Below are 144,179 nucleotides of genomic sequence, written 5' to 3' on the forward strand. Positions count from 1 at the left end.
ACATAAAGTGAAAATAGACTACCAAATATAAAGTGTAAAGAATATAAACAGATAGTTCAGAGAAAAGGCAAAAAATATATGACAAGATGCTCTTTCTCCAATAATAAGAGAAATACAAATTGAAATGATACTGAGATTCCATTCCCTTGCTCATCAAATTATTAAAAATTCTGAAGCTTGCTATCGCACACTGTTGGTAAGGAAAACAGAGTCTCAACTGCCTGGCGGTGCTGTAAGTGAAACAACTGCTTAGAGCAGTGGCTCTTAGCTGGGGTGACTTTGCTCTCCCAGGGAACACCTGGCAACATCTGGAGACAGTTTTGGTTATCACACATAGAGCAGAGTGCAGTAGAGGGGAGGGGAAAGCAGAGGGAGCAGGGGAGGCGCTACTGGCATCTAATGTGGCCAGAGATGTTGCTCAGCATCTTATAATGTACATGATTGTCTTCCACAACAAAGAATTCTCTAGCCCCATAGGTCAATAGAGTCGATGTTGAAAAACCTTGCCCTAGGCTGCAATTTTATAACATTGCTTAAATATTACATAGTGTAGCCTTCATACCCAGAAATTCATCCTGCATTTGCAGACAAATGCAATAAAAGAATAAACACACAGGATTATTCAGTAAAGCATGGTGTGGAATAGAAAAAAAAAGTGAACAACCATAATGTTCATTGATAAGAAACAGTTAAACTGTAATGCATACATATGTGGCTGTAAATGAATGGAGATGCTTTCTATGTTTCATTCAAGAATTATCTCCAAGGTATATCACTAAGCAAAAAAGGTAAAATGCTGATCAGTGATTTATAATATGTTAACCTGGATATTGAGAAAAAGGAAAGAAGCATATATATTCATTTTATTTATGATTTTCTGACATCATGAAGCTCTGGAAAGATTCAGATCATTGAAACTAGGATGTTTGATTTCAGTTTCATCCCATGTTTAGAACTGAAAACCAGTGTAAGCTCTTTATGAATGAGAGCGATGACCAATTATTTGCTATAAAGTATCCCTTAAGGGCAAAATATGGAAAAGACAAATATTTCTAAGGAATTACTAATAAATAGAACAAAAACAATAAAGAAGAACAAATAATAACTAAAGGAACACATCAGATTTTTGACTATGTTGTCAACCTAAGCAAACCAAACTTTAGGTTTTGTTTTTGTTTTACGTGCACTGCTGCAGTGCCCAATGACTGTTTCATGCATCTTACTAGGGAACTGATTTTGTCTGGACAGCTTAGTGGGAAAACTTGAAACACTACTCTGAGTAATTCTAAAACATCCAAATAAAAGGGGCCACTACAAAAAATACTAGAAGATCGGAATGGAGTTTTAAATCACTAGGTCTGTGAAAATTGTCAAAATACAGGCAAGCCTTGTAATAGTAATTATTTTTAACATTAGCCACAATCAGTGAGAGACTAACAGAGAGTGATTTTTCTTCACAGTTCCAACTTCCAAGATATACTGCTGTGTGGTGTTTCTTCCAAGCTTTAATAAGCAATATGATGATAAATGGCCCCTGCTAATGTTTTTAAGACAGCCAAGATTAGAAGATAGAGTTCTTGTTAATAATTGTATATTATACAGAAAGAATCTGAGCATGCAGAAAATGACAAAAGAGCTACTGTTAGTTTTGAAAGGTACTGCCCAAGCTGCACTTATTTTTTTTTAACCCTTGGCTTCAATGTTGTCCTGAAATACAAAAGTTAATTTCCTCTATCTTATTTCCAGTCCCCCCAAAGTAAGCTGCCATATACCTGTATTTTCAGTTACCTGAAGAATCAAATAATTTACTGCTTTTTTTAGAATTTGCCTTTGGAGACACCATGTACTTAACTGCAATAATTAAAATTTGGGCATAATAAAGTTAAAATAATAACACATATTAATTGTCCTGCTACTAAGTGATAGTGTGATAAATTTTTTTAGTTTCATCACCGGCTATGCTGATATCTAGCAGTTACTCTGAAGGTAATGTCATCTTCGCAATTACACCATGATCTCATGAGAAGAGTAAATACAGATTCACGTGCTGTATTTTTTAAAGGCGGTTTTGGGGTTTTGGAAAAGCTGAAAGAGCATGTGAATTAATGATTGTTTAAATGCTGCCAACATCCTCTCACTAATCTGTGGCTATGATCTGCTGTTGTCTGTCTGACTGAAACTAACAAGTCTGAAAACAAACATTTTATTGCTTTAGATTTACCTGTAATTAATACTGCCTTGGTGTTGTTTAGATTGAGTCTGCTGACACATTTATCTCAGAGGCTGTCTTTGAAACCAGAGAGAAGATGGTATCTTCAAAGTGGACAGCCTACAGCACATGCAGAGAGCTATTTGAACAACAAATCCCCATTATGTCTTTTACAAATTAACAATAATAGCTACTTCTGAATTACCATTTTAGTAGAAATGGAAAGGGAAGAGTGTTAACAGTATTTTAAAAACTGAGAAGATTTTCTTCTCAGCAGGAATTAGGTTACAATTCATTTAGTACGTTAAAAGTGTTATTTATTTCTTTTTGGTATATTTACTGATGCCAGAGTTGTCCCACACCCAGGGTCTTCCTCAGTAGAAGGCTTCCTCTGCTGCTTAGGCAGGCTGCCTGAGCCAGAAGTGGCTTTTTAAATGTGGTTAGACAGCCTTGGTTCCCTCTGTGAAGTCTATAGACTAACACCAAGGAGATGACATTTCACTAACAAATTTTCACTAAGATGAATGATTTGAGTCAAGTGGCATAAAATGACTTCAAAGTGTTCAGAAATTGAATCCAAGAATCAGACTATGCTGAACAGCAGCCTTCTGGGCCTGCTTTATATCCATGTCAAAAGTTCAACTTTTCTTTAGCTCAAGGACTTGAGACTAATGCCTTGTGTGATAATTTCTGTAGTCTTAATTATTCTATCAAGTCCAATTACAAACTAAAGTTTCCAAGGACCAGAAAGCTCTAACATTAGAACAAATTAAGAGAACAACTAAATGTGTGAACTATATACATGCTAGACACCATGCTGTACAGAATCCTGAATTAGGTACCCATAATGCCTGGATTGCCTGGTGATAGGAAAATTACAAAGTTAATAAATTGATTATGCTCTCTCTTTTTTTTTTAATTTTTAAATTTTTATTTGAGATCATTGTAAATTCACATGAAGTTAAGAAATACAGAGTTTTATTCACTCAGTTCTCCCCAGTGATAAAATCTTGAACTAGAGTACAGGATATTGACATAATCCCTTGTGCTTATTCAGATATATCACTAGTTTACATGCACTCACTTGTGTAATCACCATCATAGTCATGACAAAGAACAGTTTCATTGTCACAAGAATCTCTTGTGCTACCCCTTTATAACTACATCTACCTCCTTCAGCCAATTTTGTCCCTAACACCTGTGAGCCACTAATTTGTTCTCCGTTTGTATCATTTTGTCAAATGTTATGTGAATGGAATCATGTAATGTAGCCATTTGGAATTGGCTTTTCTTACTCTGCATAATTTTCTGAAGATTCTTCCAAGATGTTGCAAGTTTTAATAGCTTGTTCCTTTTTATTGCTGAGTAGTATTCCATGGTATGGGTGAACCAATTTGTTTAACAATTTACACACTAAAGGACATTTGGGTTGTTTCCAGTTTTAGGCTATTACAAGTAAAGTTTCTGTGAACATTCACATACAGGTTACTATGTAAACATAAGTTTCATTTGTCTGGGATAAATATTTAAGACTGCAATTGCTGGGTCATATGATGATTGCATGTTTAGTTTTACAAGAATTTGCCAAACTATTTTCCAGAGTGGTTGTATCATCTTACATTCCTAATAGCAGTATGTGAAAGATTTCGCTTCTCCACATTTTCTCCAGCATTTGTTGTTATCATTAAAAAAAAAAATCAGGTGTTTCAATTGGCATGCAGTGATATCTCATTGAAGTTAACATTTGCATTTCCGTAACAGCTAATGGTGTCAAACATCTCTTTATGTCCTTATCTGCCATCTGTATATATTCTTCCATGAAATGTCAGTTCATGTCTTTTTTTTCCATTTTCTAATTGGATTGTCTATTTTTTTTTGTTAGATTTTAGACTTGTAGATTCTAGTTCTAGATACTAGTCCTTTATCAGACATGTGGTTTGCAAATATTTTCTCTCAGTCTGTAGCTTATCTTTTCATCTCTGAACAGAGGAAATGTTTCTATTTTATTTCACAGAGCAAGTCTTTAATTTTGTTGAGATCCAATATATCAATTTATGGATTATACTTTTGGTGTCAAGTCTAAAAATTTTCTACCTTACCCAAGATGTTTTTTCTTTCTTTTTTTTTTTTCTTGAAAGTTTAATGGTTTTACATTTAAGGCTATGAGACTTTTAAGTTAACTTTTTTTTTTAATTTGTGAGATTTAGGTCAAAGTTTACTTTTTATAGCTATGGATGTCCAATTGTTCCAGCACCATTTATTGAAAGGGCTTACATTTCCTCTATTGACTTGCTTTTGTAACTTTGTCAAAAATCAGTTGAGCATATGATGAGGGTTTATTTCTGGCTTCTCTGTTCTATTCTATTAATCTGTGTGTCTCAGTCTCCGCCAATATTACACATCTTGTTGGCTGTGTCTGTGTGTAAGCCTTAATAAGAGGTAGACTGATTCCTGCCACTTTATTCTCCTTTTTCTGGATTGTTTTAGCTATTCTAGAGTCTGTGACTTTCCATATAAATTTTAGAATAAGTTTTTCTGTGTCTATAGCCAACCTTAAAAAAAAAAAAGACATAAAAACCTGAAATAAAAATCTCAGTGAAAACAAAATGTGTTCAGCTAATTTTATAAAACCTGTTAGAGAGTAAGTAGATGGTATCTTAGTCTGCTCACGCTGCTATACACAATGCCCTAGACAGGGTGCTTTAAACCACAGGTATTTATTTTCTCACAATTTTGGAGACTGGAAGTGCAAGATCAAGGAGCCAGCAGGATTGCTGTCTTGTGAGAGCTCTCCTTGTGGGGCAAAAGGATGGCATTTTGCTGTGTGCTTATGTGGTCTCTCCTTGGTAGTACATGGAGGGGGAAAGCAAGCTCTCTGGTGTCTTTTTATAAGGATGTTAATCTTACGTGATCAGAGCCCCACCCTTAGGACCTCTTTTAATCTTAATTACTTCCTTCTAAACCCTATTTCCAAAAATAGCCACCCTGGGTCGTGGGGAAATGGGGTATGAATAGGCCTTCATTGTGTGAATTTGGGGAGGACACAGTCAGTCTGTAACAGACAGAATAATCAAAGATCTCTAGAAGATTTGTAATAATTGCTATCATTTTTATGTGGGCTAGGGACTCTCCTAACTGCTTTATAAGTAGTAACTCCTCTAATCCTTTTGATTCCACTAGGAAATTGGGCTAATATTATTACTTCCCTTTGTAAGTAAGGAAACTGAGGCTTGAGGACTCTAACTTGCTTAAGGTCACTGAGATGAAAATAGATAAAAAATAACTTTCTTCTGTATAGCACAGAGAACTGTATTCAATATCTTGTAGTAACCTATAGTGAAAAAGAATATGAAAAGGAATACATGTATGTATGTGTATGACTGAAACATTATTTTGTACACCAGAAACTGACACATTGTAAACTGACTATACTTCAATTAAAAAAAAGTTTTTTAAAAGGTCACTGAGATGAAAGGAGTTGTAAGCTTTAAGCTTTTAAACTCTCATACTGCCTCTCTGTAGCAAACGATTGGAAAGAGGAAGAGAGAAAATTTGGCTTCTATATTTATTTCAAATAATTTCTAAAATAGCCTAGGTTACTTTAAATGCAAATGCAAAACATGAAATATGGTGTGAAAATTGGACTTTTTTTTTTTAAGCCCACAACAATCCTACTTTTTAGTATTATGAGTAAAAATGCAAAATGACAAGGGAAACCTGGAGATTTGATGGGAGGCCATTTCTATAGGAGATCAACTAAGCAGGCTCATTTTTCTTTTACAGAGCCCAGAATAAACCAATAAGATTTCAGCACAACAAACTGAATTGAACAAGAGATGAAAGCTTGCCAAGGGCAACAAATAGATTTTTAATTTTTGTGTGTACAGCTTTCCTCTCCTTAGTGTCTCTCTGTGATGAATGAGGTGAACAACAGACCTTCTGTAAATTACAGACTCTGGATAAATTATGAGCACAGTAACAATGCATAAACCACAACATTCTTCTTTAGCGACAACTGCTTTGCTTTTATCCTGGGGGGGAATCTGGGCCATTTAGAGGCACATAGAGGCGCTGGAAATTGTAGCGTACATGAATTGGTGAGAAATTGAATTTAGAAGTTATTTATGTGTGTGAAATTTTCCTCCCTTTCCTTCATCTCTTGCAATTAACTTCTGTGTGGGAAGAATTAGCGATAGACTGAAAGTTTCTTGTGAATTTTTTTAAATAGTGGTTTTTCATTAAAAAAGCGACATGTTTGAATAACATGAAATTTGTCTTCCTGTCTAACTTGCATTTGATTATTTCTTACATTTTATTAATTATTTAGATTTTCTAATAACCAAATCATAAAAATAATTGTATTATAAAACATTTTTACAGATAATTCTTTTATTATAACTGATAATCACATTTTATGGGCTTGTTCTTTTTCCCTTCCTTATCTACATTGTTAAAAAAAAAAAAAGTGACTTAAACTGTAAGACCTCTACATTTGGTAGAGCACCTGACAAATACAATAGAAATGCATTCATAAAATGACATAATTTAGGACCGAAAATAACTGTGTAGATGCTATTCCAAATTTCTCATTATACATAGTTTTATTTTTTTAAAAAAGGAAAAGAGAAAGAAAACGTGGAAATCTTTTCGCAGCTCCCGCACTGGAGGCACACTGTATACATAATGCTTTATCCATGCCGTGAAAATCTATGCAGGGAAAAAAAAAGAACAAAAATTGTACTGAGTTAGAAAGCTGTTCATGCCATGCTAATAAATGACAACTGCTGTAACTTACAGGAAAAAAAATAGCAGAATGCCTTTACTACAAAATTTAAAAAGAAAATAACTCTAAATGTTAGTACTTACTTTTCTCACATATTTATATGTTCATATTTAAAATAACTATTAAATGTGTACACTTACACAGCAACCTGTTAGCAGCTTGTATTCCTGGGGAAGAAGAATGGAAGGAAGAGAGGAAGAGAAAGTGTAACTCCTTCTTTGAAAATTTTCTAGATTTATTACTAGTATAAGTGATTCAAAGAACAAAGATAGGGCAGATGGAGATAAGGTGGAGGGAAGGGAATTAAAGTTGGGCTCCTAAGGCAGCTTTGCCACATGGCAGGAGAGCCAGAAATGGGTGTGTCCTGGTTTCCTTGAATGAACTGCAGGTGCCTGTCCTGCGGATACTGCTCAGGTGGTCGCCATGGGAAGCTGTGGGATAAATTTAGCCTGAGCTAGTGTTCAGCTCCTAGAAACATCCCGTTTTATTTCCCACAGAAAACAGTGAGGCTGTCAAGTGAAAGTGTGTACTTCTTTGCCCTTTCACGAAATAAGCAGGAAAGTAAATGTCACCAGTTTGCCTTTCCTTAACATTTTCCTGGGTAATTGGGTACCCCTCATAGCGCTTCGAAGTCCCTGTCCTGTGCCCCTAAATTAGACTGATCCTTAAAGTCCTGCAGTTGAACAGGCTTCTGCCTCTGACCTTTTCTGCTTCTGTTGTAAATCCATTAGCATTAAAGTCTGCATGAAGGTACAATGAAATGTTGGTTTGCCAGTAATCACAATGCTTAATTAACATCTTTTTTCCTTTTGTAGATTTTTAAAACCCTCATAGATACTAGTTTTTGCAAATCTTTGATGGTAGTTGAGGAGGAACTTAAACTTAGAAATTAAGCTGCAGAAATTATACAGTAGACAAATGCTAACTATCAGTACTTTTTTCTAGGTTTAGTCAAGGTAGGGGACTGATTATATTGAATTAAAATTTCAGTGAGCTCTAATGTTTATTTCAAGGGTTGGCAAACAGTGGTCCACAGACCAAATCTGGCCAGTATATGATCTGGGAGCTGAGAATGTTTTAAAAAAAAATCAAAAGAAGACTAGTATTTTAAGGCATAAATACATAAAATGTGTAGGACATTCAGATATCAGTGTCCATAAATAAAGTTTTATTGGAGCACAATAATGCTCACTTATGCACAACTGTCTATGTTTGCTTTCATACCATCACTGAAAGCAGAGTTAAGTAGTTGGGACAGACACTGTATGACCCACAGAGCCTAAAATAATTACTGTCAGGCACTTTACAGGAAAAGTTTGTCACCCCTGATTTATAAGACTGTTTTACCCCAACGGTACTTGAAACTTACTCAAAAGTTATTTATTCCTCCTTTTCCCTGTTTTATCTGAGTAATGTCTCTGGACCATTAAATAAATGATTAGAAAATTTTCACACAATTCCAAAGTGAGAAAACATTCAGGAGTGTGTTTCATTTTTTGGTGGCTTGTTAGAGCCTTTTACTTCTTTAAGTAGGTATTGTCAGTGCGTGAGTTGTGGAGACCTATTCTTTCTTACCTATCTGTAGGATTTCCCCCACTTTCACATATGTTTTCTGCTTACTATTAATTATTTTTCCCTAAGAACTGTTTCATTTCCACCTTATTCTAAACATTAATGGCAAATATTTTGCCTATCCTCATCAAAGACGATTAATAGGATTGAGCAGAATAATTCCATGTTAGGCAGGAATGCTAACTTTTCACTCCTTCGTCCTACATTTTCCTCTATTCCTTGTTAAAGAAAAGCTTTGGAGCAAGCTTCAGCTTCTCTCTCAGTCTTCCCATTTCCCCTCCTTGACCCCTCTGTGCCTCGAGAGGAGTAATTGGTTGGTGAGTTTAGCGAACTTGAATGTGCTTGACTCCGCTGATTGGATCACCAGTGCCAGTCTTGTCTGCTCTCCTGTTACGTAATTCTCTTGGGTGGTATCTTTTGTTTTTGTAAAGAATACATAGAGTTGTCTGGGGATGAAATGTTAGGAAACTGGATTTAACCATGGTATCTCAGCCACATTCTCCCATCACATTTGTGTTTAGTAAAATTGATATTTTGATCTCCATCAGTCTGCCTTGGGTATCTCATTTTCAGTTTGATTCAGTCCTGGGAAGGGAAGAGGTAAGTATTGGTCATTGGTTTACCAGCCTCCAATAAAACATAAATGAATATTTGTCTTAATATCTTACATTTTCACAGTCAGAGATCCACACTATCAAGTATCATTTTGTATAGAAATTCTGAATTGCAAAGAATTTCATTACAAAATGTCAAAGGTAGAAGAGTTTCTAATGTGCCAAGGGTCCCCTCCTCCAATTTCCTCTGTCTCAGAAGGGGATTAAACTTCAAGAAAAGTCAATTCAACAAATTCTCATTGAGGATTCATTAGATGCAAGGCATCATGCTAAGGGATGCAGTAAATTAAAAGCAAAATAAACATTGTCATAAGCTACTCGCAATCTAATTGGAAAAGAGAGTAGTTTAAAAATTGCATTATAGTTATTATATAAGACACTATGATAAGTGCCACAGGAAAGAATAAAACAGAATTTGATAGCATATCAAAGGAAAGTGAGACCACATAGAATTAGCTGAATCAGGAAGGGTTTTATGGATGGGGTGTTCAGGTAAACAGAATTCAAGGTTTCGATGAGAAGAGAATGAAAGTTAGCGGATTTTGAAAAAAGAGCTGTATTACAGAAAGAAGAACATGTGTAAACATCTCTTTCCATATCAATTCTTTTCTAATTGACAATCACAAATATTTCAGCTGTAAACTCTAGTCTTTTGGCTGGAGTAACACTGTGCTTTTTCATTCTGTGCCCCCCTCCACTGTGCAGCTGTCTGTGCAGTGGGAAGTGATGTAGGCTCATTTCTCTATTCCATCTGTCCTTCAGGATGGCCAAAGTTCATGATAATTAAGTGACTGTGACTGTGTCTGTCCCAGGGATAGGGCATGACTATGGTCATAGACAAGGTTACATTTGGGGGAAAACATTAGGCTCCTAAACAGGATAATTAAAAGGAGCTGTTGATACATTATCCTGTAAATTTCAGCACATTGTACAGTGGACTTGGCTTCATTAAAATGGAGACTAGACTGAAATGAATTTTTTTTTTAATTGAAGTATAGTCAGTTATAATGTGTGAATCTCTGGTATACAGCAAAATGAATGATTCTTAAAGCCTCCCTACAGTCAATTTGAAGTGTAACTGAAAGCCAGGGTTTGCTCCACTGTGGGCTAAGGAATATTAACTTCCCTGGTTCTTGTTTTGTGTAAAGTTGCACTTTTCCACATCACCAGGAGGGTCAACCCTATTTTCTGAAGTGAGAAGTAGCTCAGTTAATCTCCCTCACGGTGTACTCTGGGACAGGCAAAGTGCTTTGTGAACACACATTTGATGCTACGTAACTGACAATCCCTCAATACTCCTTTGGGGCTCCTGCTATTCAGAGGAGCAGCCCACTAAATGCAAGCAAGTGTCAGATATTAACGTTGAATTAAAACTGCAGGTAAAAATGGGGACCCTGGCATATTCCTGTCCATGGGCTTGACAGGAAATTTATTTTGCTGTAGCTGAAAAGTAATTAACCTCCACTGTGAGAGAATTCTATTACTAGCAGCTATTCTGCCATGCAAAGTGCACTACATGGAAATGTTACAGGCTATCAAGCAGAAACAGCAGATTTGTCTGCATTTTAAACTGAATTTCCATTACCCTATTCTCTTTTCTTCTGTATCTCTCCTTCCCCACCACCTTCTCTCTTATTTTAACTGAAGCTGGAAATTGAGACACATGTGGAACTTGAAAAAAAGATTCAGAGGGAAAGAGTGCTTATAAGGATTTTCTAAGACTGATTTTTCTCTTCTGGTGTTTGGATTTTCTTTTAAAACAAATACTGTTCTTTGGCATGGTGGGAAAATGCAGCCCTGTGCAAAACATTCAACATGGATCATTTTACTCAGACATGTGCAAGGAAATTCTCATTTTCTACTCTTTGATATTATATATACGTACACAGGTACACACATAACCTCCATAAGGATAGATTTGAGGAGAAATACTGCCTGGAATCTATATATAGTCATTTCTGTTAAAACACTTGTTATGAAAATGCAAATTTATTCCAAAGCAATTGATATATTAGGGAATAATTTGAGCATAATGCAGATCTCGTGTTTGCTTACATCTGATTTTATCAGTGAAAAACACTAAGAAGACAGGCTGCCCTCAGCTGGACGAAGTCCCCTAGGAATACACCAAATGCAGGCATGCACCCACCTCAACTATCTGCCTGCTCCCTCAGCCCGTCACACGTGCTATGAGCCACACCCAGACACACCTTCTAGTGTACAACTCTCCTTCTGATTCTAGAATTCTCTCCTTTACCAACTCCACGCTAATTCACAAGCTCCAGCTCTTCCAACTGCAACCTCTTGTCATTTTCAAGGTAAAATGTCGTATTTGTTATAGTATTAATTTGTTTCTCAGTTATTTAACTGTTACTGTTCTTATGAGATCACTACTTTTCATGTGTCCCTGGTGAAGTTCTTTATGTGTTGTCCTCCTAAACTCATTTTCCTCTAAGCCCCGTGGTATTTGTGTTTTAACGCACGCTTTTGCATAGCAGTTTTAGGAACACATGCTGTGTTATAGCAGAACTGACTATACTTCCCTTTTTATTTTATTATTATGATTCATGTGTGTAACTCTTGTTTTGTCAATAATGAATGTTTCTGAGTTTGCTATGCATTTGTCAAATAGGTACAGCTGTGCAGTAAGCAGTTGTACTTTAAGCTAATTACAGCAGGATAAGGGGAATCTCTTCTCCTAGAAAGCAAGTGCTAGGGTGGTAAAAGCAAAACATGTTTTTAAGCCCATTACTGATTTTCAGAAGTAATACCAACAGTCATCATTCACGGAGGTCTTACCAGGTACTTGGCAGACTGCTGCACGCACCCTTTTGCACGGAGTCCCATGCCAACATGGGCAGGTGAACAAAGGTATCCCCTGTGTTTGACAAATGAGGATCAGACTTCATGAACCCAAGTAGCTTGTGGTGGTTTAGAATAGAACAGAGAACATGGAAGAAAAATGTAAAGTAAAAACTGGAGTTGTGCCGTCTGCAGTGTGTTTCTTGTTGATTTCAAATGTGTCAAAGGCTATTAGGATTTACACTTAGAGATTGTTAAGTCCAACTTTCTCATTTTAAAAATGAGGCAATTTAGATTCTGGGGATCTGTGCAACTTATTATAGGTCCCCCTGTCAGAGCTAGAATTTAGACCCAGGTTACCTGACTCAGTTCATTTCTCCAGGCCTTTACTGATGTGTTTTTAAATGTCAGGATGAAGGGAGGATTAGTTCCTGAGAAGCTGTGCGGTCTCATGACTGCCGTATTATAATTTAGCCAATGCTTTGTTTTCTTCCATTTCTTAAGTAAAATAACACACATAGTTATGAACTCCCTGCAGTAAAGAATAGAGTGAGGAGCAACTACATCCCATTTGTGTATTTCCAGAAAGAAGATGGGAAAAAAATCAGTCCCAAAATATCAGGTGTTTTTTCTTAGAACAACATCTAAATGTGGGGTATTGTATGGAAATTACCATTCATAACCTGCTATTCTGGAAATTGAGCTCTACAAACACGAAAGCCAACTTGTACACTTTTCCTTATGGAGGATAACACTGAGCTGCAGAGAGCAGAGAGTGTTGTATGTTCTCTCTGGGATCTGTCACTGTTCATAATTATTAAAGATGACAGATGGGATAAAAACATTTCTATGATTTAACCACTACAGGGAAGTCAAGATGGAAAACAAAATTGTCTCCCCCCCTTTTTTTGGTCTTGAAATAGCTAACTGGGCTGTGTACCTTCACTCTAGGAGAATGCCATGAACTGGTGGCAGTAGTTGTGGTTCCGTCTAATTTAGATGCCAAAAAAGTGAAGCATTCACTGAAAATTCCCTTCTTCACCTCCATTGCCTAACAGCCATGTGTGAGTGACAGCTGTGCATTAACAGTGTGCTGCCCTCCTCAGGAAGAGGTGGCTGATGGCCTGCTTCACATATTTAGTGACTTCGGCTTAATGCTGGGCTATAAGGAATCGGGGGTTTGTTTGTTTGTTTCTTTCTTTCTCTCTCTCTCTCTTTCTCTCTTTTCTTTCTCTCTTTCTTTCTTTTTTTTTTTTTTTTTTACAATTTGGCATCTTAAAGGGACAAACTTTAGGATTCCAGATGACTATTACTAATGAAAAATGTTTAAATACCTTTACAGTAATGTTATTTAATTAGAATATATTTGGGAGTTTTGCTTCTCTTTCTCTTAAAAAAAGTTTTTGAGAAGAAACAGTTGAAGTTTACAATCTACTAATGCAGAACTATTCAGAGCCTTTTATTCTCCTTTTACTAATCCTCTGTGCTGAGTGAGAAAGAGAAAAATTGATCTGTGTATTGGACCATATTGATCAATTTAATGGTTTCTGATTCAACACTCAAGCTTCTCTCCCACCCGGGTTGCAATCAGTAAGTTCTTTGTCAAAAGTTTACTTCAGGGGCATATGGAACAAGTTGGATTCAAAGTAATCTTATCAAAATTAGAGTTTGTACGTATAGGATGAACTAATGACAGTGTATTTGAAATAAATGGATCCTCAGCAGATTTTTTTTTCAAATGTTGACTTTTAATGATTTTAGTCCTGTAACATGGAGGAGCAATGTGGATACACTTCATCTTACACTGCACAACTTCACAGAGGAGATTAGCAACAGGGAGGGCAGGCCAGAGATCCAACTGTTTATGGATTTCTGGATCCAAAAACAGTGCTTTTGCTCTTGAAGAAGTAGGAGAAAGTTTATAGTGTCTCTCCCCAGTGCTGATGCGATAACAGTGAATAAGGCGGACCTGATCCCTGCCCTCCACATAGCTTCAATTTAGTGTTTCCTTTTCTAACAGGCTGACCAGGGGCACAAAGGTTGCAGTATCTTGCATACCTCTTAGTCATTGAGCTTGAGGCTGGTTTCACACACACACGCGTGCGCGCACACACACACACTCTCTCTCTCTCTCTCTCACGTACCTTCCTCCTTGATCTTTTCATCTTTCCACTGTTTAGCTTTTTTCTTAGAAACCCCTTATCTTTAAAAAAGTGAATTTCAGAAGTAGAAAACTTTAAGAGCACTTTTAATTGATTAAACTTGCAGGCAGAAGTCATTGCTGACGAGTGACAGAAAGTAAGGATGGGAGAATATGACATTTAAACGTTAAATCACACCAACAGGAGTTTGGAGAGGGATGTGAGAAGTTAATTCTCTTTAAGTTTGACTCATGACCACTGGCTTAGGCCTGGATAAAAATTGGAATTAATATATATATATAGATTGTGTTGACAAGTGCTGTGTAAAATTTCTAGTTATAAAATACTAAAATGCAAATATTCTAATTTTCAGGAGAAATTTTTCCATAAGAGTAGATAAACAAATCAGGAAGCATATCTGTTTTCAGCCAAGGTCTATATCAGGAGGAATGGGTGGGGACAGATTACACAGGAAGGTATCTAAGGAACAGTTTTTTATAGGGTACTCAGGATGAGTCCTTTTTTTTTTTACTCACCCCACCCCACCCCCTGGAATAAACGACAAATAGCAAGTCTTTTGTGAAAAATATGTCAGGAGAAAGAAGAAAGATGGGAACTCACATAAGAACATCTGTTCTGCAAAGCCATTTGAAAAATAACTGCGTATTAACGTGAAAGAAAATGTGCTCAGCATGAAACTAACCACAAGTAATGTGGTAGCGGGGAGGCAGGGAGAGTGACATAAGGAACTTGCACCCCACTGAGAGATAACTTCTGAGTGTCCGAATCCAAGTCATCCCTCAGCTAATATGAGAGGAAGTGGTAGCAGGCAGTATCCAGGCAAATTGCCCGTGAAGTGGCACAAGTTGCAATTGAATCAAGATCTAGAGATGCAAGAGCCATATTAAAACAAATGAGATTGCAAATAAAATCTTAGCTTTTTTTTGTTTTTAACTTTGGACGCCAGATATATTTAAAACATTGAGAAGGATCTTTTTTAAAAAATGGTTCACCTTTTTAAAGGTAGAGGTAGATATTCTGAATTATGAATATTCAATTGTGAATGTGCAGTTTTAAAGTTTATATTTTTAGACATCCCCTTTATTTCAGTTTCACATACTTCAGAGACAGCTTTGAACAATTAAAGAGTATAATCAAATGCTTTAAATTTTTTAAGATTCTGAAAATGCTTGATTTTTATATTTGGGATTATAAGAATATAACCAAATTTGCTACTGTTGCCAAAAGAGACATATTCAGAAAGTACCTTTCACCATCTCTTTTTAATTCATGATAGTTTTAAAATATCTTTAGCATACAATATACTTGGCGCATTGAAGGAAGTGAGAGAAGAGAAATACTAACTTAAGATGTTTTCACAAATATAGTCTCTTTAAAAACTGAGGGGAAAACAACAAAAAACAACCTATCTGAAGTTGACTGTTATTGCCTGGGGCTATTAATCTGTGCCACTCCCTCTCCCCTCAGAGAAAAGTCCTCAGAGAGAATGGCTTCCTCTTAAAGTTGGACACATAGAATGGGGCTACCAGGAGATTCCATGGTGTTGTATTCATGCTTAAATGTGTCTTCCTGGTTAAGTGTGTCATCTGCATAAGAATCCATTCAGGATTTCGTGGTTTCTGTTCTATTTCTTAAGCTGAGTGGTGGGTTAAAGTGTTTGCCTTTCTTATGCTTTAGTTTGTACGCATATGTTATATAAGCACTATGATGATACATGATTTGTGTAAGGACAAGCTATTTTTTAAATGTCTTCAGTCTTTAACATTCACTTATAAATATTGTTCTTTCTTCTTTCTCTGTATCCCCTGTCTCCTACATTCATTAATAAAGAGCTTTAAAGAAAAATAATTTAGAATGTGAAAATAGGCAGTATACAATCCTCACCCATGCTAACTTACATTCAGACTAATCTTTTCTTAATGTGCTTGTATTGATTGCATCTAAAGGCAAGAAAAATAAAATCTTCATTGCAGTTTACTTCATGAGTAAACCGTCAGAACCAGTGTAACGATTTTTGTAAGTCAGATGAATCTTACACATGACTAAACAAGACTATGAATTTCATGGCAATGAAAGAAAGAGAACATTTAAAGAACTGCAAGGCTTTGTTCATGGAAGTTATAAAAACAGGAACCTTTATTGTTAAGAGATTTTTATTGGTGGCTGGAACTCTGACTGTCTTCAGTGTGCCATTTTAGCAGATGGTGCTGACAGAACCGCCACTGTAGCTTGGGTCCCCTAGAAAACAACCTGAAGCCAAGGCATGTGTGACCTCATTACTGGAGAGGGAGGTGGAGGGAGGGAAACAGGGGAGGAGCAAGGCCAAATCAGTGATGAAGTATAGAGCAGACCATCATCACTACAGGCCACATTTTCCCAAGGTCACCTTCCCAGTAATTAGCATAGTCAAAAACAGACCCTGACATTCTGATTCCTGAAACCTTAGCCAAGTAAGAGCTTAACAAAGACTGCCTCTTACCATCCTTCTATCCCACCTCCTCTTCCTGCTTCTCCTCCTCCTCATTGTTATTTTATTTAAAATTAGAAAATGTAGTGTGTCACATAACGAGGTGGGTTAAATATATGGTAGTAAGTCCAACTCTTCTAGATTAGAAGACATGCTATTTCCTGTAGGTCAAAAAGTAAAGAGCATGGGTTTTAAAGTCAATTTCTCACACTTTTCAGCTTCCTAACCACCTGAACTTAAAGTCTAACCTTAATCCAGTAATTACAGCTTTCTGAGCCTCAGTTTCCTCACCTGAGCATAGTAGAGTTTGTCTGAGATTAGTTGGATGGATTAATGCCTACCTAGAGACCTTATGCTCAGTTAATTCTCTTCTCCTTCCTCCTCAGATCTATTTAGAAATAATCCAGAAGAACTGAGTAGGGATGTTTTGACTAGAGTGATCAAGCGTGATGAAATTCTTTTGTGGATAGTATTTGACCAGTATCCTGCTAAAGTGGATGATTCATCAAAATTATTCCTGCCAGTATATTCAGATACGCCAGAGTTAAAGCATTATATACTGGTTTTGAAAAATCTCAACAGTTACAAAAAATACATAAAATGATTTGGAATAATTTGTCCATTCAGAAACACTATAAATCAATATGGAAAGTGTGGGATACAAAAAAGAAAAAAATGTGATACTTGCTTTCAAACAACATTTAGGATAAAACAGAAATGGTGGATATCACATAAATTTTGCTGATTTTTCAATGTCCTGTAATATGGTATGCTATTTAATGTTTTAAGTCCTAGGCATACGGTGACAGTTAAGTCAAAATATTAACTGGTAAAAATCAATTTTATTGAAACAATAGAAAGACTTAAAAGTCTCTACTGTTATGCCTAAACATTGTTGCCATTTAACTGATATCCTTGGGGCCCTGGTGCAAGGTAAAGTTTATTTAAAATTTTCTATCATAGAGATTATTCTGGAGAGGGTCAAAGTTTAAGATACGCATCTATTGTATAAAAAGCAGTAAAGGGAACCATGCTATCAATACTAAAATAAACGTCACTTGAGTAATACCAGTTTTATTCTGAAATCTAGCTCTCAGTAAGAATTTAGTTTTCTGGTAATAGAACTGTTATTTAAAATAATATAAATTATAAGCCACAGTGCTTCCATACTAAAATACCCATGGAATATAATGTTTTATTATTGCAACTCAGGATTTTATTTGAAGCATTATGGAGAAAAATGAAAGGTGTTTGAACAAAGTTAGGAAGTTCAGAAGTATGTATTTATTCAACTTGATCCTTAGATTTCCCAGAGCATGAGAATGTATTTGTATTAACAGAAACTTGAAATTCACTTCAGGATTTTCACCATAGGGATATTCTTCATTTAAATTGAGGCAGTTCTCTCCTCTATGAGAGTGATCTGATGTCTACATTTTAAAACTTTTAATCTTTTTCTGCTTTTTTTTTTTAATTGAGGTATAGTCAGTTTACAGTGTTATGTCAGTTTCTGGTGTACAGCATCATGTTTCAGTCATACATATACATACATATATTCATTTTGATGTTTTTGACTCCATAAGAATTGTAAGTATTGCATTCTTAGTAATTTCATGTATGTCAATCTACTTTCTTTGCAGAGACACAAATCTGTCCTTAAGAATTTCCAAATTCCTTGGAACATAGGAGTTATTTCCCAGTCTCCTTTTTGAGCTTGTATTTTCTGCTCTGAAGAAAAGGGAAGAAATATAAAAACACTTTGAAAATATTTTGTGGGTGTAATGATGAAAAGTGATAATTTTCTTTGAAGGAATTTTAAAACGTAGTTCATCACCTTTATCGCTTCCTTCTTCTGTCACACATTCTTATTTCCCCCTTAGCTGCTATCCTGTTAGCTCTAAAGTGTTTGTTTGCAGGTAAATTTATTTCCCACTTTGTCTCAGAGGATATTTGGTTACTTGGTCATCTCTCCTTTAAGAAAGTTTTCTTTGCCGTTTTCTTCTTTTACTCTGTAGCACATCATATATTATTCCAAAGATATACTGAGGTAGCCCGGGTGAGATTTCTGGCCATCATACTGTAGAGATTTTTTAAATAACTAGAATCACTCTCTTTTAATTAAAAAATTTTAAAAATCTAATATTTATATGTTTTTAATGACATTTTTCCTATAGAAATTCAACATCCCAGCCCAGTAAGATCACAGGTGGCCTCTTTTTCGAAAAGGATTGTGCTGTGTTACCTCAACACTTACATGAAGAATGAAACTAATTTTGTTAACCTAATGCTTTCTACACAGAAGACCAAAAGTCAGGAATGGCTGAATATTTCCCTTTTCATTAAGATACTTTGGTGTTGAATACTAATAGTCAAAATCTTTTACCATTTGAAGTGTCATTTCAACACCAGCAGGAGTGCATTTTCGTAGATTGTTCTCTTAAAATTGCTAAAATAGTCTACTGGTTAAAAGAAGCTCAGCATCAAGTCATGGGTGACTCACTAATGCCCCTCCTCTGATTTGCATCACTAGTCAATTACCATATTCACCCTTCTGCCCAAGTGGGTGGGAGTCCAGCTTTTAACTAGAATTAAAGATGCAGTTCCTGCACCATAAGGCTCATTATCTGAGTCTGAAACACCTGCTGCAAGAGAATAAAAGGCGATCTTGTAACGGATCATTTAATAATTGAGTTAGACAGGAAAAAGCAAATGGTCTTTTGTTGGTACTTGATATCATCACTCATCTTCTCAAAGTGGCAGTGAACAAATAGGAGAATTTCTTGTTGAATGGAGAAGTATTTTATTAGTTTTGTTTTGATCCCAAGTACTTAGACCAGGTCTTCTTGGTTATATTCAGACAAGGGTTTCATGATTTATTTTCTTAAATGTTACTGTTGGGCTGACTTATCAACACTTGACACAGGGTTAGGCTGAGGTGAAGGAGATAAAGTGAATCCTGATTCAGACTCATCAGTAGCATTCGGAGGCATAGGCCCAAGTTCACATCTTCTTAGGGAACCCTGAGGCTTCATTAACCACAGTTAGTAGGTTACTTTGAAACTCTCAGATCAAAAGGGTAATTAGATATCCCCATGGTCCAATTGTAATATAATTGTTACACAGCTCTCCCTTTGAGCTGTAATCTGTATCTAAAATACTAGCTGATGACAGGCTCTGGCAGTAAGCAGAAGGGACACCTTTGGCATGCCAGAATTGAGAATCAGGCTTCAGGATGAATGGGGCTCAAATGGCTTCTACAGTTAAGTTGCTCTGAACATAGTGCAATTACATCAGTGCCCAACTGTGGTTCAGTCCTCAGCTAAAAATCCTCTTGTATTGACACAACTCAGCTTTAAAAGGGAAACTGGAAATAGTATGTAGGTTTGAGTGCTGCAGTAGATTAATCTGAAATAATTAAGAAAAATGTGGAGACTGGAAGAATAAGTGATCTTATTAAATGAAAATGAGTGAAAGAACAAGACTTAACAGAAACAAAAATAAAATAAAAATTTGGACTGTATTAGAGAAAGCATAGTATTTCTTCCGATGGTGGGATAACTCGAGTGTTGAGTTGGTAAAAACTTACGGGAAGTAGCTTATTCAGCTTCAGAAACTATATTATTGTTGTTGATTCTTAATTAGGTCAGGGTTTTTTTTTTAATTTTTTTGCAAATATTTTCTTTCTGTCTAAAATGCAATACTTAATAGCTCTAAACAGACGTATATAAAAAGTGGACTGATACTGGCATATCTCAAGGAAGATTTCAAATAAGTATGTTTATGAGTGTTCGTTGAGGATGGTTCATTAGTAAGGAAAAATAAGGGCAAAAAAGGCAGGAAAATTGTTTTAGTTACATCTTTTCTTCTAAGCAATGGCATTGGAAGAAGATGTTTAGTCAAAGCCTTGAACCCTGAAAGTCTCAGCTACATCCTCTTAGTGAGTGGGAGGCACCAGGCTCTGAGCCAGTTACACTGTGGTCATTACATACTTGAATCAGAGAACTACTCTCTTCATTCTGTTGGTTGTTTCAAGCTCACCAAGCCACCTCATAATAAATAGGATTCCTACTTCACTTGTCCTCAATGAGAGAATTTACATCAGACTAACACAAATGTTCAGTCCATCTGGCACCTTTTTTTTTTTTTAATTTAAGTATAGTCACAATGTGTCAATCTCTGGTGTACAGCATAATGCCCCAGTCATATATATATACATGTATATACATGCAAATATTCTTTTTCATTAAAGGTTATTATAAGATACTGAATATAGTTTTCTGTGCTATACAAAAGAAATTTGTTTTTTATCTATTTTTATGTATAGTAGTTAATATTTGCAAGTCTCAATCTCCCAAATTTATCCGTTACCACTTCCTTTCCCCCTGGTAACCATAAGACTGTTTACTATGTCTGTGAGTCTGTTTTTGTTTTGTAGATGAGTTTGTCAGTGTCTTCTTTTTTTTAGATTCCACATATGAGTGATATCATGTTATTTTTCTTTCTCTTTCTGGCTTACTTCACTTGGACTGATGATTTTCAGGTCTATCCATGTTGCTGCAAGTGGCATTATTTTATTCTTTTTATGGCTGAGTAGTATTCCATTGTATAAATATACCACAATTTCTTTATCCAGTCATCTGTCTATGGACATTTGGGTTGTTTCCATGTCTTGATTATTATATATAGTGCTGCTGTGGACATTGGGGTGCATGTATCTTTTCAAATTAGAGTTCCCTCTGGATATATGCCCAGGAGTGAGGATTGTTGGATCATATGTCACCTTTACTTCTCTTGAAATGAATTTATTGACAGTGGTTTTAAACAATTGGTTTCTTAGGAACTTTGTGAACACGAGTTAGCATCCACTCAAAAACACTAGCAAAATCGAGTGTTAAGCTTAGTAAGCTAAGAGCAAGACTTTTGGTAATGCTGAATTTACCCGTTGCTAGTTAGCCTCTTCCAGGACAGCATTGATATATACACAATTTTTTCTCATCAGAAATTGTGCAAACCAATAAAAAAATAAAGGATAATTTCCTATAGAATTAGAGGAGGTTTTGAGGGATATTTTTCATGGAGTTAATAGTTAAGGCATTCATAAATATAAATTTTTCGCTTTTGTGCATTTATTAGCAAACTTGAAAGTCGTGACTTTTGAAAATTGATAGTTTAGCTGAGGCATGCATTTAAATAGTGCCCTTTTGAAGCCATTTGTGCAGAATTTAGAAATTTTGAAAATGAACTGACTAAATGTCTGAAGTTTACATCTCAGTTCCTCTTTGTTATCCTCTATGGTGATATAATTCATCTTCTAAAGAATTTTATACATTTGAGAAAGATAACTGGGTACCATAGTGGTGAGGCTAACTGCTAGGGCTGATGATGAAATTGGAAACGTCTAAGATATTGCATAATATTCCATTTAGAATTTCTTTTATGAATATTTTCCCATGTCATTAAAATTGTTTTAGACAGATTTTTGTAGACCGTGTAATTTTTTTAGTATATGGATGTACCATATTTAATTCAACAATTCTCCTACATTAGGTTATCTTTACCTCATTTCTCACATTTATTATTTTAATAAGGCCCTATTTAAATGTAAAAAATATTTAGGTTACAAACAATTTTCTTAAAATATGTGAATCTTCTCCCTTGGGGAAGGGAGATGTTTTCAGGTTTCTGAAGATGTTTGCCAGATTACAGGTGGTGATGTATATTACAGTACATGAAGTTGAATTTGACTTGGCATACAGCCATGTCAGAAGTAAATTCTAAGAGACTCCACTGCGTATCATAATTCCCTTTTCCCATCTGGTATATGAACTAGAGCTCACTCAAACAAGCAAGATAATTATTAACTCTTTGAGATTCACTCAGAAACCCATAATATTCAGGAGGATTTAAAAGTGTTACTAACAATTACATGGCTTTCTTTTCAAGATTTTAGACAAGGGCTACTGTTCTATTTCTCTCTACTGATGAAGAGAGCATCTGGGATTGTTCAGACATTCTTTGATGCTGAGTATGAACAACATAAGGTTCTGTCACTGGAGCCTGATGAATACAGTTCCATTTCTAGTTCCTGAGATCTTTTTTCACCTTTCTTTTAAGATAAAGTATCCCGGTTGCAGATTATTTTGCCTTTTTCGTAAAGTAATAATAGTGCCTTTGATCTTGGCTTTGTATCTCAGGCTACTTTCCCAAGGTGCATTTTATCTCATTTTGTAAACATCTAGTGATAGTTATTGTCTTTCTTTTTCAGAGACTATCTCTGATGGACCAAAATCCTTTGTGTATGATAATACGGGAATTTGAAAAACATCATAATACTAGTACATAATTCTTATTTAGGGTATGGATTATCTTTGCTATCCAGAAAAATATATATACTTTTAAACATTTGGTTACCTTCTTGAAATAAGTGTTTTAATATAATACCTTTCACATTTTATATGTTGCTTTTTCACGAGGAATTAAAAGCAACTCTCAACATCATTTAATTAATTTTCATTATTATCTAGATCAGATCACTTTGACATAATTTTTAAAATATAGAGAATTAATTTTTAATTATGTAAAAAACATTTACTAGTTGACCTGTAACACACAAGGTTGACTTTTTTCCATCAAATGGAGAGTTTTTTTTCTGGTCATGATCATTTTTCTCACTTTTGCATTGCATTTGAAAGCACAGATTCTGACATTAGGCAGCCTCGGTTCTTCAAAGGACCAGTTGTTACGATCCTGAAGAAATTATACTTTTTGTATTGCTGTTTTCTCATCTGTAAAATGTGCATGATTATAATAACTACCCATGCAGTTGTTAAGATGATCAAAAGGACATGTAAATTAATTAGCATGGTCCTAGTCAAACAGATAGATGAAGTACAATTAATATTGTATTTACCAGAATTAAATTTTATAAATAGTGAAAACAGAGTATTTTATTCTATTATCAGCTTTCATTAAATATAAATAACTATGATTAGAAGATTTAATGTAGTACATATGATTATTACAATAATTATTTTAAGCATGTGCAAATATTCTTTAGTTTTGTGTTATGGTGCCAGAATGAAATGTAAAGACATTTCAAATTATAATATGCTGCAGATTTTCTTAATTTATACTGGTATGTGAGAAATAAGTTCCTTAAAATCCTAGCCCTGATTCTCTTCTCTAAATGGAATTGCCACCTAACAGATTCACTTGAACCTTTAGTTATCATTTAGAAACATGATCTGAATTAAGATTCTCTGTGTCATTTACTGGCCTAACTCTTGCTTCTCATAGAATTATCTCAATCAATACTAATTGAGGGCTCACAGTGTATATGGTTCTGGATGAGCTATTTTAATTTAAAAGGTAGAAATGCATTAAATACCAGTGGCATTTAGCTTAACTTGAAGTAGTTTTTGATAGTTAGATTTAATCAGAACAATTTCAGCTCTCTTTTTATGCATTTGGTCAAACTTTGCTTGATGATTTATTCATTCATTCATTCCAAAAACTATGATTAGTGTCATTATGAGTCAAGCACTGTGCTAATACCAGGGAACACAGGGACAGTTTTATCACAGCTCCTACCTTTCAGAGTCTCAAAATCTCATCATGGAATCAGTCAAGAAAACATTTATTTATACTGATTTTAGAAGTGAGTAAACTGTCTTTGGAGGATAAAAGAAAGAACATTTAACTCTGCCTGAAAAACCATAAAAGATTTGTAGGATAGAGTAGCTTTAAGAAAAATTAAGGGGCTTTATCTGTTTTTATACCACCAATTAATCCTATTAGAGAAAATTTGGAAAATTAAATTAAGGTGACAAAGTGATTCAAACGTCTTTGACTCCACCACTCAGGGGTAATTATTGCCAAAATATTGTTGAATATACTTGTCAGTGGGGAAAATGTGTGTGTGTTTGTATATATGTATATACATAATACACACCCACATACATTGTACCATACACAAATGTGTAACGTGTATATGTGTTTATTTATATACACTTATACATACACAGACACCTCATATAACACAATCATGGAAACAGACAATTATGCTCTGCTTGGTATTTAATACTTTGCATTCTTGCTTAAGTTTTTCTTGGTCACAGTTGCATATAAACAGATACTCACTTGAAGTGATTTTCTAATGAATGATTAGAATCCCATGATACAAATGCACTGTAATTTATTTAATTACTATGGGGAAATGTGAGAATCTTTTAATCCAGACACAATATGCCTTAATGGAAATCTAATAGAAATAGCATGGAGTTAGGTTTGGTCAAATATGTGCTTGAACCAAAACCAAGTGTTCATTGGGAAAGAACATACATTTCTGGGTAAAGGATACAGGATCAGAGAAAATGGCAATGATGCAAGCCATGTTAGAAGGCTTTAGAAACAAAACCCACACTGGTTTATGGTGGAATTACCCAGAATCTCAAATTACAGGCAAGTGGTATGTGTCACATCTCACATCTCTTCCCTCAGGTAGTTTAGCAGAAAGAATCAACTGAATCTTAAGAATCCATTTGAGAAACCTAATTTATAAATGTTCTGGCATTAAACTATCTTAGTGGTTTGTAAATACGGTAAGGTAACTTATCTAATCAGAGGAGAGTCTAGGTCACTTTCACTAAATTGTAAACATTTTGTTAATCTGGATAAAGAACGAGGAGGCAGTGACCATCTTCAAGGGAAGCAGCTCAAACAGTATAGCAAAGCTGTCATATACAATTGCCAGGAGTGTATTCCATATAAGCAAACAGTTCCAAAATTGTCCAAATGTATATGAAAAGACACTTCTCAGATTGTGATTGTGATTGTGTGAGTTATGAGGAAAGTGTCCCTTCTCTCAGATAGCTTTGGTTAAGTAGCAGTCAGAATGTCTGAATCTTCATTGAATTTTCTCACTAGTAAGTGAACTTCGACATCTTGATTTTCACTTTCCAAGAACATGATACTGAAATTTGTCTGCAGCTAGAAAGCCAGACCTGGATTCTTCTGGAATATTTAATCCTAATATCCACTTAAATTTAATTCAGACAGTTCTGTGCAAGGGTAATCTGCTTGACTGCTAGATTTTATTGCAGGTGGGTTTGGAGGAGAACTAATTTGGGTCCAGGATTAGGAGGATGTGTTAGAAGGAACAATTCTCTAGATTGCTGATTCTGATGTTAATAACCCAGCTGTTAGTAAAAGCTGCCAGCTGGGAACACAATGACCAAATTCCCTGCATATGTACTCTAATGATGAGTGAGTCATTTGACCACAACTAGCGTTCTTGGCTTCACTGACTGTTAAGGCTTGTAACCTCACTGCCTCAGCTTAAGACAGTGTAGAAATTTAACAAAATGGTTGCTATTAAAAACTCCACTCTGTATTTGCTACTTTGGGACATCCAAAATATAATTTGCCTTTGTGTTTTGTTTCATAAGAAATATACCTAAATTACACACAAAAAGTTTAAGTTGATTTCACTTCTCCCGCTATAGAAAATAAGGAAACGGTATGGTGATTTATAGACACCAGCCCCCAACTGAACCCCTACCCTGCTCTAAACAGAGATGCTTCATGAAGTCATTTGTATCAGATATAAAAAGGCCAACCTTTGAAATGATTATACTTTGTCTTATAAACTGTACCCTCTTATCACATGGCTATAAGGAACTAGATAGATAAAGATGTGAAATAAAGCTTCATCAGCAAGTAAAAATGAAGTGAAACAAAGGTAGTATTAATTCCTATGTTAGCACTCTTTCCATTTGTGGACAGATGAATTGTATTAAAGGGAATTTGGCGCAGTATGCTCACCTTTACTACACAGCTGATTTAATTGTGTTATGTACAGTCTTAAACTGTGTCTGTCAGACCTGGGTATCTCTATTTTTCCCAGTCTGGGATGATGAGATCTGTAGCTATACTGCCCCCTATTTTCCTGCTAACATGTTTTTCTTCATGTAGATAATATATAATATATACTTCTATTGAGAAGATATTTGAAATTAAACCACTAAAATCTGTGTAGATTTCAAACTTTGAATTCAATAGTCAATTTGTTTGTTCTTTCCTTTTTGAGGGGTGGGGCAAAAGAGAGAGACAACCTAGGTAATTAGAATAATTTTTCAACTTAATCAATATTATGTGAATAGTTTTCTCAATAGCCTATCTAAATCCTTATGAGCAAGATGTGAGCTAAACACTAAGTAGATCGACTTCTCAAATCTATTGATTTACATACAGAAAAAAAATAGAGAAATTTTATAGTCAGGCGTATTCTGTAAATTATCATCTATGTGCACAGCATGAAAACATTTCAGAGTTTCTCAGATTGATGGTGAGAAATGCCTCATTAAATAACATAGAGCCCCATGAAGTATTACAAAAACAGCATGGACAGGGATATAAAAAGCTATTCCTTAGATCCAGCAAAGATAAATTTCTGTGTAGAAACCAGGGAATTTGTGCAAAAACTGAAAACAGAATAGAAAACCACTTATTAAAGAAGATTTTTTAAAGTTTCTTTATATACACACAGTATTTCATTGTGTAAACTAGTCATCAGTCAATGGGATGTATGTAGCACAGTATGGCTAGCATACATTTCCTCTTGACTTTAAGTATGATATTTAGTCTAGGTTTTGGTTAGATGCCAGTTATCTAGCTAAAGAAGTTCTGTGATATTTTTATTTTTTCCTATAAGATTTTATTATTAGTGATTGGTCTTTTCTGTATCCTTTAAAATAATTAAGTGTATTTTCTCATTTATTCTGTTAAAAGCATGAATTGTTAAATTTTCTAAGTTTAAATAATCTTTGCAGTTCAAGGATTAAATTTTACTTGGCCATAAAACCTTTAAGTGTACATCTTGGATTTGATTTGCTAATATTTATATGAGATTTCTGCGACTATGACACAAGTGAATTTGGGTTATATGTTTTATTTTTTGCATCCTTGCCATGTCCTATTTGACATTAAAATATGATAAGTTTAATGAGCAAAGTTTAGAAGTCCTCAGATTCTGCCTAGATTTTGGACAAGTTGTTGAAGTGTTGGTAATATTAACCTATAAATCTTCAAATTCTTGTATTTCCAGGGGGAGGACTTTTAAAAACTATTGGTTAAAATTATAAAGAAGTTATAGATAATTGTGTGTTTCATATTTATTATTTAGTCAGTTTTGGAAGCTTATTTTCCATAAATAGTCATGGAAATAATTTATTTACATACTGTTATTCATGATTCTATTGGGATTTGTCGGTCACTGCAGTCTCTGTATTTAGATGCCATTTGAAATTTTGCTAGTTTCTCTATTGGTTAATTGATTCATTGCTATTTGAAGACTGAAAAATAATCACAAATATGTAGCTTGAGGAAGGACACCAGAATTTGATGTGCCACTGAACCAGCATTGAGTTTACCGTGTTTTTCTTCCAGTGTCCCCTGCACTGAGCTTAATGTTCTCAGATACAAGGAAATAAGAACTATGGTAGAGATAGCAAGCCTAGGGAGAAACCCTTTAGTTCTGGCCCAAGGAGTGGGAAAGGTAACTCAGAGAAAGTACAGGGAGAATCCTCTATTTTCTTTTTCATTCTTTTTCCTCTGTTGTTTTGCACCCCAGCCCCAGGGCAGTTTTATAGTGACAGCTGTGACAGCAGTAAGAGTGCTGCTGCTGTGATCCTGTGGGACCCCAAACTCTGAGGTGTGGAACTTTCTTCTCTGTGTGATGAAGCTGCAGTTCCAAGAGGGCGGGACAGAACCTCATTGCTTTTTTGTCTGTTTGTGACTCAGTTCTCCTGCCACTTGGCCTTGGGCATGACACAATTGTGGAAGAAAATGGTTTCTAGCCAGAGGAATTTCAGGAAAAACAAGGGGGAATAACAGAGAAACAGAAATTATCAGAATGATAGGATGATTTCAAAAAATGAGAGGCTCAGGAGAATGATCCATAAAGTTGTTAATGAACTCTTGGTATCACTCCAATTTACACATTCTCAATTAGGACTTGAACCTAATTTATATATTAAAGACATTAAGACTGAGCTAATGCACAGATGTGCAGATGTCAGATGAAACTGAGTGGTGCATACATAGGACAAATCTGAACAGCATCACAAAATCTATGAAAACTGAACTGATATTGGAACCACAGCACAGAGAAGGCAGGTTACAACTTGCAGCTTTTTGCCTATCAAGCCATTCTGACCTGCAGGTTGATTGCCCATCAAAGCAAAAAATTATCAACATTATCCATAAGATTTATACAAGATCTGAGGCTCATAATGTAACATTCAATAAACTAAAGTAGAAATTATCAAGACATGAAATGCACAAAGAATAATAAAATGAAAACTTTAAGGCTAGAAAACACAAAAATTTAGACTCAGGAATAGTGATGACCAAGGAAAGATTAAATGAGCTTGAATAGAAATCAATAAAAATTATCGAATCTGAATAGCAGAAGGAAACATATTTTAAAACTGAATAGAGCATCAGGACCTGTTTCATAACAAAAGGTCTAAGATTTGTTTCATGAATGTCCTAGAAGATGAGAAGATAAAATGAAAACCTAGAAAATATTAAAAATAAGTTTGGTGAATTTCCCAAGTTTTCAAAAGACACACTTAAAAATTCACCAAGCTGAGCAAACCCTTAGCCCAAACACAGCATAATTAAACTACTTAACAAGAAAAGGACATTGATATAGGCTTAACTCACTAACTAAAATTTAACAAAATTTGAAACTAACAAACGGAAGTTTAAAAATCTGTAATCTGTACATTACAAGGTATGCTTAAAATTATTCTTGGGTTTAAAGAAGAAATCAAATGAAAATTACAAACTGCCTTCAATAGAATTATAGTGGTAGTTCTAAGTATTAAAACCTACAGGAAGATGCCAAAGTAGTATTCTGAGGAATAAACTTCATTTGTTGAAATGGTTGCAAATAGTTGAACAAAAGCTACTACCCAAATTTAGTCAAACGCAATCCTCCAGACTGCCAAGACTGCCCAAGACTTTTAACTCCAACTGCAAGGAGTTAAATGTCTGCAAAGTTAGAGGGACGAACCCACACAAGACCACCCTGAAACCAACTACAATTTCAAGGGTTTCCCCCAAACACCCTCAGGTTCTGTAATTCACTAGAAAGACTCAGAAAACTCACTGAAAGGTAAGGTCAGTCCTACACTTAAAGAATAAAAGTATGGATTGTGTCTAACAAGGAAAATGTGCAAGTGAAGACACTTAGCACAGAAGTAATGTGCTAGGTCTGTGTTTTGGACCTTTGGATCTGTAACCACGAAGTATGGATTCCTGCCACGAAGGAGGCAAGAAGATATGTTGATTAGGGCCTGAACTAGTACAGATAAAACAGGAGTATTTACTTTCTTATTTCTAAATATGTGATGATATGTGAATATAGTTTATCTGAGTTAATTTCTCTGCTTTTAATATTAATTTTAGTTAATTATCCTGTATTTGCCTATTAGCATAATTTGATCTAATTGCATGTTTAATGTAAATGTCTCTAATCACATAATTTGTATGTGTTAATGACATAATTAGATGATGCACAATTATAGTTTTAATGATGTCATAAAATATTTATAAGGCATGGCTAAACATAAGCCTCCCACACAGCAGGGATATATACTTTTTGAGGTCAAAAACTGTGGGAACTGAAAAGGACCATATATTGTCTAGTTTAGTCCACTTATTTAACAAGTAGTATTTTACGAAAGAGTACAAAATGGGCATCTGGTAGCATCTTCCTAAAATCATTTTTCATCTCTATACACTAAGTGATACTCATTTTTTTTAAAAAAGGGAGTAGGACCTTCAAGGTATGCAGTAGTCTTATGAAAGCAGAGTAATTTCTTGGAATAAAAAAAATAGATTGATGCATGGGATGATCCTGAGGTCATTTATTTATTCATTCATTCATCTAACATTTATCAGAAATTCAGTTATTCTAGAACTTTAACTCAGGTTTGCTTGACTACAGAACATTAGTTCTGAAACAATATATTGACTTGCCTCTCATAAATAACACTGGGTTTACAGTAATAAAAGGGAAAATATACACGAACCACACAATACAATGCAGAGTGTTCTATAACAGAGCAAAGAACTAACTATTATATAAGATCATAGAAGAATGAATAATGAAATATGCTTTCAGGAACTTAGGAAAGTTTTATAAAGGGATGAGAAGTGAGTTACATCATAAAGGGGGAGCAGGAATTTCTAACAACTAAAGTAGAGCAGAAAGTCAGTTCTGTCAAGAGGTAGCAATTTTTCAAAGATAAATTATTATTACAAAGCTTGGTGTGCCTGAGTGCCAAATTAGGATTTGTGTGAAGAAAGTGATGATGTTGGACATTGGGGCTAGAGTGTAAGAGACAGTATTTACTGTACTAAAAGTTTGATTTCTGTTTTATAGACAATGAAAAATTGATATAGACGTTTTAATCTAGAGAGTTATGTGATAACTGTGTTTTAGAATGACAATTCTGGGGACAGTGTGAGAGTGGTTTTGAGGCACAACGTGAGTTACAAAGAAATGAGACAAAGTTTTTAATAATTAGTTTAAACAAAATAATGGGGGTAAACTAAGGCTATAGAAATGGAAATGAATATGTAAAATGTGTGCATATTCCAGTAATATTACAGTTATAATATCATACAGAGAGAGATCAAATATAATATCATAGACGTAGAATGAGATCAAATTACGACTTATTAGCACAAGGAATGGGGAATAATAATGGGAAAGAGCAGAGAAGAATCACTGTTACACTGGATAGATGGTCATGTCAATGACCAAACTAAGAAGCAGGGCAACAGAACACACTTGGGGATGAAGAGTGATTTCATTATGCATCTGTTGAAAATGTGGTCCAGGTAAGAGTCTATATCTGGTCAACCAGGATTTTTTGCATTTCAGTCATTTGAACATAATCTTCACAATTTTTGTCAAATCTTATCATCTGTACTGTAATTTGTTAAATGCATATCTTTAAATTGATTCACATTTTGATCTACATAACACTCATTTTAAAAAGACCTAGTACCTGTGCCATAAATGAAAACAAACACTCTCGATTGTCATGTGTGAAAGGTAACATTAAAATAATGCAATAGACCAAAAACACATTTAAAAATTTCAACTAATTATAAGCACAATTTATCATCATTCTAATAATCGACCAAAAAAGATTGTGTGCCTGAACATATTTTCCTCTATTGGAATAAAACTCTTTAAAAAGTGTTATTTTGCTTAGTCCTATTGAGTATAAAATGAAGATGGGGGATGTATAATCATGTAACAATTCTAATCCTTAGTCCTGAAATTCGCTGACACTGAGAAAGTATATTCATGTGTATATGGTGAGACATAAATTAGCCATACTGTAATTTAAATTTTCACTAAGGATTGGAGCTCTTCAAGCAGTAAGGAAAGAAGTGAGATGCAGCCTGGTGACTGCCTTCATTCTCTCCCCAGGAAAAGAGATTTCAGGAAACTTACTGTGAAATAATAAGAAATATATATTGTTCTCTTACCCAGTTCGTGAAGCACATGAGACTCTTGTAAATTGGGGTTCTAAAAGAACACTTTGTTCTAACATTTAGTCTTTGACCTCAGTTCCTGGCATGGAGCTCCTAAAACTTTTGCAGTTTCCTAAGTGGTATGAGCAGTAGGACCATCTTTTCTTCTAATATTTTTGGTTTTTGACCTGGGTTCCTGACACAGGGCTCATAAATGCCTTGGAATTTCCTGGATGATGGAGTCTTTTGTTTTAATGAGGCAACTCTGGGTGGGCTTCTGCGTAACTCCTGGGTAGGGACTGGTCACCAGAAAGATGAAGCTGTAATTAGAAGCTTAGAATTTTCAGCCCCATCCTCCATCTTCTAGGTAAGGGAGAGGGGCTAGAAATGGAGTTAATAATTGATCATGTCTATGTGATGAAGCCTCCATTAGGATCTCAGTAGTATGGGCTTTGGAGAGCTTCCAGGTTGGTGAATACATCCACGTACCAGAGGGTGATGCACCCCAACTCCACAGGGACAGAAGCTTTGCTCTTGGGACCCTCCCAGACCTCACCCTACGTATCTCTTCATCTGGCTGTTTGTCTGTATCATATACTTTAGTAAATTGGTAAATGTAAGTAAGAGTTTCCTCGAGTTCTGTAAGTCATTCTAGCCAGTAATCAAATCTACTTTTATTCAGTATCACAGTAAGTTAATCATGAAGCTTGTTAGTATGATGCCAAATGAGGATGATTTATTTAACTCAGTTTTTGTCCTTATTTTCAGAAGGTGAATAATGGAAATCCAATATTGCTTTCTGATCTTTGAGTTTAAATCTCTGTTCTTACATACTTTACAGAGACCAAGACATTAGGTTTGGAACCAAGCCTTATACTTCTAAGCAGTGATTTAATTTCTTCTCCACAAACCTTCAGTAATCCCCTCATGCTTTTGATCCCAGTGTAGGAAAATGCTGCTTGTTTTTAGCAGTATCTCCTTGTCCTTTCTTGAAGCTGCTGTTGAGAGTACTTGCCACTTGACTAAGTTGCCAGGAGGAGTGCTCACAGTCGTGCACTGTGGCTGTCAAAGGTGTGATATTGTAATTCCTCCTGTAGTTGAGGATTCATTGTACGTGTGTACAGTATTTAATGGTGCCCATTATCACAGGAACATCTCAATGACAAGTTATTCTTTATAATAAAATCTCTGGCCCTGCCTGTCCCACTTGAATGAGACAGAAGAAAGTAGTACAGTTGATTAAATTTATGTTTATCAGAAAGTCTGCTCAAATGAAGCTTGCAAAAGCTTACTACTTTTGGATATAAAGCTCAACTACAAGGATATGAATATTACCAATATCCACAAACTAAAACAGCAATCAAATTTCTATTCAATTACACATCCAGACAATTATTCAAAAAGAATGTGTGTGTGTGTATTCAGAAAGGATATAACATTCTTTTAATTGAACCCATTGGTGTTGATGACATCAATATCTAATATATCTAGATAGTCTACCTGGGTGTTTAGGTGCCCCACCAATTAAATAATACAATTTACACATCATGATATAATCACACATAAAACTACACATTAATATACAAAAGAATTAAATAAATATTCCAAATAAAGAATTCCTTTTTGTGAATGAGTTAACTCAGAATTTATAGATGCTGGGAAAAATGAATAAATAAGAACAAAGTTCTGTGAAATAGAAGGAAAAAGGCCCATATACATCTAACTATAACCCATTTCAAGCTGTGGAAATTGCAATCATAATAATTTTAAGAGGACAGCAGATGTCCAGAAAAAAAGACATGTTAATGTTGCAGCAGTAATCATGAAGATTTTATAAACGAGATTTTATCTAAATTTTGAACTTGATCCACATTAAAAAGGTGTATTTTTTATTACAAATAGAGGAAACGGAGATAAATGTATGTTAAAGCATTCAGAGAACAAAAAGAAGGAAAATGAGTTAATAGTGAAAGGTGCTACTTGAATAGCTCAACATTACTAATCACTAGGGAGATGCAAATCAGAACCATGATTGGATACTGTTTTACAGCTTGAAGGAAGGCTGTCATTAAACAAGCAAACAAATAAACAAAAATCACCACCACCACCACCAGCAGCAACAAGAAAGAAAACAACAGTGTTGACAAAAGTGTGGAGCAATTGGAGCCTTTGTGTGAACACTATGGGTCACAATATGACAGTTCCTGAAAAGTTAAAAATGAAATTACTGTATGATCCAACAATACTACTTTTAGGTGTATGCCTCAAAGAATTAAGAGCCAGAACTTGAACAGATATTTGTATGCCCAGGTTCATGGCAGCATTTTTTGCAGTAGCCAAAAATGAAAACAACCCAAGTATCCATTTACAGATCAATGAATAAACAAAATGTAGCATGTGTTTGTGTGTGTGTATATATTTATATACATAGTATGTGTGTATAATATATATACAATGTATACTATACACACACACAATGGAATATTATTCAGTCTTAAGAAAATTCCTACACATGCTGTAATGTAGATGAACTTCAAAGACATTATGCTAAGTGAACTAAGCCATAGAGAAAAGGACATATTCTATATGAATTCACTTTTATGAGGTACCTAGAATAGTCTAATTTATAGAGATAGAAAATAGAGGAGTGGTTGTTAGGAGATGGAGGAAGGGGGAGTTGGGAGTTACTGTTTGATGGGTACCAAATTTCAGTTTTGCAAATTGAGAAGAATTATGGGGATGGATGGTGGTGATAGTTACACAGTAGGAGCACTTAATGCCACTGAGCTTTACCCCTAAAAATGGTTAAAATCACAACATTTATGTTCTACAAAAAAAAAAAAAAAGTGAAATCTGGGAAGATGCAGTAAAGAAGATGACCTCTAAAGTTGGTCAGGGCCAGATTAATGATGTCAGGCTATGGGGAGTAGCCTGCTTTCAAGCTCTGACAAATGAAAATTCTTGACAAAGTAGGATGGAAGTAAGTGCTGTGAAGTACTGAGATTCCATTTACCTCTAGGCAGTCAACGGCATGATAGCTGCTCTCAGGGATAGGTTTTTATTTCCTCCTTCTCTGTGCATGCGTGTCATTCTCCTATGCGGGATAATCTTTGATTGAAAGACCATTCATGCTGATGTTTTTTCCTGAGAATGATTTCCATCTTAATCAACTCTCCATCCATGCTTTTTCCTTTTCCCAAAGAAGGTTAGCCATGAGAATTTAAACTACTTAGCTCTGATGGCAGAAGTGGTGTGTCGCTTATCCAGCAGTCATTCTTTTTCTTACATGTGTTCATTCAGGATTTAGGTTGGCAGCAATATGCTTAGGAATGGTGTGCCTCTCCTCAGCTGTAGAGGGTAAACTTTGGGCTGAGCAGTTAAAGATGACCTATTCACCTTCAGCAGTGGTTCATTTCAAGGTAGGCACATGATAGTTTTCACCAGTGAGAATAAAGGGAAGTCTTCTGGGTGACCACGGAGGAAGATTTTCCTCTCAGCTAGTAAGTGAAGTAAGAGAAACAATCACCTCTCTCTCTCTCTTCTTTGCTTTGGTTGCTGGTATGTAACAATGTGGTTTCTAGAGTTGAGACAGACATGCTGTGGCCATGACAGGAGACACTGCTGATGCATTGACGATACAGAGCAGAGAGATGATGAAAGACAAGGAGCTGGGCTCATGTTAACATCACCAAATTACTTCTCTGGAATCACTTAACTTTAGGATTCTTGCCGTGTGGGAAAACGGATGTTTGTATTGCTTAAGGCACTTTCACGATGATCACTTGTTTAACTTAGATTAGATTTTATCCTAACTGATGTATTCTTTGATTTTATTTATTTACTTATATTGAAGGTTTATAATCATTGTACTAGCAGACATGTCTCAAAGGAAGAGAATAAAATAAAGCATCCTAGTGAGCTCAGTGGGGTGAAGGTGGGTGGCATAAATGCAGTTACTCTATATGATTTCCATTAATAAATAAATATTTATGTTAGATTAATTACCTATCTGTTAAAGCAAGGAGAAAAGGAATATTCTCATATCTTTTGCCCTCCTATTTTCTGAATTATGTTTACAGATTTCTTCCAAGTTTGTGGAGTTATCAGTCGTCAATTAGTAGGTTCTTGCAAAAAAAAAAAACCCTAAACTGTTCTAATACATCAAGGAAAAACATTTAAATTCTTAATTGCAATAAAAAAAGAGGTTACTGAAATGTCCAATTTTCAATTGCTTACTAATCTCTCTTTTCTTGGATATCAAAAGCAGCCATAATTCTCACTTACAATGTTTCTTCCTTTTAAGTGGAAAGAGTGAAGATGTATTATGGATGTTGAAATCCTGTTAGCTTCACCAGTGATTGCTGTGTAGCTGCACATAAGTGATTACTCTTTAATAAACTGAGATGAGAATCTTAATCATTAATAAAATTTGTCAGGTGTGGCAGAATCCCAGCTGCTTGTTTAATTCCTGTCATCTCTCCGCTTAAGTAAAGTCATCTGGAAAATATGGTTAATTGTAGCATGAAAATGTCTAAGTGCAGAGTTGTAAAATATATATATACACGTAACAATGATTTAATTTGCAGGATTGCATTCAGTAATTGCAAAGCAAGTAAGACCTGGGGAAAAGGAGATCAGATCTAGGATTGGTTAAAATACAAAATGATACTGATACTTGAAAATGGCAGAAGAAAAAGCAGTCAAATGACCCACAGATGATGGGAAGTAGTGACCTGCTTTTGAAAGGGGGAGCAAGATGGCTTGGATAGGACCCTGAGCAGAGACTACATTCTTCTGTGATGTAAAGAGGCAGGTTGATTGAACCAAATTGAGTGTATGTTGGGGCTGTAATTTGGAATGTTTTCTCCTCCAATAGCTGGTAAAAATTTGGCAGTGGATTATACAAAGAATTTGAGATTTTTTTTCTCATTCATATTAAGTTCAGAGAAAGTAGAAGTCAATTCATCTAGGGTGCATTTTATTATTAAGCAATTTGGTTCAGTTTATCCCTCTACTGGTAATCCTTTGGCACCAAGAAGAAATTATTTTTAACATTTATTTCTGTTTGTTAGAATATTATTCTGAAATTGTCTCTTTTTTGTTTCACATGCATATCTCATTAAATACTCAAATACTCAAACATTTACTCAAATAAATATATTCTTTAAAGGTTATGATAAAGAGATATATTTTCTCTTTTTTTTTTTTTTTTTTTTTTTTACATTTTTTCTCTCTTTTCAGTTCCCTTACCCTAATGCCTGGTACAGTGCTTTATACATAGCAGAAATTAGAAGACTTAAATTAGCCAATTGACATTTTTTTTTTAATTGAGATATAGTCAGTTTACAATGTTGTGTCAGTTTCTGGTGTGCAGCACAATTCTTCAGTCATAATGGATATACATTTATTCATTTTCATATTCTTTTTCACCATAAGCTACTACAAGATATTGAATATATTTCCCTGTGCTATGCAGTGTAAACTTGTTTATCTATTTTGTATATACCAGTCAGTATCTGCAAATCTTGAACTCCCAGCTTATCCTTTCCCATCCCCCCCCCCCGGAAACAACAAATCTGTATTCTATGTTTGTGAGTCTGTTTCTGTTTTGTAAAGAAGTTCATTTGTCTTTTTTTTTTTTTTTAGATTCCACATATGAATGATATCATATTGTATTTTCTTTCTCTTTCTGGCTCACTTCACTTAGAATGACATTCTCCAGGGCCATCCATGTTGCTGCAAATGGCATTATTTTATCATTTTTTATGGTTGAGTAGTATTCCATTGTATACATATACCACAGCTTCTTTATCCAGTCATCTGTCGATGGATATTTAGGTCGTTTCCATGTCTTGGCTATTGAAAATAGTGCTGCTATGAACATTTGGGTGTAGGTGTCTTTTTGAATTAGGGTTCCTTCTAGATATATGCCCAGGAGTCGGATTGTTGGGTCATATGGTAAGTCTATTTTTAGTCTTTTGAGGAATCTCCATACTGTTTTCCACAATGGCTGCACTAAACTGCACTCCCAACAACACTTCAGGAGGGTTCCCTTTTCTCCACACCTCCAGCATTTATCATTTGTGGACTCTTGAATGGTGGCCATTCTGACTGGTGTAAGATGATACCTCATTGTAGTTTTGATTTGCATTTCTTTGATAATTAGTGTTTTTGAGCCTTTTTTCTTGTGCCTATTGGTCATTCATGTGTCTTCAATGGAGAATTGCTTGTTTAGGTCTTCTGCCCATTTTTGGATTGGGTTTTTTTTTTTTTTTCTTATTAAGTCACATGAGCTGTTTATATATTCTGGAAATCAAGCACTTGTCAGTTTCATCTGTTGCCAATATTTTCTTCCATTCCGTAGGTTGTCTTTTTGTTTTGCTTATGGTTTCCACTGCTGTGCAAAAGCTTGTAAACTTAATTAGGTCCCATTTGTTTATTTTTGCTTTTATTTCTATCGCTTGAGTAGACTGCCCCAGGCGAACATTTGAGATGCCAGTTGACATTTTTAATTGAAATGCATGCACGTAAAGAAAAATGCAGCCCTATACAACAGTTATTTATTTTAATAATCTGTTTCTAAGTTTTAAATATGAATAAATTCAAATTAATACAGTTTGAAAATACGAAGATTTGTTCAGCACACAAATTCATCTCCTAGTGTTTCAGTCTAAAAACTCTAACAAGTTGTAGTTGTTGAAAATTGACAGAGTAGTTGCTAAGTGTAAAAGCTGTTGACAGTTTTGTACATGTATTTTCTAAGATGTCATTCCCTATGTACTTGAGAGAGCCAAGTTAAACATTTTGTACTGTTCATCTTAAGAAACTATGGCATTTCAAGCTTTACAAAAAGAATTAAGGGTGAACCTACATATATAACTCACTATTATATTCCTATTTTTAAAAGAATCAATTTCTGGTTACAAATTGAGGTTTATACCATATTAAACTTTCAGGACATTCACTAGGAGGGCCATAATAGTTCTGTTAGTAGTGTTTTCTTTAGCAGAAGATGATAATATTGACCTGTTTTATACAAGTATTCTGTGTAATAATGGCTAAAAAGTATTTCTAAATCCTTAAGACCTATGAAATCTTCCAACTGTAACCAAGTTAAGTTACACTTCCATTTTTCCCATCCCATGTTAATTTCTCTCTGAACTGTTTTATTGAGGGGATTTGAAAAGTATTCGTTATACTAAATACATTGAGAGAATCTTATTTTGATTTAATCAAAACTATATTAAAAACATCAAAAATGTAAACAAATAAAAAATTCAGTGTGTGTTTGTGTGTTCACGTATCTGCACATGTGTGTGTTTTAATAAAGCCAGTTATCAGTGCTGAGCATGTAGAGCTAAGGTAAAAAAAAAAAAAAACCTCATAGTTTGTCAGTCCTTGAGTTTTCCTTGCTAACGCAGTTATAAACATGGATGGCTGGTTTAAAGTGAAGAAAAGCAATATTAATTTTGAGAAGGGTTTCCTTACATGCATTTTCAGTAAACCATTTCTTTTTAGTGATCATACGCTTTATGCACTCTCAGTATAACACATCATGCCTGGTTTCATCAGCAATTATAAAATGTCATCTTCTAAGATGTGATAAACTCAGCAGGTTAAAATGGATGCACTTCACTAAAGCCCTTGACTCTAGCTTTAAGTAAAACTTTTCCTATTGAATAGATTAAAAAATACATTAACAAAGGGGAAAAATCAGCTAGATTCTTGTTTTGCAATATTGCATAGTCAGTAATGCATACTCAGGGAATCTATAAAGTATGACGTGTTGTTTTTGCCTTGTCGATATTATCAGACATAAATAGAAAATATAATATAAAAATAGAGAGTCTGAAAAGTATAGTTTATCAGAACACAATATTAAAATGTATAATATAAGGATACTGCAATCTCCTTTTAAACTGTAAAAATGGTCATGAAAGTATAATCTCTAATAAGATTTCCTGTTTCCGTAACAACTAGCACAGTGCTAGGCATGTAATAAATATCAATATGGAAAAGTTATGAAATGATAAAAAGATTCTAATTTCTAGGCTTGGAACTTTCACTGCTTCCTTAGAAAACTCAGTATCCTAAGATAGCAGTTTTAGATGATCATTTTAAAAGTGTCTTGTGTCCTATGAAGATTAAATGACTGTACTTTCTTTGCATACTATTTAATCAGTTTAAGTTATCATCAGGTTCACAGATACCCATGAATATATTTGAGGTTGAGCATTTTTTTTTATCAGGTCTATATAGAAGAGGGGAACCACAGACTTTTTACCTTTTTTAATTGGTGGTGATGTGTTGTTCAAATCTACCTTATCATTTTGGATTTGCCTTAAGGGTAGTCATCATATGTTAATATTCTATGTATGTTTCCCTAACCAGATATGCTTATTAGTCTTACCAAGTGAGCATAAGGTTGATTCAAGAAAGGTGGAAAGACATCTGAGTATAAACTTTTAAAAGCTTCATACTTAATTTCTTTAACACATAACAAAAATGTGGTACAGTTCAAAATTAGAGTTTTTAATGCTTTTATTTGCAATAACATGAAAACCATCTAATTATAAAGGCAATTGCCTGTACATTGTGGGGAAAAAAGTATTTCTGATTCCACAGAATCCTGGACATCCTCCTGCTGATATGCAAATAGTTACTTAGCAAGAATCATTGCCCAGTAAAATTATTGTAAAGTATTAATGATCTGATACAAGAATGTTTCATAGAACAGAATCTATAATTTCAGATCCAGAAAAGACTTTTGAAATGATTTTGTTAAATCCTTTCATTTAATAGGTGAGAAATTTGGAGTCCATAAATACTAAAGAATGTGCCACATCTTTACATGTGGGAGTTAGAGTCAGACTTAGGACTAGAACTCAGGTCTTCGCGTTTTCTAAATCAACGTGTAAATTTTCGCTGGATGAATTACAGTGATTACCCTGTTTCTCTCTTGGTGGAAATCCTCCACTTTGTGTTGACACTCACGTGAAGAAAATCAATATGGTCTTATACCATGAGATGGGTCTTTAAATTAGTTTTCCAGAAACAATTCAGGTTAGTTTGAGGACTAACAGGGAAAACAAAAGGCTGGACTTCAGAGATTTATCTTTATATATATGAGTTAAATTATTCATCTCTCAATTTGTGCTTACTAAATGTTCGCCTTGCACAAAGTTTCCTTTAAAGCAGTTTAATACCTAATTTGAGATTTAAGAACAGAAATAGATTTATGATGGTAGGATGTGCACAGCGTTTAATGACGCAGTAACATTTAAGGTTTTAAATCTGTAATTGGAATGAAAGTGAGGGCTGCCAAACATCAGGTGATGAGCTCAAAAGAGGAAGAAATGTGATTATCCTACCACCCAAAGCCTCATGTTTTCAGGTGGATAAGTTTGTCCAACCTGTAAGAACAGCTTTGCTCAATGATGCCGAGAAAAGCAAGCTGAGAATTACCAGCAGTCTCTTGAGTGGATATGGCTCGGTAGTGCCTAATCCAAGAAGAAATGATTGGGCTGACTGCCCTGGCCAAGGCAGAGATTCAGAGGTTTGTAACTAAAGATCAACATGAGGAGAGGTATTTAGGAGAAAGGAACAGAGATGGACTTGACTCAGGTATATAGAATCAGCCTCAGTTTGGGGCAAGATTAATTATTTTTCATGTTGTGCATATTGGAAATAATGAGTCCAAAGTACTTTTAGGAAATACAGAATAGCGTCCAGGTTTCTTGGAGCAGGAATTTTTACCCGTCAGATTTTGCCTAATGAGCTGCCAAAATGGAGCCTCAGTGTAACTGGGAGAGTGACAGGGCTCCCCAGTATCATTGGCCATCATTTGGGGTCTGGTTTAGTTTGTTGTACTCTGGCAATCTCTGCTCCAGAATATTCACTTGCTGATCTCTGTAAGTGGAAATACATTCTTTACTATAGGAGAATTCTAAGTGAATAAAATTTGAGTGAGGGAATTTACTCAAGAATGCCTCCTGTTCATTCCTATTCAGTTCATGAAACAGATATTAATAAGCAGCATGCTAGACCAGATACTATAAGAACTATAATCCTGAAGCTAAAGTTAAGATACATGCTGTCATCTAAAACAGATGATCTGTGCATGAATTTTTCTCTAAGATTCAAGGTGAATGAACCTTAACACAAATTCCTCTCAACCTAATGGCATGTTTCTTCCCCACATCAACTTCCTATTTTATGTAAACTCATTTTAATTGGTATCTCTGCCTTGTCTCTGAAATACAACCATTTAATATCCTAAACAGTTAGATCTGTCCCATTCTTAAGTGTTATTTTGTGTCGTCACCCTGATGATGTTTGAATCTAAAAGATAAGTATCTTCCTCTTTCTCTTGCTCCCTCATCCTTTTTTTCATCCCTCTCTAAGTCAAAATCTGCTCTTAAGGGCCATGGATTAGCCTCCCTTTATTGGATGTGGGCCAGAATAATCATAACTTTTCTCAGTGGAAAGGCTGAAATGTGATGATGCATCTCAGTCTGGATGATGGGACTGAGATAGGGATGTTGTTATGTACGAGGAAGAGAAGAATATGTGAGAAACCCCGTTGAGCCAGTTCAGTCCCTCTTTGTACTCTTTTGCCCTTTTGTGACTGTAAATGTACAGGAAAAGAAAAGCTGGGCAGAGAATGGCATGGCAACCAGGGATCCATGTTCCTTCATGGATGAGTCTCTGTCACATCACTAGGATAAGCCATCAAGTCCAGCAAAGATGCTAGTTGAAAGTGACAGAGATACAGAGCAGATGGCTGAAGAGAGAGGTGGTACTGACTACAGTGGCAGTGGTTACAGTTTGTTCCCCTGGCTGTATTTTCTGAGTTTCTCCTTGGGAAAAGAAGCTCTCCAGAATCCTGGAAGATCTGCTTTGGGAAAGAGAGATTTTGGCAGACATGGAGATACACTGCCCTGATCCCTTTACAAAAAGATTTTCTGCCTAGCTCTGAATTGTGTAGTCTGAAGGCAGTTTGCATTTCCCTGCTCTTTCAGGGTCTGCCTGAGCTTCAGAGAGCTGCCTTCCTGAGGTCAGACCTTTCCTGGGAAGCCTGGATCTAGTGACTGAGTGAAGCAGAGATGTAAAGGTAATACAATTACTATGTTTAATTTACAGTTTACTGTGTTCCTCTCAGTGACAAAAAGAATAAGAAAATAGTCTTCCCAGAGCGATTTCTATCATTAATAGCCTTCCCTAAGTTTGTGGGCACAAACCTATTGGACGCTTTATACCAAATAATAATAGCCAAAATTTAAAAATTTTTCAGACATTATAATGGGTACTTGAAGTCTTTGAGCTACTGAATGTTTGGTAGATACATCCAAGAAAGATGTGGTTTTCAGAGTAAAGAAACATACAGGTAGTTAACTACTAGAGAGCCATTACCTTCTTTAATTAAAAAAAAAAATCAGTAAGATTCTTTGTGCAAAGACTATATATACTACTTTGTAGGTATCACTAGCCAATGAGATGGGTGTAAGCAAAAGACACAGAAAGGAACATCCAGGCATGCTCCTCTAGACTGGGATACACACTTAGCATCAGCCCCCTTTGACTGTTACTATCCATCCTCCTGCTGCTTTGCTTGAGTTTAGGTGTGATACCTGGAACTCCAGATATTCTGGAACATGAGTCTAACCTGAAGGTAAAAAACAAGTGCTAAGGACAGTAAAGCAGAAAAATAAAAAGATCTTGGGTTCTGATGACACAGTGGAGTTGTCAGACTTACCCTGGAGAGCCTTCCTCAGAACTCACTTTATATGAGAGGCATTTAGACGTCCATCTTTTTAAGTCACTGTTCTTTCTGGCTTCTGTTGCTAGTCTCTGAATGAATCTGTAAGTGATAGTATGCTTTAGCCTGGCAACCAAAACAATAGTTATTTGATTCAATTATTAAGTGAGTTGAGTTCTAAGTCCATGTTGGATATTTGGTTCATATCTTAATTTTTAGTTCTGTATGAACATTTTCATTGATAATCATTAAAAATTATTTTTTCCTCATTGGAAGCTACATTCATGTCTTGTTTTAGGTCTTTTGTGGCAATTCCAGACACTGGATAAAATAGTTAATTCTCACTTTGAGGAGCACCTTTAGAAACATAAAAATCTGAAAATGTAAAATACTTAATGGTTTGAATCATTTTCCATTGGTTTTAAATAGATTTAGAGATAATAAAAATTAGAATAACTTAAAGCATCCTCAGTGGTTACTCATCCTTTATAATGAGTCCCACATAAGAGAAGTTTTTCATTAGTCTTAACTGTCTAATTAGTCACTTATCTGCAGTTGGGGATTTGTAGCTGATTTAATTAGAATGTCTTTAAAATTCTTCATTTCTTTTATCTTCTTTTCCTCTTTTATACAAATATATTATTTGATAAAGATGAATTTGTATTTAGATATCTATGTCATTTTGTTTAGAGTCTATATCATCTGATTAGATTTCTTTCTTAAATACACAGTAATGACTCACTATAATATGGATCAGGGATTAAAAATTAACTATCCAACCCAAAATTAATTTCTGGGAACAAATTAAGAATTAAAGTCGTATGATATACTTAATTGTACTCCTTGTGGATATCAAGGCAGCTACCATATGGGAACTCTAGAAAATACAGTGTTTAAAAATAAGTCTCCTAGTCTTTCATCTTGTTGAAGAATATTTCATAAACGTCTGTTTTCTCAAATATATTTATGACTTTAAAACACAAGGATGTTTCCATTATTATTTCTTTAACAACCACTATTCAAATAATTGGCTATAAATATTCTTTGAAGTTAAATATGACAATTCTAGTTCCAGATTTGACTTGGCAAATTTTATCTAACAGAATTTTAAAATATAAAAAATTAAGTCTGTGATAATAAAGTTTTAGAAGTGGAATATGTACTGTGGTTCAGAAGAAAATACATAGCACAAAGTTTACAAAACATAACAAAGATCATTTCTTCTTTTGGATTAAGAATAAAAACCTTAGTACAGAAGATATCGGCCTTTTTGATACAAAAGCAACAAACATTTATTTCCTAATGTTCCTATTACATTGTATCTCTGATCTGAACTTAAAGCTAGGGCCAACTGTTTGACCTTAAAGAGAAATATTCTCTTAAAAATTGTCCTTATTGTAGACTTATGTAGTCTCTTTAATAATATACTTCTCAAAAATTTCTCTTATTTCTGAAGAACTCATAATGGTGTTACTGCATAGTAATACCATTAATGAAACATCTCTGTTAAGAAGTGTGTTATTCTACCATACTGTACTTTACACACTGCACTTTTCAATTATTTTCACAGTGAATTGAAGCTATGATACAAGGAAGTGCTTTCTATTATGTGTATCAGTCAGCATATCTTACCTCTTCAAACAATTTTTGTTTGCCTCTTCAAATATCAGGGCAAATATAATAACAGTTGTGACCTTAAGTCTGATATATGTCAATTCACTGTAACTGTAGTCTAATAAAAGCACAGGTAAAAAACAAATCTAATATGTATAAACATCTTTTATATTCTTAAATCAAAAAGAAAAAACAAACATTTCTAGGGGTAAGTGATCCCACTGTGAAGAAAATTATTTCTGACAGTCATTTGAATGCACAGAAAGTAAAATTTTCGTTTGTAATTGGGAAAAGTCATGAACTAGCCCTGAAAAATACATGATTTCTAAACCAAGTTGCCACTGATGTTTGAATTGAATGATATTTTGTAGGAGGGGCTATCACATGCATTAGGGGATGTTAAACAGTATCCCTGGCCTCTAACAGCCAAATTCCAATAGCGCTACTCCATTTATAAGAACAAAAAATATCTCCAGATGTTGCCAGATATCCTCAGGGAGAAGAGGGCACAAAATCCGCCCTGGTTGATAACCAGTAATCTAGAGTAACTGAGAAGGCTATTTTTATTAAGATTTGATAGTATAAAATCAGCTTTAAACAAAACATGTCAACAAGTTGAGATGTAGAGTAAATCATATTCACACAATCTAACACTAGCTTTTAAGCAGTAGTCCAGTAGTAGCTACTTTACCTTTCTTATCATAATAAAGAAACTGGTAAATGTGCATTGTTTTTTTCTTAGATTCAATCAGCTTATGTCCCAAATGGTCCTTTGAAATATCGATTTGTAGCAGAGGAGAAAATGTTTTACAGATGTTTTATTCATGTCTACTTTCATAAAAGTTCTTAAGTATTTGTATTAGTTCTATGATCTGTTTCCACTTTTGTTTCTACCAGCCCCGTGGGGAGCTGTGCTTATTCATGGATTCACTGTTACTGGTTCTTAGTGGATGATAGTTCTGTTAGAGAATTAGTCTTTTATTACTTGTTTCAAAATTTTAAAATTGAGTAACTGAAGTAACTTAGATGAAATTTAAATAATCATAGGACCTCTTTTACTTTGCCTTTTTTAGTTTTAGTACAAATCATTATTATTTTAAAACAGCATCATCTTTTAACTTTTATTATGGAAAATTTCAAACATAGTAAAATAGAGAAAATAAAATAACAAACCTCTATATAACTATTATCAAACAAATAATCCACATAATCAAATAATCAGTCAGTATTCAAAACTTCCTGAATTATCTTGTGTTTTATATAATTTCTTCAATTAAGGATCGAAAGAAACTCTATCCATTATAGTTAAGACTCTCCATCTCTTTTTTTTTTCTCACAATTGATTGATTGGTTGGTTGATTGATTTAATATTGCATAAACATTTTTATTGTTGGTTGGTTGGTTGGTTGGTTAGTTGGTCGGTTGCTTTTTTTTTTTTTAACTTTTTTAATTGAGTAATGTCATTATACAATGTTGTGTCAAATTCCAGTGTAGAGCACAATTTATTTTTTTTTAAAGTCCAGATCATTTGTTATATAGAGTCTCACATAATCAGGATTTTGTTCACTGTATCTTCATGCTATAGTTTCCATATTCTTCTGTTATGAATACTTGGAAGAATATTGCAGAAGAATACTTCATGACTAGTGTTATATACTCCTATCAGAAAGCACATCTTTTAGGGGAATGTTAACAGCCTTTGGTGATAGTTTCTATGATTCATTTAGTATGGTAATATTCTAATACAGTCATTTCTTCTTTATTTATTTGTTGGGATACTTCACAGTAGAGAAACTTCTCCTGAACTGCTTGGAGCTACTTGATTACCCTGAGATAGAATTTGTATAGAAAAGGTAGAATGAATTCTAATTTTTATATATAGCCATTTTCAAAATTGTGAGCTGCTTCCCTGGCATTGTCTATTAGTGACATAAAAAAATCGAAAAATCACTTATATTTAATTTTCTTTAATGTTATAATGATATCATGAAGTGAACTGTGTATGTTGCATTGCAGTTTATTATCACAATAATTTTTATTGATGCACAAGCTGAATTAATCTCATCTTTGGCCATCAGGAATCCCTTCAGATTGGCTCCTGAATTCTTTGGATACAATCCTTGATGCTGATATTCTTTGAGAGCTCTGTTGTTTTTTGGTAGGGGAGGATATTTTAGACTCATCTCATATTTTTAGCTCCAGACCTTTAACTCTACTGATGCCTTAAGACTAAGTAAGCAACTTGTATGTTTGTGAAAAAAATTACACAGTAGGTAAAAATTGTAGAATAAACTTTCTGAAATTACATGATAAGGTCTAGGTGTCTTAATAGCTTGACTGTTCAGGGAACTATGAGTTCATTTTCTCTTCATTCACTGAAGATTTTCCCTTCCCTTCTCTTTTGTATTATATACATATTCATGTGCATTTGCTTCTAAATATTTCTCTTCCTTCCATTCTTTCCTTTATTTTTTATTGCATCTAAACTTTATATACCATAAGAATCTAAGCATAACCAACCCCCAATTTTCTTGCACCATTTATTGAATCATTGTTTTCTCCTCAACATTTAGAAAATATGTCTTAATGATAGACTAAATGTTTTGTGATCACATCATTTTTAGAACTTTATACTTAATGCTGTTAGTTGATACTTATTTTCTGATAACATTCTCTTAATTTTTAGAAGAATTAGTTCTAATTTAATATCTTATAGTATAGCTACCTTCTCATTGTTATTTTTTAAAATAGTTTACTGTCTACCTTTGCCTATGTGTCCTTCCAAATGAAATTTCACATTATTTTTTAATGTTAACTAAATGACTTTGATTATTTTGATGAATATTGTAAGTGGATTTAGACATAAAATTAGAGATGAAAACTCTAAGCCCATTTAGGAATAATTGGAGTCCAAAAATTTGAAAATTCTCATGCATCAGCAGGCTATGTCTTTCCATTTGCATAAATTATTGAATGACCTTTTTTTAAAAGTATTATAATTTTCTCAAGTTTATCTCTAGGAAGTGTAAATTTTCATTGCTAATGAAGACAAGAATTTATTTTCATTATTTTTTTCTAATAGATATTAGTATATTAGAAGGCTATTTTTTGATATATTTATTTTACAGACAACTATATTACACTTCAGAAGGTTGTCCTCAAGAGCAGCTTTCCTTTAATCTGAATAGGACCCTACTGAAACACTCTTGAAATTCAGGCATAAGCTCAAATAGCAGTTTTCTGATACCTACTGAGTACTCAGATACTGTAAGATTATGAGCAACTAAACTTCCTGCCCAGCTGTGACCAAAGCTTAAATAAGTAGACAGGACCCATATACTATTTGTATTGCTACTCAGATGCTGTTTTAACCCCATGTCCAACACTTCCAGAGAAGCAGTTGTTTAAAATACAGGGGAGAAAGTAGCCATTGATTTCTAAACTTTTGTTCATTCAACTATTTAATTAATAGGGATGAATTGTCAGCATGTCAGGATTTCCACCACATGGTCTGTGCTCTTGTATTGGAGGAGATTTGTGATTCCAGATAGATGTGAAAGTACGTTAACCATGGCAGAGCTCCCTGCCTTTTTTGGAATTTAATACCATTACATAGTGTGTATAGATTGGTCAGTATGAAGTTTCTAAAATCTTTGATTTTTGGTGACGTAAAGATGCCCCCAAAAGGAAGGCAAATTGCCTGCTAATATGTGCTATTCATATAGATATTTTATAAATTTAAAATATTATTGAAGTATACGTGTGTCTAGTACACATTTTACAAATAACTTCATGCCTTGCCTCTTAGAAACCTTTAGAAATCTATGGGATTAAATAGGATACATACCATTTTTGTAACTACTAATCATACATTCTGCACGTATTTATTGAATACACACTAGGTGTCATGCTGTAAACGGAACTTGAGGGCTCAAGATACAAAGCATAATCTTTGCATTTCAAGAGTCTACATTCTATTGGGGGGAAAAGAAAAGAAAATTGATAATGGTAACAGCAGTGTGATCAATACTGAGAGAGGTTAAGTATGGAAAGATAAGAAGAAACACCCCACCTAGAGTGGAAGAATGAGACTCTTACTCAAAGAAGTGATAGGTGAACCAAGTTTTGGATGTTGAACAGAAAAGAGCCAAGTGAAGAACAGGAGGAAAAGTGGAAGTTTTAAGCAGGAATGCAATGACATTCCCCTGTGAGAATGGCAAACCAGTGAAAGGTTTTAATCAGGGAAATGATATGATAACAGTAGCATTTTAGGTTGAGTATACTGGCTATTGTGTAGAAATATGTAGTAAGAACATTAGGAATATGGGTGTGTACTAAAGCAGTGACTGAGATTAAAAGTAAGGGTTGAGTTCAAGAGATGATAGAGAAATCTTTGTAAGACTCATTGCAGAACTGAATTTAGTGGTTAATGTGTGAGAAATTATAAGTGACCTTTTGAGATTTTGGTATTTATTTAGAGATACAGAAGAGATATGAATGAGTAAAATTGGGATCAATATTGGACATTTTTTGACAAATTTGGGTTCTCTTTCTCTGAAATCTTGTGATGGTGGGCAGTGTATTCATCCCTAAAGATGTCCACATCCTCATCCCCCAGATTCTGTGAATATGATAACTTACATGACAAAAGGATTTGAACTTGTAGATAGAATTAAGGTTGCTTATCAGATGACCTTAAAATAGGCAGATTCTGGATTATCCAGTGGGCCCAGTATAATCACATAAATCCTTAAAAGTGAAAGAAGGGGGCAGAAGAGTGGGTCAGAGGCAATGTGAGAAGGACTTGATTCCTCCTCTCCCCTTGCTGGCTTTCAAGATGGAAGAAAGGGTCCACGAACTAAGGAATGTGAACTGAGCACAGCCTTCAGTTTACAGGCAGCAGGAAAACTGTAACCTCAGTGCTGTAGTTATAAGGAACTGAATTCTGCCAACCACCCAGAATAGTAAAGCGAGTCTAACCCTAGAGCTTCTAGAAGTCATATAGGCCTGCCAACACCTTGCTTTTAGTCCAGCAAAACCCATACCTACATGAAGATTTTTGACCTTCAGTGTTGTAAAATAATAAATTTGTTATTCCAAGCCACTTGGTTTGTTGAATTTTGATAAAGCAGTTTGAAAAACAAATATACCATGAAATTTAAGAAAAATAAAAATATTTAATCATCTGTTTACTCTCTAACAGAACTATTTTCTTTTTGCATATGTGATTATTTCCAATCACTGCTGCCACTTTTTTCCTATACACTTGAAGATTTTTTTTCAATCAAAATCTACTCATATTTTTGGGAGGTACTAATTTTTAAATATACAATACATAAACCTAAGTGTGAGTGGTCTGCACTTTTCTGGAGATGCAAGGTTGGGCACCTGGACAGTACAGTCTCAGCAGGAGGGCTTCCCAGATGATTCATTCAGCAAAATGGGTCTGTAGTTTTGTTTGTTGGTATGTTAATGTTATGATTTTATTAAATTAACATTTTGTTAAGTGTAAAATTTGTTACATCCCAATGTGACAGATGCAGAGCCACCACAGTTCAGCCAAAGACCACAGAAGCTGAGATAGAGAAGTCTATTACTCAGAGATTCTGGTGGAAGTATACATGGCAGGAATGCCTGGAGGGGTCACATGGAGAGGCCAAGGGGAAGTGCAGGCAGAGAGTGACAGGGCCTGGGACACGTGCTCTTATTAGGGTCATTGGGTGGAGTGCTTTGGTGTTCTAGGGCTAAGGCCGAATTGGTTACTTCATACCAAAAAGTATGGGGTTTTGGTGAGTTTCGCGGGGTCTTTGAGGGGCTAACAAGCAGAAGGCCATAGGAATGGGGGAAACTTTTATCACAGGGGCTGTTGGGAATCATATCAGGAACTTACACTCTTGTGTTGTGCTTACGACTCTGCGGGCTGTTAGCTGGGGCTTCACGTGCTTACAGGAGGGGGCTAGTTTCACTTTAAGGCCCCCACGGGCAACTTAACCAAGCGAAGTGTGCTGGGGCAGCAGTAGCATGGTGTAGCTTCCTAAAACACTGGACAGTGAGTTCTGTTTGTTTTGTTTGTTTACTTGGGGAAACTTCCAGCAAAGTAAAATGTGGAGAGTAGTAACAGATATTAATGATAGGCACCGTAAAATGGTTGCTGATTGTAACTCAGGAACTGGGCTAAGCTCTTTGCGTGAATTAGCTCATTTCTTTGCTCCAGTATCTTTTGAGATAGGTGTTAACAACACTATTTTATATAAGAGTAATCTGAGGTTTAGTTAGATTAAGTACCTTGCCTGCTTTTGGAGTCAATTCAAACTCAAATCTGCCCTTAGCCTCTCTGGGATCTGTTTTGTTTCCAAGTCCAGAAGGATACTAAATTCAGAGCCAGAAAGCCTTTCTGAGCACATGATTCTGTATTTCTTTGCTAAGATTTCAGTTTTTAACAAAGAATTCTTCATTTCTTAGAATTTGAGTTGAAGCCCCTGCTCTGGAAGGAATAATAATCCCTCAGTTGAATTCCATTTGAGTCCAGGTTTTTCACAGTCGTAGTGTGGCCCTGTGTTGAAGCTTGTTCTCATTTTAATGTTAACTTCAGGGCCCTCCTGTCTGAGATTATTGGAGAAGGTAAAATTTTCTATATGTATGTAATTGTGGTAAATGACTATTGTAAATTGTGCCCATTTATTTAGAATTGCAGCTTTAATAATAATAATAAACCTATAACCTATTTTCCCAGAACACTTACCTATTATTATTGCCAGAACCGCTCATTCCTTTTCAATTTTGCTGTCTTTCTGGTCCTATTTTATTTTCCATATTTTAAGGGAGCCTCACAAACAATGGCGTAGAGAACACCTTCCAAATTCAGTAAGTTAAAAAACAAAGTTTTCTTTAATAATGCTGTTGTCCTAAATTGTCTTAAATACACATAAAAAGAAAAAATCTACAGTTCAACATTTACTTTCTCAGGTGAACAATCTACTTGTTTTTTATATATATATATATATATATATATATGTTTTTTTTTTACTTGTTATATTTTAAAACAAGATATTGTTTGAGTAAAACCAGAGATAAAAATTTCTTATCTATCACAATGACTTCATCTACTGGCAACAGTACCAGTGGACATGTGTCTTTTTTTTTTAACTATCATTTGCAGAGCAGAGCAGTGGTTAAAAGGGGATGTTGACAAACATTTTAAATGCAAGAGACTGATAGCTATTGGTAAAGCAGAAACAAACCACTTTATTATCCACAAAGTAGGTGAATGAATCCTGAGGGGCTATGAATAGCAACACAAATTATTGTGACTTGCTAAGGCTAATGAATAAAATAACAACATTGTAAAAATAAAATATAGCAAGATAGAACCAGATTGCACATAATCTAAGGCAATTGCCAGGTCTCAGGGGCTGTACCTAGATTTTTTGGTAACATACTCAAAAGAGGAGAAGACACCTGACTATGGACACACTTACCTTCTATCCCAGGAACATAAGATTGCATTTGGGGTTGTAATGGGTTTTTGAAACTTGAAAATCCAGGAATTACTAACACATTTCTGCTTTTTTTCACTTTACTGTTCCCATGAAGTTACATTATTGAGACTTACTTTAATCAAATGATATTTAATAGTAAACAGGATGATAAGTCAGAAAATAAAAGCGTTGAGGATATCTTGTGAAATAGATTTCCACACCTAGAAAATCATCTCAACATGTGAAAAATTCAAATTCCTAGGCTTCACTACTGATCTATTGAGTCTAAGTATTCTGAGATGGGTCTTTGCAATATTTACACAATTTCCAAAGTGATTCTAATTTTGTAGCCCACTTTTAGGCCACCTGGGATAAACGAGAACCTATTCTCTTCAGTGCTGAAGCAGGGAAAGGATATCAATAACTCCTTTCAGTAAGCATTTAAAAAATTAACATTGACTGGCATGTGTATGTACTCTAATATGCATTTTTCGTAAGGAAAATGTTTTTTTTTTCCTGCTCTTAATAGCTATAGTAAAAAAGTTATTACATTGTTCCTTTTGATATCTTTCAGAGGTATATTTTAGGTCTACTGTTTTTCCTACCCTAAAAAAAAAAAAAAAAAAAGAAACAAAAACCCCACAAAAACTATTTTAACCTTACCATTAGGTTCTATTCTCCAAGGCATCTTTTTTACTCACTCTAGAATGTTACTTACAGAACATGAATACATGTTGATTCTCTAGTTAAATAATTAGCTTTTTGATATACAGATTTATGCTTAGCTGTGTCCGTTTAGGCCTTATTTTAGAGGTAGTAATAAGATTAACAACAGATAACAGGGCTCAATAGAAAACAGATGAGGGGCATGAGAAGGGCTGTGTCCCAGGCTTCGGTTGAGCCCCTGGGACATGCCCCGCCAAGTGTGGGTCCTTGGCTTTGCACAAGAAAAAATTCAAGAGCGAGCTACAGCTGAGTAGAGATGGATTCATTCAGACAGATATGTTGAAATGCAAGAGAAAGGCCACGAGGTGTAGGGGTTGGGTGCCCAGATTAAAAGTAGGTCACACTCCATAGGCAGAGTGTGGGCTATCTCAGAGCAGAGAGAGAAAGAGGCTGCTGCCCTGAGGCACCGTGTTGCCAGTTTTTATGGGCCCAGTGGCTTCATATGTTGATAAGTGGAAGGACCAGTCTGACTAGCCTGGGGAAGGGGCTGTGATTCCCAGGAAGTTGGCCATTTCCCACTCTTTGACCTTTTGCCGCTAGCCTTGGGACTGCCATGGCGCCTGTAGGCAAGTTATTCACCATGCTAACATACTACAATAAGCATATAATGAAGCTCAAGTTCTGCTAGAAGTTAAGTATCCCATCATCTTGAGCCTCAAGGCCTACTGGGGGTTGAATCTTTCACCATTTTGCTGTTAATTGCTGTAGCATTCCTTGAATGGCTGTGCCCTGCCCCCTTCCTGTCTCAGAAGTTGCACCAACAACATCCTAAATGTTACCGAGCATTTTATAGGAAGAAAAATGATGTTGACTCTGACTGTTAGAACCCACTTGTGAGGGTTCATTGGAAGTCATAGGAATCTGCAAAATTGAAAGTATTTTCAACTTTCTTGGCCTGTGAGTACACTGAAATATCCTGGCCCCAGAGTACCATCATTTCACTGAAGAAGCAGCTTATCAGGATCTCTATTTATATATGTAGGAAAAAAGCTTGTGTTTCAAAAAAAATGTGTATTCACTGGAGAACATGGATTCAGGTTATCTGATTCTAGTCTTTCATTGTCTTTGAAAGATTTTAGTACTCTGTATGTATGTAATTGATAGACATGCAAATGCTAATCCTGTCTGGCTGAGGTTCAATTGTCTTCCTTATACCCTATGGAAAACCTAGTTTTCCCTCTATTTGCGTATTCATTTCAGTGTTCCTGATCTATAAACATTTCTGGTTTTGGATTCTCTTTTGAATCAGTTGTAACATCTACCTGATTTCCTCATGAGTTAAATACAATCATTAGCATGTGTTCTTTCATATCTAGGAAGATTAGAATTTTACTTATTTTTCTGAAAATTATCTCTCAACAGATATCATTTAGTATGAATTGTGTATATTTTAAGTTTTACAGACCCTAATAAGATAACCAAGTGTCAAATATCTGAAGGTTTTTATTGTCTAACTTTTAGAAGGCAAGTTATCATAAATGCTATATTGCATATTTGACTTCAGTTTCATAAAAGGACAAAAGAAACTTAATTACAAATGGCAGAAAGGGTGTTTATAATTAGGTTTTGATGCAAGCAAATCAACTACTTAGGGATGTTACTTAGTCATGGAGTTCATTGGGATTATCCTTTATTTCATTTTTATACTTTGATCTCCCATTTCCCATAACTTATCTTCCTATCCACCCTCCGCATAAGCCCTGAACTCTTAACTTCTCTGTCTTGCTCATGCTTCTGGATTAGCTGTATGATTTTGAATAATCATAACAGTCTGAAGGATAAGTATTATTATTCATATTTAGATAAAGAACCTGAAATCTGGAGATACTAACTTATCTAAAGCCTGCAGAGTTTCTACCACAGTCACCATGAGCAACAGTTTGTCCTCCCTGTGCATTAGTTTACAAGGGCTGCCTTAGCAAACTGCTACAGACTGGGGGAACAACCTACAGTTGTCATTTTCTCACTTGTAATTAGTAAGTATGTTGAGGAAGTTATTTTGAGACTATGTATCTTGTTTCTCCTTGAAATTTGGTGCACTAATTTTATCAGCCACCAGTTGATTTTTCCTTATACAAATATTACTGTGGTTTTCTAACGGTAATTTTTCTATTTCTCTCATTCTTTCTACGCTCATTAATTAGATTCCTTCTGTAAAAAACTCTGTCTGTCTGTCTATCTATCTGTCTATCAATATTGTGATTATCAGATTTTACAAAGAAAAAGACAGGACCCCCAGTTAACTTTTAATTTCAGCTAAGTAGTGGATAATTTTTTTAGTGTAAATATATGTACCATTTATTTCTGAAATATATATAAATTATTCATTGTTTATCCCACATTCAAATTTAATTGTGTGTCCTATATTTTATCCGGCAACTCCATTTGGTGTGTTTTATTCTATGGATTGCAATCCTTCATTATTTATTTTCTCAGTTTGTTCCAACTTTGGCCACTGGACATCCTTTCATGTTGGTTTCTGTGCCCTTTCAGCATGTCCCCATTTTTTGGATCCTTTTATTATATTCTGGCATCACAAAATGCTCTAGGCTTATTGTATATTTTCAGAGTATATGGTTAATGGTTTTTAGAAACCAAGATCTGTGCAGAATGTGGGTTCATTGTTATTGAGGTGTCATTGTTTCAAGGACCTCTCAACAGTCACAGATTGGACATGTATGCATGCATAATGACCCATGGATAGATAAACACATCTAGATTTATTTCTGACTTATCTATCTGTGGTAGGCAGAATGCTGGCCCTCTAAAGATGTCCATGTTCAAATACCCAGAACCTGTGACTGTGTTACTTTATATGGCAAAAGGGACTTTGCAGTGTGATGATGTTAAGGATCTTGAGATGTAGAGCTTATCTGGGTGGAACCAATGTAATAACAAACATTATCAGAAGTGAAAGATGGGGTGGGAAGGATCAGAATTAGAGAGAAATTTGAAGGTAGGTATACTGCTGGCTTTGAAGATGGGGGAAGGAGGTCACATGTCTCAGAATGTTGGAAAAGACAAGAAAGTGGATTTTCCCCTAGAGCTTCCAGAAGGGAATGCAGCCCTGGCAATACCTTGATATTAGTCCAGTGCATCCTCTTTCAGACTTAGGACCTCCAGAACTGTAAAATAATAAATCTGTGTTGTCTTAAGCCAGTAAATTTGTGGTAATTTGTTGGCATTAAAAATAAGCTGGCAATAACAAGGCATTAGGACACTATTTGTATAATAATTAGTGATATTGTCAATATTTAACGATTAAATGAGTTCATGCTGATTCCTTCAATTCCAATCCAACAACACAGGGTTCATTTTTGCATTTCCCCTTTCCTTATTTGTAATTTCTTTCTCCAACAGTGAGATACCTAGCTATCATTATCTATAATATATTTATATAATAAAATATATCATTATAATATACTCATATGTTCAACTATAGTATATATATAAAGTAGTTTCAGAATTTCTAACTCATTTCCCTGTAAAAAGCACATTCACTAAGTAGAACACAGCATTAGTGTATAATGCATTTTGTATTTGGTCTTTTGACTTCTAAAATACTGTTTTCCCAAGTAAATTAGATTATTTTCTTACCCCCTCAGTTGGTTGTATTATTCATTTTATATATTGTTAATCAGCTAGGTTTATTTACTATAATTTATATATTGTTTATTTTGGCTTCTGCCCCCTCCCATCTTGGTTGACATTTTATTAAATTTACCTACAGTAACATTCACTATTTATGGTGTACCATTGTGTGGGTTTTAATAAATATATAGGATCATGTATTCTCCAATGCAAACATGATACATGACAGTTCCATAAACCCAGTATTTCCTCCCTCCTTAATAAATTCATTTGTAATTAATCCCATGTCTCTCTTCCTATCACTCAGAATCATGCATTTAGTTTCCTTTTTGACTTTTCCAGAATGTAACATAAATTAAATCATGGATGTGTAGCTTTTCAGGTCTGACTTTTTTAAATTAGTAAAAGCACTTAAAATTAACTCATTATGTGAATCAATAGTTTATTCCTTTTTATTACTGAGAGTACTCCATCGTATATGTATATGTACCACAGTTTATCCATTCACCACTAGTAAACATGTGGGTTGTTTCTAGTTTTGTGGGATTATGCCATAGGGCTTACAATATATTTTTCTTCTTTTTTTTTTTTCTTTTCCTTTTTTGAATTTTGTGTATTTTTTTAATTGATCAATGTCTTTCAAATAATATCTTTCATTTCAGTTTAGTGAAAGTGTTCTATGACACTATATTCCCAATTCCTTCCTCATATGCATTGGTCTATTTTTTCATATATTTTGCTTTTACATCAACTATAACCACATAATATGTTGGTATTATTTTTACTTTAGTTAGTCACTTTACTTTTAGAGCAATTAAAAATAACAGAAAATGAAAGTAAATGACTTATTTTAACTTTATTGGATTTCCAGTACTGCTCATATATTTGTATAGATTCTATTTTCTTTCTGGTATCACACTCCTTCTGCCTGAAAAATTAACTTTAACATTTGCTGTAAGTTAGATGAGAAAAATTTCCTTGCTCTCCTAAACATATGTATAGGTGAGTCCCTGAGCTTTTTGGTAAAAGAGGGAAAGAAAAACAGAGTGGAAGAAGGAAAGAAAAAGACCTTATTTCAACCTAATCTTTCAGGAATTTAAAAAGTATGACCTATTTTATATGAAATATCTTTCCAGTGTTTGTCATAATAACATAAAAATATATGATATATTTGATTTCATATAGTTAATCCATGATACTTTACATATTATAGTTGTATCAGCTGCTCCCACAAATGTGTCATGTTTAAAACATGTCATATAAAATATGTATGGCATAATGCTCTGTGTATATAAAAATATACATAATATACATTGATCTGTGAAGATACAAAACTATTTACTAGGATTACTTTAAGCAAGTAAATGAGATTAAATGTTGAAAGGGAAGTTTTATTTACAACCTGTGTATTCCTTGTAGTCTACGTATTTTGTTTTACTATTAACATACATTTATTGTTTAAGTTTCTTTAAAGGCAGAAAAATCATATTTTCAAAATAAACCATGTCAAAAACACATCAAACTGATTTTCTCCAGTGTATAAGCAATGCTGCACTAAAACTGTATCATTCCTGAAATCTGATTGCTTGTAATGGACATTCTGTAGGTCTAGAAGCATTGAATATTATGGGCTCTGCTTCTCTTAGTTTGTATTATAGTTTTTAACTAACATAATCCTTCAGATTTGTTGTTAATCATTTCAAATCATCAACCCTTAAAGTATTATCTTATATTTACTGACTTAAACAAAATAATGATGGCACGGAAAAATACATTAGTCAGTTATTACTAGTGACTAAACATTAAAAATTGTATATATATTTCTTTAAAAATAAGGGAGCTACTATTCAGCATACTGTCCTTTTCCTGTTTTGTCTGTTTTTGCATTGCAGATTGCTAAAATTTGCTCCTGAATCCTTCTTGTCCATCTGGAACTATCTTTGAATACTGTATCATTTGCTGCGCCTCACTCAATGATTTAGTGGACTTATAAATCATTAGAAACAGTGATCTAGCTGATGATGCATCTGAGTAATACATCATCAGAAAAAGGTGCTTAGATGATATATTACTCCAAAGATGGCGCTGTGTAGAATAGAATCCAAGAACACTTCTAGTCACTGCATGGAGTGCTCACTTTGCAGAGAGCTTCATTTAAAAAACATAAACTATCTTTTAGCTAAAAAACCAAACAACAGACATTCACAAGAAATATATCATGTTTTCAAGGGAAAATTATCTCTTCATCAAGAAATATATTAACATAATATTTTAGAATTTTATTGAATATTAATTTTCTACATCTCCTAGTGATAATGTGTAAGACTGCAATATAAAGATACTTTTTATTATTTATGTTAATCATCATTTTGCATAATCTAAAATAGTACTAGAATGATGTGACTTTGGAGACACGTCTGCAATCACTAATAACTCCTGTGTGAACTGTGTAGTGTTTAAAATGGCATAATTTAAAAATAAGTTCTCAGGGATCTGTGGATTAAACTTGAGTTGTATATAGTTTGAGAGCCATAGTTTATCAATCCTTTAGTATTTAATTATAATCAAGTATTATACTAGACTATTGATTTTCTATTTGTGAAAAATAATTTGTGATTTTTCTCATACTAATTAATGGGTATGAGCCTAGACTCTAAAATTGAATAGACAGTTTTGTTCTGATTTTATTTTTTAAGTAGAAAGAAGCAATCTGACAAGTGAAATAAGAACCCTAATACACTTCTAATAATAATGTAGAGTAATACAATCATAATCTTAAATGAAAGCCTTACTCTATGATGTAAAAGTAAATTTCTTATGTGTTTTGCAAATATTTCCCCTCTGATGATTCTGATGTACACTTAGGTTCTTTAGTTATGTTCTCAAGCAGCCCGGTGCCTTGGATTTCAGAAAAAAAAAAAAACAAAAACACAAACAAAACCTGACCTTTGAACCCAAAGAAGGAATTTTTTTTTTTCCTCCAACATCCCATGTTCCCATCCTTCCCAGTCCAACTCATCTAATTTCTGCCCTAAGCCAATGGGAAGAAAATATATCCATTTTTTTCAGGATAAATCTTACCTTCTACTCAAAAAGAAATGTCTTACCTCTTGATCCATCGTGGATAACTGTAACAACTAGAGAGTGCAATTCTCAAGAGTATGAGTGTGCAATGTGAAATCACATCTTGTGTACATACACAGTCATGGTCCCATGCCCTTGGCAGTTACTTGTCCCATGTAAGGGGAAGAGAAGATTAGCATGACCCACTCTTGCTGCCATGGTAGTCCCCATCACAATCTCCTATCCACACATATCTCATCCCTTAAGAGTAAGTAAAAAATTTCAGGCACAGGACAGCTCAAATCCAGATTAACAACAAATAACATGGAATATTTGTTTTATATTATCTGAAGAGTCTTAATTATGTGATAAATGTTCACATGTTTTCATTACCAAGCAGAACTTTTAAAATACTCATTTACAAATTCTTCATTTGGTTTACTTTCAAATGCTCAAATCCTTTCCAAGGGTAATAGAGGGTATTTACTTAAATCGGCTTGATTAAATGGCCTGATAAAGTGATTCTCCCCGTATAAAAAAGCTGTTAGCTTGAAAGGGTAAATTCCAATCTTCTTTTTAGATGGTAGAAAATGCTTATGACTTTGAAGTTGGCAGTTTTTCCCGCCAGGCTCCACAGGATGTCTCATTATACAAGCTTCAGGAAAGAAATTTAGACCTTTTTTTTTTTTTTTTTTTTTTAAAGCCTAGAATGCTTTTTACATACAGGCACAATAATTCCTCTTTGAAGAATTCTAAACAAATAATCCTAAATACAGGAAAAGCTACCCTCAAATATATCCACTGAAATCTTTTTTTTTTGTATATGTATATTTTTCTTGAAGTATAGTCTTGACAGTAATGAAATAAAGGAACAATCTAAGTGTCCAAGAATAGGGGACTAAAGGTGTAGCCCACAGAATGTCTTTCCAATTAATGTTTTTCTCAGCAGAATGTTTCCTGGTTTTCAATATCAAAATTTTGTATAACATGCTTTATTTTAACATTTTCAGTATTATTTATAGAGGAAAATTTTAAATTTGTATCTCCAAAACACAATACAGTGTTTTTAATGAAACAGTATTTGGGGTAAATCTTGCTTCTTTCCAAATTCTTCAGTATCATGGTTACATGTTTTGAAAAGCATGCTGAGTGCAACAGAGGGCAGATATCTCTTGGATATGGCTGGTCACAGAGGGGCATTTAAGGGCTGCATCCACTGTGCCGCCATTATGAACTTTTCTTTCATGGATGACTTGATACTGCTTTAGCATTGGACAAAGAAGCTTATGACTGTAATTCACATGTTGATGTCTTCTTCAGATGTCTTTATTTTTAAGGAAAGAAATGCTGCAGCTATTGCTAAGCCCTTACTCCTCCCTCACACTTTGCCCCTCATTTCTTTCCCAGATGTAATGAATATCATGAAGCTGGTATGTATCATTCTTATGCATATATAATTATATCTTGCACACATATAATCACGTAGTATTTTTGTGTCTCTTAAAAGTTCAAAAAATATGTCTTTTGTAACTGGCTATTTTCACTCAATTTGAAGTTTTTGTAGTATCTACATGTTGTTAACATATAAGCCTAGTTCATTCATTTTTAACTAATATATTACATTCTATTGTGAGGATAAACCATTCCGTTATATATGAATGGTTCACTTTTTTCAATTTTTCAATATTTTAAAACATTGTGTATTACAATAAATATCTTTGTACATCTCACCTTCTGTAATACATACTCATTGGTAGAGTTACTGGGTTTTAGAAAATAGCACAACATTAACTTGACTAATTATTGAAAATTGTTTTCCAAAAGTGGATGTACTGATAAATTCTTCCACCAGCAATGTACGAAATCCTGTTCCCATAAAGCCTGGACAGCACATGGTATTATCAGTGGTTTAAACTCATTTTAACCTAATGTGTGTGAAATGTATCAGGAATGAAACAGGTTAACAGGAAAGAAACTTTCAGACCATAGTCACCCTATTCCAGATTAGGGGATATAAACTCCACTTCTGCTGAGCTATAATGAACTACCCCCATCCTCTCGCTAGTTTGGAGTGAGAGAAGACCAAGTAGGGAGCCAAGACTTTCATTTGTTGTGGGTGATAATGAGCCTCTCACCCTGTGGAACCAGTGGAGACCACAAAGGTTGCTGAGAGTTCCACCTCCACCCAGAAGTAACAGGGCACCATTCTTTTTCCCCTTTCTGCCAGAAAAGTGTCAGAGGTAGGCAACTAAAACAGAAGGTTTAATAAGATTCAGAGTGTCATAACATAATACTCTGAAAAATCAAAGTTTTGGTGGAAAATCACTTGTTATACAAAGAACCTGGAAGAACTCAAAGAGAATGGAAAAGGACAGTCAATAGATGTCAACACTGGGAGACAGAAGTGTTAGCATTATTTGACAATCATTTAAACCTGCTGTCATTAAAAAAAATTTTTCAATGAACAATTAGGAACATACTTTAAACAAATCTGACTAATAGAAAGTCCTCCCCTATGTTACAGTGACAAATACTTAATTATATCTGAAGGTTTTACAGGTTTCTAAAAAACCTTACATTTTAATACCTCTAGAGTTTATTTTCATAAAAGGTGGAGATACCAAGTGATACTTTTTTTCATGAGAGCTAGGCAAAAAGTTACTTGCTTCCTGAACAGTTTGTAAGATCAGATATCCTTTCCTAAATTATTGAAAACAGCGAGGTCTGTTTCTGCATTTGATTCCTCTATTGTAGGTTTGTAATGCTGTACTATCATATTTTTTAAATTGTATTTTCAAAACTTTTCTACACATGTATGTTTAGATACCTGGTGATATTTTCCTTCTGTTTTCTCTCCCCAAAAAAGCCCTAGTTTTCAAATTTTCTTTACCATTCTTGTTTGCTCATTATGTGTTTTAAGAAGGCTAGATGAACATTATAACATGAATTTAACAAATTGTAATTTTATATGTATAGAAAAGTTTATATAGCATACATAAGTATGAGAATTAATTGTTCACCTAAGAGAAATTGATTTCTGAAAATCTCATGAATCCTGATCATTCAGGGCAAGAGATGATTCTTTGATAAATTTTTGAAAAACTTCTATGTATTCAGAATGTTCATTTTACTTAGGTAATTCCAGAAATTTAAATCTTGTGCAGAAAAATGACCATTTTACTAATTTTTAAGTTTATCTTGGTAAAGTTTTATATGGTACCTTCTAAAATTATTCATGCACACTTTTTTCTCAGTTTTATTTCAAATTTTTAAAATGAATTTTTGCTCTTTGAATTAATTATATTTATGAAGGCTTTGATTAAGTTGTTGAATTTTTCAAAAGAATTAATTTGTGCTCCATTTATCAAATGAATTTCTATGAGTTACTCAGTTGGATTTGTTTTCTAATTTTAATATTTAATATTTTACTCATAATTTATAAATGAATAGTTTATATACACTGTATATGCAATATGCAGTATAAATATGTAAAATATATAATTGTATTTCATTTCTGATTTACTAAATAATGTACCTAGTTTTTATTAAAATAAATATTTCACTTATAAATTAAATATTTACTTGTTTTATATATATATACTAAACACTTTCTCAAATTTTAATATTCAGTAATCTAATTTATAAAATTGGATAAAGACCAGGGACTGACCTTCTGAGTGTAATTTGGATAAATATCCTAGCTTTGGTGCTACAAATTTAGTACATATCCAAGGATTTTGATGTGTTTTTGGAGTGCATGACTTTCTCTTTGACACTGTAGTTACTTGAGAATTTCTCTTAACATTCAGCCAGTGTGATTTTGTTTGTTTACTTCTCTTATTAATTTCTTCTTTCTTTTTTTTAATTGAGGTATAGACAGTTTTTTAGAATGTGCCAATTTCTTGTGTACAGCATAATATTTCAGTCATACATATACATACATATATTCATTTTCATATTCTTTTTCATTATAGGTTACTAGAAGATATTGAATATAGTTCCTTGTGCTATACAGTAGAAACTTGTTGTTTATTTATTTTATATATAGTAGTTAGTATTTGCAAATCTCAAACTCCAAATTTATCCCTTCTCACCCCTTTTTCCCCCCATCTTATTAATTTCTAACACTGATACTTTATTGTCTGGGAATGACTACTTTTTTTAATAATTGGTGGTGGTTTTCCTAGTATCATAGTATATTATCATATTTTTAAAAAAATTCCAAGACTACTTCACATGTTAAATGTTCTGCATATGTTTATGTGTAAATATATGTAGACAGATACACAAAGATACAATTTTAATATATGAAAGAATAACATAAGTTATATTTTTGTGCTGTATTCATTTTAATTGCTAAAATGATAAGCTTGTAGAAAATAAATTATGGAAACTATAAATTAAAGGCTACAAACTTATTGAGAACTTGTTCAGTGTGAAGGGGGCATTTTATTAATATTCCTATTTATTATTGTAAGAAACTGGAGTCACATTTTAAGGATTATTAGTATTGGGAATTGTTTTCTGATGAAAATCGACATTAGTAATGGTACCAATACAGAACATGAGGGAAATGAATTTCTCCTTTTAGTTAAGTGCATTATATAAGCCATTTAAATTAATTTTTAAAAAGAAATTTATTTGTGTGGTTCCAATGCACAGGAATAAATATAATTTCTCCTACTGAAATGTAGGATTTCCTTTTGTTTGGCAGAGGTGTCCTATCACTTAATTTTTTTTCCCCCAAATGCAGTAGTTTGACTATTTCCCAGAAGGACATTTCCCTTAATTTCCTTCTGGATTATCTGGCTCTCTGGGTTTAAATTTAAAGTTTAAAAGAACCATTTGATTTTAATAACTTTTATGTGTAGTGCTCCAGTGAATTTGGGCTTTAGCACATAGAACTACTTTTCCATAAGGTGATTCTAGTAAATCCCTGTGTGTAAAAGCAAGATAAACACACATCACTGAGTTTGTTATTGCAATTAAATTACTGAATTTTTACATTTGAATATGTTTTGAGTGTTGAAAAGCATGAAGAGCCTGTTTTCTCATGTTGGTCATGGACACTTTTCTGACACTTAATAACTTGAAATAAGCCTGCCAATATTTTTAAATGTCTGAGAATATGAAAATGCTACATACTTAATGTAGGGAAAACAAATTCAGTAAACCACAGTTACTTAGTAGCAACGATGATAAACTCTTCCACAGAAGTCTAAATTCTCATTTAGTATACTCTAGTTTTTATTTTCCTATTAAAATACTTACTTTCTCACACATTTCTTTTTGTAATGTTTCACTTATTTTGCTCAAACCAAAGTGCTAGATTTGTTCTCTCTAGGATCCTTTTGCTAATGTTCATTTGTGCATATTACTGACAGTGAGCTATGTGCACTGATGCAGGTACTCTTGATGAAGATTTTAGCATCAAGTAGGTACTTAAGTTAATTAATTGCTTCATGTATGTAGTCATTCATTGATTCAGTAGGTCATTCACTTATCCAGAAATTCACTTACATGGTTATTCAAAAATATGTGTTCATTTGATCAAACACTGTCATGTTGACCTTGAAGAAATTGTTAAGCCCAATTTGCCCCTTAGAGTAACCATAAATAGACAGTGAAACTTCCAAGTTGATGATGCACTTAGCATTATTGAAGGCATCTTCCTCAAAATGTACGTAGGGCCTCCCCTACAATCAATACTTTGTATGAAGCCAGACGCTTCACTGACTACTCTTACTGAAATTTTCTGAGAATGTGGTAAGAGAGAGAAAGAGAAAAGAGGATATGTAGTAGGTACTTGTTATTAGTCACATTAAAGTTATGAGTAGGTATGTAAGCAGTAAATTCTCAGTTGACCTTAGAATTCTATTCTTTGAGTGATAGATTAAACTGAGGAAAATACTAAGAACAAATTTCATGTTATTGTTTTTTACTGGGGGGAAGATATTAATGAAAATACTGTTTAAAAATATTTAAGGATAATAATTTTACAAGAAAAAAATTGGAAGAGAGATATTTAGAGTTACAATTTCTGTTAGGTAGGTACTGTGCTAAATAACCCCTCAGAAGGGTTGTATGTGGTACACACAGGTACATTATGCATTATGTTATATGCATTAAGAAAAATTAAGCTACACACCATAGTACATACAGCTAGTGTGGGATTGTGTTGGTCTCAAAATGTGTGCCATTTTTGCTGATAGAGAATTAATTCTATTCTTCTTTTTTTAAACTTAATTCCAGCGATAGTTTAAATCTCTAATGCAAATAATTTAAGTGCTAACAAAACTATATTTCTTAAAAAGACAAAACTAGCTCCTGTCTATTTTGATAAGTAAATTCTCCCTTCTGATTGCTAAGTCTGTTGTTATTCTTACATTTAATGTAGAGTTGGGTTAAGAATGATTTTGCATTGCACTAACAGATGGTACAAGTTTTTAACATACTTCATGAGAGTTAAGCTGTTTTTTGTTGTCATATTATAATCCTAAATAGATCCCATTGCTTTTCTCCTCTGGCCTTTAAGTTAAATATTCACATGGTCTCTTCTCTATGAGAGAGCCTGCAGAAGGCACTGTGCTTTGCCTTTGAGGAATGTAAAGGTCCCTGCAGTTGTTGATGTCAATGCCTTAATGGAGGGACAAAGAACTGTGGGCAAAGAAGAGTAATTCTAACTTGGTTGATAATATGGTCTTTTTGTTTGTTTGTTTTAAGAAAGGTGGCTTTAAATTTTGAAAAGATAGACTTTGGAGAGGCAAATATCGGTTAATTAATACGTATCTAATTACTACTATAATTTAGATTGTATTGAAGATACCAGTCTACATAACTGAAAAAAAGTACCAGATTCGTAATTCTTGGGCACCTTATTTGGGAATGATTTGGATGGGAAAAAAGTAGACTCCTATTTGCTTTAGCTTTAAGAAAATATACTAGGAATCTCACAAAACTTAAAAATTCAGGAAGTACCACATGGTCCTAGAGACTAGAATCAGAAACTGGAAAAAATGAAAACAAATGCTACTTAGTGTCTCTTATTTTCTAGGGCCTCAAATTCATTGCCTTTTTCCTCCCTCCAGAACTGATTCAAATTTTTATTCCCTTTCTTTCTAAAAACCATCCTTCTCTGGGGACCTCCAGCTCAATACTGATAAACTAGCATCTGCTTTCCAAATCCTAATTTCAAGCAGGAAAATATGATGAAAACAGTTTAGATCAGGGAACCATCTTTAGCAAACTATCTATTAGCCATGACTGAGAGCAAGGTCACGTCATCTAGGGCTGTCCTTTCCTGGCCCTGGGTGGTGAAAATTCTCTGTAAAAGGGTCATAAAGGATGGTAGTATCAATAAAAAAAAATGTTAAAAAAAAAAAAAAGGATGCTAGTCACGGGATCACTAGAATCAGAAAATGTAATCATTTTGTTCTGACCTGTCTAAATTGGATAATCTGATTTATATTGTGATTTAGTTTGCATGCCACCTAAAATACACTTGCTCGTGAAATTAATTTTTAAAACAATAATAGCACCTGCTGAATTTGATGAACATTTCTGAGTTTCTAAGATAATCAAAGCTGGGTCTTTGAAAGGAGAAATGGTTTCATTGGGTGTGCAAGTTAAACAAAAAATGTTACAAAATAGCCTAAGGGTACAAAATATCAGTGAATCTGTTGTGCTAATTCAAAACATAGTGGCAACAGTTGAAGATAAACTGATGTTTGGAAATTTTCTCATATAAGCTCTCAGCTACTATAGGACTTGCCATAAATCAATATGGTTATATACCTAGTGTCTTTCTCTTCTACTGCAGTACATACTGAAATCATTAGTGATCTTGTGTGTAATTTTCACTCGTCTAAAACAAAAACAAGTAAGACAAGCTTTGGTTTTCTAAGTTACAACCTAAACACAAGAGGTCCTCACATGGGTGGCATGTCTGGATAATCAGTCCACCTTCGACCTCCTGCAGTTTAAATCTTGTGAGTCAGAATTTAAAATGTGGTCATTGGTGTCCTCCTTTGTAGTTCAAGACCACTCAGACCTTTGAGTTACATACATAGAGGCTTAGGATCGATTTCTCATTTACTAGGCCTTTTCTTTTACAAGTTGAAATGATTCTATTCACTGCTGACTGTGTAACTCTGTTCCTTACCCTGTATATCAAGGCTTGGGCATCCTCACAACCATTTATCTAGCAGAGGTAACGAAATTGCTTAGTTCTTAGTAAAAAATAAGAGTAGCAGCTGGAAACTTACCGTTAGTCTAAGTAGTTTTATTTAATTTTAAGGCCCTAACCTGCCTTAGTCAAGGATAATTTGTTTGCAAAGATCTGAAACCCACTGAGAGAAACTCAATAAAAAGAGGAAGAGGGTTATTATGTACATATAGGAAAGTCTCAAAGAAATCGAAACAAAGGAAACATAGCTTGCTAGCCTTTGTAGCAATTGAATCTCTCTCCCTTGGTCTCTCTCCCTTTCCCATTCCCTGCTTCCCTGCTTCCCTCTCACTTTTCCTTCCTTCCAGCATCCCTGCTCCTCCATTTTCTCTGCTCTTTTCTTTTGCTTTCACATTCAGGCTCCTCTTACCTGTTTGTAGACACTTCATCACAACCAGCCTGAAGTGATGAGCTGAGTCTCCGTGATTAAGTGGTATTTCAGGTCAACACCACGCAGCTAACTGATTTATTTTCAGACCTTGTTCTAAATTTTGAAAAGGTAATCTAATTAACTCAACTAGGGTCAGGAGTCCATAGCTGGTTAACCCTGACTGGGCATTAATGTAGGGTTAGTATGGAGGATTCCTATTCTAGGGCCTTACACAAGTGAGATCCTCTAGGAAGGTCTGGCATGGTGGGAGATCATTTGCATTTCCAACATGTATCCCTTGCAGTTCTGAATTAGGATTTGATGAATTATTAAGTATTAAGTATTTGCCATATTTTAAGCTTTATTGTATTTATTTAAAATTATTTTCACAACACCCCTATGATAATTGAATTACTTGCAACTATTGAAAGAAAAATGAGAGCAATTTTAAATGAATTCTTTGAGGGGGACATGATTACAGCAGGCAATAGAGAGCAGTGGGGAGAAACACAGCTTCAGTTAAACTGTTTCTTGATTTTTTTTTTTTTTTTTTTGGACAGACTCTAAAAATGTTGCCCAAGTGTTCTTTCTCTTTCCTTTGATTCTGGTTATATGCCATGTCAAGAGACATCAATTATTTATTTCTTCTTTAGTATTTTTTTCAAATTTTTTCAGTATTTTTCAAAGATACCTGTATTCATTTGATGTTTTCTGACATAGTGGGTATTTCTTTCTTACCTTGATAGGTGGCATACTTTTTACTTGTTAAATAGTTTTGAAGTGTGTGTGTGTATATATATATATATATATAAATCTTCTGTGAATATATAATGTTTGATTGGTTTAGTGGGCAAGTAATGGCAGTGAAGGCTGCATCTACCTTGTTTTCGTGCCTCTCCTTATGAATATTTACAGGAAATCTTTCACTTCGCATTTAATAAAGATATCAGCAGGATTAGAAACAAAACAAAGAATAATGACATAGACTTTGAGGTTGGATGAGCATCTACATATTACAGCCCTGTCTCATTTTATTGTGCTTCCTTTTACTGCACTTCACAGATACTACTTTTTTTTTTTTTTTTTTTTTTTACAAATTGAAGGTTTATGGCAACCTTAGATGGAGCAAGTCTATTTGTTTTGTTTTTCCAGTAACATTTGCTCACTTCATGTTTCTCTGTCACATTTTGATCATTCTCAGAATATTTCATATTTTTAAATGAAAAAATCTGGGTAGATTTTTATGGTGATTTGTGATTAGTGGTCTCTGATGTTACTGTTGTCATTTGCGTGGGGGGTACCATGAACCACGCCTGTATAGGATAGTGAACTTAATTGGTAAATGCTATATGTGTTCTGACTGCTCCAGTGACAAGGCGTTCCCTTGTGCCTCTCCCTTCTCTGAAGCCTCCCTATTCCCTGAGACACAACAATATTGAAATTAGGCCAGTTAGTAACCTTACAATGGCCTCTAAGTGAGAGAAAGGAAGAGTCCCATGTCTCTCACATTCAATCAAAAGCTAGAAATGATTAAGTTTAGTGAGGAAGACATGTCAAAATCTGAGCTAGGGCAAAAGCTTGACTTCTTGTGCCAAACTAGCCAAATAAGAAGAAAAAGCTCTTGAAGGAAATGACAAGTGATACTTCTGTGAACACATGAATTATAAGAAAGTCAAACAGCCTTATTGTTGATATGGAGAAAGTTGTAGTGGTCTGGATAGAAGATCAAATCAAGCACAACATTCTCTTAAGCCAAAGTCAAATCAGAACAAGGCCCTAACTCTTCAGTTCTATGAAGGCTGAGAGAGGTGAAGAAGCTGCAGAAGAAAATTTTGAAGCCAACAGAGGGGTTGGTTCATGAGATTTAAGGAAAGAAGTTTCTCCATGAGATCAAAGTGCAAGGTGAAGCAGCAAATGTTGATGTAGAAGCTATAGCTAGTTTTCCAGAAGATCTAGCTGAGATAATTAATGAAGGTGGCTATACTAATGGGCAGATTTTCAATGTTGACAAAACAGCATTTTATTGGAAGAAGATCTCATCTGGGACTTTCATAGCCAGAGAAGAGAAGTAATTGTAATTTCTCAAAGCTGTCCCAGTTTGGAGTAATAAATTATAAAAGATCATTCCAGCCAATAGAGGAATTGCCACAATTAGCTTTTTCTCAGCCTGAGTCATCATCCTTGGCTGAACTTTCTTAAAAAATAAGTAATTTCTTTAAAATAAGAGTTATGAAGGAATTTCAAGAAGCTTGTGTCTTGAATTAAGCTTTTTATTTGTTTGTTTGTTTTAAAGGACACTTAAAAAAACAAAAACAAAAACAAAACTCAGATTGTGAGATACTGATACAGTGCTACCATTCAATAAAACCTGGTATCCCTTGAGTCCTAGAGGTTCAGCTGAGACAAATAACCCTGGTTTAATTGGAAGATCTGAAAAATCCTGCTTTATACCTTCTAGTTCAGAAGTTGATCCCCCTTGAACTTTCCTTATTTACCTGGATTCCCCAGAAGCTATAAACATCAGAAAAGGGATGACAGCAAAGACTTAGGTTACAGTAACTGTTTTCAAAAGTGATTACCAAGAGACTAGGGCTGAAAAGAGGAAGAGACTAGAGTTGGAAAGAGGATTATACCCTATGTAAAAACTAACATTTTATGAATGCAGAAATTCTCAGCAGTTCAGACACCTGTTCAGTCAAGATGCTGTGAAATTTCTTTGAACTATCCTAATTTAGGTTTGATGCAGTCCATTTGTTTAAAATGTTTAATAACTTATGCAGTAATTGCTTGTTTAAACCCACACTGGCTGGAAAGTTTTCTTTTACAACTGATAAAATATAGATCACCCTGAATATTTATGCATAATTTGCATGTGAGTGACATTTATGATTAACACAAACTTAATTTGTTAGTGAAATAAAATTTTTAAAATGTCTTCATGTGTTCTACTGAAATGATTAGCAGAGGTCATTAATCAAAGAAGTTCCTTTTGTTCTTAATTTTATGCAAGATGAATAAATAAAGACACAGAAAAGGGTATTTGGTTAGTCTTGGGCTTTCATTAAAAAGACTTAATTTTTTAATGTACCAGATAATTTCAGAGACTAAGCTACTGTGATGAGGTTAGACATTTTTAAAAACTTCCTTAACACTTTAATATCAAGGGGTTACATATGTTTCTGTCTTGCCAAATTCGTTCTTTCATTTTAAAAACTGCTCTATGGGACTTTGTGTACTTTTAATGAATATAAGTTTTTAACTTTACTTCATCATCCCTTGCAAATTATGGAAAAGGACATTAATTTCATGTTAAATAAACTAAAACTTATTTATCCTCAACAAACCAATGAAAGACAGTTTCTAATCCACTGGAAAAAAAAATATCCAAGCCTCATTATGCAGCTCAATTTCTTGGCTCTCTGGATCAGACCTCTGCTTACTATAAATTAGATTGTCTATTATGATCCTGAATTTAAAGTTGTAAATTAAGTGATTTATAATGTTTGACTTTTCTGGAATTCTACTCTTTCTTTCTTGAATAACTGTAGTCTAGTTTTTCTCCAATTATGTTTTAGTTTTCTAGTCATGTCTCTACTTTGTTAAACCCTAGTGATAGTGGCTGCAGGAATCCCCAACTCTGAAGGTGCCAGTCTTTATGTCCATAGGTGACATTTGAGGACCTCTGAAATTCTGACAACCTTTCTGCATTCTGTCATGATTTAAAAAATGAGATCCTACCTTTTGGGAGCAAACTTTTTTTTTTTACTTTAAAAAACTTGACTTATAACCAAGTCAAGGGTTCAGAAATTTTGTTTTTGGAAATATGAATCCATTAATAATTAAAGCTGGAAAAGCGTGCTCTTGCCCTTATAAATACTCAGAAAAGTGGAGATTCATATTTGGTTACCAAGGAATGATATATATTCTGTCTAGTAATATAGGAAAACGCAAAGAATGGAATGGAAATATAATTAATAGAGATGGGGAATGAAAAATATGTTAGTTTTTGTGAGTATTGTTCAGAGGAGAAGGTGAACTGATTTTAATCACTGGCCTCAGTTTTATGCACAGAAGTGGCCATTAGTGCAGAAGTGATAGAAAGGTGATTCATCAAAGCATAAAGAAAGATGAATAAATATCACCTACCTTAAGATAATCAGACTATTTGTTTAGGAACTTTTTGTTTCATACATCAGTAGTACAAAGAGGTACATAACACACACATGGCTTTCCAGTGAACAACCGTTTAATTGCAGGGAGGAACAATTTTTAATGCATGGAGGATGCAACATGGCATGTGCTCAGAGCTGAGTGAAGAGGGGCTCTAGAGAGAGGAGTGTCCCTCAGAGACCTTGGGGCCATTGTGGATGATTTCAGAGAGAAGGCAAACTTGCAGTTTAAGAGAGGCAGGAGACAAGGAAGAGAGGAGGGGCTATGATGGAAGCAGGAAAGTGGCAGAAAGCAGGGAACGCTACTGATTTTTTTTTAAGTTAGGAATGATAGGATCAGTTTAGGTGAGATTTTATTCATATTTTTTGCATTTTATACATGAAGTAAAGGTGAAATAAATGTATTATATTATTTATTTGAACAATACAAATATTTTGTTCTTATGAAAATTTACGTGATTATTTTTTATTAATTTGGTTTGAGTTTTTTTTTTTTAATTAAAGTATAGTTGATTTATGGTTTGAGATTTTGCAGCAGAGATTTGAAGTTTAGGTACTAAATTCATTTCATTGCATTGCTTTAACAGCTATCATCACACACATTTTCTTGCTAAAAAAATGTACATATGATGAAAGAACTTTAGTATGAATTGAGCCTGCTAAATCATAACTTTCTAATACCATCATCAATCATTCAAAGATTATTGATAAAATGTGTGTGATATATTTCCATCTGCCCTGATATCTAATTGCAGACTACTTCAAAAGTTATTTCTTGATTGACCCTTAAAAATGTAGGGAAATTTTGTCCTTCATTGGAAAACTATGCGTTGTTCATAGCACATGCTTTCAAGTTATTTGATTCTGATTCTGTAGGAGCTATTTTGCAGTTCTTTAAGTTGTAGATAACTGGTAGCAGTGCAAGAAAATTCTTTTCTGTAGACATGCAAATGTATTCTGTCATGTGTTGGTACAATCTTCCTGTCTACCATCTTGCCATGGAAAAACCATGCACATTCATTTCAGTGATTTCAGTGTTCCTGATCTATTAATGTATGAACTTTTTTGATTCGCCTTTGAACTGGTTGTAACATCTCACTTGTTGACTAATTAATGTGCTAAAATCATAAAAACCAGTTCATTTTTATATGTGTATAAGAATCATAACTTGACCTTTTATTTTTTGAAAATTAGCATTTTAAAAAATGGATCTAAAGCCCCAATACTTTATTTGGAAGACTGGGGGGAAAAAGTTAGAAAATTTGCTTTTCAAGTTTATCTCTGCAGGAATAATTGTTTTTAAAAATTAGACTTTCCTTTTCCAACAGAATCACATAGCAATGAATAGTTCCAGTATTTTGAAAATGTTATGTCAATAGCATGAGTTTATTCTGCTAAAAACAGTTGCACCTTCTCCCATCATTGAAATGCATTTTTGTCTGGAAAGGACAGATTAGACAGATTAACCATGTTTTGGTTTTGTTTTGTTGTTAAATAATTGCTAGGGAGCATTCTATTGATAGCCCTTCAATAGTAAGGACAGTAGTAAAGACCACTGTTCTAAAGCCAGACTAGTTAGTTCATATCCTAACTTAGACACCTACTCACTGTGTGACCTCAGTGTAGTTTTTTTACATTACTATACCTCGATTTCTTCTGCTTGTAGAATTGCAAGAAAATGCTTAATATTTCATGGTATTGTGAGACTTAAATGAATTAAGTGTCTCAAACTATGCTTAACATATAATATTATGTATTATTTAGGTGTTTAAATTATTTACTAGTATTACCTTACAAAACAAGTATAAAACAGAATCCATTTATAAAGATACCTTAACGAGTAATAATAACGTTGCATGTGAAATGTGTAGCACAATTTCACATATGTGGTGAGTGTTTAATAATGTATTTTGTTACTGGCATCAACTTCACGAGATGATGTCTTTCAGTAATGATAAAAAGGAAAGGAAATACTAAAGATACTTATTGTGAAAACATTTACATTTGATGACCCTGAGAAAGGAAGTAAAAAATGTGCCTTAAATGAATAAGCCTATATGTAGTACTTTAAAATGTTGCTACTGTGTCTCCCTTTTTTTTCACCTGGGTGATGATCTGGGAAAATCTTATTTCTTCTTTATCCGTACAGTTTTTGTACATGGACATACTTATATTATTTCAGTTTTTAGTTATTTCTTGTTCAGTTTTCTTACTGAAAAGTGTGGTGCCTTGTGTGTTAGAAATGCTGAAAAATTGTTTGATGTTGAATAATGTTAATGTAGTGGAAGTCTTAGCTAGAAATTAATGTCTGAGAAAGTGTAATTTGTTTCTGAAAGTTTTGTTTTTATATTTATATTTAATTTTAGACTTAGATCTATAGAAAAATTACAAAGACAGTAAAGAGAGTTCTCATACACTACACCTAGTTTCTCATTACCAGTATCTTACAGTAGTGTGGTTCACTTGTTACAGTTAATAAACTAGTATTGATACAATTTTTATTAATTGAAGTATATTTTGTTTTCAGATTTCTTTAGTTTTTGCCTAAAGTTCTTTATCTGTTCCAGGGTCCCATCCTGCATACAAAATTATATTAAATTATTGTGTATTAGGCGCTTCATGGCTGAGACAATTTATGTTTTATGTGGCTTTTTTTTGGGGGGGGGTTATGTTTGACTTTGACACAAGAGACGCTGGTCAGTTAGTTTGTATAACATCCATCTATTGAGATTTATCTGATTTTTTCCCCCGATTAGATTGGGGTAATGGGTTTTTAGGAGAAAGGTCACAGGCATGAAATGCCATTCTCATCACACCATATCAAAAATGTATACTATCGATTGTTAATGCCAACCTTACCTAGCTGTAGAAATGTTTGTCAAGTTTCTCATTATAAAGTTCTTTTTCCCTTCTTGCATACTATATTCTTTGGAATGAAGACACTATATGCAGCCCACTCTAAGGAGTGGGGAGCAATGCTTACCTTCCTTGAGGGTGGAGTACCTATAAAACTTGTTTGGAACTCTCCTGCATGGGAAACTTGTCTCTTTACCCCCATTTATCTGTTTGACCATTTATTTATATCCATATTAATTTACAGATATTTATTTCATGATTTGGATTGTAATTCAATACTTTTTAATTTTGTTGCGTAAATTGATCCTGCTTAAACCATTGGGAACTCTTTCAGTTGGCTTGTATGTCCCTCGACATACCCAATTACTAGAGAGTTTTTTATTGATTTTTTGTTTGTTTGAACACTTTCTTTCTGACGCTTCAAGATGCTTCAAGTCCTAGAGTCAGCCATTTCTCCAGGGATCTCTGGTTCCTGTTTTTGGAGGATGGTATTAAAAACCAAAGTCTGGGTATTAGGTGTACTTGTTGCTACTGAAACTCAGATTTTTAATTTTATTCTTAATTCAGATGTTGTTCTTTGCATTAAAATACATTTATATTCCCTAAGTTTTTGTAGTATCTATTTTCTACTATTTCATTTTTCATTTATAGTGAACATTTTTCTTTATGTCACTGATCATAATAACTGCTGTAAAATCCTAGCCCACCAAGTCCAAAATCTGACTTACAATTGGTCTCCATTAATTGTCTTTCTCTTGTGAAGAGGTCTCTTTGTGGTTCTTTATATATTGAAGAGAACATTTTTCTGGTTCTTTATATATATTGACTAATTTTGGATTGAATCCTGGACAATGTAAAGGTTATATTGTGGAGATTTTATGTTATTTTATATTCTTCTAAAAAAATATTGAATTAATTTGGTCAGATTCAAAGTCCATTTCTTGGGCAGCAACTCAAATTTCAGGTATTAGCTTGAGTGTGTCTCACACAAGCATGATTCCAGGGTCAGCCAGAGATTTGAGCAACACTAATCATTTGGGGTACCCTTTCCTCATTTTGCACTGGCTCTGGTTGCCCTAAAATCAGTCGTCTGGTTCTTTAAGCTGGAAAAATTGTAAGATTTCTTTCAGAAATTTAGCTGTTCTATATAGTGCCATCTTCGGAATTCTTAAGTCTAAAAGTCATAAAAGAGCGTAACACACCCATATTGTTCTCTTTTTCTGAGTATTAACTCCCCTCTAGAATTGACTTGCCTTACGCTTGACTCTCCAGTGCTCTCAATTCATTATTTTTTCATAATTTTTCTAGTTAATAGTTATCATCTACAGGAGGTGGGGCTGGTAGGAGCTTACTTAGCCGTACTGCGTGGATCCCCTTGATCACTTTAAATTCTTGTTTTGATTTTTTAGTTATTTTGTTTTGTTTTTGTTTGTCTGTTTAGTATTACCTAGGTGAATTTCCATAGCAAATTTGCTAAACCATCATGTGGTTAGAAATCTTAATACTGAGTCCCATGTATTCTCCCTTACTCAGCACCGAGGTGTGTGCCACGCAGTTTCCCTTGCAGTGGTTTAATACATTGGATTTCTCTCCAGTTCTACCTGTTTATCATGTGGGTACCACTTTGGAATTTCAGTTTTAGCAGGGAGAGGTTGCCTTTGTGGGGAGTGTCTCCTGTAGATTTTCTAACTTGAGCAGGCCCTGGACTTTTTCTCCTGTTCTTTGTGCCCTTGAAATCAGCCCTGCCAGCAGAGTCAAATTTCAACTGAATGAAAAGGCCAGCGTTAGTGCTCTTTTTACTTCTAGTTTCCTACCTTTTCTTCATTTTGGAGCTTTAAGTATTATTTGCTTCCTAGCTTGCTGATACTTTTAAACAGATATAGTTTAACCGATTTTGTAGTTGTTTATATTCAGATGAATAGTCTGGGATCAGTCAGGACACCTCACAGGCTACCAGAAAGGGAGGACTCTTCGATTTATGATTCCTGCTGCTTGAGCAAATTCTGCTCTTGATAGTTTATTCTTTCCCACCTAGTAGACATAGCAATAGCATCTTGTTGTTACAGCAGGATTACAGTATGACTATTGTGAAAGTTGTGTATTTCTGTAAATAAAATCGTGATAGCTTCCAGTTACCACTGATAGTAACTAGTAAGAGCATAGATTCCTAATATCCTGCAAATATCACTAGGACAGTGATAAATTACACATAAATCACATTTTATCAGCTAGAATAATGTAAAGAAAATTAGGCTCTGGAAGGAAAAAAAAAACTATCAAGGCATAGTGAAATTACACATGAAGAGACATGACTCCATTTGAACATTGGAGAATAACCAAAAAATGGCAAGTGAGTGTGTAATAGAAATATTTAAAGTTCTTTTAACACAGTTTTGGTTAAATGTTCTTTGGGGGAAACTGAATCTATAGCTTCTCATTTGTGAACAAACCAACACTTCAAGAAAATAATTTGAATAAGAGAGAATAAAATTAGCATGAGTTAAATACTTAAAATGTATGTTATACTATGATATATTGGTTCTTATAGGAATGTGTATGTTGTGCTATTTTTTTGTACATTAAATTTTTATTCAATTACTTAAACTAAAAAAAAAAAAAAAAAAAGGTTCTCTGAGCATATCATTCTCTACAAATCTCCATGTATTCACCAACCTGGCAGCTCTCCAAACATTATTCTTTTTTTTTTTCTTCCCCTTTTTCAGTATGTTGTGCTATTAAAGCGAGACTTAACAGGAGTTGCTCAAAATTATAGTTTACACTGTCCTTGGCAAAGAGAATGCATTGAAAAAACAAAAGTATTTATAAGGTGAATGGCTTTTCATTGTGCCTTATAGCAATCTTTTTATGTCTGATGTTGGAGAGATAAATTACTTTGTCCTGGCAATAATTTGCCTCTTAAAAGTAACTGTATTTTATTAACCATAAACCATTAAATGATTAACTTCAGTAGTCTGTGGTAAGTAGTGTAAATGGTTGGGTGACCAGCAGTAAACTTTTAATCACTAGCTGAATATGGTAATAATTTCAGCTGGACTTGTATTTTAAAACTAGTTTTTCCACTGAAAGGAGGTGCCATGATTCTTTGGAAAAAACAGGTTGCCTTTTGGAAGATAACCAGTATAAAAATGTGTAAATAAGGCAGTTTTAAAGGTGCTATTTTAAAATTCATGTCATAAAAACATAGTTAATAGAATGAGGAAAATCGAAATTTTAACGTATATTAACATAAAAGTTTTGAAAAATTGAATTGAGTAAATAACACTGTATCACAGAAGCAGCTTCTGGAACAAATGAGCAATACTTAGCATATACAAGTCGAAGATCATTCTGAAATTGGAGCTACCATAAAAGGGAGGCAAATGTGTCATCATAAGTGTTAGTGCCCCTCAGTGAGCTTTACAAGAAGATTTCAGTTTTATTGTTTCAGAGTTTTCTGCTTTAAATACCAAAATGTATTCTCTGGCTAAACAAATTTTTTGAGTCAGGACTTCATATGTAACTGTCACCACAGCAGTGCTGTGAGAAGAGTATATTTCCATCTATTTTAGGTTCATTTTGCCTTTGAAACCCAATTAATTAAGTAATTATAATGCACATATGACACCTTCCTCAGACTGGTGCATGGGTCGAGCCTCTTTCTTTACGATCTGCCTGATCCATAAGCCTCAGGAGTCTTCAGTGATTGATTGCAGATCTTTGGCCAATTCTTTGTATTTTGGGGTTTCTTTCTTTCTTTTCTTTTTTTTTTTTTTTTGAGTATGGACTTAGTACTGAGGCTGTGTTACTATCAGATGCCACAATTATATTGCATTCTTTTCTTCTACCTATTTGTGCATTGCTTTCCTATTGCTAGATTTGTATTCCTTTCATCTCTTTCCTTCCTTTCTTTTATTCCTCCCTCCCATCCTTCCTTCTTTTCATCCTTCCTTCCTCCATTTTTCCAACACAAATATTTATGAAGTCTACTCTATTAATACACCCCTTGGTGTTTTCAGGCTGCTCTCTGATGCAAATGACCCCTGTGGCTGTATTTATTGTTTTTATTGTCTAAGAGAACCCAGGACCTATTACTTGATCTGTTGTAATTGAGAAGTATTTAAAGGAAAATTTGTGCATCCATTTAGCAGTACTGCACAATAGGTGTAGACTGTTAGAAAAAACTGTTCCAAAATAAGGTGGTTGAAGAACTAAGGGATAAGGGGTATGAATTGACTAGTAAAGGAAAGTAAATATTGTCCAAATATCTCGGTAGTTCAGTCACAAAGAATAGTTAGTTAAATTATATCAGTTTCTATGTATCCATTTTATGCAATACTTATTTGTCCTATACTGGCTTTCTCCTTCTTGTAAGTCTTCTATTTACTTCAAGATAAGTGAATAATGAAATGTGAGATCTATATCTCGTATAAAAGTATGAAGCCTTTTTTGGGACCTGAAGTCCACCTTTATTGCCATGGTTACATCTGAATATATTGAATGGTTGAGGGAAAATAAAGAAAATTCCCATATTTATAAAACATATTCAAGATTGGCTGCTAATATTGCTTTTTACAGCCTATTTGCAAATGATCTAAAAAAAAAGGAGTCCTTTTGCTTAATCCTTGCCTATATATTTACCTCCTTCAAACCTTGAAATCTTCATCAGTTCCATCCTTACCTGCAGAACCGGGTTTTGATCCAAAATCCATTTCTTTTCATAAAGCAGTATATTTGTCAAGTAGGTTTAATTGAATTTAGGAAAAAACAGTTAGTGCCCAAGGACTCTGTTTCACCTGCACACACTTCTGTAAGACCATGTGCACCTACCTATGAAAATTAATTCTGAAAGACAATACCCTACTGGAAACTGGCTGGGCCATATATACCTCAATGCTCCCTCTTTTAATTAACATTGCAAATAACCAAACAGAAAAAGCATGCTAAGAAATGTAATACATTTTAAATTAATTAATTGATTTTATTAAGCATTTAGGTAAGGCATCATTCTTTTACCTGTCTCTTAGGAGGGCAAAGAATATCAGCAAAAGTTTCATTCTTCCAGATACATTTAGTTTAAACAGCTTTGTAATTCAAAGGAAAAAGCAGTGGACAGTACTCCAACAGATATTGGTCAAAGGGAATTAAACTCGGTGTACTTACAAATAAATTCTATATTATCTCTAATTCTCATTTTAAAACTCATAAAACACTAATATACAGAAATCTATTAATAAATTTAAAAAGCGCTTGAGAGTTTAGTAAACTCTTTAAATTATAGATAAATGAAAGAAGCCATTCCTTACTGTGCTCTCCAAACCAATTGTACTAGTTACTCCAGTATCTTAAGTAATCTGTCTCTGGTTTCAGACTGATGTTTATATGTAGGGATGAATTAACTTACCTCAATATCAAAGAGGCCAGAGTTGTTTACTGCCTGGCAAAAATAAATTGCTGACAAAGATTTTTAACTTGACTAAGCTCTGGTCAGACTCCGGAACCTTCTCCCAGGCCTATCTCTACACTTTCTTGTAAAATCCAGTTTTAGCAGGAACCCTGCTAAGTCATTTTAGCAAGAAACCTTCGCCTGAACCACCGCACTTCATATCTGATCACCCTTGATACTGTGATATTTGATCAGGTTTTTCATCCTCTCCCATCTCCCTGGTGATGTCTGATCACCCTGGATTGTCTGCAGCAAGAACCTCATTAGACTGTGTTAGCCAGAATCTCCCCTTACCCCTAATGTTTCCTGTTAGTATATTTTCATCCTCTGACACCCACCCTGCCCCTTGGCTAAACATTCCCACTTGCCAATCCTGTATTCTGAGTTGAGCTCAATGTTTCTCTCCTGCTGCAAGATCCCATTTGCAGTGGTCCCTGCAACCATTGCCATGACCCCTCTTGAATAAAGTCTGCCTTCCGATCTTCAGGTGTCATGAGTAATTTCCTCCACCTTATTGTCCTTACTATACTTGTTTAAATTCATTTTGCTGCTTCTGTGTCAAGCATGACTTGCTTAAAACTTTTTGTTTTTAAGGAAAAGTACATGCAGTAACAAAAGGGCTTTCAATAAAATATAAATATGTTGCTTTTATACAAAAGTAAACCACTTTGCTGACAAATTCCGCAGTGTTATTTAAAAGTACACATACATATATATAATGTGGAAACAGAACAGCAAACATTCTGTTTGCAAGCTGCTGGCAACTTCCTTCAGAAAATTGAGAATTGGACATAGAATCCCCAGAAGCATTGATTATCCAAGCTTCACCCCAGGTTTTAGTATAGTATTTGCAGGAACTGTTTAAGGAAAGTACAGAATTCGTTGTTACATTTGTCATTTTAAGGCCCTAAATTAAGTTGAGAGTAATTTTTTTTTTTTTTTTTTTGACTGAAGAACCAAGAGATCCTAGCTTTGACTGAAGAACCAAGAGATCCTAGCACATGTGAAATGCTTGACAGAAGTTCCTGCCTTTTGTTGATTTGGGGCGTACTAATAGTTAAAGCAAGGAAGAAGCCATAGAGCATAGTATATAAAATTGTTTTCTGTCATCGCAGCTCTGGGCTCTATACCAATAGCAATTAATAAATGATTTATTTTATTTTTATTTTAAAAATTATTTGTAATAAGTAGCCCTACTAGTACACTGTACAAAATTTTAAAAGGTTAAAATTAAGTATTTCTCCTTCTGTTTCTGAACATTTAGTTACCTACACCAAAAGGCAACTACTATTAACAACTTCTTATGTCTTCATTATGTGTGTATGTAAAATACATATGCACATGGAAACACACACAAATATATACACAAACACATGTATCTGTCAGAGTGTAGATTTTTCTCTTTCATCAAACTAGTAGCTTACTCTACATACTCTTCAGTAACTGGCTTTATTCACTTAAAATATTTGGGGATTTTTCTATAGCAGTACATATAAAGTGACATTTCTTTATGCATTGTATTCCTTTATGTAAACGTTTCATAGAATGTTTCCTATTAATAGACATTTCTGTTTATTCTAAACTTTCGCTATTACCAAAAAAAAATGTTTAATAATTTGACTTATACATTTGTAACTGCTTTCATATGTGAACATGCCAATGGGATCAATTCCAGAAGTGGAATTAAAGGGTCAGAGTATTAATCTATTCAATGTTTTAATGTTACATTAGTTTATAAACCTAAAATATATAAGAATGCCCTGCACACACAATCACATAGTATATCATGGATCTTTTTTGATCTCCACCAATCTGCTTAATAATAAATGGTATCTTACTATAGATTTAAATCATATTTCTTTATTATTAATGCCTTCAAGCATATTTGCATATGTTTCAAATTTATAAATGATTATAACATTAAGATTGTAACTTTTAACACCTTAATGATAAAATATCAGCACAAAAAGAATAATCTATATCTGCTGCATGGAGGGATGTTCCCGTAGTTATATTGTCTTTGTGTGGAACAGTGATCTGAAAGCTACCGTGTGGCTTACCCACCATCTGCCTCTGAGTTCTGCCCCTGAGTCTTAGGAACTTTGTGACACTGTGCTCAAAAGTCTCTATGTCCTGAGGCCCCGAGTTGATTGGTGACAGAAGCTGTCCTCTTCCAGGAGTCAGTGAGCACTCTGATCCACTTCTGTTCTTGCAGAGTAGAACTGACAATTTTCATAATGATACTGATATGGTTCACTTTTGTTTTTAAAAGTTTTATTTTTAGTTCAGTAGGAATGATAATAGTAATTTTGAGCATTTTTCCACTACTCGCCATGTGTCAGACGTAACAGTGATGCAGACCTCTCAAATTCTCTTGTTTGGATTTCCTAGCTTGACAGACCATCACAAAGTGATGAAAAGTGAAAAGCTCAATAAAACCATTTTGTTTTTGTTTGTGTTTTTGTTTTTGTTTTACAAAATTTGACACCACACTTTTGGTATCATTTAGCCAAATATAAGTTGCCTTGTTTAGTAATTACCCAACCATCAGAGCAGAAATTGAAAATAAACGACCACTAAGGCATGAGTGGCACCATCAGTGGAGGACGTTCCCAGTATTGAATAGAGTCTGAAGGCCACCCCACACCTGCTAGACACCACTCCTTTAGATGCGGGGAGGTCTGGATTTTTAAGGGAAAAGTGGTACCCAAAGTGAGGGTCAGTGGATTGGCTTGGGAAAACAGGTTTTTTTAAAACCTCAAAAACCTCAGTAATTCTAGAATCAGCTTAATATGGATCAGCAGAAAATAAATCCTACTTACTTTAGAACTCCCTTTGTCTTGTTTTAAGTCCAAAAGGTACTCTGCCTTTCTGATCAAAGTTAGAATCTCTTGAATTCTTTCTGACTTCCCCTGTATACTTGAGAAATTTAATTTTGTGTATGAATCCATCTGTAGACTGATGAGCTGCAAATAAATATATTATTAGGAAGGGATTTTTAGTTCTACCTGTGCCTGCAGAACTTGGCATATGCATTGCTCTCAAAAATGTTTCATCAAATATGTATCTCTTGGTGGTGTGTTTTCCCAGCAGGTGAAGGGTACCATTTTCTGTCTCTCATTAGTCACCCTCACTAACACCAAACAGTTTTTTATAAACTTGACAGGATTGAAAGTAAATATACAAAATTATATGTTGTATAAAGTATTATTGGCATATACACGGTTAGTTTTTAAATGATCCTTGTTAATTCCTAAATTAACACAGGTAAGTTGTGCTCAACTGATTAATAATCAGGTAAGAGTAATGCATGGTTAATAAAAAATAAATCAATGTGAGAGAAACAGATTTGTTTCTCTTCACTGAAGCTATAGAGCATGTGTCTGCTTTTCTTCTGTTGGGTAGCGGGGAGGTCTAGGTTACTCTACAGCTGAATGGAGCACCTGTTAATCACTTCAAGTAGTAACTGCTGGATCCTGTAGGGATAGTTTCTGATTCATCACATTCTTAACATTTTTAAGCCAAATCAAACAGGTACATAGGATTTAATTACTGTGATTTTTAAATGTTTTCACTGAACTCCATACAGTCTTTGAAGTGAGAAAAGGAAAAAAAAATGATTGCAGAAAGTTTTTCCTACTTTTTTTCTTCATTGTCTTTTAGCCTTTGGTGTAGAAACAAACAAACAAACAAACAAACAAAGAACACCTTGGTTCTTGTCGACTAGTTTTAAAATATTTGCAGGATAAATAAATGAATTTTTGTAAGATTAGAATTTCTGAGGTATCAATTTCAGGAATCCTACAGTTGTGTTAAATAATTTTAACTCACGGTGGAAAGCTCCCTAAAGTACCACTGAGTCTCCATCAGAATGTATGTAAATATTTCCTTCAAGTTAGATGTCATTTTATTTCCTCATTCATCCTTCCTGCCACTTTCCCCACATACACAGTTTTAATACGTAGATGCAAGCCATACTTAGAGATTGTGGATGTCTTCTGATAAACGCAGTGTTTCACAGTCCGTCGAAGAATAATTACAAAATACTTATGAATACCAGTTTGCCAGTTGGGATTTTCATTTACTGTAACTGCTTTATTTCTCATTTTATTACTTTATATTAAAATACTAAGTGATGAAATTACCATATTAAATTCATTCATTGAATGTATTGATTGAATCAATGCATTTATCGATTTCTCGCTATAAGAAAAACATGTATAAAGTGAATCAAACTCAGTATACCTTTCACAACTGACTTGAATGAAAATAACATATGCTGGATCGATCAGCAGCGTTTTCTTTAAATCATCTCCTGCTCCATCCTGACATCTGGGACAAATAAAGGTATTATGCCTAACAGTTTTTCTGCTCATCAGATGGATGTTACTCTTATTTTCCTCTCCAGTCCAGATGGGCAGCATCTCTTTAAAGCTAGCTGAGGGAAGCTGGGTATCCTGAACTGATGATGCTATAGACACAGTCAACCTGAATTCAAACTTTATTTTACTTTGTACTGACTCAGATTCTAGTTCTGTATAGAATCTTCCACATTCTGATTCCTTCTCTCCTGCCCATCCCTTAGCATCCCTTTTTCTGAGTCTCAAGTTTGGGGACAATAAAATTTTGCTTCATATTTGGCTTCTGAAATAGCATTTTCACTTGATTTAATGTCAGATGCCATTATGGAGCTGTTTGTGGCTGAGCCCTTCATCGCATTAGCAGCATTTTTGCTGGGTTTTGTAGCGTCTTAACTATCCCATGTCCATCTCTCTTGTTTGATAGCTACAATAATTGTGACTAAGTTAGACTTTCACGTTCAACAAAACTTAATCCTTCACTGTTGGACACAGTGACACAGCCCTGCAAATGAGAATCAAATTTATGAAGTCATAGAAAGAATGCTCCTAATTCGGGTTCTAATTTTGGTTCATCTTCCTTCTTTATTCATATTAGTGGGGGAATTTGTCTATTCTTCCTTTCAAAGGTCATAACTACCCATAATTTTAGTTATCAACTCCACAGTGTTTACCCCAAATTGTTCCCAAGTAAGACTGCCCCTCACCCAAGTTCCAGTCTTATATCTCTCACTGAGTAATAAGTATTTCTTCTTAATAGTATCTAACAGATACATAAATTCAAATGCCTAGAATTGAATTCAGCAATTTTCCTTTGTAACTACCTCCACTTTTCTGAGTTTTCTATTTTATATTTATATTTATATACACACACACAAATAATGTAAGTATTCATATGTATGTGTGTGTGCATATATATATATATAAAAGTATATATATGTATATGTGTGTGTGTATATATATACATATATATATATGTATATGTATAGGGAGGAGGAAAAGAGAGAAGGAAATGAGTGAGAATAAAGATGATAAGAGAAAAAATGCTGAGAAAGAATTTTAGGTAACACCAAAATTTAAGAGAAGAAAGCAAAGCAGTTTCCATGAAATGCCTTGAGAATTGATAGGCTGGTAGGTAAATGACTGAGTGTTGTCATGGAAGCCAGAGGCAAAATATTACTTAATTTCAGTCAACATCTACTCAAATGGTGGTAGGAAAATTCTCAGATAAACCACTCCAACTTTAAATCAGACAATCCAGACAGGTCCATCAACAAAGAAGTAAAGTCTTTATGTACCTAGAACTTTTTATCAATCATTTATTTGATGAGATAGATTGTATTAGAAATTAGAGTGAGAATACTTATTTTTACTTATAGACAGGACTAGTAGTTAAAGAAAAATAGTGGTAAGGTACTGGTCTACCGACGAAGTTACAGAGAATTGCTGAAAAAGTAAAGATATTAGAGCTAATATAAGAGAGTGGAACACCTTTTGTCCTTGAAACATTTTAGCCACCATTTTTCATAATTTGATGCCTCAAGCACTTACTCAATTACTACCTTTTTAAGAAGTCAAAATGATGAGTGAGACATTTGCATAGCTTTTGATTCTCTGTCCAGTTTTTCTCTTACTGCCACACTGACCACAGAAGTCCTCCCGAAGAGGATGTTCCATTAGGGAACAATGGCAATGGAAGGTTGCTTGAGCTTTGCATATTTGTGCCTGTGACACTGGTATGATTCCTGGGGATGAACAGCTTTGATAAAAACAATCATAATATAGTTATAAAGAAAAACTTGAGATTAAGTGAAGCACTGCAGAACCACTAGAAGTAATCTTTGTGTGTGTTCGCTTCATCTATAGCTTCATCTATGCAGTATCGGGGACAAACTGAGGTCCCAGCTGCCTTTATTCATTTAATAAATTGTTTATAATTAATAGCTCTTATTCATGCATTCCAGCCTTTTCACATTTAATAACAGCTCATTCCAATCAAAAATACAAAAACATGATCAGAGTGGAGTGTGTGGGTGTCACAATGCAAATAGTAGATTGGAAACCTGCTTATGGACTGTCATTGGATTTCTTTCCAGCAGAGCGCTTTTTTTTTAATGAGCTGTGGAAAATAAAATGGGAAATATTTCTATGTAATTTTAAGAAAGGTCTGACTGGCATCATAGTCAATTGCCCCCTTTTTAACTTTTCCTCCTATTCGTTTGTTCAGGTATAATTACAGATCCTTTGGAAAATTTCAATGTCAATCCTTATTAATCTCTAATTTCTAATCATAGGCATAAGGGGTTTGGAAACTGCATTTCACATTTTATGGCTTTGGCGGGAGAATTGACATGCTTATGGTTCGGTGAATTCCTGCCTACATCCCTCTCCAACTTACCCCCAAGGGACATTGAGAATAAAATGGACTTCGTGGGAAGTTGAAGCTGAGTTCCAGCTCTTAACACAATTATGGCTAGATTTATTGGTGGGTGTGACAGTTCTTGGTTGTACAACTCGAGAGAGAAAGAAGATAAATGAGGCTACAGCACCTGTGAGACATAGAGGCAAGATTAGCCAAGAATTAAAAGCCTCTTCTGAGAGTCACAGAAAGTTCTGAAAAGCCTGGCAAGAGCTAATATTTGAAGGAGCAGAGAAGACTGCAGGATGAGAAATAAAAATGAATGTGCTATTTTTAGGTTACTATTTTTTATGAAATCAAATACTGATAGTTCAGCTATAGGAAAAGAGCCAGTCAGGAATTTAGTATGCCAGCCGTAGTACTTGCTATTGAATAATCACACAGTTGTCTTTTCAGTGTTTCTGAAAGTGCAAAAATTCTTGGCAGTGATTTAATAGACAGTCTTTATATATATACATGCATTGTGGTCACTATTTGCCCTACTGTTGTTGCAATATTTTTCTATGAACTTTAAGGAAATATCTTTCCTATAGAAATGAGCTACATAAATGTTACTTTCTAATCGTAATTATTTTAATTAATAGACTTTATTTTTAAAGCAGTTTTAGATTCTGCAAAATCGGGTACAAAGTAAAGTTCCTCCATACCCTGTCTCCATAGATTCACAACCTCCTTATCAACCTCCCACACCACAGTGATGCATTTTTTACAATCAGTGAAATTACACTGACATATCACTATCACTCAAAGTCTATGTTTAAATTAGGGCTCACTCTTGTTGCACATTCTGTGGGTTTGACAGATGTATAATAAATTGTATCCACCATTGTAGTATTGTACAGAATAGTTTAACTGCACAAAAAATCTGTAGCTATTCATCCCTCTCTTCACCCTGCCCCCCCCATCACAGGTCTTTTTAATGTCTCCATAGTTTTGGTTTTTCCAGAATGTCATATAGTGGGCATCATAGAGTGTGTAGTCATTTCAAATTGGTTTCTTTCACTTTGTAATATGTTCATAAAGTTCCTTCATGCCTTTTCATGGCTTAAGAGCTCATTTCTACTTGGTGTTAAATAATATTCCATTGTCTGGATGTACCACAGTTTATGTGTTCATTCACCTTCTGAAGGACATCTTGGTTGCTTCCAAGTTTGAACAATTATAAATAAAGCTTCTGTGAATTCTGTGTGCAGATTCTTGTGCAGACGTAAGTTTTCATTTGACTTGGATAAAAACCAAGAAGCATGATTGTTGAATGATATGGTAAAAGTTATGTTTAATTTTGTAAGAAGCTGCTGAACTGTCTTCCAAAGTGGCTGTGTCACTTTGCATCCCCACCAGAAGTGAATGGGAGTTGGTATTGTTCTCACCCATTACTCATCCTTGTCAGCATTTGGCGTTGTCAGTGTTTTGAATTTTGGGCATCTGATATATGTGTAGTGGCACCTCAGTTTTGTTTAACTTGCAATTCCCCAATGACATATGATGTGGGACATCTTTTCATTTGTTTACTTGCCATCTATATAACTTCTTTTGTGAGATGTTTTTTCAGGTCTTTGTTCATTTTTAATTGGGATTTTTATTTTCTTACTGTTGAATTTTAAGAGTTCTTTGTATATTTTGAATAACAGTCTTTTGTCAGACGTGTCTTTTGCAAACATTTCTCCCAGTCTGTGGCTTGTCTTTTCATTCTCTTGACATTGCCTCTTGCAGACAGAAGGTATTCATTTTAATGAAGCCCAGTTTTGTCAATTCTTCATTTTATGGATGATGCCTTTGGTTTGGTATCTAAAAAGGCTTCATCATACCCAGGGTCACCCAGGTTTTCTCCTTTGTTAGCTTTTAGGAGTTTTGTGTTTTACATTTAGGTCTATGATCCATTTTGAGTTAATTTTTGTGAAGGGTGTAGGGTCTCTGTGTAAATTTTTTTTGCATGTGGATGTCCAGTTGTTCCAATACCATTTGTTGGAAAGACAATCCTTGCTCCATTGTATTGTCTTGGCTCCTTTACCAATGATCAGTTGACTATATTTAAATACTTATTTTCCATTAGTCTTCCTGTGCATTCTTTTGCCATTCCACAGTATCTTGATTACTGTAGCTCTATAGTAAGCCTTGAAGGCAAGTTATGTCAGTCCTGAGACTGTTATTCTTCAATATTTAGTTGAATCTTCTGAGGTTTCTACTTCTCCATATAAACCTTAGGATCAGTTTATCAGTATTCATAAAATAACTTGCCGGAATTTTGATTGGGATTGTGTTGAATCTATAGATCAATTTGGGGAAGAACTAACATCTTGACAATATTGAATCTTTATTCATGAACAGGAATTATCTCTCCATTTATTTAGCTCTTTCTTGATAGCTTTCATCAGAGTTTTGTAGTGTTCCTCATATAATCTTGCATATAATTTGTTAAATTGATACTTACTTCATTTTGGGGGGAAGCTAATGTAAATTGTAATATGTTTTTAATTTCAAATTCCACTCATTCATTGTTGGTATATAGGAAATCTAGTCTTAAATTTTCTGAAATCTGAATTTTATAAAATATTTATTTCATCAGCTGTCTACATTATATATGAAAATTTATCATTGCCACATGTATATTGTCACATGTCAAAGTATATTTAATGTAATATTCAGGTAAAGTAAAGACATTCTTTTTATGGAAAATCATTTTATGGATGATTGCTTTTTATTATTAAAATCAAATATTAAAATTAAATAATATCTATAAGTATTATATTAAATATTTCACTATCTCATTATTATTAAATGTTTTATTATTACCATCATGGCAAAATGTTTAAGTTCTGAATTAGAGTTAGAGTCCCAGATTCACTGCTTATTAGCTGTGTGGCTTCTGATTCTCAATTTTGTCATCTGGAGTTAAAAATGGATTTTTACCATGTGGGTGTTATGTAAAGATTGAATGAAGTAAAGTACAAGAAGATCTTAAGATTGTGCATGTAACATAAAAAGAGATGAACAAAAATTAGCCACTTTACCACCATTACTGTCACCCCTACTGCCTCTGCTGCTGCTCCTCCTCCTCCTCCTCCTCTTCCTTCTCCTCTCCTTTACCATTACTGCTATGTAGCTTAGTGTAGAGAAAAGAGCTCTGGAGATAGAAGCAGGAGAACTAGTGCTGCCCTAACTAGATGTGTAACTTCATGTAGGTTGTATTGTTATTGGTCTCCTGAATGAGCTAAGTGACATACAATTTTTTTTCAGCCCTAAAAGTACACAGGCACCTATAAGAAAATTTTATTGTTAGGTTAATTATTGGAGAAAAAGTGTGTATTGGCATGAGAATTAAATTACAATACAGAGATAATATTTGTTGCTGAACTTTGAATTTCAGTTAGTTACGTAGAAGTCAAAGAGAAACAAATACAGAATAGTGAGCTAGAGATCAGTTTTTAGTGTGCATAAAATCAGGCCTTTCTTGAGTCAGTAACTTGCTTGAGTCATCCTTCCATCACTATGAGTTGTGTTCTATGATTTATTATTCTTATTAGTTAGGCTGTAAATCTTCTCACCTGACTTCTATGTTTAGACTTTTCTGGTTAACTATTTTGTTTTCACAAAAGGAAGCACAGTGAAGCGATCAGCTATTTCTGGATATAACATGGTGGCGATTTTCAGTGAAGCACTAAATATCCTAAGTTTCCAACAATAGGGAAGTAACTCAATAAATTGTAATGTATCCACCTGAAAAAATTCTACACAGCCATTTGGAGTAACAATTACCAAGTGGGCATAGCTTCATGGAAAAATATATCTAATAAGATGAGTCCATGTTAAGTGAAAACAAGCAGAATACAAAAGTGTATATGTTGCCATACAAAATTACACAAATGAGAAGGAATATGCCAAAATACTAATAGTAGTTATGGTGGATGGTTGACTTTATAATGAGTATTATTTTTCATTATTGATTACTGGCATAATCTACTATATTGTTTTGTTGATAAAAAATGAATACTTAAAAATAAAGGAAAAACAGATTTTAATATAAATAGTGAAAAAGATCTACTTTTAATGCTTAGGAGACTTTGGTTTTAAACTCAGTTTGATCTCTTAATTAGCTATTTGGCCTTAGAAAACTCGCTTTACCTCTCTGAGCCTTCCTGGGCTCACATTACAAAATTAGTGGTGTAGAGTGAGATTTCTTAAATCATTAACACTACATGAAGCTGTGAATGTCATTTAATATAATTCTGTTAGAGCCAGATGCTAATATGCCTACCACATAGGTACTAATTAAATGAATTCTACTTCTGCTCTCAACACAGGTTTAACTTAGTTGCAACTTTATATTTTTTAGTGAATTATTAATGGCAATTTAAAAAGTAAAGGAAATGATATACAAGATACCAAGTATTCCCAATCTAGCAGCTCATGTTACCCAGGATTGCAGGACCTACTTTTGAGTTACCTATGGTTAAGACATATCGGGGACCTGAGACATGGCTTCCATCAGGGTTCCATGAAGGTCAATAAAAGCTTTCATTTTTAGCCCTTCTAGAGTTGTTCTGGTTGAAATCAGAAGGGACATCTACAAACTCCTGCTTGCTGGCCTTCCCTCTACCAAGGAGTAAATTAGAAAAATGTATTGCCCCTCTGGATTGGCAAATTAGGAAATGGAGGCCCTTCCATGGAGCTGATGCATGCCCCAATATATTGCCTGGCCATGGTGTGTGGCCTAGGCTGTCCCTACAAGTCACCTGTTAAACTGCCTCGTGTGTCCACCATATTGCTCTCCAAACCCACACTGACTGGTCTCAGCTCCAAGCTTTTTCTTTCACCAAAGTATTCTTGAATTAGGATTTTATTTTATTTTTTCTTTAAGCAGGATTTGAGATCAGTTCACCAGTTTTGTGGCTTAGTGTTTTAGTGGTTTTCTTTCTTATTATAATCAATCTTTCACCTTGAAATTTAGGTTTCTCCTATCCTTCTATTAAGATACAGTTTTCATACAGTAAAGTGTGTTTAGAGTGTAGTCTGCTGAGCTATGGCTAATGCGTTAAGTTTTGTATCCACTACAACAATCAGTTATATAACAATTCCTTTGTCAGCAAAATATTCTCATGTGCCTTTTAAGTCAGCACCTTCCTCCATCCCTACCCCTGGCAATCACTGGTCAGTTTTTGTTTTGATTTTTTTTATCCCCGCAGTTTTTTTTCCTTATGAGAATGTTTTATAAGTGAAATAATACACTCTTGAACCTAGTTTCTTTCATATAGTAAAATGCATTTGAAACCTATTCCTGTTGTTGCATGTATCGATAGATCATTCCATTTTTATTGGTGACTAATATTCTATTATATGGATATACCTGAGTTTGTTTATGTATTTTGCAGTTGAGGGACATTCTTGTTATTTCCAGGTTTGGGCAATTATGAATGAAGCTGCTATAAGAATTCATGTACAGGTATTTGTGTGAACGTAAGTTTTCATTCCAGTTTCATTTCAAATAACTAGGACTGTGATTGCTTGGTCATATGCTAAGTGTATGATAACTTTATAAGAAACTGCCAAACTGTTTTTCAAAGTAGTTGCACTATTTTGCATTCCCAATACCAATATGTGAAAACTTGGTCAAGTTTTTATTTTCCCTTTTTTTTTCTTCTTCTTCTTCTCTCTTTTCTAAATCATTCTTCTAAGTGAGTACTGGAATCTCATTGTGATTTTAATTTGCATTTTCCTAATGAGTGACATTATAAACATCTAATCATATGTTTATCTTACATTCCTGTATCTTCCTTTGTGAAGTATCTGCTAAAATTTTTGCCAACTTTTTGGTTATGTTCTTTTTGTTGAATTTTGTGAGTGATTCACATATTTTGAATATGAGTTTTTTGTCAGATTTATAACTTGTAAATATTTTCTCCCAGTATATGGCTTTTCCTTTCTTTTTTTTTTGACAATGTCTTTTAAAATGTAATTGTTCTTAATTTTGATGAAATCCAGTTTATCTTTTTTTTTCTTTTACAAGTTACGCTTTTTGTGTCATACCTGAGAAAGCTCAGTCTAATTCCAGCTCACAAAGAATCCATATTTTCTTCTAGAAGTATTTTATTTTACATTGAGGTCTGTGATTCATTTTGACTTAGTTTTTGTGTAAGTGATGAAGTATGGGTTGAGATTTATTTTTTCATACATGTATTCAATTGCACAAGTACCATTTGTCAAAAAAATCACCTGTTCTCTATTGAATTGCCTTCACATCTCTTACTGAACATCAGCTGACCATGTGTGGGTTGCTTTCTGTTCCATTTGTTTTTTTCTTTTCCTTTTATTGTTCTATTCTGCTGCTTTTATCTGTTTATTTTTCACTCATACCACCTTACTGTGGTAACTGTAGCTTTATATAATACGTCTTGAAATCAGGTGCTATAAGTCGTCCTGCCTTTTTTTTTTTTTTTTTTTTTTTACAAAACTGTTTTGGTTATTCTAGTTCCTTGGCCTTTTTCATGTACATTTTAGAGTAAGTTTATAGATTTTTATTAAAAATCCTGCTGGTGTTTTGGCAGGCATTATGTTAAATATATAAATCAGTTTGAGGAGAACTAGTATCTTAACAATATTGAATTTTCCAGTCGAGGAACATTGTATATTTATGGATCTATCTATTAAGGTTTGTTTTACTATCATCGGTGTTTTGTAGTGTTAGCATCTACATTATACATACTCTGTTAAAAATATATTTAATGATTTTATTGCTATATAAAATCATTTTTTATTTAAAATGCCAATTTTTTTTACTATAGAATCATGTTTAATTTACATATAGACCTAATTTTATAGCTTGAAACCTTATTAAACTCACTTACCAGTTTTAAAAAGCTTTTTGTAGATTATTTGAGATTTTTATGCAGAGAATCATGTTGTCTGTAGTTCTTTTCCCTCCAATTTGTATGCCTTTCATTTCTTTTTCTTGCTTTGTTGCATTGGCTGGGACCTCCAGCATGGTACCAAATAAAAATGGATATCCCTTTATTTTTCTCAAAATAGAGGAAAGCATTAGGTCTTTCACCATTAAGTATGATGTTAGTTGTGGATAGACTTTAATCACATTGAGGAATGAATGGATAATACATTTTACTTCTGGGAATTCAACTTGGAATAAATCCAACCACATTTTTTTTTGAGACGTGACTATGCTTGACTGTGCTGCAGTCTACTTGCCCTGTCTGTTCGTTTTGGCCATCATTAACATTCATAGTAATGAATGCAGCCAAACTAACTGACTCATTAATATTAGTAGTCAAGAGAAAGGAAGTGAATATCTTTTCCCTAGGCTTTCAGTGTGGTACCATCTTAATTGCAGACTGTTCTGTGTTCATGGATAATCTGAGAGCTTTTTTTCCAAACTTCCATTTATTAGGTATTTGATTTTCTGATATCCAGAGTTATTTTTTCTTCACCCTATGTCTAAATTTCAGTTTTAAAATACTGTTTTTCTTTCCCTTAAGTGCACATTTATAATTCCTATATCACCAGCAAGGACTCTTGGTGAGTACATTTGATTGCTTTTTCATAATAGTCTCTTAAACACTTGTTTCTTAATTGTCCAGTTTTATTGTTAAACCTCTTCTATGTGAATAGTTATAAATCCATCACATTTTGGTGGTCTTTTGCTGGTTATCATGGATCTTATTCATTAAGATTTTGATTGGTGATCAATTTTATTTCCTAAATAGATGTCCTTGTGTTCTCTACTCCCACTATCATTTGATTTAAATATTTACAGTATTTTGCATTGACTATGACAGTAGCCTTTTAATACCTATGAATCTTGATTACTTCATATCTGTCATTAATGTGAGCCTATATATAAAACAAAATGTGACAACATCATAATGAACTCAGGAAAATAAGCAAACTCATTAGCACAGTTTACAAAGTCTTTCATGCTCTAACTCTTAAATACTTAACTGGCCACAGCTTCCAATTTATACACCTGAATATTTCATATTCTGGACAAACTGAATGAGATATTTTTTGTACATAGCATGACATTTCTCACTTCTGTAGGATTATTCCTGCTTTGCATGGAATATCTACTTAGTCTTCATTTATTTGTGCACATCTTTTAAAACAAATATTACCTTACACTTCTCAGCAGTTCGTGCATAGCTTTATTATGGCAGCATGTAATATTTTTAAAAATCTTTATATGTATCATTTCTGAACCACACTGATGCCTTTTTAAAGGTTGCACTTTGTCCTATTTAACTTGTATATTCAAAGCACAGATATATTCTTAGCCCATAATAAGAAGGCTTTTAATAAGTTCTTGTTGCATGTCCTAAGTTCAAAAAATACTTACGATTTTCTTCCAGTTTTTCAGTTTCTCTTGAAATATTCCAGTTATAGATTAAGAAGGAGAAAATCATATTCTCTGAGTCTTAAAATATTCTGAAAAAGTCAACAACGATATATCTTTCTTCCATGTTAACTTCTTTCTTAGAAATTGAAATTGAAAATATCATCGTCATGGACCTCATGGCAAGTTTGATTTAGACAGAAGTAAAGTTTCTCAAAAATTAGTTTTTTTTTTTTTCTTTAGACTGTGTTGTTGAATACCAGGAATTTTCTTTTACTTTGTTTACTCTGAACCACCTATTGAGCCTATCTAAACCTATTAACTTCAAAGTTATTTCAGCTTTGCATCTACTGATAAATGAAAATGTGGTCACCAGACTTAAGCCAGCATTCTCTGGACAAAATGGACTTTATGAATTCCAGCCAATTTGCCTATTCCTTATCAGAAACTCAAGGATGCAAATTTATTTTCAAAGGAAAACGTTACAAAGTTTTAAGTGCACATTAATTAGTGACATGTGTTAAAGTTCACAAGGAACACAACACCCATCTTGTTCACTGGGTCCCCTTTGGTCATGGCCACATGAAGAACTTTGTGGCATTTACCCAGCACATTTTTGATTCTGGCTTCTTGTGGCTGATACAAACTACAGATGTAGAACTCTGCTGTGTTTATAAATTAGGTAGCTGATCTTTAGTGCAAATCAAAATTGTTCTTATTAGCTTTAACTATAATTACTGTGAAGTTGAAAATGTTTTTGATCTTGGAGAGATTAGCTCTTTATTTCTGAATGTCTGAAATCATTCCTTTAATTAATCTCATTTGTATTTACACACCTTATTTATTTCTGCAATCATTTTCAATTTTAGCTATGCAATATTTTAAATAGAAGAAAAATTAAGTTTGAATAATATGTGATACTTTATATCCTTACTGATTAATGTGATATATCACTTATCTTCTATATTACTTTTATAGTTATTTATGTAAGTGTTCTATACATATTTATATTAAGATTAATGCAAATTTTTGCTGAATGAATTAGTTTCTATGACAGAGGTAGTTTTATCAGGAACAAAGATCCTTGAGGAATTTTTCATGATAGGACATATAAGAGTATGTTTTATTATGCTTCTTGTTGAATTTTGTTCTTGTAATGTAACAATTACTCTGCATAATTCTAACCTCTTTGACCATTTGCATACGTAACCTGAGCCTTGTCAAATGTGACCTCTACAATGTAGGGCACCTGTTTTCCCAGCATCAGTACATTGTCTCAATTTCTTCTGTCCCACACTTCCTTTCTTCTTAGAAAGGACGAGCAGCTGAAATACCAATTTCCATAGATTCATAGGCAGCTCTGTATTTTTCCTAATACCTTTCATCTTCTGTATTTACATCTGTATTGATGAGTGAGACACAGAGAGAGGGTGAGTGAGACAGGCAGATTTGAAAGAAAAAAGATTTCTCATTTGGAGATTCCTGGTTCCAGTAAATGCTCTGAAATCACATAGAAATAAATCTAAGTTTAGCCACCACAATGGCTCTCTGAGAGGTCTATTCATTAATAGCACACACTCATTTGTGTGAATTTTCAAGCTGCTTGCTTAAGAGGGTCTCATGACCTACCACTTCTTAGGAAATTATAGGCCAGTCATAGCCCTAATCCAAGGGGTTACTTACAGTGTAATTTGTTTTGCATCCATATTTGGAGCATCACAAAAGGAGGAAAATGGGAAATGACTAGTGAAGAAGGGAGTAAAATGGAATGAGGTACAGCAAAATAGGGTAAATTATATTTTCCACTATATATCAAACATTGAGAGGGTGAGAAATGACAGTTTAAAAAGACAGCTGGGGAGTTGGGAGGACCAATCCTTGGAATTTATCCATGCAAAATATACAAACATTCAAGATTTAAATGTACACTGGCTATATTAACTTCTTTAATGCAGTCATATGAAAACAAGAGAAATAGGTATTTAGTCTATGAAAATTACATAAGAGAGTAGCAGTGCCTCAGTCTAATTTGATGGACAGCTGAACTCAAATTGCAAATATTTACTTTTTCTTTAGCCACTAGTTGCTAAATGGCTTCCAAGATTGATGCCTGTGGTTATTGAGTGGACAGTTGTAAACCTGAAAGCCACAAGCAGGTGATAGTTCACTCTGCCAAAATGCAGAGCTAGGTATTGCTGTGAATCATTCTTAACTTCAGGAACACTAAGCATATATCTCACATGTCTGTCTTCTGAATACCAAAAGTGACTGTCACGGGAAGCACAGCTAAAGAGGAAACCTTCATTGGTCGTATGGCATGTTGGGTCACAGAAGGGTGGGCAGGGTTCAAGAGTGAGTGTTTTTCAGTTTAAGAAAATAGGGAAAATCAGCAAGTGAGACTAGAACAGAGAGAAAACAATGTGTCACCAGAGGAATAGCATATAGAGAGAAACACAAGAGTCAGGCAAATGTCTAGAGGTGCTGTTTAGGGAATCTGCCAATGATGAAAAATGTAGTTAACAAATAAGCTGGCAACAGGTCATTGCTGGCAGTGTACAAATTTGCTTGTAATTATAGTTAATATTCAGGATATTTACCATTTTATTCTAATGCTTAATGCCTTTCAGTGGCTGCCCATGTCTCATTTGGTTAATAAAGGCTTTTTAAGTGGACAGTACATGCCAGGTACAGTACTTGGCACAAGGGTGAACAAAATGGAAAGAACTGACTACTGTGGTGGTATATAAGGGAAAATTCCTAGTGTGAGGTTTTAAGAAGTCTATTACTTTCCTGTAGCTTCGTAAGAATTACCACAAATTTAACAGCTGAAAGCAACATAAATGTGATCTCAGTTTCCACTGATCAAGAGTTCAGACACAGGTTAGTTGGGTTCTCTGCTTAGGATCTTGTAAGACTGAAATCAAGACGTCTGCTGTCTCTCTAGCCTCATTTAGAACTCAGGGTCCTTTTCCAAGTTCAAAGTGCTGACAGAATTCAGTTCCTTCTGGTTGTAGGACTGAGATTTCCTGTGGCTCCTTGCAAAGACAGTTCACAATATGATGCATCCTTCCAGGCCAGGCAGAGAAATCTCTCTGATTCTTCACCTTCTTTTAAGGGCTCATCTGGCTAAGGCAAGCCCACCAGGATAATATCCCTTTGTATTAATGATATCTCATCATATCTGTAGTTTTTACCCACACTTAAGAAATTGTATAGAGTGTAGGTTATTCTGGGTCATCTTTGGATTCTGCATATCACAGCAAAGCTTCCCTGAGGAAGTGATATGAAACCTGAGACCTAAGAGAAGTTAAAGTTATGCAGGCAAAGGATGGGAGTAGATTTATTATAGCCTGAGGAACAAGCATGTGGACAGCCTGGAGACAGAACAGACCATAGAGAATCTAAGCAACTTGGAGAAGGTCAGCTTAGCTTTGGGAAGGAAATCTGCATATCATAATAAAGTTTACAAAACCATGCATAATGTAGTACCATAACGCATCTCCTGCCTCATTTACTACAACTTCCAGGTTTGAGCTCTGAACTTGAGCTACATTGGATTTTATTCTTTTCTTTCATGCATTTATATTAAACTTCCTTTAGTTCTGCAAAGCATCATGTTCTTCCTTACCTTAGTTCCAGTATGACTTCTTAGTGGAAAAGTAACTAACCTCAGATAAGAATGACTAGGAATTACCCTGGTGAAATGATGAACCTCCAAATACAGGTTAAATGCCATTGTTCTGTACTCTTAGCATGCTGTAATGCCATGTAATATCTGTTACATATCATATTATATTGTAGCCATCCATTTTGCTTTCCCCTAGCAAATGTGACATCTGTGCTTGCCGTTACAACCTTATTGTCTAGCTTGGTTAGATCAGGTGAGAGATGCTGAATGAGGATGATGATGTTGACAGTGACAACAACGATAAGAGAAATGAGAAAAGAATTTAGAGCAGACATTTATGAAAGTATCAAATTATTCAGCACGAGGCACCACACTAATGTTTGTTTACTTGCTTCAGTCCATTTTAGCAATATGAGTCAAGAGCAAAGCTCATTCATACATGTGGCCATCAAAAACAGCTGAGTATATGCCCAGAGCTGAGGGAAAAGTTATGTGTATGGATGAATTCTAAAGTTGAAGGTCTGCTGTATTTGGAATGTATTTAAATAAGCAGGGTTTTTTTGTTGTTTGTTTGTTTGTTTTACTGAATTGCAGTTAACCAGTATGTATAGGTCTTTTATTGAAAGCAGCTAAAAAGCTAGAATTCTATTGAAGAGACACAATGCTTATACCTTGAGGTTGTGAATATAAGCACAATTAAGAACATATCATGGACTCCCCTCCTAGCTCAGTAAGCTTCATTTTCAGCCTTGACAGTCATTGAATAGGACTCCAGTTTCAACTTTTGGTAATGGTTAGACAACATTACGCTGATTAAGTTAATAAAAAAAAAATACTTAAAGTCTTCAACTAGAGATTTAGAGATTGCTCCCCTAGGAGCAATTTTTCTTCTTTCTGTTTTTTAATTTCTTTATAAAGCTTCATAAAGTAATTCTGTTAGTCAAAATGTTTTGTGATTAGATTTAGAGGCTATTATACAGAGCGAGACTCAGAACCAACAACTGTCAGCCAATGAACACTTTTTCTATGACCATGGCTAATGCAGTATATTCAAAGCCAAGATTTAATGACAATGGTATGAAAAGAATACATTGAGAGTAATTGTTGTAAACTCTAGACTTGGATGTCATTTTCCCAAACATTTTATAATCAAGATTCATATGATCTAAGAAGTCTACTTATTCGTGTAACACTGGCATAACCATATCTACTTCAAGAAAAATGAACTGTTGGATATTGTAAACTATTTTCTATGTTTTTAACTGTATTGATTTCCAAGGGCTTCCATAAAAAATAGTCACAAACTGGGGGACTTAAAGCAATAGGAATTTATTCTTTCACACTTCTGGATGCTGAAGTCCAAAATTAATGTGTCAGTAGAGCTGTGTTCCCTCTAAAGGCTCTGAAGAAGAATCCCTCTTTGCTACCTTCAAATGCTCTTGGCTCCAGAGTGACCTTGGCATTCCCTGTCATGTAGCCACATTATTCCAGTCTCTACCTCTGCTGTCACAGGGCCTTGTTCTCCTCTGTGTGCCCTTCTATGGCCTTCTTATAAGGACATCAGTCATTGAATTTAGGGCTCACCCTTATTTACTGTGACCTCACCTTAACTAACTTAATAGTGTCCCTATTTCCAAAATAATGTCACGTTCAGGGGTTCTAGGTAGACATGCATTGGGGGGAACACTATTTAACACCACACATCAGTGTAGAAGTTGTCATTTTTCTTCATAGAGGCAATGTAAATTTTAAATTTCTTTAATATTTACCTGTCATTTCAGCATTTCACCATTTTTTAAAATTTGTGATCAGTGGTATCTTTTTCGATTATAGTTTCATAATGTTTGTATTTAACTTGCATATATTTAGCATGTATCCATTTATATTTAACTTGAAGAGTTTATTGTGGTTATATAATAGCTATATTGTATACAGCTGTATGGTTGCATAATAATACTTGTGAATAATGTTAAATTTTTCCCATTTTTCAAAGTTTTAGTGTTTTATTAAGAAAACATTAATTTTATTGACATGTAAAAATCTCTATCTATTTAATGTATTCAACTTGATTAGCTTGGGGATAAATATACACCAGTCATTACCATCATCAAGGCCGTACTTCCCAAAGTTTCCTCCTGCCCTTTTAATTATGATTATTGTTTTTATGTGTGTGTGATATGAGCACTTAAAATAAGTTCTACCCTCTTAGCAAAACAAAAAATTAAGTATACAATACAGTATTGTTAGGTATAGGCACTATGCTGTGTAGATCTCCATTAGTTATTTATTTTGCATAACTGAAACTTTGTACCCTTTGACCTACCTCCCCATTTCCTCTTTCCCCCACCACTGACAACCACCAGTCTGTTCTCTGCTTCTGTGAGTGTACTACTGTAGATCCACATATAAATGAAATCATACAGTATATGTCTTTCTCTGACTTATTTCATTCAGCATAATATTCTCCAGATCCATCCATGTTGTTGCAAATGGCAGAATTTCTTTATTTTTAGAGGGTGAATCATATTCCATTATTTGTATATACCTCATTTTCTTTATCCATTCATCCACTGGTGGGTGTTTAGGGTGCTTCCATATCTTGGCTATTGTGAATAATGCTGCAATGAACATAGAAGTGCAAGTATCTCTTTGAGATCCGGATTTTAATTTCTTCGGATAAATACCTAAAAGTGGGATTGCTGGATCACATAGTAGTTCTATTCTCAATATTTTGATGAACTTCTGTATAGTTTTCCTTAAAGACTGTACCAATTTACTTTCCCAGCAACAGTGTAAAGGGTTTCTTTTTTCCACATGCTTGTCTATTTTTTTATCTTTTCTTTTTCTAAATAATAGTCATCCTAACACATGTGAGGTAATATATTTTGTTTTTGACATGAATGTCTATGATAATTAGTTACTTGAGCTCCTTTTCATATACCTGATAGCCATTTATATGTTTTCTTTGGAGAAATGTCTGTTTGGGTCTTCTGTTCATTTTTTAATAACCTTTTTTTTTCTTTGATATTTTTGCTATTGAGTTAGAGTTCCTTATTTTTTTTAGATATTAACTGCTTATCAGGTTTATGGTTTATGAATATTTTACTTGATTCCATAAGTTATCTTTTTATTTTGTTATTTGTTTCCTTTATTGTTTAGAAGTTTTTTAGTGTTTTATAATCCACTTGTTTACTTTTGCTTTTGTTGCCTGTGCTTTTGATGTCATGTCCAAAAATTCATTGCCAAGACTCATGTCAAGGAGCTTTTTTTTTCCTCTTATTTTCTTTTAGGAGTCTTATAGTTTTAGGTCTTACATTTAAGATCTTTAATTCATTTTGAGTTGAGATATAGATAGATATATATATATACACACATACGTATCCCCAAAGCCAGTTTTGTTTTGGGGTGTTACATGGAAATAAAGTATAAATATGAAGGAAATAAACTATAAATATGAAGTTTTCACAATGATTTGAATAAATTATATATATATATATACAGTTTTTAAAGAAACATTTTTGAAATTGTTTTATTGCTTCAATAGTTTGCTTTAGAGACCGATTTCCTGTCACCTCATGAAATTTTGCAAGATGACAAGGACGATTATTCTGCTGGCTTGACATTTTATAATAATAGAAAATTAATATTCATAGTAATGTATATTCATTAAATGACAATGTATCTTACAAATGATAGCAATGATATGGTACTAAAGGGGCTAATTTCTAATTTATTATAGAATAGCTTTCAGTTATTTAGGCTGGAAATCTAAAAGCATTTATGTAACAGTTGTTTGCTATTCAGTTTTGCGTTTAGCATCCTCTTTGTTTATGTATATTTGTATTGAAATATAGTCAGTTTACAATGTTGTGTTAATTTCTGGTGTACAGCACAATACTTCAGACATATAGGAACATAAATATATTCATTTTTTTAACCATAAGTTACTACAAAATATTGAATATAGTTCCCTGTGTTATACAGTATAAACTTACTGAGCATCCTCTTAATGAGCTTACATAGATTGTCTAGCAATGACCAAAAACTTGGTAGATTTGCTTTCATTCAGTCATCTGAAAATAGAAATCATTTATTTTATTAAAGAAGAAAAACAAGTCTTTCTCCTTTCTCTCAGGAACATTAATTAGATCAGCACTTTTTAATGGCAATAAATGTATATTAGTTTGGAATGAATTCGCCACCTATATATTACTTGGTAGTTTGTCAAAAAATATATATGGAGATGTTAAAAATAATTGAGATTTTAGTAGAATTAGATTCTTCACTTAGCTGTCTTACTAAACAAGAAGTAACTACTACAGATGGGATTCAGAATGACTTTCAAGGGGACACAGGATCTTCTTAATGGTTACTAAGTGTTAATGTTTTTACAACTCTTACCCATACCTAGAAATGACATTTGCAATCTCTTTCTGACAATATTTGATAAAACTGGAGCAATTTTAGTTACTATCTTTGCAGTTTTTAAAGATCATTGCTTCATTTCATGCCTGTTATTTTAGTTCACTGCTGTTTTAAAGCCACATAAGATTTTATTCCAACAATGATACTGTATTTTTATACCCTCTAAATTTAAAACAGTTTATTTGAATTATGAGTATTTAGTTTAGATATGTCTGTGTCAATAGTTAGGCAGTTGATAGCACTGATTTTGAAAAGTGGAGACTGCTACATAAGTTGGATTAGACCCAGAACTACATCATAAGGGAATTTTAGTTCTGCCTGAAGGCACCCCTCAGGGAACATGTAGGCAGAAATGGATTGCCAAATACCTATACATGCGTCTTAATCAGATGTCTTTCATTTTCAGTAATACTTTCTTCACAGATATTTTGTAAAGTGTATGGATATATTCTGGATTTTGGAAGTGCAGAATGTCTATTCTTACATTTCTTGCCAGAAATTACAATATCACACCCTTAATCTAAGCATCATCAGAAACCTGTATGTAAAAATTAAGATTTATAGAGAATTATCTGAGGGGCTTGGTCTTCAGGCATTCTGCTATACCTAGATGTTCTTAATCTGAAATCCAAGGCCTTTAGCATGTATATAAGTAGGCTTCCCAGGACCCTTCAAGTACCTTGATTTGATTTGAAATGCTGTTGGTAAGCATGCATGCCAAATACGAACAATTTCAAAGAAGGAATATATAACTTTAATTGGATTATCACTTAAAATATTATCACTCATTTTTATATGCTAATAATTCCTAAATTTCCATGTCTCTGACCTAGATCTCTCCAGGATTATTTATCAACTGTTTTCTTAATAATTTGTAAAGAAAATATAAACTGTTGAGAACTCATTATAGATGCATAGTTCCCTTTATTCACATCAGAATCATTTGGGTGGGTTGTTTTTAAAGACATATCAGATTCTATCTCTGACATACTAAATTAGAAAAGTAGGGTAAAAACTAGTCATCTACATGTTTCAAAAAACTTGCTGAGGAATGATGATTTATGGGGTAGATATGACAGAAAAGTGCAGCCTTGTTAAGATTTAGAACTGAGGCAACTAATGGTGATTCTTTCGTGCAATTACTTAGTAGTGTGCATTGAGTCCCATGATGTGTACATGATGAATTTTCAAGATGAAACTCACCGTGTTTCCCCTTAATTCACCTCATGAGCACTCTAGTGCAAACCCTTCTCTAGGATCCATGTGAATGGAAAAGCCATTTATACCTTCTTCTTGACTCAATGTAAATAGAAACATAGGGCATGATTAGACGGTTATAGGTATTTCATTGTGCATGCAGTTTTGTTTTGTTTTGTTTTTAATTTTATGGTATAAATTAGAGAATCAAATAATGGTTTTCATGGAAAGTTGATAAAGGAAATAGGAACTAGGTGTTATATATCTATATCTATATATCTGTCTGTCTATGTGTATGTTTTTAGAACTTGCTTGTATTCGTGAGAAAATAGAAAGAGAAAATATTGCTCTATTACCTTCTGTATAAGCTTACTTTCATAGTCCCATTCTATTAGAATAACCTGCCATTCATTCATTCTGTAAAATGTAGATTTCCAGCTCTTCCCCAAGTCAAATTTTCTGGCCGTGGACGTAAGGATCTCCATTTTTAGTAAGCATTTCAGATGAAGCTTATTCTCACTCATATTTGAGTATCAATGTTCTTTTGAGTAGAGTGTTCATTTCCTTGAAAGCTATATAGGCTCAGTGTAAACCGTTATGGCAGGATAGCTTTAAAAAACCTATTGTGAGGAGTTATATATTCTGAAAATTATCATTTTAAGTAGGTACATAAAGAGGCCATTTAACTAAGACTGTGTCCTAAACCAGTGTAATGGACTGAAACCATGTGATTGTTGGCCTCTCACTCATACCAAGATATTCTAAGCTTTCTATGTTTGATGCTTGAAAAGAAGACTGTGTATTTAGATTTTTTTCATAAGAAGTGTTTGTACATTGTAGGTCTATAAATTAATCAAGAAAATCATTCATGGAATAAAAATGTCATTTGGCTAGATCAAAGATAAAGGACAATAATACAAACATTAAATTATATATACTAGGGCGTCAAAGAGATAAGTTCATTTGAAAGAGTTTTTTTGCTTCAGTGGCTTTCTTCTATGAGTTAATTTGTATAAATGAGCTTTGCCTTTTTTTATTATAACATGAAAATAAAAGTTGAGATGCTGACATTTTAATTCTTATTTTTATCCCAACTCCGAATTTCCATGTATTTTTCTGCAATAGGAGAACAATAATTGTTTATAAATCATCTATATCTCTGGAAATGAGGGCACTTTGCAAACTAATTTCTTTTTTAACTTTTTCTTGTCAGAGATCTCTCATCTCTAAGAAAAAAGTTTGGTTCATTTGTCATACTTTAAATTATGTTAGGAATATGCCCTGTGTTTGTTTTTGTTTGGTTTTGTTAGTTTTGTTTTGTTCAGATGTTCAGAAATGATATCTGCTCATCCTCAAATACTTAAACATGCAGAAAAGTGCAAAGGAAAGGGAAAAACAGCAATTCATTAAAATTCCCTCCACCCCAAAGAAGCCTTTTTAAGAGCAAACTTACCCATGTCCTGTGACATGGGTAAATGTCACAGAAGCACATGTTGACAATTCTCTCTTTCTGAATTTCCTCTCAGAAGTTACAATTGCTCTGGTAATCTTGGCTGAGACTGAGGGATTGCTTAAACATACGATTTTTTTCTTCAAGCTTCACATCAGAGTGCAAATTGAAATCTCATTTGCTCTGATGCTGGAAGATCTGCTTCTGTGGAACCAGTAGTAAAGGAGAGGGCTTGTCTTGGAAGTTGAGGACAGTGTGCAGGTCACAGTTCCTTGGTAGAGTAAGACCTGTTTAGCCTGCTGTGAGGGCTGAATGAGCCTTTCGATGTGGATAGGCTGTCCAATTCTGTTGATCTCAGTTGGACTGGAGCAGGCTACAGTAATGGATGCAATTTCTTTTAACTTTAATATTAAAGAAAAGGACCCTCCCACCAGCAGTGTAGGAGACTCCTTGGGGACCACATCTATACCAATCCATGGTAGTGTAAAACGACAATTTTGCTGATCTAATCCATGCTCATATTCTCTCATTATAGGTTTAATTTTCATTTTTTTTCTGATTACTAGTACACTTTTTTGAATTGTTGTCTCTAAGATCTATATATGTTAACTTTCTTTTACACTTACGTTGGTGAATGCTGACTTGAAAAAGGCAGTAGAATATAAATAGGGCAAGCATGTTTGACAGCTATTCAACATCAGTCCAAGCTCTGTGTCATTCAGAGCAGCCAAGCAAACACACGCCGTTGAAAGCAACAGTTAGACAACACACTGCTTATTTTCTGTTTGGACCTAGAAGTCCGTAATTTGCTCTTTTCTGCTTTGCTCTGTGCCTCAGGAGGTTGAAGATATGGTCTTGCATCATCTGACCCTTCCAGCTCTCTGTTTCAGTTTAGGTTTGGTCAGAGAATTTCCCAGGAGCTATTGGAGGATGGAAACACTGCTCCCAACCCCTGTCCCCTTTAGCCCTTGGCGAGGTAACAGTCTCTAGTTGCTAGTCCTTGGGTGCTTTACTAGTTTTGATGGATTCCTTAACCTGCTCCCAAGTCCTGTAAGTGATCCTTCTGTTTAACTTCCTCCAGTTACCACTCTGAGCACACATCTGTGTCCTGCTGGACTCTTATCTGATGGAGGCAGTCATAACAGATTTCTTGAAACACATTTGATAGAATTGTATTTTTTGAATGGTGCCAAAATCTGAAAAATAATGCATTCCTTTTGACACAGGTCATCGGTAGAGCTACTGAAACTAATTTCAAAGAAAAAACAAACAACATCTCTTTCAAAAGGAAGCTGTTGTTTTCTCCAGTTTTACAAATCATACTATATACTACATCTCCAAAGTTGACTTACAAGGGCAATCAGCAGAAACTATAATTTTTTTTTTCCTTAGACTTTGGTAATAGTCTAGCTGAAACATACTGTCTATGGAGCATATCAGCTACCAATTAAATATCTCAAGAAATATATGGGCTAATTTTGAATAAGGATTGGGTACAGTAGGAAGTGGAAATTGATGTTCTCACCTCAAATAGAAAACTCCCAAATAGATGAGATAAAACACTAAGTAAGACATTGTTGCTTATGGAGACTATCAAATAAGCTGAATGCCAGAAAATGCACCAAATATGGTGAACACATTTTCCATTAAACGTCACAATAGGCTTTGAAGTTATTAATATCTCCATTTTACTGAAAAGCAAGTCGTACCTTGGAGATTGATTTAATGTATTGTAGATCAAGTGGCAAATCTAAGATTGAAACTCTGCTATCACTTTGGCAGGTAATGGAAGCTTACCTGGTGGTGTCACCCAAATTTTCTTTCCTCTGGGGTCTGAACATGTGGTAATTACAACTTTTCAGGCCAAGCTGCTGCACATGTCCATTCAAAGTTACAGTTGGTCAAGGAAATACTAAGAGTTTCCCTCAAGTAGATCAGTTGGGTTCCAGATTTATCTATTATGTTATTATGATTATAGAAAAGCTTACTCATCTCCTTCTGTTGACTATGGTCATTAACCTTTCAAGACTGTAAGCCCTCTTTTCTCTTGAAAAAGCATGTCCTGAGAAAAGCAAGCCCTTCTTGGGGACCAGGACTCCTAATCTGCGAAGCCTAGATTTGCAAGGATAGATAGTACCAAGTTCCTCAGTAGACCATTGGAAATAATGATACATTGTGTCACTCATACTTCTACTCCTACCCCCCCCCCTTATTTTTTCCCCTGGTACCATGTATTCTTCTTACTGGGAACATAGAAGTTTCTGGTTTAATACACATACAGCATCCTGAAGTGTGGCTCCTGATCGTTGCAGTGACTTGCCTCCAAAGTGGAACTTCTGCTGAGTTGTCAGCAGGCTGTGGTAGTGCTCAGTGAAGCTGGCACTTCTGGAAAGTGTAGCACTGGAGATGACGTGTTGGTGTCATAGTCATAGGCTTATTGCTACACCTTGTTTGCTGTGAAGTGAGTCTCCTTTTTAAATGCTATATTGTGGGATGCCATGCCCATGAACCAGGCATTTCTGTAAGGGGCTGGAGAGTGGTACTGACTGAAAGCCCGTATAGATCAGAAAGGGGTCCAGGGTATTTTATTTGCATCTCATTGTCTAGTTTTTTTCTCCTCCAAGATTATTACCATTTTATTGCCTTAGCACTGGTTTCTGTTGCTGGCAAGTTGAACATTCAGCAGTAGCAATAGTTAGATAGGCATCCATTACATTTATGAGTCCACTGTACAAATTCTGGGATAACCAATAAGGAAAGCTAACTAATGCCAACTGAATGAGTCATTTTCTATACTTGATTTTTCTGTGCCTATGCATGGAGAATGCATGACACTGGCAGTCTAACATATCACTTAGTATATGGGCCAGAGCTATATCATAGGTGTGGAATGTGTTGCCTCCAGAATGCATAAAAGGCCTACCAAGCACTATTCTTCTTTCTTCATGGCAAGGAAGGCCACATGCAACAATTTGTGTTCTCCTTTGGGGCAGATATCCCTTCATGTCCCTGATCCCTGGAATTTTAAGTTCCATAAAGCGTCAAGTTCCTAAATCTTTGTAGGAAATGTCTCTAATCCTCTGAAGCACATATATCTTATCAAGACGTCTGAGGTACTAGCCAGTTTTTGCTTATACTGTCCAAAGAACATGAGGTCTTCAATGTAATGGATCAATGTCTGTCTATGGGGTGTCTGGATGGTGCAGATAACTTTGGATTATATGAGGACAAGCTAACAGAGCCATGGGTAAAACTGTAAATAAATACTGTCTTTTTCATGTGAATGTAAACTATTTCTGATCCTCTTTTCTGATCAGAATAGAAAAGAACTCATTCACCAAATCATTGGCAGCATATCCATGTATTGGAAACCTATGCAACTGCTCTAGCAAAAATACATCTGACATGCAGGTCAGATGCTGCTACTTGGGTAAGCTTGCTATAGTCTCCAGTCATTCTCCAGGTTCCTTCCGGTTTTTACAGAGGTCACACAGCAAATTAAAAGGAAATGTGGTGCAGCTTCCATGTGCGCATTCTTTAGATTTTTAAATGTGGCGCTGATCTCTGTCATTTTCTCTTGGGTACGATTTTGTTCTTGATTTGCTATCTTTTCCAAAGTGAGGTTGAGGAGGGAGGGCTATAACTGTAGAGGCTTCTGCTAGTTTTTCCCTACTAATGATAGCTCTTACCACACATGCGAAGTTTGTACCAACTGCCGGGTCGTCAATCCAAATTGTAGACTTAGGCATCAGGGAAATGACCACCTGATAGGTCAGCTGACCTGCTAGATCCACTGGAAACTAGAGTTTATCCAGGATTCTGTTTATTGCCTGGCCTCTGTAAGGCCCCAGTCTATCAATAACAGGATAGGAGAGCATGACAGTGCTTTGGTTCACCACATATCAGTGTCAGTTCAGTCCAGTTGTTCTTTAAGTATAGTTGACCCTGAAATAATACAGGTTTGAACTGTGTGGGTCCACTTATACATGGATTTTTTTTCAATAAATATATTGGAAAAATTTTTGGAGATTTGCAGCAATTTGAAAAAACTTGCAAACGGACTGCACAGACTAGAAATACCAAAATAATTAAGGAAATTTAGGTATGTCCTAAATGGATAAAATATATGTAGGTGTTAGTCTGTTTTATTATCTATCACTAGAAATATACAAATCTATTTTGAAAAGTTAAAATTTATCAAAACTTGTGCGTGGAAAATCTTACAGACCATACATTCACAGTCAAGAGAAATGAAAACAAATGTAGAGACACAGAATTAGATCATAACTGCATAAAATTAACTGTAGTACATACTGTACTAATGCAGTAGTTTCATAGCCAACTGTTGATACTGTGGTGAGCTCAAGTGTTTTGAGGATCTGCTTAAATACCTTGTGATACTAATCATCTCATCGTAAACAGGTTGTCTCCCTAGTCACTTGTGTATCGCAGTAAAAGCAATCTCTCACATTTCTCGTGTATTTTTCATCATGTTTAGTGCAATACTGTAAACCTTGAATAAAACTATGGGATCCATACAAAGTACCACTTCCTGGAAATGCTCCCAGGAAGCAGAGGAAAGTTGTGACATTGCAAGAAAATGTTGAATTGCTTGTTATGTACCATAGATTGAGGTCTACATCTGTGGTTGCCCACCATTTCAAGATAAATGTATCCAGCATAAGGACCATTGTTTAAAAAAACAAAAAAGAAAAGAAAAAAGTAAATCTGTGAAGCTGTTGCTGCTGCAACTGCATCAGCAAGGGTAAACACCTTGCACTTTATGCAAAATATTTTTTTATCACATACTGAAAATGCAGCTTTTATGTGGGTGCAAGACTGCTCTAAGCAAAGCATACCTATAGGCTCTAACATGATTCAAGAAAAAGTGAAGTCATTATATGACAACTTTAAGCAAAAGGAAAGTGAAAGATCTAAAACTGTGAATTTAATGCCAAAGGATGGTTTGATAATTTTAGAAAGTGGGTTGTCAAAAAAAATCAAAATAACGGAGAAGCAGCTTCTGCAGACCAAGAGGTAGAAGACAAGTTCCCAGTTCCATTAAGAAAATCATTGAGGAGAGAGGATATCTGTCAGAACAGGTTTTTAATGCAGATGAAAATGCCCTATTCTGGAAAAAATGCCACAAAGGACCTTTATTTGTAAGGAAGAAAAGTGATCACTAGGATTTAAGGCAGGAAGGGATAGGCTAACCTCTACTGTTTTGTGCAAATGCAGTCAAGTTTATGGTCAGCACTGCTCTTTTCTACAAAGCTGCTAACCCCTGAGCCTTGAAGGGAAAAGATAAACACCAACTGCCTGTGTTCTGGTTGTATAACAAGAAGGCCTGGAAAATAAGGAGGCTTTTACTGAATTGGTTCCATCAGTGCTTTGTCCTTGAAGTCAGGAAGTACCATGCCAGTACGGAAATTACTTAATGCTTCTGGCCACCCAGAACCCAGTGAGTTTAACTCCAAAGGTGTCAAAGTGGTCTACTTGCCCCCAAACCCAATGACTCTAAGTCAGTCTCTAGATCAGGGAATCATAAGGGCCTCTAAGGCTTATCACACATGGTACTCCATGGAAAGAAATATCAGTGCTATGGAAGAGAACCCTGATAGTGACAACCTCATGAAAGTCTGCAAGGTTCAGACCATTGTTATTATAGAAAAAAGCAGTGAAATCCTTCAACCCTGAAACAAGAAGTTCCTGCTGGATAAAGCTGTGTCCAGATGTTGTATATGACTTCACAGAGTTTACAGCAGAGCCAGTCATGTAAATCATAAATGAGATTGTGGATCTGGCAAAAAGGGTGAGGGGTAAAAAGTTGCAAGATACAGATCTTGAAAAAATTCAAGAGCTAACAGACACTACACCAGAGGAATTAACAGAAGACAACTTGATGGAGATGACTGCTTCTGAACCAGTGCCAACGGAAGAAGACTTAGAAGAAGTGCCAGAAAACAAATTAACAATCTGACAGAAGGCTTCCTGTTACTCAAGACTGCCTTTGAGTTCTTTTATGACATGGACCCTTCTATGGCATGGGCACTAAAACTAGAGCAAATGGTGGAAGAATTGGTACCATACAGAAACATTTTTAGAGAAAGGAAAAAGCAAAAATGTCAATCAGAAATTACGATGTATTTCTGTAGTTACACCGAGTGTGCCGGACTCTCCTGTTTCCCCTTCCATCTCCTCTACCTCTTCCTCCTCTGCCACCCCTGAGACAGCAAGACCAACTCTTCCTCTTCCTCCACCTCCCCACCCTACTCAGCATGGAGAGGACAAGAATGAAGACTTTTATGATGATCCACTTCCATTTAATGAATAATAAATAATCCTTTCATCATACAGTTAATAAAGTTACCAGTTGTGTATGTGTGTCTTTATGTGAAAAGCTAGTAACTGTTCGAGATGTTTTTGTTTTATTATCATCATCAACATTGCCTAAGTATTCATTATGTATTAAAACCTCTGGAGCTCTTGCAGTTCAAATTGACAGACCCTGAGCCTACTCTTGAACTTTGTTCCCTCTTGTACTGCAGGAGGTAAGACCCTTTTTGTAAGCTACCAAACAAGCCCTCTGGTAAAACACTTAATCTTCAAATTTGTTAACCCTTCATTTTCCCATGATCCCTTTAAACGGCATACATACAACCTAATAATAACCAGCCAACTGCATTGCCCTTGTTGGCCTATTATTTTTCAAATGACAGTTTACCAATACCAACTTGAAAAGAGATTGAAAATATAAACAAGTCAGTATTTATCATAGGCTAGAGAACATTTTCAAATATCTACTCCTTAAAATGCCATTAGCCTTGTGCTGACTCACTGGTCATTTCTACTAGTTTTAAGAAATGGTTAATTCCAATGATATATAAATTTTTCCTGAACATTGAAACAGAACAAATATGTCCTAATTCTTTATATGAATATGATACAACTTTGGAAACAAAACTTACCAAACTTATTCTTTTAATGAAGTCTTTGATGGGCAAATGTAATCAAGAAATTCATTAAAGTAATAATTTCAAGTTAGTAATTAGAGTTTATGACAGGAATTTAAGGAGGGTTTATTACTGTCAACCTTAATAGTATAATTAATATTAATGGATGAAAGGTGAAAAGCTTGAGATTCTTTTGATTCCTGGTGTCACTGAAGGTATTGCTTGGGTGTTTCTTGGTACACGTTGTGTGTGTGTGTGTGTGTGTGTGTGTGTGTGTGTGTGTGTGTGTGTGTGTGTGTGTGTTTTGTCATTGTTGCAACTTATTGTATTAAAAAATCTAGTAAGTTTACATCAGTGTCCTCTTTCTTTAAAATGAAGTCCTTTTTAAGAGGAAAAAAAATAAAGGAGAAATAATAAAAATTAGAGCAGAAATCAATGAAATTGAACACAGGAAAACAATAAAGAAATATCAATGATACCAAAGATAATTCATTTAAGAAATCAATATAATTGATAAATCTCTAGGCGGAGTAACCAGGAAAAAATAAAGAGAAGTCATGAATTAACAATATCAGAAATGAAAGAGAGAAAGAGCATGGAGTGATAATAAAAATATTACTATGGATATCTCTCTGTTCAATATTTTAATAATTTAGCTTAAATGTACCAATTCCCTGAAAGACATAAATTACTAAAACCCGCACAAGGAGGGAGTGGGTAATAGCTTAGTGGTAGAGCATATGCTTAGCATGCACGAGGTCCTGGAATCGATCACCAGGACCTCCATTAGAAAAAACAAACAAAAAAAACACACAAAGAGAAACAGAAATTTTGAATGGCTTATATCTATTAAATAACTTGAATCAATAACTAATACTGGTACAAAACAGAAAGCACCAGGCCCAAATGAGTTCACTGGTGAATTCTACCAAACATTTAACAAAGAAATCATTACTATGTATCAGATATATATCTTCTCCCATTTCATCAGTTACATTTTTATTTTATTGATTTTTTTCTTTTACATGTCTTACATTTTGAGTTAGTCCCATCGATTTTTGTTTATGTTGTTTGTGGTTTGTGCCATGTCTTAAAAAAAAAAAAAAAAAAAATCATTGCCAAGACCCAAAGTTGAGGAGTTTTTTCCCTATGTGTTTTATGGTTTCAGATCTCATATTCAAGTCTTTAACCCATTTTGAGTTAATTTTGGTGAAGTGTCTGTTAAGGTCTTTGGTTCATTTTTTAATCAGGTTGTTTGTTTTCTCATTGTTGAATTTTAGGAGTTCTTTGTATATTTTGAATAACAGGCTTATCAAATATGTCTTTGAAAATATTTTCTCCCAGTCTGTGGTTTATCTTCTCATTCTCTTGACATTGTTCCTCATAAGCAGAATTTGTTAATTTTAAATGAAGTCCAGCTTATCCATTATTTCTTTCTTGTATTGATTGTATCTTTGGTGTTGCATCTAAAAAGTCACTGCAGTATCCAAGGTCATCTAGATTTTCTCCTGTTATCTTCTAGGATTTTGATAGTTTTGCATTTTATGTGTAGGTCAATGATCCATTTTGAGTTAATTTTTGTGAAGATTATGAAACATGTGTTTGGATTCTTTTCTTTTTTTTTTTTTGCATGAAGTGAATGTCCAGTTGTTCTAGCACCATTTATTGAGGACCATTTATTGCTCCATTGCATTGCCTTGGCTCCTTCATCAAAGATCAGTTGACCATATTTATAGTGGTCTGTTTTTTAACTCTGTATTCTGTTCCATTGATCTGTCTATTTTTTTCACCAATACCACACTGTCTTGATTACCATACTTTGCAGTAAGCCTTGAAGTACTGTCAGGTAATGTCAGTCCTCCAACTTTATTCTTTTTCTTCAATATTGTGTTGGCTATTCGGGGCCTTTTGTCTCTTGCTGCAAACTTCAGAATCAGTTTGTTGGTGCCCACAGAATAACTTCCTGAGATTTAGGTTGTGTTGATTATTTTGACTAGTTGAATAATTAAAATGGCATAAGAAAGATTAGCAGGAGAAAAATAAGCTTAACTATTTACAAATGCTGAATCTGAACATGAGATGTCAAAAACAGTCATGCAAAATTAGGTTTATGTGTCATCCTGGACTATGGAGAGGAAGGTAAGGGTCTAGGTCTCCTTCAAAGGGAAGGAGCAAATGTTTGGTAAACATGTTTTATGGGTCATACCAAAAAAAAAAAAAAGGATACAGAAAGGAGTTTTAACAAACAGACTTGAAAGGTTCCTCCATGTCTATCACACCTACTTCATATTATACTATAGTAATCTGTGGTGATAGCTCCCTTTCTAAAACATGTCTCCTATCTAAATTCTTTTAGGCAGTTAGGGGAAGGTTAAAAAAAAAAGAAAGAAAGAAAGAAACTTCCTGAGTCTTCTGTTGCTTAAGAACAATCTGCCCAAAATAATCCTCATGCCAAAGAGACACATTTTGGGTGACAGTTTGTTTCCCTACAATTGGGATTCCATTGATTCTATAGTTGGGAAGAACTGACTTCTTGAAAATATTGAAACTTCCTACTCATGAACATGGAATAGCTCTCCATTTTTTTTTTAGTTCTTTGATTTTGTTCATCAGAATTATGTAGTTTTCCTCAAGTAGATCTTGTACATATTTTGTTATATTTACACCTAAGTATTTCATTTCTAGGGGATGCTAATGTAAATATTACTGTGTTTTAATTTTAAATGTCAGCTGGTCATTGCTAGTGTATGGGAAAGTGATTTACTTTCATATATTAACCTTGTATCTTGGAACCTTGCTATAATCATTTATTAGTGCCAGAAGTTCTTTGGTTGATTCTTCCACATTTTCTTGGTAGACAGTCATGTCATCTGTGACATGTGAACTGTGAACAAAGACAGTTTTATTTTTTCCTTCCCATTCCATTTATATTTTATTTTATTTTCTAGTCTTATATTAGTTAGAACTTTCAATATGATCTTGAAAAGGAGGAGTGATGACATCCTTGCCTTATTCCTGATATCAGTGGGAAAGTTTTGATTTTCTCATCATTAAATAAATGTTAGCTGCAGGTTTTTGTATTCTTTGTCAAGTTGTGGAAGTCTCCCTTTATTCTAAGTTTATTGAGTATTAGATTTTGTCAAATGCCTTTTTTACTTCTATTGGTATAATTGTGTGATTTTTCTTTTTCAGTTTGTTGATGTGATAGAGTAAATGATTTTAAATGTTGATCTAGCCTTGTATACCTGGAATAAATCCCACTTGGTAGTGGTGTGTATTTTTACATATTGTTGGATTTAATTGTTGAGAATTTTTGCTTTTATGTTCATGTGAATACGGTCTCTAGTTTTCTAAGTTTATACCCTAAATGTATAATAATAATAATAATAATAATAATAATAATAATAATAATAATAATTAATAATAATAATAATAATAATAGTATTTTATCTTTTTTTTTTCCTAGCATCTCCCTCCTTGCTTCTCTCCAAGGAATGGGAGGTCATCTCTTTAGATGGAGTGCCAGGATCATGGGTCGGTCATCTACTAAAAGCCTGGAATAGCCTACAAAACTGTAAGTTTTGTTCTTTTAACCCATTATATTTCTGGTAATTTGTTACAGCAAAAAGAGGAAACTAATAGATCCCCCTACTGGTGAGTTCTTAGATTGCTTGCCCTTTTTCTACTGTTACATATACTGTTGGGGAAAATGTTTTTGCAAGGCAAGGTAACTTTTCTCCTGTGTTTGGTATTATTTTATTGACATAATTTAGAAATAACTGAGTCACAGTATATAAATATTATTTCATAAATAGTAATAGAGGACAGTTTATTATGTCCTAACCAGCACTATTATCCAGTATGCTTCTAAATTTTTGTTAGTTTCATAGATAAAAATTATCATTTCCTTATTTTGCATTCATTTGTTTGAAATTATGCAGTTTTCATATGCTGATTAATAATTAGTGTATCTTCTTGCACGAGCAATCTGTTCACGTTTTGCTCTTCCTTTTTTAAAAACAGTATGTCCTAGTTTTAATTAAAAATACTTACCTCTTTTAACTGTTGCTACTTCTCTAAAATTGTATTTTGAAGTAAAGTACACACATACACCAACATCCATGTATTTTTAAAATTAAGAAAGATTATTATTCATTTTCTAAATTTTCAAAGTAGTTATTAGCAACTCTCATGACATGTTCATAATATATTTTATATTAATTATGCATTTCATCAAGCATGCTGACATTTACTGAAGGTAGGTATTTGCTTCATTTAATTCAGTTGTGTCTGAACTCAAAATAACATTACTTTGTGAATATAGAATTTTAGTAAAAATGTTTCCAAGTTTCTATAGTTTTATTTTCTTATTATGTCCTGTATGAGTGTTATAACTTAGTTCCCCTTGGAAGCAGAGCTTGAGATAAGGGCTTAACCTGCAGATGGTTTATTTGAGAAAGTAAAGCTAGAGTGCTGAGCCAGTTCCCACAGGCACACGTGCCACCATCGCAGAAGTGAGAAACGTGGCTTGCCATTGAGGTGAGAGGCCTAATTTCAAGTCACAAAGAGAAATCACATTCATGTCTTCTATGCAGAAGTCAACCAGCTCTAATTTGTCTTCCTAAGCTGGTTAGTGTTAAGATTCTTGACTCTGGCAAGTAAACAAGATGATAAAAAAAAAAGACATTTTAAAACTTAGTTAAATTTAGGCAGATGTCTTTGTTATCGGGAGGAGGAAAATTAAGAGTTACTTCAGTTGTTAGTCAACTGGATAAACTGAATTTTTAACAAGAGACAGAAAGAATGATTAAATAAGATGTTATTAGTAAACAGTTGGTAAAATATGGTACAATTCTGAGAATTGGGAGCTGTACAATCCAAGAGAGAGAAAATGGCGCTGCTCCTTTGTTTTTCCTGTTTTGTATCCTGGCTTGGGGCGTTTTCGTGATTGATTGATTGATTGATTCACAGCTCTGGTTATTTGAGTGCTCAGGCTGATTGACAGCTCAGGTTCCTTTGCTCAGGCACACCCATCCCTTTTGCACAGGTTCTTACCCATTATGCACACAGAGAAACCTATGAGAAGGGGGTCAAACTGTAATGTTAATTACATTATAATGAGCATTGGGTCAAGTTAAGCTGGGTCCTTCTCTCTTGCACAGCTGCAGTGTTTGATCCTAGCCAGCTTTTTTGCTGGCCCTCATTTAGAGAAAGTAAGTTTTTGGAGCCCCTTATGCTGAGAGCAGGTGTACTGTTACTTTCTGGTTTGCTCCTTTCCCCTTTCTCTCCCCCTGACCAGTGTTCATTTCTGTCTAACTGCCTAATGTCTTAAATTCTTGTGACTTGAGATCTTCATTCATGAAATCCTAATTTACAGGGTTGTTTTGAGGATGAAAAAGTTTATTACAAGGGAACTTTGAAACAGTGCACAATACGTACTCAATACAGATTTGCTATTATTATTAGTTCCTGTAGAATTTACTTATCTTAATATTTTTGGCTTTTTGAGAAGCAAATGATACCATTACTATTAGTATAACTTTCAATATTAAACATGTTATTTTTAGTAGAAGCAATAGCATATTTCTTTCGTTGTATTATTCAAATTATCTGTGATGGATACTTTTAATTTGGATATTAAAAAAAAAAAACTGCTCAAATAATACTTGTTTAGTAAATACTTACTGAAGCTCTACAAGTAAGAATCTCAGTAATTGATGACAGAAAGCCTAGTCTTTTGAGATCCCTAAAATGGAAGGAGGGAATTTTTCACTTTTAAATAAACGTGGTACAAGAAATTTTATGTGCAGACAGTTTGTATGCATGTCTTATTAAAGAGTTTGTATAGATCAAAGTAGAAGATGATACAAACAAATTAAACATGGTGCTTTTTTGTCACCTGTAATTGTTATTATGCTAATTCCCTTTTACTTTGGAGGAAGAAAAATGCAATTCAAAAGAAAATGTCCTATAGATGAAAGTTATTTTTTCTTCTCTATTTCAAAAGATTATTTGAAGTTCAAACTAATCTTAGTCTTTAAAAAATACCTTAAAATAGAGAGTGGTAGATGTGATTCTACATTTAACAGCATCACCTAGAAACACAAACTCCTGACATCCAAGATAAATGAACAACAATCGAAAAAGGGCACAGAAAGGGTCAAATCCATTTGATGTGTGGACAGTTGTAAAGAATGTTGAGCTTTCCGTTTTTTATTTCTTTTAAAACTATAGCATTTAGAAATCAACTCCTGAAAATCTTTCTTAATGTTTCAATTAAGTGAAAGAATCTAAACTTTTGGCTAGATATTGTTTACTTGGTAACTGAAAATCATTCTAATGCAATCATTTGTTGTAGAAAACAACAAATCACCTGAAGTCATTTTTGAAGCTTTCCTTGTAGAGACATAATTAAAGAAGGTGTAACATACAACATTTAAAAAAATGCAATTAAGTAAAATGTCCAGTGAATAAGTGACAGTGATGGAGATATTTTGAGAATACAATAACTTATATTCATGTAGCATTTTTACTCTCAATATTTCTAAATAACCATCCTTCTCCACCCACCAAGCACGCACACACATAATATCTCTAAGAAGAAATTAAAGAGTAGTGGATTTACTTTTTATTTTATAGATTAAGTAAGTACTGCGAAGAAAGGTTAAATGGCTTATACAGTAGTCCAGAGTAAGTTATTTATGAAATGAATACATAACCCCTACCCATGAATTCCTCGATTTGATTTTTTTTTGTAATTCTTTGTGTTGACACTCCAGAAAGAGAAATATACATGTAATTATATGATTGTTGTACATCCTTTCCATGGAGAGGGGTAGCAAATAAAATTAACAAGACAAAACCCTTGTCAAAATAAACTTATAAACCCTTGGAAGAGACCGAAAGCTACAAAAATTGCCATAATAAAAATCAAAATGTGATAAATACAATAAATGCAAATATTCATAAATAAGCATTGAAAAGCTTGAGACAAATTCTGCCTGGAACAATCTGAGACGTTTTCTTCAAAAAGATGTAATTTAAATTTAATTTTCAAAGTACATGATTCTATAGGTGAGATATTTTCAAGTTCACTTACCTACTTGAATGTTAAAATTAGAAGTTAAATTCAATTCTATTTAATGCCAAAGTTCATATTCTTTACATTCCCACAAGAAGATAAAAGCAATTAAGATTAGTTTGGAACTAGAGAATCTGTGTTTTGGTTTCCCAATATCTTTCTCTCTTGATCTCTTTCTTTCCTGAAGATGATGTACAATAAAGACTGTGAGGGTCCTGTGAGTAGAAGAACTGAGCTTTAGATGCCCACTAAGAGGCTACTGTGATCTCAGAGTCAAGTGACAGGATTAAGCAAGACTGAAAAATTGGCTGTTTACATAAAGGGAATAAAGAAGGAATTTAAAATGTTTTGATTCTAGCTTTGGAGATGTAAAATCAATGGCACCATTAACAACAATAAAGAGTTGTAATTTCAGGAAAGTTAGAGCCAATAAAGAGCCAAGAACAGGCTTAAAATAAGAGAGCATAATCCTGCATTCTCATCCCCCCTCCTAACCCAGCAACTTGGCTGCAGTATTTCTTGAGGCAGCATCCCCCACCTCCCGTTCCCCACACACAGGTATATATGGTAACAATACAGGCTTGTTAGGCAAACGAATTTGCATTTGCAAGGCGAGTTCCTAGATCTCCAATTCAAACATGTTGCTTCTTCTAACCCTCAATCTCTCTTATAAAGAAATTAGAGAGGCAGCACTGTTGCCAAAAGATCGCCCTGTCCTGACGAGCCAAATAACCCAGAGACAAGTTCTTGGAATTTAGAAGAAAAGAGGAAATTTTTTTGCTTTGCTGGGCAAAGGGGACTCACAGCAGGCTAGTGCCTTCAAAACTGTGAACCCACCTTGGGAATGGGGTGGGGTGATTATATAGCTATAGCTCAAACAATAAGGCATTGATAACAATCAACAGAATCAACAGAATGGCTTCAGGATGCCTCCAGGCGACCAGTTCTATAGAGGCTAGCAGTTAGGTTTCTTTATCTGGTAAGCACTCAAGGTGTGGTCTTCTTGGTAATTCAGGCTATTTTGTAAGGTTGTAGTCCTGTGACCTCCTTGGAGAAGGACTCAGAGACCAAGCATGATTATTACTTTCAATTACTGGAATGAAGTAGAAACAGTAAGATCAATAGCTTCAGTTTTAACAATGGGCCTGAAAACTGTGAGTAGCAACCGGTCAGTCAGGTTAGTTGACTGTTTAAAGGGCAAGCATAAGAATAAGCAATCTGTTAGTCTAAGTGTGGCCATTTTACTAATCCTCCTTCAGCACTTTTGGTTGGAGAATGTTAGGCTCATTTCTTGATATTGTATAGACTCAGAATATGTCACCCCAAAATATGCCATGTCAGCATATTGATTATGTTGAATTAAAGGTACTTGAGAAAAAAATCTGTGCAAGAAGGACATTCCAGCCCTCCTTTATCACCCTGAAAGCAGGAGGTAAATCTCCCATGGGAGAGGTATCTTCCCTGTAGCTGGAGGGGAGTTGTCTCTATCACCAGAGGCAGGAAGTTTAGGAGTGGAAACAGTACAAAGACAAACCTGTTAATTCTTCACCATTTACTATCCCTGGTCCAAATCCCTCTGCCTTGTCAATTCTCCACAAATTTATTGTTTCTTTGTTTGAAAGATATGAACGCTTCCTGCTCTGGTCACTTCTTTGAGTCTTAAATTTTTGTGGGACTTCCATATATATATATATAATTTAATTTATTTTTCTCCTTTTAGTCTGTTTTATGTCAATTTAATTATTACACTAGCCAAAGAACCTGGAAGGGAAGAAGGAAAAAAATGTTCTGCCCCTACAATATATTGAAATTACATGTATGTAGTTGTTGTAGTTGTTACTGAACAAAAGTTCATGTGCCTGACGCACAGTGAGACCAAACAAACCGAAACAGAGTTTGGAGCAGGAGAGGTTTATTACAGGGCTTCTGCTGGAAAAACCTGAACTGTCACGGGTTTTCTGGGGAAAGTCTTTATAGGTAAAATTTGGGGTGGGGGAGCTGCAGAGTGTGTGACTTTCTTCTGATTGATTGGTGGTGAGGAGACAGGGTGGTGCTCCAGGAATCTTACGCTCAGCCTGAAGTTGCCATCCTCCACCTGGGAGGGGGCCTTAGTTCCTACAGAACTCAAACATGTTGTTATGTTCTTCCCTGAGGAGGAACCAGGGCCCTGCCCCAAGGCTGCTGCTCCCTCATGTCTGTGTTCCCTCCCTTCCCTGATTAGCAACTGTTTGAAACTGCCCTTTGGAACTCAGAGAAGGTCAAGAAGGCTGAATAAAGCCTGTGTCCTATTAATAAGAAATGGAGGAAACAGAAAGAATTTGTATCATTGAGGACCCAACAGGGTCCTGCTCCATTTCATAGTTACATGATGCATGTAGTTTTATATATCATACAGGGCCCGTGAGAATCAGGTCCAGTAATATTCCACTGATGGAGTTCCTTGAGTCTGGAAAAGTAGATGAAAAGTTGATACAGGACTCTAATCCTGAGCATGGGAGTGCTGGCTGATAGCCCATTCTAGAATATGGTTCAGGAAAAGAGAAAAAAATTGCAAAAATATCTTTTAGAAAAGTAGAATAACCACATGTCACACTCATTTTGATTGGCCTCATTAGAGCCAAGTTATTCCATTGATGAACTTAGATATCTGAAGGCTTCACAAGAATGAGAGACAAAGCAGACAGGGAGATGTGCACATTTACTTAAATATTCCAAGAAAATTAAACCCGGAGATGTTGTGAGACTTGGAGAAAAATTGGCCTATGTACCCTGTTAGCTGAATTGAGAATCAGAGTTAAGAGTTTTGGGAGGATTAGAAAAGAACAGCTTTATTGCTTTGCCAGGCAAAGAGCATCATAGCAGGCTCCTGCCTTAAAGACTGTGAGCCCCTCTTGGGGTCGAGGTCTTGAGGTTTTATAGAAAAGCTAGAAGGAACAGAAAAGGTGGTAACAATCGGGGTGTGAGCAGGGACTACATTCCTTTCATCTTGATAAGAACTTGGTGCCTTTATGGAGGAGTTTAAGAGGGTCTGCCCATTTTCTTGAGGTTAAATCCATGATCTTCTTTCAAAACCTCTAGGGTAAAAGGGTAAATTATTCTAAGGAAAGGAATGCACAGGGAGGGGAGCCTGTTAGTCATGAGATCAGTTTAGCTAGAAGTACAGGCCTGAATAGCCCAGTAGCCGTCTTGGTGAGTTTTATACTCCTTCATGAGGGAAGTGCCACTTGGTGGCTGCTTTCTGACTGGTGCCCTGCACACTGATGATTTGCTCTCCTGTGTCTTCTCCAGAGCCACTCTCTGATACGTATTTGTTTTTTCTAGCTGACTGAAAACCATATTGCCCTTCAAAAGCTTTGCTTCTAAGAAACATCACTTTTGGTACAGTTCTTTGGGAAGTCATAGTTTTTGATACTTGTCGACTGAAATAAATGTGCAGCCTAAAAGTTGAGAGTTATGTTTTATTTGGTGGGAGGACTTGAGCTGGGATGACAGCCTCTCAGATCGCTCTGATGGACTGCTCCGAAGAGGTAGGGGAGGAGCTTAGGATATGTAGGAGCTTTACAACAAAGACCAGGTAGTTGGAACATTAAAAGATTACCTGTTAACTAAAGAAAACCAGGCATCTCAAGTTAAAGAATTTAGCACTTTTCTATGTATGGGAGGAAGCAAACATTTGGGCTCATTGAATTCATTCCTTTGACAAGCACCTAGCTATCTAGGGTCAGTATCCTGTCCTTTCTTATTCTGAGTCCCCTTAGAGTGCACCATTGTGAGTGGCTGCAGAGGCTGGGTTGGAGGCTTGTCTTCACTGTGGGGTGACAGCGCTGATGACTTGATGGCTTCAGCATTCTTTGTTTACTGATACAGTTTGCAGTATTTTTTGTTCACGTACTATAAAATAGACATTTCAAAGCAAGTTCTGCTGGATTTTAATTCTCTCCCATTTACCTATTACTTTTATGGTTAATTTAAATAGAACTCAGATCACCCAAGTCATTTTACTCTGTACATCTTTTAAATCCTTTAACACTCTTAATAAATAGTGTAATAACCTCAGCCACCAAATACGCTGGAGACCTTGATAATAAACAGGAAAAAAAATGCCATAGATTAGCTAAAAGATGACACCAAGTTCATGCACTAAAATTCATACAGGTAAGTCAGAGCATCTTTCTCAAATTTAATATTATTTTAGACATGATTTTCAGTGTGTCCTAATGATTTCTGAGTAGTTAGTAATCATCAAGTCATCACTAATCTAACTCCACACAATCAGAATAAAATAATAGAAAATAGAATATGTGTAAAGTGTTGTATATTTCAAGGAAATACATAAGCCAACGTCATGATAACTTACTATCTAATGTTTGAGTTCAGAGTACATTTAAAACAGATCATAAGAAAGAGATAGGAAGGCGACAGACAAGGACATAGTCAGCAGAAAGAACTGACTGCCGGTGACTTGCTGTTAAGGGAGGAATTAGAAACCTATAAAGACAGGCTATAAAAATGAAAAGAAAAAAAAAAAAAGAATTTAAAGTGGACTGTATAGAATTATTTAGTATTATACATAAATGCAATACACCTAAAGTACAACTGCATTATAGTTCAATTCTTATGGTTTTCCAGTGTTGACTCTCAGTAATTGTACACAGTTTGAATTGTATCATATCTTTATTTGAGAAGCAGGGCAACATGGGTTCAAGAACTGATCTTTCTCAACTTTACTCCACTTTTTCCTTACTTCTTTCCCTGCATGGAGTTCCCTGTTTTACTTATGCTCAGCCTACTTTCTTCACTGTGCTCTGATTTTCTCCAAACCTCAGTTAATGGCAGTGATGGACATATTTCTGTCAAAATATTTGGCTGCTTGAAAGAGGAAACTTAGCTAACTAAAACTAACCAACTTTGGAATACTTCCTCTTTTGGAAATGTCAGCAAAAGGCCATGTTACCGAGTAGGGAGAAAAGGATATGTTAGATGAATTCATTATAAAAGATATTTTTCATTTCTTTCTAACCTTTGAAAACTAAGTTCCAATGAAATTAATTAACTTCATGTAGTTCTCATTTACACCATGTCTAATTTACACTAACTGAGTAAACTGCATTGGTAACAAATTGCCTAAATATTTCAAGCAAATTGAAATAAACCTCAGTTTAGTAACTATTCTAGGAGCAAATATTTTTGTTCCAATGATTAGCCTAATTATCCTAGATGTGACACTTTCATTTACACAGTATGTATTTCATACAAACAAAATTGCCCAAAGTTTTTAAGGAAAATAAACTTCAAGTTTGTGAAAATTTTAGGAAACATAGTATTTTTGATCCAAGTATCAGGCTAATTAAATTATCCCAGCCTTGACTCTTTCCTTGTATAGACAGGAAATAAAAAGGGATCAGTTTACATTGGTTTTTTAATTCAAATTTCAGTAGCAAAATATACTATCTTCTCTTACTTTTCTCAATTACAGGTTTTTCCAGGCATAAAATTCTATATAAATACCAGATATTATTCTTTAGGAGCTAGGGAAAACATGGGTGTGGGGTGGGAGAAACAGGATAGGAGCTTGATATTTTTGAGAGCTCATCAAGATGTCTGAAAACACAGGGTGGGTAGTTAGCATAATAGTACCATGCTACTGTAGGGGAGCAAAATTTGCCACTCCAAAATGCCTCTTCAGTATGAGGATTATTTTGAACTGGAAACAATCAAGGCTGAAAGACTCAGGAAGAAACGTTAACTTTCCCCTTAACCGCCTAAAAGAATTAAGATAGGGTACCTGTTCCTGGCATAGAGCTTTCTATCATCAGAGGTATCTGCAAAGAATGTGTGCTAGGTGTGGTGGGGGAAGCTCTTCAGGGCTTAGAGATCAGGGTGCACTCTGTGTCCCATTGTCTCTGCATGGCTCACCAAACATTTATTTACCGAAGGGTTGCTTTTCCATCTCCATGTGAATTGCTTTCCTCCCCTTTGAAGTTTCAAACACCCACAGTGTCTTCTTTTGTCTTTAGCTGAAAATGACATTTAAAATGAGAGTTTTGGCCATTTTGGTGAGGTGCTCAGTTTTCATGGATCTCTCCAATGTATACATGTTAGTTAACTTTTTGTTTCGTTTTCTTCTGTCTGGTGTCAATTTAATTTCTAGACCAGCCAGAAAAACCCAGAAGGGTAGAGAAAAATTTATTCCACCCTAACACCACCAAGTCAAACTCTTTGAGGAAGCATTTGTTTCTGTTGGTGTTGCCTGAGTACTGTTGCTGAAAAACCAGACCCTGTACCCCAGTAGCTGAATCGAGAGTCAGAGGCAGAGTTTTGTGAGGATAGAAAAGAAAAGCTTTATTGCTTTGCCATGCAAAGAGCATCACAGCAGGCTCATGCCTTAAAGACTGTGAGCCCATCTTGGGGTAAGGGTCCTGGGGTTTATGTGGGATAAAAAGTGGGAACAGAAGGATGATAATAATCAACATGTGAGTAGGGCTGCATTCCTTTCATCTTGATAAGAACTTGCTGTTGTTATGGAGGAATTCAGGAAGATCTGTCGGTTTTCCTGAGGTTTAGTCCATGGCCTTCTTTCAAGACCTCTAGGGTAAAAGGGTAAGTTATTATAAGGAAAGTATGCACAAGGAGGGAGCGTGCTAGTCATAAGATCAGTTTAGCTAGAAGTACAGGCCTGAACAACTCAATAGCCATCTTGTTAGTTTCCTACTCTTTCAGTATCAAACAACCAAAATTTGAATCATAGAAAACTTAATATACAGAGTGGAAAATCCAACTCAAAGATTTGGGCCAAAAATATATCTAGTCACCAGGATTTTCTGCAATGAAAACAATCTTTTAGAGACAAATTAATTATTTGTGGTGGATCTACTTATAGCCTGAAACACTTAGTTATGTAGTACCATCCTCTGTTTAGAATTTGGGGACAAAATCCACAAATAATCTTTTGTATTTAGTTTGACCTTCTACTGCACCACCTTTGGAAGTCATTTGCCTTTTCCTGGCAAGGCTCTGGATGACACACATTTCTTATTCTGTTATTATTTTCCATGTTGTTGTACTTACTGTTCTTTGCTTCTATATCCGGTGACCTTAATCAGCAACTATTACTATTAGAGCAACTGATGCTGCCTGTGCTATCCAGATGGCTACTTGTGATGATCTTACTGGCCCTGTAGGCAAAGGTGCTATTCCATTCGGGGTTGGGAGGGGAGAATTCCTAAGCCTATGGTACTAGGGATATTTTGCTATTTAGGGTATTTTGGGCTTATTCTATTTTCTTAAGACTCTTTCTAGTAAGAACATGGAAACAATTTTCTCATGTATGTGTCAGGTATTTGAAAGGCAACATCCAATTTCTCATACAAAAGTATCTTTTTCTTATTTACCAAAAATTAAAGTCCTACAATTTATATCATACAACTTTCTCCAATAAAAAACTTTAATTCAAAGTAACATTTTCTCTTCAATTGTTTAATACCAGAATATGGAGGCTTGCTAGTTTTCCTTCAAGTGGATATAAACAACATTTTAGCACTTATCTTACCCCAGAATAACAATGTGACTTTGCATTTTTATCAGAACCTTTGCCTTTATCCCTCCTTGGAATCTTAAATATTTTTAAACTGTTTATACCATTTCATTTGGATTAGAATACAAATTAATTTGTTCTGATCAACAGATAACCAAATGACAAGACAGGAGGCAGATTAGAGACAGTGTTTTGTGTTTGTTAAGGCTGAAGTACTCAGTTTTAAACAATATTTTTAAAAAATTGTCTTGAGGATCATTATTGCCCAATCACTGGCTCTATTATTATTTCCCTAATTGGGAAATGGTTTGGTGGTCAGATCTAGTTCTCAGAGTTTTAAGAGTATTAGAGTGGTTTCCTAAATTTAGAACCTAGGGTAGCAATAGAATAGAAGCAGAAACAGCCTTAGGATTAATCTCTCAGACTCAGTCTGTCCCTTGTTATTTGGCCATGGCTGTCATGGTGAAAGATGAACTCTCTTGTACTTGGACTGTTAATATAAATGAGCTCTATTTCACTTTGAGATGTCTTGATTGAGAATTCTTGAGATGACTCGGGTCAATTTTCTGAGAGGTTACAACTAATTTAGAACTTACAGGTGAGTATAAATAGCTTAAGCTGAGCATTTTAATATGGCATACTTTACTCTAGGGCTGAATTTCATTTGCTGCCTCCAAACCAATTTTTTAGGTTTTTTAAGTCTTTCCAGAGATCTCACAAAGTCCCAACTAACCAAAGCGTAAATTTCCTTTCTACTTAGACGTTTTCGAGATATGTTGAATTGTAGTGTGTAGAGCTGATCCCTTGTGCACTCCACTGGCAAATTCTTTGTGCCCTGAGAATTGCCTAATTATTCCTTTTCTTTGTTCCCTATCTTTTAATCAGACTTTAACTTCTCTCCCTATGATTTCTTTGGTTTTATTAATGGAACTGAATAAAAAACTTAATCAAAAATCCTCCTTTGCATGTTTAAACAAACAAAACCTGTTTTTCCTCCATATGTAACTTGTCTTTTATGCTGTTTTTTTCCTTTATGATAATCTTGTCAAAAACTAACTCATACTACATTTTTAAAGACTTAAAATAGATTATAGGCCTGAAAATTCACTTATTTACCCTACTAACATTACTTTTCTGTCATTTGATAATATTTTAATGTCCTTTTTATAAGATGACCTGTCATATGTATAATTTTTTATGATTTCATTATAAGATGTATTAATTTTTATTGGGTTCTGATAAGGAGAAAATTATGCTAGACAAAGTTAAAGGGACAAGGGAGATTTTATTTAAGACTATCACAATAGGAGAGAGAGACTGAACTCTCTTGAAACAAACGATGGGAGAGGTTTTAAGTGAACTAGTGAAAGGGTCCTGGAGGAGTTTTGTCGGGGAGGGTGGTCAGTGTGTTTACACCGTTCTCATTTGCTAATTGACACTTAGAAAACTTACGCTTCTACCCTCCTGCAGAGACTGGAGATGAGGGTCCTAACTTTTTTTTTTTTTAGTATAGTTAATTTTTTAAAAGTATAATTGATATATAACATTATATTGCTTTCAGATATACAGCATAATGATTCCATATTTACATATACTGCAAAATGATCACCACAATAAGTCTAGTTAACATCTGTCATTGTATATAGTTATAATTTTTTTTCTTATGATGAGAACTTTTTTTTTAATTTTTAAGAGCCTTTATTGATACATCAATCAACAGCATTGGAATTAAATCTTTGAAACTGGAACTGTTCCTAGAATATTCAGGATGCAGAGTTTCTTTAGACACATGCAACACTTATGATGAGGACTTTTAAGAATTACTCTCTTAGCAACTTTGAAATATACAATACAGTATTATTAACTATAGTCACCATGCTGTACATTATATCACATGACTTACTTATTTAATAACTGGAAGTGTGTACCTTTTGACTCCTTTCACCCTTATTACTCACTCCCCAATCCCTGTCTCTGGCCACCACCAGTATGTGGTATCTGTGAACTTGGTTTGGTGAGGGTTTTTGTTTTTTTTAGATTCCATGTACAAAAGTTATTTGTCTTTCTCAGTCTGATTATTTCACTTATTGTACTGCCCTCCAGGTTCATCCATAGATTGCAAATGGCAAGATTTCATTACTTTTTATGGACAAATAATATTCTACTAGATATATCTTTTTTTAATCCATTCATCCATTGATGAACACTTAGGTTGTTTCCATATCTTGACTACTGTAAATAATGCTTCAGTGAACATGGGCGTGCATACCTTTTGTTCAAGTTAGTGCTTTTATTTTCTTCAGCTAAATACCCAGAAGTAGAATTGCTGGATCATATTGTAGTTGTATTTTTTATTTTTGAGGAACCTCAATACTGTTTCCCATAGTGGCTGCACCAATTCACATTCCCTGAAACAATGCACAAAGTTTCCCTTTTCTTTACATTCTTACCAATACTTGTTATCTCCTGTCTTTTTGATAAAAAACATTCTAACAAGTGTGAAGTGATAGCACATTGAGGTTTTGACTTCCATTTTCCTGATGATTAGTGATGTATCTTTTCAGGTAAGTGTCCTGTCTTTCTTGATGATTACATTTCAAAGGGATGACTCCTAAGTTCTTGAAAAAGATATTCCTGAGTTACAAAACTGAAGAAAGACTGGGAGAGGATTCACGTCTTAAAGATGCAGAGAAATAATTTACAATTGCAAGTTTTCTAAAGTAAATACTCCAAGAAAAGGGAGATTAATAGACTTTCTCCTAACTTTCTCCTTATAGTTAGGAGAAAGTCTATTATGTTAAGGCTATCTCAGTTGGTTCTCATAATTAGTAATGAAAAACTTACTAAACGAACTCAATAAGACAAATATTACCTTAAATATCTGAATATTTTCAAATTTACATTTCAGTGTCAAAGTATCGGGCTGCATTTTTATTAATGATTTTAAATTTTCCAAAACAGAATTTAATAATAAAGCTGAGCCTACGTATAACTATTAAATTTTTCAAAAATTTCCTTATATTCTGGAAGGGAGGGTATAGCTCTGTGGTAGAGTGCATGCTTAGCATGCACAATGTCCTGGTTTCAATAACACTACCTCCATTAAAAAAATTTTTTTTCCCTTATATTCCAATGTATAAAAGAGAAATGATTAATTAATATTATTATATAAAGTCCATAAATTAAAATTATAGACAAATATGATATTCATTTGTAACTAGTTTATAAATATGATATATTCACCTTTGATTGGTTATCATGGCTTATGATAAAATCATAGGTTCTGTACTTACATGTCTACAGTGTCAAAACCTGTGACAGATCTCTGATTTCATTCATTATGTGCAAGTTAACAAGTTAGCTTAATATAGTTTCATTGATGCTGGCAGAAGACGCGAGTCTGTAGGGCCAGAAAAAAGAGAATTGATCACTCATAGTATAGCACCATGAGCTTCATGTTCTCATCATTTTTCTTGCTTTTCAAGTCCCATGGGGAGTGATGTGCAGTCAGGCCCAGTTAGATATTTCACATAAAGTGGGTTTATATGATTGCTGAAGAACCTTGAGTTTAGGAAATCACCAATTTTTTAAGGAGACTCTTGGAAAGTCTTCCCAACCTTTGCCCTTAAAGGAGACATTATCCTCACTAGCCTAGTTAGGAATCAAATCTGCCTTCTGCCTTGGAGGGTGATACTATCTTTGTCACTCAAGGTTGTCTATGATACAAACATCCTTGACAAGGTACTGTAGAGGAAAAACTGATATGTCATGCATAAACACCATGGAGAATAATATGCAGAACTGGTAAATTTTTAAAATATAGATTATTTTGACATCATACCGTACCATATTTCCCACCTGGTAAATTAAGACCATTTTATTATGAAAATTTTGATATTTGTGTATATCACCTTAATCAGGAATCCACATTCCAGAGGAAGCTATATCATAAGTATTTCAAACATCATGGTTAAATTCGACATCCAAATTGTTAATGAGCATAGAGGTCTTAGAATAATTTTTCTTTGGTGAAATGTATAGTGTTTGAGATACATAATTGGGTAGAAAGAAATAAACATTTTTCAGAACGGGACTCCAAGTGAATAATTTTTTCATTCTGTGTTTTCACCATTTTAATGAGGAGACCTTGGTAAATTCATCTTACTTATTGGACATTTGAAGCCATCTGCCATCTTGATGTGCTCCCCGAGGAGCTAGTCTTTCCTGGAAAATTTTTGCCAGAGTGTCTGTAGATATAGACTGAGGTCTTTACTGAGCCTAGAAGAGTTGTCATCTCCCTGTCTTTCCTTGTTAATGAGTACACTATTGCCAAAGTTTGATCTAAGTCTTGCTTTTATTGTAGTATATAATCTGATGTAAAGCTGTAGAAAGAAAGTCATATTAATCTTTTACCTCTAATCACCTGAATCTACTGACATTTATCTAAAGAATCTGATACATGTTGTGTGACTACACTGGCGTAGGCAGTGTGCTATCTGCAGCATAATGTATATCACATGATACTATGTGTAGTATAGTGTTTGTTATACTATAATATGATAGTCTATAGAATGTTTGTAATGATTAATACCTGGCTTGGGACTTGGAGGGGAATTTGGAATCTTGACAATTTCTGTGCCTTAAGTAATTCTACCAGGGCCTGTTTCAAGCTACTGAAGTGACACCGCTGATCAGGGAGTTGGGAAGATACGTGTATAACTGGCTGTCAAGGGCCAGTGAGAGTTGGCTCCAACACACCACCATTTAATGCTTTAATTTTTCTTGGAAGCCAATTTTAAATAGAAATTTCTGTTTTTTACAGAAGACTAGTTCTTGCTTATTTGAAAGTAATCAGTAAAACTTACACTGCAGTTTATTTGAAGCACAGAAACAAAAATACACATACAGAATTTTAACTGTTTAAACTTTCACCATGAAATTTGACAAACATTCCTATTTTATCCATGTTGTTACCCTATCTCCTCCATATGAAAATAAGGACAATTTATAAATACACATCTGATTTTAATAGGAAGAAAAAAGGATAAGTTAGGACACTGTAGTAGGTGTATGCTACCCACAGTAACAAATAGAAATGTTCCTGGCCTTGACTCAGAAACTGCTTAAGTACTCTTAAGTTGCTTTAGGGAAATGCATTCGTTTCCTGTTGTTACTCAGGAACTTCTGTGTGTCCACTGCAGGCAGCAGTGCAAAGTGGTTGATAGCTACAGTCTGAGGTAGAGACTGACACTTTCTGCGGCAGCAGTCAAGAGTGAATTATTTCAATCTGTGCTAGTGTGGCTGGAAAATTTACCTTCACATGGCTGGAATTCCATTTCAGCCTGTCATGATACACTACACTGCACCTGCTTCTTCATGAGCCGGAGTGTCAGTGCAGCGTGGTTGCTGAGATTTCTAACCTCTCAAATTCAGTTGCTAAAGCTAAATATCAAAAGGAAGAGAAAAACCAAAATAAAATTAATATCCTCTTACAGGAATGGGAATACCAAAATGAATTGAGAGGTGCAAAAACAAATGCATAAATATCAGTAAAGATGTTCTTTTCCTTATTTTACTTACAACTTCTAAGCTTCATCAATAATTGAAAATTATAAAGAGTGTTTGAGGTTATTTTATTTCTTATACTTCACAACTTTTAAAAAAGACACATTAGTACAGCAAGAATTTAATCTGTACCTCTGTAGGATAAGGAGAAATAAAAGTTATTTGGATAACGATTTATTTTAAAGTTACTGTTTGGGTCATTCACTTCAGAGAATCTTCTTTGTTTAATATTGATATCATTAAGTAACTTTGATGTAGATTTCACTTTCATTTATGAAAGATTATTAATGTGGTCCTGTAGCGCTGGAGAATGTGAATGGATTTCAATGACCATGTGAATATTGTTAAATTATGTGCAAAATTTTATAGCTATGGGTATTTTTGTACTTATTTGAATAGATTCCTTAGCATTCATCAGTTTCTCAAAGGAAAATGTGACCTTCAGAAGTTAGGGGTCAATACAGGACTTTGTATAGTGCATAAAGGAATTAATAGAATAATGACCACACACACACACACACAAACATGTGTACTAAATTAAATGTTACCCATCAACTTGACATGATGCTGTTTTCCTTTCGCCCTGTGCTCATAGTACAACCAGTGGAATCATCCCACAGATTTGGACAGCAAAGCTTAGAAGACTGCTTTCAGGACCAAAGTAAAGTTGTGTGAACATTACCTGCAGAATAGGCACTATACTGATTCCCTTAGCACACTATCACAGTTAAGGTCCCTAATTAGGGTAATTCACATTTCTGACACCAAAAGAAGGAAATATGGGGCAAACAGAGGACAGTTAGAGTCTGAATGAGAAAAAAAGGAGAGTTAAGAAGTAAGAGTCTGTGAGATCAGGAATAAGGCAAAGGCATCCAAACATGGACTAGGTAGAAATTAGAGGAAAACAGTTCATAGAACAATTAAATTTATTTTAAAAATATGCCTCAGTTGGCTTATCAAAAAAAGGTCATTTAAAAATTCTATTGATGAGGCAGAGCGCATGCTTAGCATACAGAAGGTCCTGGGTTCAATCCTCAATACTGCCATTTAAAAATAAATAAATAAATAAACCTAATTATCTACCCCCCCAAAAAAAAGAAAGTAAAAATTTATATTGATGACTCATTAATGCTGATATTCTAATTCCAGTCCTTAATGTGGCAAAATCAGTCTTTTTTCTTTTCTTTCTTTTGATTTGTTTCTTAAGATAAAGTAAAAATTCTTCCCTTCCTTTGCTTTCCTTCCTTTGCTTTCCTTCCTTTGCTTTCCTTCTTTTCTTTTCTTTTCTTTTCTTTTTTCTTTTCTTTTCTTTTCTTTTCTTTTCTTTTCTTTTCTTTTCTTTTCTTTTCTCTTTCTTTTCTCTTTCTTTTCTCTCTTCTTTTCTCTCTTCTTTCTTCTACTTGCTATTTTTGTTTGATATTTGGTATATGAATAAGTAGTACTTTGCTGAAGATGCATTTCTGAGGTGAATTTATTTCACACCTTGTAACCTCTCAGGGAAATTCAGTTTTTGCAGGATAGTAGTTTGCAAGTTTGGCTATATATTGTAATCATTAAAAAGATGCTGTAATCCCAGTGCCTGAGTCACTGTTTAAATCAGTTATCTTTGGGAGTTGATCAGTATTTTTATAAAACTCTCGGGTGAATACAATGTACAGCTAAGTTTGAGAAAAAGAGGTCTGTGTGTGTGTGTGTGTGTGTGTGTTTGTGTGTAATTTCATTATCTATGTCCAAGATGATCATAATGTTCCCTTTAGTTTGATTAAACTTTCGACAGACCTTTTTCTGACTCTAGGTCCTAACTTCCTTTTTTTTTTTTTTTTTTTAAAGCATTTGCTTTTGAAACTATATCATTGTAGTTTCTTCCTTTACTCCTTGAGTCTCAGCAGTTTTACAACTCAGGAGTGTCTTTCTTAAAGATACTCTAAGGAACCTTCTCTTTGGATCCTTGAAACATGAACATTGAAGGATATAGCAGTCCTGTATCCCAGTCTCTGTGGGAGACTCTACCTTGCTTCAAGTTGTAAAACTACCTGCTGTTACAGAGGCAAGAGAGAGTTTACTTTTCCTTTAGGTAAGGTTAGCCAACGTAGATGGCCTGCAGTCTCACCACCCCCTCCTCTTAAAAACTGTCCTACCCTTTGCCTCAGTGAGGATGAGTTCAGACTGCATTTTTGTTTTTCTCTTCTATTGCAGTAGCTTCAGATAGTCTTCTTTGGCAGGTGCAGTGTTTGCTTAGATAACTGTAAAAATAGATGTCTAGCCAATAGAACTATTGTTTCCTTACCCATTAATTTATCCTTTGCACAAAGTTGATAGCTGCAGCCACTTGTCCCATAGATTTTTCAACCATAGTGAAAGTTAGAATCATCTGGGTCATTTAAAACAATTCTGATGATTATCTTCCCACTTGATCTGAGTGTGCACTTTGGATTGAGAAACAGTTAGATAATTATTATGTTGTGTACTGATTTTTACTAGTAAGACTGTCACAGGCAAGAAAGAACAAAGGAACAAAAGAGGCCAAGCATTTTGATATGCAGACCTGAAAAAGCTATTGACCATTAAATACTTTACTTTTGGGTAGTACTGTTACTATTGGGGTTGTGTTTCTTTCTATAAATTCGTTTTATGATTGTGTGATAGGTTTTACCTGCTGATAGATGTACCATTGTAGCAAAGTCTGTCTTTCTTTAGATGCTATTATAACAATCTAAGCAATTCAGAAGAAGTGTGCCATTTATGTCTATTACATTGAAAGCCTTACTGTTTTGTTTTTTTTTTAAGAGACTAATACAATTGAACAGTTTAGTTTATTCTTTAAGGTTTTGTTGATTATTCAAGGATTGAGCAGAGATGTAAACTTCATTGTGTTTTCCTTTTAATTTTATTGTCTTCACCTGTTCAGGCTCCTATAACAGAATACTGTAGACTGAGAGGCTTATAAACAGTAGAAATTTACATCTCACAGTTATGGACACTGGGAAGTCCAAGGTCACACTGCCAAAAGATTAAATGTCTGACTAGAGCCATTCCTGTTTCATAGATGACTGTGTTCCTGTTGCATCCTCACAAGGCAGAGGGGGGAGGGGCTAGAATCTCAATCATGAGGACTCCACCCTCCTGACCCTGTCATTTCCTGAAGTCCCCATTGCCAAATCTCATCACATTGGGCATTCAAAACATGAGTTTTAGAGAAACACACACATTCAATCTACAGCAATTATTAATGAATTTTGAAATTGTTACCAACAAAAACAGTCAACAAAGAATGTATTTCTACTGGTAGTTTCCAAATTGAATAATGAAAAACTATAAACAAGTTCCTGATCAAACAAAATTATTTTTGCCAAAACATATAGAAGAACAACCTGAGATTAAAACACAATTTCTCAAAATGGCACTATTGACATTTTAGACCAGAAAATTATTTGTTGTGGCTTGCGTGGGTGAGGGCCATTCTGTACATGATAGAATGTTCAGCAGCATCCCTGACTTTGATCTACTCTTGATTTTTTTTTACAATTATGTCATAGCAGAGAGACTTCTCCGAAAATATACTGACTCGTTCCCATGGAGGAGGCATTTTACTAATATTTTCATCTGGGTCATTTCCTTTATCTTCGAGACCAGCTCCATGAGACTGGTATCATCATCACCTTCATTGTCTTAACGGATAAGACAGCTGAGGCTTGGAGTGGTTAAGTTGCTTGTCCAAGGTGTCACATGTAGCAAAAGAGGGGCTGATGGGTAGGACCTTGAATCAAAGCATTTTGGTACCAGCCCTTGAGTTCTTAACAACCATTTTTCGTTAAAGATATTTCCTGATTTTCTATGATGCAAAGACTTCCTTGGACTTTTTTTTTTTCCTGGCACTTAATTCATTCACTTCCTTAAACTCTTCACAGATACCACTAACTCTTCTATTTTTTTTTTTTACCTTTTTATTTTATTTATTTAATTTGTAACATTTTTGATTTATATTCATTTTGCAATGTTGTATCAAATTCCTGTGTAGAGCACAATTTTTCAGTTATACATGAACATATATATATTCATTGTCACCTTTTTTTCTCCGTGAGCTACCATAAGATCTTGTATATATTTCCCTGTGCTGTACAGTATAATCTTGTTTATCTATTCTACAGTTTTGAAATCCCAGTCTATCCCTTCCCACCCTCCACCCCCTTGGCAACCACAAGTTTGTATTCTATGTCTATGAGTTTATTTCTGTTTTGTATTTATGCTTTGTTTGTGTGTTTTTTTTTTGTTTGTTTTTTTTTAGATTCCACATATGAGCAATCTCATACGGTATTTTTCTTTCTCTTTCTGGCATACTTCACTTAGAATGACATTCTCTAGGAACATCCATGTTGCTGCAAATGGTGTTATGTTGTTGGTTTTTATGGCTGAGTAGTATTCCATTGTGTAAATATACCACATCTTCTTTATCCAGTCATCTATTGATGGACAGTTAGGCTGTCTCCAGGTCTTGGCTATTGTAAATAGTGCTGCTATGAACATTGGGGTGCAGGTGTCATCCTGAAGTTGGGTTCCTTCTGAATATATGCCCAGGAGCGGGATTCCTGGGTCATATGGTAAGTCTATTCTTAGTCTTTTGAGGAATCTCCATACTGCTTTCCACAGTGGCTGCACCAAACTGCATTCCCACCAGCAGTGTAGGAGGGTTCCCCTTTCTCGACAGCCTCTCCAGCATTTATCATCTGTAGATTTTTGAATGATGATCGTTCTGACTGGTGTGAGGTGATACCTCATTGTAGTTTTGTTTTGCATTTCTCTGATAATTAGTGATATTGAGCATTTTTTCATGTGCCTATTGATCATTTGTATTTCTTCCTTGGAGAATTGCTTGTTTAGGTCTTTTGCCCATTTTTGGATTGGGTTGTTTGTTTTTTTCTTATTAAGTCATATGAGCTGCTTATATATTCTGGAGATCAAGCCTTTGTCGGTTTCATTTGCAACAATTTTCTCCCATTCTGTAGGTTGTCATTTTTTACTTATGGTTTCCTTTGCTGTGCAGAAGCTTTTAAGTTTCATTAGGTCCCATTTGTTTATTCTTGCTTTTATGTCTATTGCTTGAGTAGACTGTTCTAGGAGAACATTTTTGAGATGTATGTCAGATAATGTTTTGCCTATATTTTCTTCTAGGAGGTTTATTGTATCTTGTCTTATGTGTAAGTCTTTGATCCATTTTGAGTTTGTTTTTGTGTATGGTGTAAGGGAGTGCTCTAGCTTCATTGTTTTACATGCTGCTGTCCAGTTTTCCCAACACCATTTGCTGAAGAGACTGTCTTTAGTCCATTGTATATTCTTGCCTCCTTTGTCGAAGATCAGTTGACCAAAAGTTTGTGGGTTCATTTCTGGGCTCTCTATTCTGTTCCATTGGCCCATATGTCTGTTTTTGTACCAATACCATGCTGTCTTGATGACTGTAGCTCTGTAGTATTGTCTGAAGTCTGGGAGAGTTATTCCTCCAGCCTCTTTCTTTCTCTTCAGTAATGCTTTGGCAATTCTAGGTCTTTGATGGTTCCATATAAATTTTATTATGATTTGTTCTAGTTCTGTGAAATATGTGCTGGGTAATTTGCATTAAATCTGTAGATTGCCTTGGGCAATGTGACCATTTTAACAATATAGATTCTTCCAATCCAAGAGCATGGAATATCTTTCCATTTTTTAAAGTCTTCTTTAATTTCCTTCATCAATGGTTTGTAGTTTTCTGTGTATAATTCTTTCACCTCCTTGGTTAGATTTATTCCTAGATATTTTTCTTCTATTGTTTTTAAGTTACAGTCCAAATACTAACAAATAATAGAGGTGACAAAAGTTAAAATTATTTCTTTAAAACCTCTCATTGCTACTTACATTTCTACATGAATTTAAGAAAGACAATAATTTAGCAGAGACAAAATTTAATCAGTTTTGATCATGCAGGTACTCTATAATGCTTCAGTGAGTATTGATCTCTATTCCATAGGTGGAGAAAGTGTCAGAACATGAAACAGAATTTTGCAAAGTCACAGAACATTTTCCATATTTAATTGGAAGCGTTAGGAACTTATGCACATCTTATAAGCCCAGGGAAGAAAAAAATAAGGCATTCCAAGCTCAAAAAAACTGTCTTCCTTGATTAGCTGTACTCTTGCTCCTGCCCATTCTTGTATTTGTCCAGATCTTGCCTTTAAAAAAAAAAAAAAAAAAAAGTGAAATTCATTACCAGTGACCATATATTTAAAATTTGAAAATGTTACTATAGAGTAATTAAAATATGAAATCATTTATGGCTTAAAGTCTTTCCACTAAACTATTATGTAAAGCTGTAGTTTGTTTTATATCTGTAGCTGCTTCTTGAATTATTTGTGATGTGTGATTCCTATTACCTTCTTTGGTATATGTCAAAAAGGAACATTTTCATCCTTAAAGTAATGTGATAATAATATAGTCTAAATAGCTTTGGACTCAGTCAAAGTTGAGCTTGAGTTCTGATTTTATGAGTTTGTTTGCAAGAATAAGAGATAGCTAGAAAGTTTGGGGGTTCAGGATAATGTAATTTAGCCTAAGATTCTTCACAGATTCTCACAGCCTCACCAAATAAACCAAGAACCTAAGAAAACACTATTTTGCTAGACTCATACTATTTCATATTGTTTCCTTAAACATTTTCAGCTCTTTGGAGCTTTGTAGAAATGTAGATTTGCAGACTCCACTCCAGACATGTAAATCACATTTTGTTATCTAACTAGATCTCTGGGGATGAGACTCACCCTTCCTGACCCTCACCAGAACACAGCTCCTCAGACCTTCCCTTATGTAGTAAATGGCTTCACCACTCTGTGAATTTTGAGATACTACAGCTGAACTGGTATCCTGGAAAGGTCTTCATTCAAGTGGAGCAGGTTTCTTGTGTGGTCTCTATCTAATAACTTCCACTCTTGTACATCTTGATTTCTGTGTGTGAACACTGAGATAAATAGCCAGAGTCTTTAAGCAAGAGAGACAACAACTAGAAGCAACAATGGAAACTTGTTCAGTTATAGCTACAGCAGTATAGAGGTCTTTACAAAAGCAGCAGTTACATTGTGCGGGTGGTGATAAATGTGAAACTGTAAATTCTGTAAGTAGTGGTAATAAGTAGATAGAAACAAGAGTGGTTCACAGATAAGGATATGAAGTATATTCTCCTCTTATTTTGTCAAAAATGAACTTCATGTATTTTGTGGAATAGAGAGCTGGTTTAAAGGAAACAAATTAATAACCAATGGCCTTCTAGAATTGTCTGTATCAATAAATTATTAAGATATTTTAATTAAAATATATATATCATATTAGCTTATATTTCCTTCTTTGCATTATTTTATGAGATGTCTCACGTAAGAAAGAAAATAATGGCTTCCTTTTCATTTAGTATTTCCAACATAATATATTACACTCTTTCTAATCTCTAGTGACCTTCATTTATTTTGAAACATCCTCATGTACAGGGCTGTTATATTTTTCAAATAGCATTTATAATTTGTTAAATCATATCCTCTTTAGTAAGTCCCTTCTTGAACAAAAGAAGATGAAGAAAGGAAGATATATGCTTAGCATAGTTGCTTATTTCCTACATGTAAATATAATACGTTATTTAATATATGCCTAAATCAATACCATCAAGGTTGTAGTTCCCCCAGTTGGTTGGCTTTTAAATTCACCAAAAATGTGAAAATATCAGTGTATATTACCCTACATTCATTAACTATAGTTTTGTTTAATAGGGTAAAATTTTATACATTTGTTAATAAAATTTATTTTCATTTTTGACCAAAGAAATTATGCTAACATTAGTACATTTTAATTTTATCTATGTCACTCTATTGTCTGTTTTTTCTTCTTCTAAATTAGTAATTGCAGATAATTCCCTTTAGTCCTAAGGTTTATGATATGCTGCAGTTAAACCACTTAAATCTATTTTTTTAAATGTCTTCCCTCTTTATTATATTAATTTGATAATCATCTTCAGTCCTTCCATTTGGTAAAACATTTTAAAAATAGGACGTTGAGCAAATTAGAGAAATGGTGTTGATGTCTGTTTTCTAAAGAGAACTTTCAAAGGGAGAAAATGTACTTGTGGGAAAAATTGTCTGGGGAGTCAGAATATTTTGGAAAAATAACAAGGCCTCCGAAAGGTTTATTCTTCTTACCCTCAGAAATGTTCAAAAATAGGAAGTTGATACAGGAGAGAATAAGGGGGAGGAAAGGTTGAAAGAAGGACCAAAAACGAGAAAGAGGCAGGAGGAGAGGAGAGAAGGAGACAAGAACGTGGGCTCTGATCCCCCAACACTTACTGGGGGTGTGACCTTGAACAAGTTTCCCAATTTCTCCCAACCTTGATTAAATGTAAATCAACTTTGGACCCACTCTTGCACCTTCCCCTGCAACAAACATGAGAAAATATTTGGAAGAGGAAAATGACAACTAAATTTGTGCTCGTCAGTAAGGACTCTCCCCTTCCAGTCAGTCAATACAGCAAATTCAAGTTCTGATGGATGCATTTCCATCAAGTCCTCCCAAAAAACCTTCTAGAAGCACAACTTTCTCTTACAGCTTGATTCTTTCTGGTGTTTATTACATTTCATGCAATGTCTTCCATATATCATCTTCCGTCTTCTGGGGCTAAACAATTTCATTTCCTAACTTAAGTGTTTGTGTACTAATCAAGCAGTCCAACCTCTTTATTGATTCTGGCTTTTGTTGTGGGAGCCCTCATACTCACTGCAGTTTGTAAAATTTCTTTGATGGTAACCAATTTCATCCTCTGTAATGATTATTAAATATGAGAAATGAATTCTGATACAAAGTTGGCTACCTAACTGTCCATGTCAATACCCATAGACATATAAACATTTGCAAGGGTAGAAAGTTCATTTTAGAGCTAAAGAGATTAAGATGGAAGTTCAGCAGTGCCTCCCTGTCTTCCTCTAAATATGAAGATAGCAACTGATATTTGAGTGCTCTTCTGAAGACTAAATGAAACACATATCAAATGCTTGGGATAGTTCCTGACAGCACTGGTACTTGATGGTTATTCATGCCTGTCTTTTTTATTAAGGGACGGCAGGGCAAACTTGTATGATAAGAAAAGAATTCAGCACTCTACACTCTACACAAGACACAATTCTTCACATACAAAGGTTGGTTTCTTGCTTCATATATTCTTTTATAAAGTACATACACATAACAGGTTTGTAGTAGGCAAAAAGAGGATTTTGCAGAAAATCTTGGGCTTGGTCATAGGAAAATGCACTTTTCCACTGAGAAAAATAAAAATGCGTTAAATAGCATAACTGTCCTTTAACTTTCAGAGGTTAGAAAGCTGAGGTTGGTAAACATTTAAATTGCAGTTCTCCCACCTGGAAGCCAATTTTTTACAGCTTCCCTCTTGTGCCTTAAAAATAGAATTTTCAAACCCAGAGTACTCATCACCATTTACATTAAAACCACTGGTTAGGCAATTCTTGTATGTGTATTGATTTTAACTATCATAAGGCTTTTCAGGTATGCCCATGCACATTTAATGTGTTTTTTCTCTAAGCAAAATGTGTTAATCATTTTAAGAAGATTGTTATAAATAGAAAGTCACAAGCTAATGAAAAGATGTTAATTATACAAGTAAAGTTTTCATATAAATTTAGCCAAATATTAACACAGCATCCTCTGTGTTACCTATAAATCTTTTGGAAACATTACTTATTTAAAATGTTCCTATTTG

General features: G+C 34.5%; 1 long non-coding RNA gene across 1 annotated transcript; it reads right to left on the bottom strand.

The window, feature by feature from the left end:
- Positions 1-6,719: 6,719 nt before the first annotated feature.
- LOC135321692 (uncharacterized) lies at positions 6,720-69,052 on the bottom strand. The gene is made up of 3 exons (XR_010381675.1): positions 68,992-69,052; positions 43,923-44,027; positions 6,720-6,916 (listed from the first exon to the last, which is right to left on the bottom strand). It is a non-coding gene; the product is annotated as an uncharacterized LOC135321692 (long non-coding RNA).
- Positions 69,053-144,179: the final 75,127 nt, after the last annotated feature.

Source organism: Camelus dromedarius, chromosome 7 (assembly GCF_036321535.1).
Source record: "Camelus dromedarius isolate mCamDro1 chromosome 7, mCamDro1.pat, whole genome shotgun sequence".
Taxonomy (NCBI): domain Eukaryota; kingdom Metazoa; phylum Chordata; class Mammalia; order Artiodactyla; family Camelidae; genus Camelus; species Camelus dromedarius.